Here is a 133,106-nt window from a genome sequence, read left to right as displayed (position 1 = left end):
TGCAGTATGTGGTTTGGCATTGTCATGTTGGAAAATGCAAGGTCTTCCCTGAAAGAGACGTCGACTGGATGGGAGCATATGTTGCTCTAGAACCTGGATATACCTTTCAGCATTGATGGTGTCTTTCCAGATGTGTAAGTTGCCCATGCCACACGCACTAATGCAACCCCATACCATCAGAGATGCAGGCTTCTGAACTGAGCACTGATAACAACTCGGGTCGTCCTTCTCCTCTTTAGTCCGAATGACACGGCGTCCCTGATTTCCATAAAGAACTTCAAATTTTGATTCGTCTGACCACAGAACAGTTTTCCACTTTGCCACAGTCCATTTTAAATGAGCCTTGGCCCAGAGAAGACGTCTGCGCTTCTGGATCATGTTTAGATACGGCTTCTTCTTTGAACTATAGAGTTTTAGCTGGCAACGGCGGATGGCACGGTGAATTGTGTTCACAGATAATGTTCTCTGGAAATATTCCTGAGCCCATTTTGTGATTTCCAATACAGAAGCATGCCTGTATGTGATGCAGTGCCGTCTAAGGGCCCGAAGATCACGGGCACCCAGTATGGTTTTCCGGCCTTGACCCTTACGCACAGAGATTCTTCCAGATTCTCTGAATCTTTTGATGATGATATGCACTGTAGATGATGATATGTTCAAACTCTTTGCAATTTTACACTGTTGAACTCCTTTCTGATATTGCTCCACTATTTGTCGGCGCAGAATTAGGGGGATTGGTGATCCTCTTCCCATCTTTACTTCTGAGAGCCGCTGCCACTCCAAGATGCTCTTTTTATACCCAGTCATGTTAATGACCTATTGCCAATTGACCTAATGAGTTGCAATTTGGTCCTCCAGCTGTTCCTTTTTTGTACCTTTAACTTTTCCAGCCTCTTATTGCCCCTGTCCCAACTTTTTTGAGATGTGTTGCTATCATGAAATTTCAAATGAGCCAATATTTGGCATGAAATTTCAAAATGTCTCACTTTCGATATTTGATATGTTGTCTACGTTCTATTGTGAATACAATATCGGTTTTTGAAATTTGTAAATTATTGCATTCTGTTTTTATTTACAATTTGTACTTTGTCCCAACTTTTTTGGAATCGGGGTTGTATTACTGACTCTTGCTGATGGAGACAGCGATGGAAAGATGGAATTCTTCATCAGTCTCGGGACATTCTGATAAAACCCTCAGAAAAGTCACAACATTGCCAACTCCGCCCGCTTCCAAAGGCGTAAACTCCAAACATTTATTCTTATTTGGAAAATGGAATAGTGTGTGTGAAGACGCACAGCCAGAAACACACTGACAAACCATGTTTACTGCTAACAACCTGCTACTGGAGAGCAGGACACACACCCTGGGGGTGGGGCATATTACATTACATTACATTACATTACATTACATTACATTACAGGCATTTAGCAGATGCTCTTATCCAGAGCAACATACAACGAGTGCAAAAGTCAGGTACAAGAAGAGCTGAACTTCTAGACAAGAAAGTTCTAGAGCCAAATGTACAAAGTGGCAGAATAACACTCAGTGTAATATTCTGTTGATGTAACAATCAGCAAACAGCTGACAAAGTACAACTAAACAGAGAAAAATAAAACCCTAGTGGCGAACCCGGCGTCATCATGACCAAGCTGGACAGTATGCATATGCAGTCTAGAGAGCGTTTAACTGGATTAGACGACTCGTACAGAATGAGTCATCAAGAATTGTTATTTCTACCAGAAGTGGTGAACTATAACATTACAATTTCTCAAACTTTTAATTTATTTTTGTAGTTACATTGTTGTATTGGGGCGGCACGGTGGTGTAGTGGTTAGCGCTGTCGCCTCACAGCAAGAAGGTCCTGGGTTCGAGCCCCGGGGCCGGCGAGGGCCTTTCTGTGTGGAGTTTGCATGTTCTCCCCATGTCCGCGTGGGTTTCCTCCGGGTGCTCCGGTTTCCCCCACAGTCCAAAGACATGCAGGTTAGGTTAACTGGTGACTCTAAATTGACCGTAGGTGTGAGTGTGAATGGTTGTCTGTGTCTATGTGTCAACCCTGTGATGACCTGGCGACTTGTCCAGGGTGTACCCCGCCTTTCACCCATAGTCAGCTGGGATAGGCTCCAGCTTGCCTGCGACCCTGTAGAAGGATAAAGCGGCTAGAGATAATGAGATGAGATGAGACATTGTTGTATTGGTGTCTGTAACGGGTACAGGCATAAAAAAGCTCTAAAATACTAACTTAGATTTCAGCAACACTTTCAGGTGCATTTGGAAAGAAGATTCTTAATTATAAATCTTACATTTATTAACTCACAGACTTTAGAGTGCTATTAATTCTTTTATAGGAAGTGTAAATTAAAATAGTCATTAAAAGACTGGCTAGTTTAAAGCGGTTTAAGTCAAGTCAAGTTTATTTGTATAGTGCTTTTAACAATAAACATTGTCGCAAAGCAACTTTACAGAATTTGAACGACTTAAAACATGAGCTAATTTTATCCCTAATCTATCCCCACTGAGCAAGCCTGTGGCGAAGGTGGCAAGAAAAAACTCCCTCAGACGACATGAGGAAGAAACCTCGAGAGGAACCAGACTCAAAAGGGGACCCATCCTCATTTGGGCAACAACAGACAACATGACTAATATATAGATTTAGGCACTGCCTAAAAGCGGAGCTCCCATCTGTTTCTGGGTTGTAGAATTTTCTTATATCATAGCCAGTCTCTTTCGTTTTATTTCTTTACTGGCTAGCACTGGCCACGAGGCGGTGTGTATGACTGGCAATTACTAACACTGGCCACGAGGCGGTGTGTATGACTGGTAATTACTAACACTGACCACTAGGCGGTGTGTATGACTGGTGGTACACATACACGGACAAACCACAAAAAATCGACTCGATGGGTTTACCATTTTTCTTAGGTATGGTGCTCCACTGGGAGCTCAGCTACAACATTAACATGAAGTCAGTTTTGTTGATGTTATAAACTCTTCATTGATGGAAACTTGAGTGCAAAACTGTTCATGATAACTGCAGTCCTAAAGTTAGCAAGTCAACTGTAGTCCTCAGCCATAAAAGCATTACTGTAAGGGTCCAGAGCGTCCTCCAGGTGCGACTTTCAACTGTCCACATGGGGCCGTCCTCCACAGGAGCGATGCGATGAGACTCCAACCAGACACAGGGCACCAGGATGGATCAGGCAGGTCCGAGGAGCAGAAGAGGTCAGCATCTCGATCCCAGGATTGATATCTAACTCAAAGGGACAGATTTTTTTTTTTTGGGGGGGGGGGGGGGGGGGGGGAGGGGGGGGAGAGAGAAAACACAGGTTGTTAGGTATGCCCAATGTCACCTGAATAAGTAGGAACAGTATACATATTGCACTGAGTACAAGCAGGGACTCCGGCAACTAACTATGACAGCATAACTAAAAGGGGAGCGCCAGAAGGTAACACAGACATGAGGGAGCCCCGGGACATAAAGCAGCAGCCACTACACCGTCAACAAACTCAAGTGAGCAAGTGAGTGGGGGACTGACAGCATCCATACATCCCAGTTTACTAAAACATTCTATGTCTGAGGACTCTTCAGATCTACTCCTTTACCTCATAAACACCATTAACAAAAGGCTTGACTAAACAGATATGTTTTCAGCCAAGACTTAAACGCTGAGACTGTGTCTGATTCCCGAACACTACTTGGAAGGCTGTTCCATAACTGTGGGGCTTTGTAAGAAAAGGCTCTGCCCCCTGATGCAGCCTTCACTATAGACCCTTTTCAGTCACGTGACCTTCGTAAACGCGACCGCCATTTTGGACATGTAGTGGACTTTGGCTCGAATCAGTTTGAATGCGAGGAAGGCGACAAACGAAAAACATAAAAGAAAAAGGAGCGAGATGCAGAAAACACCTTCACTATCCAGCGACGTAGGGCATTTACAGGGCGAGCAGAGGGAGAGGTATTTGCAAAAATTGAGGTTAGCAGGCTTAGAGAACGACGTTTACCTGCTTCCACCAGGATTGTTCACTGACGTACGGAAGTACACGAAGCCCTTGTCTTTACCTGACTTCGGCCCACATGATCTGTATACCTATGTCATTAAAAACCCATCGCCATACACATACACGCCAACGTCCGAGGTTCCGGAGCGCGCTCCGGCTTGCTCCAGGAGTGCTCCGGCCGAGGTTACGGAGCGCGCTCCAGCTTGCTCCGGAGCAAGCCGGAGCGCGCTGCTTAATTTGAGGGCAACCTTGGCCGGAGTGTGCTCCGGAACCTCGGCCGGAGCACTCCGGGAGCAAGCCGGCACGCGCTGCTTAATTTGAGGGGAACCTCGGCCGGAGCACTCCGGGAGCAAGCCGGCGCGCGCTGCTTAATTTGAGGGGGAGCAAGCCGGAGCGCGCTCCGGAACCTCGGACGTCGGCTCCGGCAGCTATTTATACTGGATCCTGTGTAAATAGCTGTCGGATCATAATTACAGTAAACTAGTAAATACAGTAAAGGAAAAACTTGAGACTGAAAGGTTTTAACAGTCATCCAAATGACTGAACGTAAACATTGCTACAGTAACATACTAGCTACTTGTTGACATTAGCTAGTCAACAATAGCTACTACAGAAGAACAAAGAGGTTACAATGGGTTATTTTAGCCTATTTGGTTACACACTCGCCGCCACAGAATGTTAACAGCAATGTAATGCCTTTTCTGGCTAATTTTATTCGTCTTACCTCCAACAAAGTGGTCACTACACAAGCGTTGGTATGCCGAGGGCTGCCAATCTGTTAATGGCCGCTATCCATCTTCTCCGTCGGGATCCGATAAAATGATAACCCTTGCCTTGTTTGTTGATGGTTACTACATCCAGGTGCACAACAATATAGTGGCATGATGGAAGTCTTGCTGAAAGTAAAAACTTTCTTTGCTGTCGTTCCTCAATGTTGGCTGTGGTAAACTACTGGTAGTACACATCCAAAATGGCGGCCGCGTTTGTCGTGACGTCACGTGAAAAGGGTCCATACGAGGTACCAGCAGATAGCCTGCACCTTTTGATCTAAGTAGGCGTGGCAGGTCATAGAGGACCAGAATTTCACCCAGGTACTGTGGTGCAAGACCATTCAGTGCTTTAAAGGTCAATAGTAGTATTTTATAATCAATATGAAATTTGATTGGGAGCCAATGCAGTGTGGATAAGACAGGGGTGATGTGGTCATATTTTCTAGTTCTAGTAAGGACTCTTGCTGCTGCATTTTGAACTAACTGGAACTTGTTTATGCATTTATTGGAACATCCAGACAGTAAGGCATTACAATAATCCAACCTGGAGGTAACGAAAGCATGAACTAGTTTTTCCGTGTCATGTAGTGACATTAAATTTCTTATCTTAGCAATATTTCTGAGATGAAAGAAAGCTATCCGGGTAATGTTATCAATGTGAGTTTCGAATGAAAGACTGGGGTCAATAATCACTCCGAGGTCTTTTACTGCTGCACGTGAAGAAACAGAAAGGCCATCCAGAGTTACTGTGTAATCAGAAAACTTACTTCTAGCTGCATGTGGTCCTAGTACAAGTACGTCAGTCTTGTCAGAGTTAAGCAGAAGGAAGTTAATAAGCACCCAGTGTCTAATGTCCTTTACACATTCCTCAATTCTATTAAGCTGGTGTCTTTCATCAGGTTTTGCAGAAATATACAACTGTGTGTCATCAGCATGACAGTGGAAACTAATACCATGTTTACGAATAATATCACCCAGATGTAACATATATAAAGAAAAAAGCAGTGGACCCAAGACAGAACCTTGTTGAACACCAAACTTTACTTCAGTATGTCTCGAAAAATCACCATTTACATCAACATACTGATAGCGATCAGTTAAATAAGAGCTGAGCCAGGAGAGGGCCGTTCCCTTAACTCCCACAACATTTTCTAGTCTATCCAGAAGAATGGAATGATCAATGGTATCAAATGCTGCACTAAGGTCAAGCAACACAAGCAGTGAGACACAGCCCTGATCAGACGCCAACAGTAGGTCATTTACTACTTTAACCAGAGCTGTCTCTGTGCTATGATGAGGTCTAAATCCTGACTGATACATTTAATGGATGTCATTCCTATGTAAATATAAACATAACTGCTGTGCCACAGCTTTTTCAAGGATCTTGGAGATAAAGGGGAGGATTGATATTGGCCGATAATTGGACAGCTGACAGGGATCAAGGTCAGGTTTTTTAATCAGGAGTTTGATAACTGCTAGTTTCAAGGATTTGGGTACATAGCCAATCCTAAGAGAAGAATTGATTATTTTTAGAAGCAGTTCAATTGCTTCAGGTATTATCTGTTTGAATAGACGTGTAGGTAAGGGATCTAGTACACAAGTTGAGGCTTTTGATGCCGAGATTAATGAAAGTAATTAAATTTTTCTAAGGGGAGTAAAATATTCTAATTGCTGATCTGATACAGTTATATTGTTAACTACAGGTTCACTTACGGGCAGCACGGTGGTGTAGTGGTTAGCGCTGTCGCCTCACAGCAAGAAGGTCCGGGTTTGAGCCCCGTGGCCGACGAGGGCCTTTCTGTGCGGAGTTTGCATGTTCTCCCCGTGTCCGTGTGGGTTTCCTCTGGGTATTCCAGTTTTCCCCACAGTCCAAAGACATGCAGGTTAGGTTAACTGGTGACTCTAAATTGACCGTAGGTGTGAATGTGAGTGTGAATGGTTGTCTGTGTCTACGTGTCAGCCTTGTGATGACCTGGTGACTTGTCCAGGGTGCACCCCGCCTTTCGCCTGTAGTCAACTGGGATGGGCTCCAGCTTGTCTGCAACCCTGTAGAACAGGATAAAGCGGCTAGAGATAATGAGATGAGATATTCTCAATTTTGTCATTAAAAAAATTCATGAAGTCGTTGCTACTACATACTGCAGGTGCACATGTGTCTATAGTGGACTTATACCTGGTTAATTTTGCTACAGTATTAAATAGGAATCTCAGATTATTTTTGTTATCTTCTATTAGGGAGGAGAGATATGTTGATCTAGCAGCACTAAGAGCTTTTCTGTACATGAGGAAGCTCTCCTTCCACGCTAATTTGAACACTACCAATTTTGTTTGACACCATTTACGTTCCAATTTTCGAATGGTCTGTTTTAAAGTGCGAGTGTCATCATTATACCAGGGTGCTAATTTTTTGTCTCTGACCATTTTCCTTTTAAGAGGAGCTACATTATCTAAAGTATGGCAGAACGTTGACTCTAAGCATTCAGTTGCCTGATCAAGTTCTGCAGGGGCTGACAGTGACCCAATCAAAGTTGATAACTCTTGGAGAACATTTATAAAGCTCTGTGCAGTAGCTGGCGTGAATGTACATTTAATACAGTAGCGTGGTGAGGTGCATATATTATTACTCAGACATATTTTGAATGAGATGAGATAATGATCTGAGATAACTTCAGACTGTGGAAGTGTGACTATATTTTATATGTTTAACCTGAATGTTAGTATTAGATCGAGGGTGTGAACACCATTATGGGTCGGTCCTATAACATTCTGATTAATCCCTACTGAATCTAAAATGGACACAAACGCTGTTTTCAAAGGGTCTTCTGGGTTATCACAGTGAATATTAAAATCTCCGGCAACTAAAGCTTTGTCTCAGGAAATAACCAGATCTGAGATAAAATCTGCAAATTCAGAAAGAAACTCAGAATATGGCCCTGGGGGCCTGTAATGGAATTACAGTAATGGAATTAACTGGGTAGACCTATTTTTCGAGGCTACATACATTATATGAGTATGAAGAACTTCAAATGTATTCGATTTATAACTAGGTTTGTTTGTTACACCTAGATAATCATTATAAATAACTGCGACGCCTCCTCCTCTGCCAGTTAGACGAGGCTGGTGTATATAACTGTATCCAGGAGGACTCGCTTCATTTATTGCTATATATTCATTTGGCTTAATCCATGTTTCAGTTAAACAAAGTGCATTAAACTCCTGATCAGTAATGAGTTCATTAACCATTAGTGCTTTAGATGTAAGAGATCTAATATTTAATAGCCCCACCTTTAGATCAAAGGTGCTGGCAGCGGCTGTACAGTCAGTATGATCTAATTTTATATTGATTAGGTTACTGGAACAAACTCTCTGAATATTTCTACCTTTTTGTTGAGCTCGGGGAACAGACACAGTCTCGATGTAGTGGGCCCTCCCTGAGTGACGACTCTGTGCAGCTAGCAGACAGTCGGTTTAGCCTGTTCGTCTGCTCCCTGGCCTTGGCTCTGGATTGTCAGAAATTAACTAGGCCTGTTCTGAGACTATGACCTATGCTGCAGGAAATGAAAGCAGTACCTTCCCGAGCGGGATGGATACCAGACTGTTAAACCCTCTGCTGTGTTTATAAATGCACGTGTTGTGGACTGGCCTGCTTTTGTAGTGATAATTTGATGAATGTGATGTGGTTTGAGTCTCTGATGTGGCTCACGCTGGCCTGAAGTTCTTAAGATTTTCAAACTGTTCAGAAGGTTTTGTGTAGATGATGATATAAGAAGAAACAGAGAGCAACAGAGCACCAGCTTCCTCCTTCATGTAAGAGAATTGTGTATCTGAGTGTGTTTTGTCTTCTCTCTCTCTCTCAGTGTGTATCATCATGCTGAACTCGATCCATTTGCATTCTCTCTTGTCTGCTTCTCCTCGTCCTATCTCGCTGTTAGCACAGTGCAAATGGCAGCCATTTGCATCAGGCTTTGCATTTCTATGCCGCACATCTAACACACGCTTCAGTTGTGACCTGTCTCTGTCTGTAAAGAGGTGTGGGAGGCAACACCACACCTGTACTGCAGGTAATTACACAGGTTTCAGTCATGAGGAGGAGAAACGTGAACATTAGGAACAACATGGGTATTCTGTTCCTAAATTTGCTGTTAAAAAAAATTTCATTGACAGTAAAAAAAAAATTAATATCACTTCTACACTTAAACACGGGGGGAAAAAAGCTCAAATCTAGAACCTTTATGGACTATTCAGTTGTCCAGTTAAACCCTTAAAAATCCAAAGAACAAATGGAGAAAGTTTTAAGCTTCTCAGAGTTGAGGTCTGTAGAGATAGAACCTGTAACTCTCCACAACTCCAACTGAAGAACCTTTTTAGAAGCGTGTAATGTTGTACTTTAAAAAAACCCTTCTTAAAAACGTTCTGTCTAGAACTGTTAATGGTTCTTTAGTTGTACCTCTGGGGCAGCTCTTAAAGTACATATCACGGGTAAATTCAGGAGCAAGATCAGTGTAATTCTTCTATTTTATATTAAAATTTGGTCAAATATCTGTCACATTTTGCATTTTGTGCAATTTTTTTTACCTTGCGCAATACCAGAAAAATTCAGTTGAAATCAAGCCATTTGAGGCGAATTGGTCCGCTGCTGAAAAAACTTGGCATTTGGATTTCCTGGGAAACACTGATTTTTGTGATGCCACGTGCGGGACACCTCCCTCTGAATTCTATGTCAGCGTTGGTTTGTTTATGAGAAAACGACCTGGTGGTTTTCTGCAAATTTCTTCAACGTTATCACGTAATTATTAAAATGGTTAACAGATGTATTGTAGGAGGGTGTAGCAACACCAATCTTGATGGGATTAGTACTCATCGTTTCCCACATTGCGCTCAGGTGACAATTCCATATTTCAATGCAAAATCGCTAGCTGCTAAACTTGGTCTACACAGGCTGTGCACTGAAACCGTGCAAGCTCTCTCAGCCTGCTGGCGCTTCCGCAGGTGATGTCATGAATCTGGCTCCAGACTCTCTTGGGATTTTTCCAGACGCGTTTTATTATTTTATTTTTTTCTGCTGTAGACAGACGGCCTTGTGCAAAATTACCCTTCTGGATGAGTGTGTAAAGGGACATTCTTTCATATAAAAAAAAATGAATTTGGTCCAGGATATGCACTTTAAAGGTTAACTTTCTCTTTCAGAAATTATTTAAAGTCAAACACTTTTAGTGTCAGAAGACCTGTTAACTATCCATAGAACTCTTCAAGCACCCTTGGGTTCTTTTTCTAAAACTGCAGAATGGTCTTGTGAATTTCATCCATGTGTGCAGACTGACTCTGGTTTATTAAAAAGTATTAGAATGTGTGTGTGTGTGTGTGTGTGTGTGTGTTTCACAATTCACTCTTAACAAGAGCACTCTGAGGCTACGTTTACATTAGACCGTATCTGTCTCGTTTTCTTCGCGGATGCACTGTCCGTTTACATTAAACCGCCTGGAAACGCCGGGAAACGGGAATCCGCCAGCGTCCACGTATTCAATCCAGATCGTGTCAGCTCCGGTGCTGTGTAAACATTGAGAATACGCGGATACGCTGTGCTGAGCTCTAGCTGGCGTCTCATTGGACAACGTCACTGTGACATCCACCTTCCTGATTCGCTGGCGTTGGTCATGTGACGCGACTGCTGAAAAACGGCGCGGACTTCCGCCTTGTATCACCTTTCATTAAAGAGTATAAAAGTATGAAAATACTGCAAATACTGATGCAAATACTGCCCATTGTGTAGTTATGATTGTCTTTAGGCTTGCCATCCTTCCACTTGCAAGTGGTAAGTGATATGCGCTGGGATCACACACACAGCGGCTCAGTCCCGAATCACAGCTTGTTCACTTCACTCGCGTGCTCTGTGAGCTGCGCAAGGCCGGAGTGCGCACCCTCCAGAGGGCACTCGCTGTTCAGGGCGGAGTGATTTGGAGCGCAGGATGCCTGCGGAGCCGAGCGTATCCGTGTATTGGTATTGCTGTGTGCACGCAAATCGTGTATTGGTGTTGCTGTGTGCACACTAATCGTTTTAAAAACATTAATCTGATGATCCGCTGATACGGTCTAATGTAAACATGGGCTGAAAGCACAATATCCCCCACTAGCAACTCTGCTATAACTCTGGTAAAATGCGACTGAATTGAATGAAATTGCAATATGCGTATTAGTGACATGTAACAAAGAATCCTATCAAATTTTGTGAAATTCCTCCACAAATTGTGAGAGGAGTTGATTTCAGAAGGTGAGCACCCTTCCCAGGACGGACGGACATTGCCATGACATAATCCCCCTTCGGGCCTTTCGGCCAGCGGGGGAATAAAAATTATGAGGGAAGTTGATTTCAGAAAGCAAGCACACCTTGAAATTGCCAAAGTACAAATTTACAAATCAAGTTCATAACTCTGGAAAAATCTGCCCAAATTAAACAAAATTTCAATCTGCGTATAACTGTCATATAGCAAAGCCTTTTGCCAAGTTTGGTGAAATTCCTCCACAAATTGTGAGAGGAGTTGATTTCAGAAGAACGTACACCCTCATGAAATTGTCAAAGTACAAGTTATTTAATCAAGGGTCAAAACTCTGGTAAAATGTTCACAAACGAAATTAAATTGCAATATGCGTATTACCGTCATATAACAAGGCCTTTTGCCAAGCTTTGAGAAATTCATCCAAAAATTGTGAGAGGAGTTGATGTCAGAAGGCGAGCACACCTTCATGAAATTGTCAAAGTACAAGGTTGTTAATCAAGGGTCACAACTCTGTTAAAATGTGACCGAATTTAACGAAATTACAATATGCGTACTACCAACATACAACAATGCCTCTTGCCAAGTTTTGTGAAATTCCTCCAAAAATTGTGAGAGTAGTTGATTTCAGAAGGTGGGCACCCTTCCTGGGAAGGAGGAACGGATGGAGGGAAGGAGGGAGGGACGGAAATTGCCACGACATAATCCCCCTCCGGGCCTTTTGGCCAGCAGGGGATAAAAAGCGTTTATCTAGAACCCTTCGGTTCCCCCTCTGTATCTCAGAGTTCTTTAGTTCTTTCATTTTTCCAGTTCTGACTTTTATGCTGCTAAAAAATGAGTGTTTTTTCACTAAAAGGCAACGTGCGATTTGTCTAAACATTTGTCTAAACTCATGAGTAGAACCTCCTTTTCTACAGACCGGCAGAACTCGAACAGTGGGGAATGGAAAGAGAGAAAACATCCAAACCACATGCAGGAAAAATGCAGCTGACCATCACACTGTGTTCCCTCTGTTTCTCACACACACGCACACACACTTTTTCTTTCTCTCTCTCTCTCTCTCTCTCTCTCTCTCTGTATTTTTGGAAAGTTGAGCACTCTCAGAATACGCACTGAGGACTAAACAAAGCGGGAGACGGAGATGTTGTTGCTAAGGAACGGATGAAACACACAACAGTGTGAGTGAACAGAGTGATATAATGGAATGAATGAAAGTCAGATTGTGCCGTTGTTATAACACAGTAATAACAGCTCTGTCCGTCTGGAGTGCAGCTTTATTCCTCCTCAAATTAATCACTAATCCTGTTTATTTACACATAAACATCATCACAGAAACACAACATGTTTACACACTATTCAGTTCGTCCCCCAGGAGGAACCTTTAAAGGTTCTATATTGGCCCTTTTCCACTACCCTTTTTCAGCTCACTTCAGCTCGCTTCAGCTCACTTCAGCCCGACACGGCTCGCGTTTCGACTACCTCAGAACAGCACGACTCAGCTCGCTTCAGCCCTGCTTAGCACCCAAAACTCGCACGGTTTTGGAGTGGGGCTGAAGCGAGCCAAACCGAGCTGAGTGAGGCTGGGGGCGTGAGCAGACACTCCCCTGTGCACTGATTGGTGAGGGGGAGTGTCCTCACATGCCCACACACGCCCCGCGAGCACGCTGGGATCTGTAAACACCGTAAACCCGGAAGAAGAAGAATTACGAATTACGAGAATTTCTGAAGCCTTATGCGCCTCGCCTCATCTATACGCTCTTGCCAGTATCTGTTGGCGTTGTCGGTGACAACAAGCCACAGCACCAAGACCAGCAACACTAACGACTCCATGTCCTCCATGTTTATTGTTTACTATCCGGGTCGTGAGACTACCGCTTAAAAGATCACTGATGTCACTGTTTGCGCCGCTTAACGACATCACGTGACGTCCACCCACTTTCGCTAACTCCACCCAATGTGTCCACCCACTTCCAGCCAGCACGGTTCAGCGCGGTTGTAGTCAAAATGCAACTCCAATAGCCCCACTCAGCTCGACTCAGCCCAACTCAGCACGGCACGGCTCAGCCGCGTTTGTAGTGGAAAAGCGGCATATATGACAATGTAAAACAAATGTAAGCCTGTGTGTGTGTGTGTGTGTGTGTGTGTGTGTGTGTGTGTGTGTGTGTGTGTGTGTGTGTGTGTGTGTGAAGACACTATTACACTCCGTAACAATGTCATTAACTTTAACACTGTTTACTCTCCTCTAGTTATAACTTCATTGTTACTCTGCTTCATAATGTTATTAGTTACATAAAGAATAAACTGAAACAAAGCGAAGTCTGACAATTTGACAACAATTACATTTTCAATTACATAACGATGATTTTTAAAAAATCTGTTTATAGTTACATTTAATGTCATGGAATATCTTTGAAATGAGTTACTTCCTGTTCTCACTTATATTATAGCAGCTATAAACACTCGTTCCCTCCCCAGCCTCTCTTTATTCTCTCTTCAACTTAATTCTTGGGTTTCACATGACGTCACATCCGCCTCATTAGTTATTCAAAACTTTAGCTGGTGGTCTACCAAAGCTCAGTTGACAAAGCGTTTGTACAGAGAAGGTGCATTGCTTGCATGAAAAATACCTTACGCTTGTATTGTTTTAGGTTGTTTGAGTCGATCAAACTGTGAAACTGATAAAAGTTTCTTCAGGGTTCCCCGTGAACTAATAAAAAAGGGTTAACAAACACAGGATTTCACAAAAAGACGTGGAGAAAGGTGGCTTTTGAACCTCTCAATGAAATCGAAGGGAGCCGAGTCGAAGCATGCTCGAGTTTGCAGTGATCACTTCATGAAAGGTTTGTATTTCCCTCTCAGTGTTTTCCAAGTACTTTTCTTGCTATGTGTCGTTATTTTACGGTACTTTTTTTAGTCACAAAGTGCTAAAGTCCCCAGCTGTTTCTTTGTTTACTCTTCACTCCTCACAAAGTCCATATGCACGAAGGTCGCGAAAAATTATTCCCCAGCCATACAGTTACAATACACCATGATCACTTCTCCATCTTGTTTAACTAAGATCCAGGTCTTTAAAGGGGTTTCTGATGATCTTTGTGAATGATTTACCTGAGAGATAAGAGCCAACACAAGTGAGAATCAAGCGAACTGTTGTTTGTTTACACTTCAACTTGCAGCGCTTCGTTGTAAAGACGTGAACAAAAAGCTTAAAAAAACATACTTACACAGGCAAAAACAATACAGGATTCATTAGGCAGCGACTTGATACCGAGGTCCTTTACAAAAAAGTTGTAAGCCTCCATACTCTTCCACGCTTTCATCTGTTTTGCGGTGTAGAAGGACGTCTGCAACACCAGATAGTTTGAAATGTCGGGGAATTCGACTGAAGGGTAGTTTTCCAGATCGTATGACAAATCCTTCTTTCCCAGACTGTAGGGGTTGATTCCATTGCACAGAGCAATCTTCTGAATATATCTAAAGCCAGCAGTGGCTTCTAGATTACGAGCATACTCTGATAAGTTATCGCTAGTTGTTTGCACTACGGCAGCCGTTTTGGTTTGCTCGACCACCAGCTGTTTTACCGGAAGTGAAATCGCTAAGAAAAGTCACGTGACTGAAACTCAGGAATAAGACAAAAAAAAAAAAAAACAGCTTGTTATGCATGTTAACAAGAAACCATAAAGTAGTATAAAGTCCTCTGTTCTGAAGATGTTTGAAAACTTAAAGTTCCAGCTTCACCTCTGACTGTTACACAGCGCTGACACTGGAGACTCCTTCCAGAAATGTTACACAAACATCTCCTTCTTTCATGTACAAGTTCAACTATGAGTCTCTGAGAATGAGATGAGCTGTTACTATAGAAACCATAACGTATTAGAGCAAGTGCGTTAATATAAACCTGCACTACTGTCAGAGCTGCTGTTATAGAGAATTAATCAACACCTTCTGACCAATCAGAGTCCAGAACTCATCGGTGCTGTCTGAGCTTCTGTTCTTGTTGTGTGCAGTAAACATAAAGAAACACACAAAAGACATGAAGAACCTGAATGGAAATTTAATGAGCTCAACTTGTGGTTTATTTCTAACATTCAGCAGGAGATTGAATTTTTTTCAGCTGAGAAAATAAATCAGGAAACATGCAGCTGAGCTCCGAGCAGCTGGAGCAGGAGGAATAATGGAGTCCATCTGGTTCCACTGGTTTTATTTGTTCGTTCATCTCAACTCCCTGCTAGATCAGATCATCATAAAAAATTATTAAATATGGAAAATAGGATATTTTACTTTGATTTTTAATTTTAAACTAATCCATTGTATGAATACAGTTTCTTTTTCAACACCTACTGCTTCGGTAATTACAAGTTTTAATCTAGAACCTGTACAGCTTCTTTGCCGGTCCCTCCTTAAGACATGTAGAACCCGACAACAGTGTTTCCCAGTCAGAGAGAACTATTAAAAAGTTTTATTTAAATTATTAAGAAGCTGGCACAAAATATTTAGGGTAAATGATTATTGGTGCCTTTATCCTGTAGAGGATATAATTAGAAAAGGTGATCTTTTGTTTTAATGCTTTACACAGAACACTTATGGTTCTCCAAGAGGAAAAAAGTGCTGCTTTTCTTTCTAAGAATTCTGCTACAGTAAACTCTACACAGGTACACTGTTAGAAGAAAAAGTTAAATCTAGAACCCTAAAGTGTTCCCTGAAGAAAAACCGGATTAGGAAATGGAAAATCTTTTGCGATCCATAAAACATTATTTTTTCCTAAGTAGGAATCGTCCTCATGTGTGACTATAAAATTTTAAAATAGAAATATCAGAAATATGTAGAAATATAAGAAGTGATCATTTTCATCTCTGAGTTTGACATAAATATTTTTTAAAAAATCTCCATTTTTAATTAATGGTTCAAGCTCGGCTACATCTGGAATATCTGTTGGAAAAAAAACCTAACTGAAGATTCTTAAAGCTGTTGGAGCAGTATACTGTGATTATTTATTAATTAATATTAATTTCAGTCTGACTGCTGAATAATCTCATCTTATCTCATTATCTCTAGCTGCTTTATCCTGTTCTAATGTGCTTTAAAAAAATAAAGGAAAACAAATAGCAAAATAATAAAACTAAAAGAAAGAAAAAGAAAACTGCATGTTTATAGTATGATGAGATAAAATAAAAGGTTCCATAGAAAGCATCTATTCAGTACTTTAAATTGTTCTCTGATGTATAAATAGAAGGTACATGACTCTGCTCAGGGTGAAAATGCCCAGATGTGGTTTTACACGCCCATTTACAGCTGTTTTGGCCCAAGAATGAAACAAGCTACAGTCCCTTTTTTGGTGGCATCATTAACATGTTGATGAGTTCTGCTCTGATTGGTTGGTTTGCAGCTGGTGTGCATCACTAGGGTGTGATCGTTCATGGCCGCCGTGTCCACGGGCTGCAGTGTGCTCTGGGAAATGCAGTCCGAACATGCAACCCAGAAGTGCTGCTTGGCTTGGAAGTAGATTTACATCCCAACACGGACTGTTTCTTTGGATGGGACACAGGGAGGAAAACAACACGATCCTCCATGTAGAAAAGTGAGGTCGTCCTAGTGTCCAGTTAACCATGATAACTACTTACTTGGAGCTTACTACTCTCTAACATTACCCACACCCATACCCATCCTCGGTGTTACTTGCTTTTGATCATGACCTCAACACAAAGTAAATTATTGCATGCTATATTAAAAAAAAGCTTCTTTTGCATCTGTTTCTGCTGTTTAATTCTAACTTGCTCCAATGTTAAACATCCATCTTAAACACACACACACACCACTGATTGCCAGTGAACTTTAATCTAAAGTGCATCACCGCCACCATGTGGACATTGAGACCTTCTTATTCTAATCTCTCTCCCCCAGTCTCTCTCTCTCTCTCTCTCTCTCTCTCCCCAGTATCTCTCTCTCTCTGTAGCTCTCTCTCCCCAGTCTCTATCTCCCTCCAGTATCTCTCTCCCTCTCTCCCCAGCATCTCTCTCCCTCTCTCTCTCACCCCAGTATCTGTCTCTCTCTCCCCAGTATCTCTCTCTCTCCCCAGTATCTCTCTCTCTCCCCCGTATCTTTCTCTCCCCCAGTATCTCTCTCTCTCTCTCTCACCCACAGTACTGGGTGTGATGGAGATGTAACCCACTGCCCGTCTCAGATGTTGGTCCTTCAGAGCTTGTAAGTTCTTCAGCTTCTGTAAAGCAACAATAATCATATGGTCTACTGATTACAGTTTATTATTCAACTGCCAATTAACTGTCAACAAATTACATATAAAAGTGGTGGGACTGAGGAGACCAAATCCCTCGCAGCCTGAGAGAACAGAGATTCTGCTCAAAATCAGACTTTACATTCAGACCTTTTCAGAGTTCCCTGCAGTGTGATTGAGCCTCTGAACTTTTAGCTCTCAGTGTTTACATTCACCTTCAGCTCCATGGAGAACCCTTTCGAAAAACTGAAGTCGAGTAGCTATCCAAGGTTTGGAGGAACTTTTTTCTTTCTAAAAGTGCATTTTTGCATCTTTAGAGCAAAAATAAAACAGTCTCTCTCTCTCTCTCTCTCTCTCTCTCTCTCTCTCTCTCACACACACACACACACACACACACACACACACACACACACACACACACACACAAAGTAACTCACTTTTCAGAATTTCTTTCCTTTTCTCAGAATTTGGAAAAAAGGCCTTTTTTACTGAAAAAAGTGTGTTACTTCAGCATCTCAGTGATTTACTACTACTACTACTACTACTACTACTACTACTAATAATAATAATAATAATAGTATAACATATAAAAGTGGTGGGACTGAGGAGACCAAATCCCTCACAGACAGACAGACAGACAGACAGACAGATTAATAATAATAATAATAATAATAATAATAATAATAATAATAATAATAAAGTGTGGTGGCATGGTGGTGTAGTGTCACCTCACAGCAAGAAGGTTCTGGGTTCGAGCCCATTGGCTGACGTCGACAGGAGTTTGCATGTTCTCCCCATGTCTGCGTCGGATTCCTCCAGGTGCTCCAGTTTCCCCCACAGTCCAAAGACATGCAGGTTAGGCTAATTGGTGGCTCTAAATTGACTGTAGGTGTGAATGTGAATGGTTGTCTGTGTCTATGTGTCAGCCCTGTGATAACCTGGTGACTTGTCCAGGGTGTACCCCGCCTTTCGCCCGTAGTTAGCTGGAAAAAAGCCACCAATTAGCCTAACCTGCATGTCTTTGGACTGTGGGGGAAACTGGAGCACCTGGAGGAATCCGACGCAGACACGGGGAGAACATGCAAACTCCACACAGAAAGGCCCCCGTCAGCCACTGGGCTTGAACCCAGAACCTTCTTGCTGTGAGGTGACACTACACCACCATGCCACCACACTTCTCATCTCATCTCATTATCTCTAGCCGCTTTATCCTGTTCTACAGGGTCGCATGCAAGCTGGAGCCTATCCCAGCTGACTACGGGCGAAAGGCAGGGTACACCCTGGACAAGTCGCCAGGTCATCACAGGGCTGACACATAGACACAGACAACCATTCACACTCACATTCACACCTACGGTCAATTTAGAGTCACCAGTTAACCTAACCTGCATGTCTTTGGACTGTGGGGGAAACCGGAGCACCCGGAGGAAACCCATGCGGACACGGGGAGAACATGCAAACTCCGCACAGAAAGGCCCTCGCCGGCCACGGGGCTCGAACCCGGACCTTCTTGCTGTGAGGCGACAGCGCTAACCACTACACCACCGTGCCGCCCTGCCACCACACTTTATTATTATTATTAATCTGTCTGTCTGTGAGAGATTTGGTCTCCTCAGTCCCACCACTTTTATATATTATTATTATTGTTATTATTATTATTATTATTATTATTATTATTATTATTAGTAGTAGTAGTAGTAGTAGTAGTAGTAGTTGTAGTCGTAAAAAGCTCCAGTTTCCAAGCTGGAGCTTGAGATTATTTCAAGCTCCAGTTTCCAAGCTGGAGCTTGAGATTATTTCAAGCTCCAGCTTGCCTGCGACCCTGCACAGGACAAGTGGCTACAGATAATGGATCGATGGATAATAAGTGTGGTATATTGACTTAAATAAAATGTCATGAAGGTAAATGTCACCTGTGAGAGGGAGCTCCATCTTGCCTGTTTATCTTTTGCTGATTTTTGGTTGAACTTTGTGATTTATTTAAAGTCGCAGATGGATGTTGTTCGGCTTTCCGTTGCAACCACTGAGCTCTATATAAAAATGTGGAGAGCTCAGAGCCCATTCCCCGATGTATAGATGAGTGAAGCCATCTGGCCGCCATCTTACCACTCGCATCATGTGTATTTAGCTTCTGTGTTAAACCGTTGTATCTGATCAAATTTACCCCAAGAAATGCATTTCCTGACTTTTTTCCCTTTCATTACCTCCTCTAACTTTCTCACCTTTACCCGCATTCCTTACATATCTTTATAGCGCTCCCCTTCATGGTTATTGTTTTTTTCCTTTTCTAGTTCAGTCTCTGATCTTTTTTTGAATGGCTCTTTTACTACTATGATTATTTTTACGGAGATTATTTCAGTTTTTCTCTGTACAGGAAATCATATATCGGCCGCTGTCTGGGAAGTCAGCCGTTGACTGGGAAATGTGACCAACCCTGATTTAAGAGTACTTATCAATATACTTGCACTCAATTTAAACTAAAATCATGGAGTTAAAACAGACAATCATGGCCATTTTGTCAATATGTGCAAGTGGGCGTGATATGTGTAGATGATCTACATTGCCAGTTGTGCTTAGCCTTAGGGAAATGAAAATAACTCCTGAACAAACTAGAATTGACCGTAGGTGTGAATGTGAGTGTGAATGGTTGTCTGTGTCTGTGTGTCAGCCCTGTGATGACCTGGCGGTTTGTCCAGGGTGTGCCCCGCCTTTCGCCCGTAGTCAGCTGGGATAGGCTCCAGCTTGCCTGCGACCCTGTAGAACAGGATAAAGCGGCTAGAGATAATGAGATGAGATGAGACAAACTAGAACAATAACATCTCTCTTTTTATTTTCATCCCTCACTGCCATTTTTGCCTAAGGCTACGGTCCTTCTTTCATTTAGGCTCCTGAGGCTAATTTACTCCGTTAATTTTTCTTTTTGAATTTGAGCCCTTGAGCTTGAGCTCTCACATTCAATATTTTCAACAAAAGCAGACAAGACCATGAAACACATTTTCTGTTTTTTTTCTTTCGCTCTTGCAAACCATCATAAAATGCTATAGGGGGTTCACGCAAACAGCACTGTGCACACACGTGTAAAAATGATTACACACTATCAATACTCACAAGTGAAATGTCTGTCCACAGCCTTTGAGCTGACAGTTTGTACCATTCACTGCTGCACATGCAGGTATTTTTCTTACAATTTTATCACCAAGGACATTAATAACTTGTCCAGTTTTGTGTAGCTTCCAGTAGCCTAAAGGACCGTTCCACTCCATGATGTGAGTGGTAAGATGGTGGTCAGCTGGCTTCACTCTGATGAGCCAATGAGCTCTCCAGATTTTTATATCCTTGACTTGCAACCAGGGCGGCACGGTGGTGTAGTGGTTAGCGCTGTCGCCTCACAGCAAGAAGGTCCTGGGTTCGAGCCCCGGGGCCGGCGAGGGCCTTTCTGTGTGGAGTTTGCATGTTCTCCCCGTGTCCGCGTGGGTTTCCTCCGGGTGCTCCGGTTTCCCCCACAGTCCAAAGACATGCAGGTTAGGCTAACTGGTGACTCTAAATTGACCGTAGGTGTGAATGTGAGTGTGAATGGTTGTCTGTGTCTATGTGTCAGCCCTGTGATGACCTGGCGACTTGTCCAGGGTGTACCCTGCCTTTCGCCCGTAGTCAGCTGGGATAGGCTCCAGCTTGCCTGCGACCCTGTAGAAGGATAAAGCGGCTAGAGATAATGAGATGAGATGAGATGAGATGAGATGAGATGAGATGAGATGAGACTTGCAACCATGTGATCAAAATCTGCTACATCATAAGTGGTCCAGCGAAGATTTGATACAAAGAGAAGATAGATGTGTGTGATTTTGACACATATTATTTTAAAAAGAATTTTCTGAAGATAAGACGCTTCTACCAACCATCGAGTACCCAGATATCACATTCTATCTGGTTTGGCAGACTTTGTGAGTCGACAAATCTCAAATGAAGGCTTATAAGTCCATGGAAGCCTATAAATTCTTTGTCTCTGGATGGGTAAATACCTTATTAATTAAACCAGTCAATGATGATAAAGCAGCTGTATTTGCCAGGGTAAGTTAGGGCTTCTTTTGCATTGAGTTTACTTCTATGTGTAAGCAACAGACAATTCACCAACATCAGACTAATCTGTTTCAAAGAAGATAGAGATCAGTTTGGAAATCTTAAATTTATGGAAATTTCGAAATAATAGTAGAGCAGTGGCTACAATTATTGACAGCCCATAATTATCGACACCTTTTCAGATTTACCAATAAAAAACAATTTTACAAAAGATGAATTTCAGTTACAGCAGTTATTATTGGTTAATTAATCAACCGGACTTTGTAGTTGTTTCATCTGATCTGTGACCGTAAGTCTTGGACACTCGGGTGAAGATAGGAGCGGAGCTGTCAACTGATCACTACCTGGTGGTGAGCTGGATCAGGTGGCAGCGGAGGAGACCGGACAGACCTGGTAGGCCCAAACATGTAGTGAGGGTATGCTAGGAATGTCTGGCGAAGGCTCCTGTCCGTTGGATCTTCAACTGCCACCTCTGGCAGAGCTTCAACTGCATACTGGGGGAGGATGGGAACATTGAGCCCAAGTGGACCATGTTCCATACCTCCATTGCTGAGGTGGCTGTGTGGAGCTGTGGCTGGAAGGTTGTTGGTGCCTGTCGTGGGGATAATCCCCAAACCCGGTGGTGGACACCTGTGGTGAGGGGAGCTGTCAAGCTGAAGGAGTCCTATTGGGCTTGGTTAGCCTGTGGGTCTCCAGAGGCAGCTGACAGGTACTGACGGGCCAAACGGAACGAACAAAAACTCGGGTGTGGGAGGAGTTTGGTGAGGCCATGGAAAGCGACTTTCAGTCAGCCTCGAGGAGATTCTGGAAAACCATCCGGTGGCTCAGGAGGAGGAAGCAGTGCTCTGTCCTGACAATTTACAGTGGGGATATGGACTGCTGTTGACCTCAACTGGGGACATTGTCCGGTGGTGGAAGGAATACTTAAAGGATCTTCTCAATCCCACCTTCATGTTGTTCGAGGAGGATGCAGAGTCTGAGGGCACTTGGACTCGCCTATCATGGGGGCTGAGGTTGCCAAGGTGGTTAAAAAGCTCCTCGGTGGCCGGGCTCCGGGGGTGGATGAGATTTGCCCTGAGTTCCTGAAGGTGTTGGATGTCGTTGGGCTGTCTTGGCTGACACGCCTCTTCAACATTACATGGAGGTTGGGGACAGTGCCTCTGTATTGGCAGACTGGGGTGGTGCTCCCCCTTTTCAAAAAAGGGGGACCGGAGAGTGTGTTCCAACTATAGGGGGAATCACACTTCTCAGCCTCCCCGGGAAAGCCTATGCTGGGGTGCTGGAGAGGAGAGTCTGGTCGATAGTCAAACCTCAGATTTAGGAGGAACAATACGGTTTTCGTCATGGTTGTGGAACACTGGACCAGCTCTTTACCCTTGCAAGGGTGCTGGAGGGTGCATGGGAGTTTGCCCAACTGGTCTACATGTGTTTTGTGGACCTGAAGAAGGCTTACAACCATATCCCTCATGATGCCCTGTGGGGGTGGGGGGTTTGGGTTCTTTGGGAGTATGGGGTTCAGGATCCACTGCTGCAGGCCATTCGGTCCCTGTATGACCGGAGCAGGAGTTTGGTTCGCATTGCTGGCAATAAGTCAGACTGCTTCCCAGTGCATGTGGGACTCTGCCAGGGCTGCCCTCTGTCACCAGTTCTGTTCATAACTTTTATGGACAGAATTTCTAGGTGCAGCCAAGAGCCGGAGGGTGTCCAGTTTGGTGGCCTCAGGATCACATCTCTGCTTTTTGTGGATGATGTGGTCCTGTTGGCTTTATCAATCGGTGACCTCCAGCAGGCACTGGGATGGTTTGCAGCTGAGTGTGAAGTGGCTGGGATGAGGATCAGCACCTCCAAGTCCATGGCCATGGTGCTCAGCTAGAAACAGATGGAGTGCCTACTTTGGGTCAGGGGGGAGTTGCTGCCTCAAGTAGAGGAGTTTAAGCATCTCGGGATCTTGTTCACGAGTGAGGGTAGAGGGGAGCGGGAGTTGGACAGACGGATCGGGGCAGCGTCAGCAGTGATGCGGACACTAAACTAGTCTGTTGTGGTGAAGAGAGAGCTGAGCCTCTCAATTTACTGGTCCATCTATGTTCCAACCCTCACCTATGGTCATAAGCTATGGGTAGTGACTAAAAGAATGAGATTTCAGATACAAGTGGTCGAAATGAGTTTTCTCCGCAGGGTGGCTGGGCTCTCCCTTAGAGATAGGGTGAGAAGCTCGGTCATTCGGGAGAGAGTCAGAGTAGAACCGCTGCTCCTCCACATCGAAAGGAGTCAGTTGAGGTGGTTCGGGCACCTTGTTAGGATGCCCCCTGGACGCCTCCCAGGGGAGGCTCTCTGGGTATGCCCCATTGGAAGGAGACCCAGGGGCAGATCCAGGATATGCTGGAGAGATTACATCTCTCAGCTGGCCTGGGAATGCCTTGGTATTCCCCCAGAAGAGCTGGTGGAGGTGGCCGGGGAGAGGGGAGTCTGGGCTGCTCTGCTTAGGCTGCTACCCTGCGACCCAGACCCGGATAAGCAGCAGAAGATGGATGGATGGATGGATAATCAACTGGAAGACCCCCCCCCCCTCGTCCTTTGAGCTTGTTGTCTGATGACACAGCTTGTTACCTGAGATGGAATTTTGATTAGGATGATCAGCAATTTGAGGAAAACCCGGACGTTATCATCGCAGGTAATCATGGTGGATAGATCATGGACATGTTTTTACTGATCAGATTCACCGATATTTCATGATATCCTTGTCGAAACCTACTTTGTTTCTTACTCTTTTATTTGACAGTCGCCATTTTGTATCTAAATGCGCATTTGAGAAGTCACGTGAGGTGTCAATAATAGTGATCACTTTCACCAGTGTCCACCATTATCAAAACCCTGTGGAGTTAAGTGCCATTTACAGCTGTTATGGATCGATCTTTGTGTAACATTGTTGGAGTAGATGAAGTACTTTAAAAAAATAAAAGTGCTGTGATTTATAATACATTTTTTTCTGGTCCATGACAGAATGGAATGTTTATAGAATATTTGGAATCCTATTGCAATAAATATAATTAGACTAGAATTAAATTCCTCGCATATAAAAAAATTACATGCTTGAACTATTCAGATTTTTCTATTCCATTCAGAAAATATTTTTTGCAGTTTGTTGTAAATATCTACCACATATTACAATATCAGGAGACATTTTATATTTTGGTTCAAGGAATGACATGCGACCTTTGACCTGGATTTTCATGTGGTTATCATGTCAATTGCCTGTTGACATTTATTGGAAAAATACAAAGCTAGAAATTAATACAAACAACAACGAATGATTACCAAAATGTGATCTACGAAAATACTTAGAAAGTGGGTAGAAAGTGGAACAAAAAGATTTTCTGACACAGGTTAAACATTATCAGTTCATTTGTTTACAAACATTAGAATTACTTTCTCATTTATGTAAACACCGACATCCATATATTTATATAAAAGATATTTTGTATGAAATATAAGTCTATGTAAAACAAATTTTAAATAAAAACTATGTTTTATTAACTTAATACCACATACTGATTATTTTTTAAATAAATAATCTGGATGTCGATAATTGTGGAACAGTGTCGATAACTGTGGACAAAGGTGTCAATAATCGTGGAACGGTGTCACGTGATCTGATACGCTAAGTAATTGGGAATCAACTGGGGTTTTTTTTCCAGTGGAAGTCTGAGTAATTATTCATGCACAATTTACAAACAACGGCCAAAAGATCATTTAGGTGTTGATAACTGTAGCTGTCACTCTACTTTGTTTCAGTCAAAATTAGCTGACCTGGTATTAATTTCTAAGCTTCAACCGTGGTGTCTTGAATGTCTTGGAACTCCACGTGCAAGCTACTACATGTAGCTTCCACTAATTCAGCTGTCTCCCTCCTCCTTTGAGCTCTTTCGTGTTGTTCGGTTGCCGAAGAATCAACAATTATGTATTGGATAAAACATAGCCCATGTTCTGAGTGGGTGCCCAGTCTGGATTGTTTCTATCATATAATTTTGCTGGTGCTCCTAGAAGTGAAATGGTAATACACGTGTTAAAATTATAACTATGACTGAGTGAACCACGACAAGAGAACGCTCATTTTATAGCAAAATTCTAGCAACATGAAATAAAATTCTTCCATATTATTTAGAAAGGTTTTAAATCTCATCTTATTATCTCTAGCCCAGTGGCGGCTGGTGGGCTTTGAAATAGGGGAAGCTCAGTTTTAGGTCTACGTAATACAATTTTTCAATTATTTGTTATTTGTCATGAGTCAATTTGTTGTTATGTGGGTCTGTCTCAGAAACTGGTCTCTTATTTGGGACATTATGGTCAAAAAATAAATTTTCTAATTTTAATTTTTTTTTTTGCATTTACCTAACGCTCAATGTTTCTTTTATCATGTTTAATAAGAATAAAGATAGCGTCTTGCTTTATCTGGCCTCCGCTGTGGATTTTTTTTTTAATTACAATTCAAATGTTTTTGGAAAATTTTTTGAAAATATTGAAAAAATTTCCTCTTTTTGATTGCTTGGGTTAAAAATGCCAAGTTATGATGACTGAATTGATTATTCACTTAAATATGAATAATATGATACATTTTGGGTATTTGATATGGCGAAATAGGACACAATGGAAAAATCAAGAACACACCGGAAAGATGAGAATAACGGTGGTGGTAAAAGAACAGCGACTGTACCGGCTGAAGGTCGTGCGGGTCTCTGCTGCAGCGCGCGAGCAACGGGACATCACTACCGCACTGGACGGAGCGCGAGGTGGGGGTGGGGCAAAATGACTGGCCGTACTTTGCCATTATAGCAGATAGATACCAGCTGTTAGCAGCTAGCACTGCAGATCCCAATAAGGCTCAAGCTAGCCTACAACCACGTTGATTGAACTACAAATGAAATAAATGAGTGAATTCAAGAATGATCAAACTGATAGAATGGATGAAAGTTAACGGAGCACAATGAGTAATATTTACATTTATTTACAGAGTAATGTACAGAGACATCAATAAGAAGAAACGTTTATATGAAAAGAAATTCAGACAGCACTTTGGCACACGACTACACTTTCTCAACATCCGCTAGGGACTGACTGATCATGCTTCCGTGTTCCTCGCCGACGCCGAAGTACAGCAACCGCCCTCCTCATGTCTTTCAAACACCACCTCCAATAATCCTTTATCAGCCCAGCTTCTTGGCCCGCCCATGTCCCATTCACCCCCAGAGATACCTGGCTTCCCCGGAAGTGACGATTTTGTCGATTTTAACCAATAACAACTAGCCGAAATTGGCTGTTCAGAGCCATCTCGTAGACTGCAATGGATACCCGGCTGCCAGTCTATAGAGCCCATTGAAATAAGAAAGGTGATTCTCGTAGCGAACTGCAAGTTCGTCAGACATCACTCAAATAAGTTACAGGATGACATAGGGATAATTATGAACGTAAATACAATCTTGGGCATATATTATGTTATGCAAATTATTGTTTTAATGAGAATTCAACGTCGTAGACGCCGCAGTTTGGTGAGAGAATTTTAGGGGAAGTTCGGCTTCCCTTGTTGTCTCTGAGAAATCGCCCCTGCTCTAGCCGCTTTATCCTAGCCTGGGCCCGCCCATCCTAAGCGTGACGCAACATGAGGGCCTGCTGCGAGCTTAGTCTGGCCAGGCAAGCTATCTACAGCTCTTCCAAGCTCCCGAAAAATCGGGAGCCAATCAACTTTGAGCATCTCCAACGGCCCTGGGTAGAGGCATGTTCAAGGCAGTGACGTAGTAGAACTGCGACCAGAAGCCATAGATTGTTTACAGAATCTATGCCGGAAGCGCTTCATTCACTAGAAACATTACGAACATGGAGCAGCGGCAAGCCTTTGACACAGCGGTAGATGCTGTATTGAAAGCATTCAACAGGAAGTTCTCATTGAAAATGGAGCAAAGAGCAGCCCTGGAGGTATTTATCTTCTTCCTGTTACTCAAGCAGTTTCTGTCGTGTCACATACGTCAGAGGAAAGAGTGATGTGATTGGTTTAAGCTTCATCACAACCTTTTCTGGCTTCGACCAGTAGCAAACTGAGGCATTTCAGGGAGGCGGGTCAACCACGCGCTTTGGGAAACGGTTGGGCTTAATATCTTTGCCAGACCAAATGCTCGCAGAGCTTTGAAGTCGCATTAGCCAGACTAGCTTTATCCTGTTCTACAGGGTCGCGGGCAAGCTGGAGCCTATGCCAGCTGACTACGGGCGAAAGGCAAGTCGCCAGGTCATCACAGGGCTGACACATAGACACAGACAACCATTCACACTCACATTCACACCTACGGTCAATTTAGAGTCACCAGTTAACCTAACCTGCATGTCTTTGGACTGTGGGGGAAACCGGAGCACCTGGAGGAAACCCATGCGGACAACATGCAAACTCCACACAGAAAGGCCCTCATTGGCCACGGGGATCGAACCCGGACCTCCTTGCTGTGAGGCGACAGCGCTAACCACTACACCACCGTGCTGCCCCTTTTAAATCTCACCTGAGATAAAATGATTACTACAAACACGAGCTGTTTTGGTTTTAGCCCTGTTAGATCATTATCAGCCCTGCTGATGTTGTCCAGCCATTCTCATCTCCTCTCCATAGAGAAACCTCAGAGTTTCCTCGCCCTCTTTCCGAATCACGGACAGAATTCTAAAAAATCTGAATTCACCACGGTCACGAGTACTGTTGTGACCACAATCATATACAGCACAAAGATATGGCATAGCTAAAAGAACGCTTAAAGCAGTGAAAAAACAAAGAGTTGTGCATGTGTGGCTATGTTTTGTATAGAATGTTACATGACCCTGCATTTCTGTATCAACCAATATGGCCGACATCCGGTTTTCTAATTGGTTTTGACTTCACTTGCAAGTCAAGGATAGAGTCAACTTGTATAAACTGCTCCTTTCACCCGTTCTGGTCTTTTTTTCATATTCACTCGGTTTGGCTGCGGATTTTTTTCCCCCTGCACTTGAGTTCCTCAAAGATCATTTTAATTCATTTATAAAACCTGAATAAACTCTCAGCTGTTACTCCACAAGTCTACTGCACTGGACATGAAGTGACAACACAATCAGATCTTCCTGCTCTGTAGGTATTTAATGCACGCTTTTAACCCAGCTGAAGGGCCGCACGCACTGCGCATGCGTGTGACACTTTACTTACCTGAACACGTACACAGGCCTCCACTCCAGTTCTAACAAGGCATTATAATATAACATGATCAATCATACACTCCTTCCTGCTTAGTGTGTGTTTAACTAGGAAGGTGCACTTTTAACACAGTACTCTGAAGAATTAAAGGTGTGTAACAGCAGATTTATTAGTGGTGGGTTTTTTTTCATTATTGGAGCCTCAAAGTATCTCTTATAAATGATAAACGACTAATTTTATTTACTACAGGGTTGTTTTACAATCAGGGTACGCAAGCTAAAAATCACATTTAACACTTATTATCTTCAATATCAAAAGGCTTGACTAAATAAACTTGGTTGTTTATTGTAGCCCTGTGATAGCTCTATTTACCATGCAAAAAAAAAAATTGGTGATAACGTTATTTTTGGTGAATGTATGGCAATATATGCCATATTTAGCAAAATTACTCGTGTCGTTTAGAAAAAGTGCTTTTTTGACCACAGGTAGCTCCAAAAGGGATGCACTTAAATCATTCTTTATACCATAAAACAAATATTTGGTTCCATATCATTGGAAACATAGTTAAGTTTTAATGTTGAATGCCAGTAAGTTTTCAGACTATTTTGATCAAATTAGTATGTAATTGTGTCAAAAAAAAAGTCCTATCCGAGACAGCTAATTTTTCAATATAAAATAACATATCTAAAATGATTATTTTCATCCTAAAATGTGGTCAAGATATTGGGACATTAATATTAGAGACAACTAACACAAAGCTTACAGCCTTATATTTAAAAGCACTATGGAAGTAGTGGATTCTGAATTGTCAAAAAAAAAAAAGTCCTCTCCGAGAATCACTTCATTTGTTTCTCCCACCTTATAGCAGATTACACAAAACTACCATACACATATGTCAAAAAATTACCTGAAATCTGTTCTTTAACTTGTCCTTCACTTAAAAACTGGTACAAGAACCAGTTTGAATCAATTTGAATTTTGGACCCGTGTGACACAAACTTTGTACCCTGATTGTAAAACAACCCTACAGTGAGCTGAAATGTTTTTTTTTTTACATAAGCATTTTGTTGAAAATGTAATTTGTAATAATGGATCATAAAGATTTTAATTCTAAAACATTACAGAAACTTTTTCTTTAACAAAAATGCATTTTAATTCTAATTCTGTTCGTTCTAAAACACACACACACACACACGCACGCATCCTGTAAGACATTCTATCTGAAAACAGTCCTTTTTTATTTTCACTTTTAAATGATGTGATAAAAGTGTGTGTGTGTGTGTGTGTGAGAGAGAGAGAAGCGTTGGTCCTCCTACACTGCATGTGGTGCTGTAACAGAGCGCGCTCTCACTTTTCTTCCCTTCTCCACTTTTACCTTTGACGCGCAGGGACATGACGGGATTGTCAGGCTGTCGGAGACGCGCTCAGTGTGTGTGTGTGTGAGAGGGAGAGTGTGTATGCGTGTGACTGTGTGTGTGATAGAGATGGAGGATCTCCGCTGTTGACTCCGGACAGGTAGGAGCGGATTAAAGAGGGAGGATCAGAGCCCGTGGTGTTTCCGAGCCGCTCCGGAGCCGGTACCGGAGGAGGAGCGAGTGTACGGGTGAATTAAAACGCTTATAACGCGTCATGCAGCTCTTCCGCTTTTCTGTTGTGTGCATTCCGTGTGCAAAGTTGCGGCGATTCCTGATTATTGTTATTATTATCATTATCATCATCATCATCATTATTATTATTATGCTGCGAGTTTTTAGGTTTCTGTAGTAAATGATTCACCTTGTTTCTCTGTGGCGCCGCGAATTGAGGAAGTGCAGCACTGACACACACACACACACACACACACACACGCCCATTTTCATTCCTTACACAAAATACACAAAAAGCAATAATGATCGCCGCCAGTCCGATGCGCGCACGTGACTTTACACTCATCAGACATCCTCGGATCAGATCTGATCATCACAGAGTCTCGAACTGTCTGTTATTCTGTCAGTAATTTATTCAGAAATGGCGCTCTCCGTGTCAGATAGACAGGGCCTGTGTGCAGGACTGACCGGTACAGTGCGCGCGTAAACATCTCTCTCTCTCTCTCTCTCTCTCTCTCACTCACTCACACACACACACACACACCTGCGCGCGCATAACGCACTGATGTGATGTGTTCCCGTGTGAAATTCAGCGCAGGACGGAATAGGAGCTGTCCATTTCCGTGCAGAGGTTTCACATCATCGCACCGTGCAGCCTGGAGTTAGCGTGCAGCTAAACACGCAGCTAAAGCATGCTAAACACCAGCAGTGAGGAAGCTGTGCGCCGTTATAACGCTTTAAACCGCAGCACAAATCAACCGACACACAAAGCGGAAATCAGATTCATTCCTCATGCGGGAGCTTGATGAAACATCCCAGATGTTTATTCCCCAGATGTTTATTCTCAAGAGGTTCTGCATGTTAAGGGAGAAAACAACGGTTTCTTGTGGTTTTTCTGTTCTCTGGTTCTTCATTAAAGCTTCAACGATTTTTCCAGAACAACAAGCCACACACAAGAGAACAGTTTAGAGTGTTAGACACAGCCTCTCATCATCATCATCATCATCATTATTATTATTATTATTATTATTATTATTATTATTAAGAGTTCTTCACGTCTGTGTTCTTGGAAATCTCTCAGATCAGGAAATACTTTGTTGGCTCGAAAACCTTTAAAGTTTCCCCCAAATGGACAAACTCAAGAGATTTAAAGTGTTCAGTAGTGTTTATTATTGTTAAAGAGAGAAATAACTTATTATTGTTATGTTTCCCCTTCAGATGGTATGAACAACACAAACTGCATGTCCTGTCTTTTTTTTTAACATCTGTTTCTGTCTGATTGTCCTCACACAGACTGACCCTTTACTGGAAGTTTATTTATTTAAAACATTTCCTTTATTTTGACGTTATCTGCATCTGGATCAACCTCACTTTTTGTCCTGCGTGAAAACAGCTGCAGGTGGATTGATTTATTTATTTATTTTTGTTCACTGCATTACTGTGGAAAACAAAACTAAAAGTTTATATTCATTAAAGCCCTAAATTCTGGCATGATGATACACAGACAACTGAGCGCCAAAGGATCGAAGTGAAACTAGGGGGGTCCGGGGTCATCCCCCCCCCACCCGCAGAATTTTCTGAAAATGGATGCTCTCAGGTGCATTTTCAGGGTTTCTGAGAGGTTTTAGATCCATGATTATAGGATAGATTTTACCAGTGTTTCAATGATTTCTGACCTAAATAGTATTAATGTATACACATTTGAAATTTCACCTTAAAGTTCAACATGAAAGTTAAACTGCTTTGTTATAGATTACTTAGGTATTGAAAATCTACGGGGATGCCTTAATTATCTATGGTCAAGTAGTGTTGTAACAAAAATGTGCATGAAAATGTGGTTTGCTCCATCTTATGCAATCCAATGAAGAGAATCGATAATCATGACCTCCTGTTGATCACAAAGGGATCTGAACCTAAGAACTGCCACCTTAAAATAAGTCGCTGTATTAGTATAACTGTAATGATTTAGAATGTTTCTGATTACCATAATATATGTATAACTAAGATACACTGAAAAGAAAAGTAAGGCAACTGCATATTATAAAGTTTAAATTTTGGCACTTTATTAAATGGACTAGATTAAGATTAAAACATATTTAAAGGAAAAGAAAACTTAATTCATACATTTAAGTTGGCAGAAAGATTATGTACTTATAAACACATTCATGAAGAGAATTTGTTTATAAGTGTCAAATGTAGCATAATTTCGAATAATAATGATAAGCGTATTTGGCAGTGTGATGTCACTGTGAGCCTTTAACAAAATAATAATCCGGAGCCTTCTTTTGTTAAATGGATCCCAGTGACCTCACACTGCCAAAAATGCTTATGATTATTATTTGAAATTATGCTACATTTGACACATTTGGACAACTTCACTTCGTGAGACTGTTTATAAGTACATAATCTTTCTGCAAACCCAAACTAATGAATTAAGTTTTCTGCTTCTTTAAAGCAGATTAATTCCCCTTGGCTTTTGCTTGGCCCAAAGTTGGGCAACCCTCTCATAGTCCATCTTGCTGTCATCCATGCTGATGTGGATCAAATTGTCCAGCGAGTGCTTTTTGAGCCAATCGCTGTGATCAAAATTGACGATGTTTTCATTGTCGTGACAGTTGTCTGGTTTTGTGCACCATCACTCATGTGGGTTTGTTGATGTTTAGTCAACCAATCTTTAATCGAAGCCATAATGATACTAGACTAGGTCAAACTTTTGTGATTAAAATCAGTCAGCTTTGTCCGTCTGGTGGGGGACGACATCGGCAGCCAATGAGATCGCTTATAATGAATCGGAAAATTGCGGGATGTCTGACGTTTTCTTTCGATATTTTTATTGGATGGTTTGAACACGTGATCTTGACATAGCCAACAGATTACAGTTTGTTTACATCATACCACGCGGACATATTACTTTGACAGAATCAACACAAACATTGGAAAAAAAGACCGCTTGTTTAACACAAACATCAATCAAAATGTAAATGGATCTGTTATTTGCTCTCCTATGTATTTAGTTACTTGTGGGTAGGAAATTTAACGTATCGGTATAAATCTAAGCGTATTGGAGTTGAACTAAAGCGACTAAGCGTATTGGCAGGCAGAGCAAGCGTATCGGGCCCAATACGCTAAAACGCTTTGGGGAAAACCGTGATATTATTTGATCTTTTTAGATGATTGTCTCGCATGGTTGCATTCGTACAGACTTAAACACGCAACCAAATTTAATAAAATGGAAAAAAATGTATACTACATACATTTTTTACTGTCTCAGATATATATATATATATATATATATATATATATATATATATATACAGAAGTATACACCCAAAGCCACACCCATATGTGAACAGCCGTGTAGTGTATGTATATTAATAGGCACATTCTAAATGATTTCAGTAAACTAATTAAATTCAACACACACTTTTTCAACCTCTGAAATTTCACTCCAGTGATGACATCACTCCTTTATTTGCAGCTTCTTGTGGTCTGACACTGCGGCGCGATGGACAAAGAACCCCAAGCAAAAGCAGAGCAGACGAAAAGTCCAACCACCTCCACTACGACGTCCACCTCCATCACGGCCTCCACAAGCACCACCTCCTCCTCCGCTGTGAGCCCTCCACAGCCTCCTAATGGCACAGCGAAGAGCAGCTCTGCTCTCACAGCAGTCACCACCTTCCACAGCCAGCCTCCACCTTCAGACAGAAAAGTTGCTCAGGTATAGGAACAGTCTGTGCCTCTTTATGAGCTTTGTTTAAACAAACATTCATATCTTCTCACCATCTACAGCCTGTGCATGTGCTACAACTCTCACTGCTTTCCACTCACGACTTGGAAATTATTATCACTTTCCTACAACAGCACAAGTGGTCACTTACAGGACAACAGGATGAGGGTGTGGAACCTGGAAGCAGAATTTTTTAACCCAAGTAACATAGTTGAAGTCAGTTCCTTGGGAATTTGTACAATCTGTCACTTGGATCAGGCATCGTGGTGGTGGGTCATGTCGTCTCCTCACAGCTCCAGGGTTTGATCCTAAGCTCAGGTTACTGTCTGTTTGGAGTTTCACATGTTCTCCATGTTTGGGTGTGGGGCTTTTTCCAGGTTCTCTGATTTCCTCCCAAAAACATGCCAGTAGGCAGATTGACTAAGTGAAATTTCCTCTGTGTGTGTGTGTGTGTGTGTGTGTGTGTTGTCCTGCTGGTCCCCTCCAGGGTGTATTCCTGCTTCACACCCAGTGTTCCAGTGATAAACTCTAAATCCACTGTAGTTCAGCTCTTAGTAATGAAAGTGCAGCAGCAGTAACATATAAAATAAAACCTGCTGCATTTGTAAAAACCCTTAAGACGACTTAAATAGTAATGTTTCATGTTTAAATCCCTCTGCTGCCTGAGAGGTGAATTATAATTCAAGCTGTGTGTGCCTCGTTGCTTGTGAGACTTTTTTACCATCACGCTACTTCCCTTTAATGCATGTTATTTTGACCACACATTATTTCACATTCTGTACTTTTTCAGTTCACGTTTTATTCAGATCTCTTTAATTAAAGATCATGTTTGCTTGTGTGGATTTGTGATTTTGTTTCTGTCTTCCTGTCAGGTCAATCTGTTTGGGGACAGACTGGCTCCCGCTTTCTCAACGGCTTCTTCGTCTCAACAGACTCAAAAACCAGTAAGTAGTCCACGTTTTATTGCGCTCTAATTTCCTTAATTTAAAGACGCCAAATTTTCAGAATTCTCCAATTACAGATGCAACCAAGAAGCCAAAGGTAACTCTCAACATGATACTACCACCACCATGCTTCAAAGTGAGGATGGTGTTCTGAGGGTGAGGAGCAGTGTTGGGTTTCTCTCAAAGATAGCGCTTTGTGCAAAAGGCCAACAAGTGAAGTACCAGACCTCAAAGACCAGAGAACCTTTTCCCACATATCTGCAGATCTCATACATTTCCATAAAGTCCAGTTGTGTGGAGTGTTCAGGTTGTGTGGAGGTTGTGGTTGTCCTGTGAACAACTTCTAAGCTGAGCTGTGGAACTCCAGCTCCTTCAGAGTTCTTCTTGTCCTCTTGGTTGTGTTTTTCACTGACTTTAGGTGGACGCTCCCCATGAGGTAGAGTCATGATTCCATTGCTTTTTTTATATTTTTAATAATTAATGTCACTCTACAGGATTTTCAAAGTTTGGTATGTTTTTTTACAACCAACCCTTGATTGGTACTTTCCCAGAACTTTGTCCTGGACTTGTTTGGTCTTCATGATGCTTTTTGTTTAGATGTGTTTTTAACAAACTCTCGGTTCTTCTAGGAATTAATGAATCTCAGATTTTTGTTTTTATTCCATTTTGGAAAATATCCCAACTTTTCTGGAAATGGGATTTGTATATTTAGATCATGTGACACCTTAATTACACACAGATCGACTCAAATCAACTAATTACGCTGCTTCTGATGGAAACTGGTTGCACAGGAAATAATGTAGTTAGTGAGCACGTACTGTATATGATCGAATCTTTTATGCTGTACCAGTACAAAATGTGGAAAAGTTCAAGGGGGTGAATACTTATGACTTTTGACCTATATAAAGTGACTATATATAGTGCCTTTCTCATGATATATTATTATATCTCATGATGATAATAATAATAATAATAAGTTACAGTTATAAATGTAACGTATTATTATTATTATCATCATGCAACACACTGTAAACTCAGTACAAATATAACACACCAGACACTGTTCCAGCAAGCTGCTCTGCTGCACCTTCACCCAGATACTCACATTATCTATGTTTCCACCAACATCACGCTTCTTGTGTGATTCCTCAGGTGTCAGTTCCCAGCATGCCTGGGTCAGCTGCCCTTGTCCGAGCCAGCCAGAGCTCCAGCTCCACCAGCACCAACCACAAGATCTCACCCCAGGCCTTGCTCGTAGGAAAGAGTCCCACCAGCCAGACCCAAATGCTCCTGAGGGCTCAGATGGTAAAAGAACCTGCCTGTGTTCCTCCTCTCCTCTGAGTAACATTCTGTCTTCTGTACGGCTGAAACAAAGGCTATATTCATGTAATCATGTTAATAACAATGGGAAAATAAAGAAATGCCCTCATTATATACTACAGGGAAAGTTTAGGGTTTGTGTATGGAGATGGACTTCCTTATGCTTATGCCTGCCACTTTAAAGCTGCAAATTGTTGTTTTATTGTGACACAAACAATAATTAAGATGAAAAAACAGAAATCTGGAGTGTGCATAGGTATTCACCCCCCAAGTCAGTACTTTGTAGAGCCACCTTTTGCGGCAATTACAGCTGCGAGTCTCTTGGGGTATGTCTCTATTAGCTTAGCACATCTAGCCACTGGGATTTTTGCCCGTTCCGCAAGACAAAACTGCTCCAACTCCTTCAAGTTGCGTTGGTGTACAGCAATCTTCAAGTCATGCCACAGATTCTCCATTGGATTGAGGTCTGGGCTTTGATTAGGCCATTCCAAGGCATTTAAATGTTTCGCTTTAAACCGCTTTAGCAGTATGTTTGGGGTCATTGTCCTGCTGGAACGTGAACCTTCGTCCCAGTCTCAAACCTCTGGCTGACTTAAACAGGTTTTCCTCCAGAATTGGCCTGTATTTAGTGTCATTCATCTTTCCTTCAGTCCTGACCAGCTTTCCTGTCCCTGCAGATGAAAGATAGCCCCATAGCATGATGCTGCCACCACCTTGCTACACTATAGGAATGGTGTTCTCAGGGTGTTGGGTTTACGCCACACATGGCATTTCCCATGATGGCCAAAAAGTTCAATTTTAGTCTCATCTGACCAGAGAATCTTCTTCCATGTGTTTGGGGAGTCTGCCACATACTGTTGGGCAAACTCCAAACGTGTTTTCTTAAGCAATGGCTTTTTTCTGGCCACTCTTCCATAAAGCCCCACCCACTCTGTGGAGTGTACGGCTTAAAGTGGTCCTCTGGACAGATACCCCCATCTCCGTTGTGGATCTTTCCAGCTCCTTCAGTGTTATCTTTGGTGTCTTTGTTGCATCTCTGATTAATGCCCTCCTGTGAGTTTTGGTGGGCGGGGCCTTCTCTTGTCAGGTTTGTAGTGGTGCCATATTCTTTCCATTTTGCTATAATGGATTTAATGGTGCTCTGTGGGATATTCAGAGTTTGGGATATTTTTTGTAACCCAACCCTGATCTATACTTCTCCACAACTTTTTCTCTGATCTGTTTGGAGGCTCCTTGGTTTTCATGTTGCTTGCTTAGTCATGTTGCAGAGTCAGGGTCCTTCCAGAACAGGTTGATTTATACAGACAGATCATCTGACACTTTGCACACAGGTGGATCTTAATCAACTAATTATGTGACTTATGAAGTGAATTGGTTGGGCCAGCTCTTATTTAGGGGTTTCATACGAAAGGGGGTGAATACCTATGCACACTCCGGATTTCTGGGTTATTTTTTTTCATCTTAATTATTGTTTATGTCACAATAAAACAACAGTTTGCACCTTTAAAGTTGTAGGCATGTTGTGTAAATCAAATGGCGCTAACCCCCCCCAAAATCCATTTTAATTCCAGCTTGTAATGTGACAAAACAGGACAAACACTAAAGGGGATGAATACTTTTGCAAAACACTAAAAGGATAATTTTTATTTTACCTCAGTACAACTGAAACTAATTATTTTACTTTTGCTGCAGCACATTAACATGAAAAACATGCAAATTTTACTTTGTACATTTTCATACAACCCTACAAAACCTGTTCCAAATTTAATAAACTAAAAACACAGCTTATCATGTTTGTGAGAAACTCTCTCGGGGTGGAAAGTGTTCAAATGACTGGACTTCATGATTGTCGTTAATTTCTATTTCGGCAGATTTGTACTCCACTGACATAGAAGAAAACCTTACTCCTTACTTTAATCTTTACATCGTCATTTTGACTTACAACCCCGATTCCAAAAAAGTTGGGACAAAGTACAAATTGTGAATAAAAATGGAATGCAATGATGTGGAAGTTTCAAAATTCCATATTTTATTCAGAATAGAACATAGATGACATATCAAATGTTTAAACTGAGAAAATGTATCATTTAAAGAGAAAAATTAGGTGATTTTTAAATTTCATGACAACAACACATCTCAAAAAAGTTGGGACAAGGCCATGTTTACCACTGTGAGACATCCCCTTTTCTCTTTACAACAGTCTGTAAACGTCTGGGGACTGAGGAGACAAGTTGCTCAAGTTTAGGGATAGGAATGTTAACCCATTCTTGTCTAATGTAGGATTCTAGTTGCTCAACTGTCTTAGGTCTTTTTTGTCGTATCTTCCGTTTTATGATGCGCCAAATGTTTTCTACGGGTGAAAGATCTGGACTGCAGGCTGGCCAGTTCAGTACCCGGACCCTTCTTCTACGCAGCCATGATGCTGTAATTGATGCAGTATGTGGTTTGGCATTGTCATGTTGGAAAATGCAAGGTCTTCCCCGAAAGAGATGTCGTCTGGATGGGAGCATATGTTGCTCTAGAACCTGGATATACCTTTCAGCATTGATGGTGTCTTTCCAGATGTGTAAGCTGCCCATGCCACACGCACTAATGCGACCCCATACCATCAGAGATGCAGGCTTCTGAACTGAGCGCTGATAACAACTTGGGTCGTCCTTCTCCTCTTTAGTCCGAATGACACGGCGTCCCTGATTTCCAAACAGAACTTCAAATTTTGATTTGTCTGACCACAGAACAGTTTTCCACTTTGCCACAGTCCATTTTAAATGAGCCTTGGCCCAGAGAAGACGTCTGCGCTTCTGGATCATGTTTAGATATGGCTTCTTCTTTGAACTATAGAGTTTTAGCTGGCAACAGCAGATGGCACGGTGAATTGTGTTCACAGATAATGTTCTCTGGAAATATTCCTGAGCCCATTTTGTGATTTCCAATACAGAAGCATGCCTGTATGTGATGCAGTGCCGTCTAAGGGCCCAAAGATCACGGGCACCCAGTATGGTTTTCCGCCCTTGACCCTTACGCACAGAGATTCTTCCAGATTCTCTGAATCTTTTGATGATATTATGCACTGTAGATGATGATATGTTCAAACTCTTTGCAATTTTACACTGTCGAACTCCTTTCTGATATTGTTCCACTATTTGTCGGCGCAGAATTAGGGGGATTGGTGATCCTCTTCCCATCTTTACTTCTGAGAGCCGCTGCCACTCCAAGATGCTCTTTTTATACCCAGTCATGTTAATGACCTATTGCCAATTGACCTAATGAGTTGCAATTTGGTCCTCCAGCTGTTCCTTTTTTGTACCTTTAACTTTTCCAGCCTCTTATTGCCCCTGTCCCAACTTTTTTGAGATGTGTTGCTGTCATGAAATTTCAAATGAGCCAATATTTGGCATGAAATTTCAAAATGTCTCACTTTCGACATTTGATATGTTGTCTCTGTTCTATTGTGAATACAATATCAGTTTTTGAGATTTGTAAATTATTGCATTCCGTTTTTATTTACAATTTGTACTTTGTCCCAACTTTTTTGGAATCGGGGTTGTATTTCAAATCACAAACGCTGTGAGATCATTTCCTGTTTTTGTTTTCTTCGTGCAGCATTGTCTTTTGTTTGCTACAGATAGGATTTCTAAAGGATTTAAAATTTGCCATCAAATCTAAAAAAAAGTATGTTAAATTAACTTTAGGTTTGGTAAATTAGCTAGTTTTGTTAGCTTGGTAAATTAGCTAGTTTGGTTAAGTTTGCGTTTCGTTGCTAAGATGCCTGAGCATTCACTTTGAAGTGATTATTAAACATTAACTAACCAGCAAGAGAAATTCTAGCTTTGAGTTTGCATGTTTTCCTCATAGCTGAGTGGATTAGTGAGGAATGCAGGACCAGACGTCATGAACTTGATGCTCAGCTCTTTTCGTCACTTTAAAACATTACCTCATTACCTTTTCACTCTTGAATACTTTATATTTAAATGTCACTACTTTTCAAACATTCAATCAAGTAGATTATTTATCTGAATACTTCTGCTGTAAAGTCATGATTTTGACACTAAGTACAGTATCTGGGTACGTTTTCCGCCCTGTTTCTCTGTCCTGAACACTTTCCTGTGTGGGAAACCTTCATGCTACACCTTCACCTCTGGTACAGTGTGTTACCAAGCGCTGTATTTATTCTCCCTCTGAATGATGGATGGAAACTTTTTTTGGTTTCATCGGGGGAACTTTCTGAAAACTCACTCGTCCCTCCCACTCTTGCGGCACTTATTCACGACACACGCTCTTCTTACGTTTGTTTTTGTACATTTCTGCATAATTGTTGTGTCAGCAAGTAGTGCATGTGATTTGCAGTTTAAATATTACTGTTTGTAGAAAGAACGGCTTTTTTGTGCAGAAGCTCTGTTTGTGCTGCATGATCACATGGACTGAAGCAGACATGTTTTTTTCCCACCACTTCAAAAGCTTGTCACTTTACTGTGAAACTCACCATCACGCCCACACTATCAGCTCTTTACCTTCCTCTTCCTTTCTCTCTCTCTCTCTCTCTCTCTCTCTCTCTCTCGTCTTCATCCCTGTAGCTGATTCTAACGTCCACAGTGCGACCTGATGCCCCTGTCCTCTCCTCCTCTTCCTCCTCCTCTCCCTCTTCCTCTTCACCTCGATTCCCTTCTTCACAGGTGAGATCCTCTTCACTGATCTTGTCTAAATCTGTTCACTGTCCCTGTAAAGCGCTGAGTCTAATGTTCTCTCTAGATTTTCAGCAGTGTGTTTAGGATTTAGAAGATGTTATCTAGGAGATATGTATTGCATGTGTTATTATAAAGCAATAAGTGATGAGAGAGGCAGTGTGTGTGTGTGTGTGTGTGTGTGTTTTACAGTGGTGTTTGGTGGAGACCTCATGATAAAATCACTGTAATTAATGCCCAGTTTTGAGTGACATGACAAAACCAACATGATAAAATCCAGTTTCATTTATTATTTATAACATTTGCAGTAAACAGTTCTACAGCCACACAGTGTAATCTGTTAATATACATATACATAACTTCCTCAGCAACATAACTTCCACTGAACCCAACTTTGAGAACTGATGATGTAGATCACTATGTAGCAAATGTGACTCTTCAGTGCATTACGCAGAGCTCCTGAGAAACAGAAAAGCATTCACCTTTTCATCCGGAGATCGTGAGTTCGAATCCCGACGATGCCACGGCCAGGAGCCCGAGAGAATAAAATTGGCCAAGCTCTCAGGTGTCATACCCTCTCTCTCTCACCTGTCAATCACAAGTGACACTAGTCAGGTGTGTGGCGTGTGAAGGTGGGCAGATAGCGCGTGTGTGTGTGTTACGCCACCCCTGATGTTGCCTGAGTCAGCTGGCATCATGTGCCTCGGAGGAAGTTCGTGATACTTTCCCTGGTTGGTTAATAGCTGTCATATGATCTGTCTGGTGATCTGGTGAAAATCCAGGGGGAAAAGTGCATTAAGCAACATTAATCCCTGTAATTACAGTAACTACCTAATTACCATAATTACAGTAACTAAATATAATGAATGTAATCAGTTGACTAAAAGTCGGAGTGGTCATTAGTGCAGCGTGTAGCTGTTTCAATTACTCACTGTTTCACATCGATACTGTTTCAATTTATACATACAAGGTACTGTAACTACCGGTAATGCAGTTTTTAACATTGTGCTGTTTGTAGGTCATTCACAGTGAATCAGGTTTTGTGTGTACATTTTTTAATTTTATTTTATATTCATTTATTTCATTTGTCTCTTAACCTGGTCTTTGTGTTTTATTGTGTTGTTTTAAGGTTTTTGCTGTTAAGCTTGTACACAACTTTTGTCAACTGCTGTTGTTTTTAAATGTGCTTTATTAATAAATTTGTGTGTGTGCGCGCGCGTGTGTGTGTGTGTGTGTTGACTTCAGCTCCAGAGCTTGACACTCCGCCCACCTCCACCTGGTACACTGACCATCCCACCGAACCTGCCCCTGAAGTCCACCTCCCCCTGCCCACCCCCTGCCCTGACCCGCGCCCGAGTGCCCACCCTGACCCCAAGACCCAGCACACCACCATGCAGCCCTGGAAAGGACACGCCCACAAAGACAGAGGGTGCCACCTCACCACCACCCTCAACCCCACCCAAAGCTCCGCCTGTCCGCCATCTCACAGTACCGCCTCCATGTAAGTCACTATTTATTATTATTAAGTTTATATTTTTTAATTATTTAAGTATATTTTATTACTATTAACTATATACATGTTTATTATAGAACTATTACATTAACAAATTTTCACCTACTGATATTTTGGTGATTTGTAGCAAATATGTGACTTTGTTTGTTTGTTTGTTTGTTTGTTTGTTTGTTTACACTTTTTATTCCTGAACTTTTCACTGTTAAACTGTAGAAAACATTCTGTATCAAATCAGCAGCGATTTAACTTGTTTCATTAAAATTACTTTTAGATATAAGTTGAAGTTATCCATATGTTTTTAACATTAGATTTTAATTAAATCAATTTCATTAAAATGATTTGTGATGTTGGAATGTAACCATGACAACAAGAATAAACGTGGCTAGGTGTGCATTCTTATCTCTGTTTTCATGTTGTTGAGCAAACAACAAAAAAAATTCAATTTTAATTAGTTTGCAGATCACAATACAGTGGATTTAGTGTTAAAATCCTGACATATGTTTCAGTGTTAAAGTTTCAGTCCTGAGGCATGAAAAACATAATTAGCATAAATTGTTATAATTAAATAAAGTTAAAGCTCGTCCTATTTTAACATCAGTGGAAATATTAAATGTAGTTTATTTGTTTATCCTGTACTTATTGTCTGAGCAACAATGAGGGAAAATACATTGAGTGATATTACTGCTGTAATTAAACTAATAGACTGATTGTTTTTTGGTTTTTTTTTGATGATGATGATGATGCAGAAATGTTGGGGAATATCCGTAGTTTAAACTACATTTTTACATTACTAATGACATTTTATTTTTAGTAAAAATCGATGTGGTGGAAGTGAGAATTCCGGTGTCCTGGTGTAAGAAAATACTGAACACAGACTCCTGGTTCTGTATCTTCACTGTGATAAGCGCGTCTTTGTTAGCGTCTGTACTCGTAGTTGTTTTCTTGTCGTGAGTATTTAATTCTGAAATGGTCATGTGTGTGTTTTCAGCTCTTTACGCTCCAGCTCAGTCTCATGCGTTGGCCAAGCAGAAGTTAAGCAGCAGTAGCCTGAAGAGACCTCACAGTCAGATCAGCATTCCACAGCATCCGTTCCCTTCGAGGCAGCCGCACCCCAATCCTTCTCCCGTCGTACCAAAGAAACCTCTTCCCGAGCTGAAGCGCTGTCCATCCACGCAGGCGTCACCAAGTGGCTCAAACCAGACTTCCGCTGTGCCCATCACCGTGCCCAATCTCAGCCGATCCCACATGACTCCACCCACCTTGACCCTACCACTGGCCCCTACCTCCCCCGGAGGCTCCTTACTGGCCACTAAACAGCTCCTGAGGATTGCGCTGTCCTCTGCCTCTGCCTCTGCCTCTGCCTTCACTCAGTGCACCAATGGCCAGTCGAAGTCCTCCACTATGTCCCCGTCTCACGATCTCGTCCAGCCAAAGCCTCAGCTCTCTCCTGCATCGGCTAAACCAGAGTGTCCGATCCCATCACCACAGAACTCCAACACATGCCCCCAGCTGGTGCAGCTGTCACCCTCCAGACAGACCTGGACGTCTCCTCAAAGGGCTTCTCCTCCATCTCCGGTCCTCCCACTTGTCTCCACCAGCTCCACAACCTCCCCGGCGCCTCCACAGTCCCCTCTCACCTCCATCACACACACCACTGACATGACCAAGGAGCTGAAAAGTGCAAAGCCGAAGCCGGGAAACGGCACTGAAGAAATTCCACAGGATCTCAAACTTCCATCCTCACAGACAAAAAGTGTGGAAGGAAACCAAACATCACAGAGCGCCGGCACAGAACCACAGCCTTCAGGAACCATGGACAAGCCTGCAGTGATTATTTATTTGTTTGTTTACAGATGAGTGCAGAAGTTTGCACCCTCAGGAAAAGTCAGAGAGGTTTCACAAAGAGAATAAAATAAAAAATAAACTGGAAAATCCCAAAACAAATTACTTTAATTAAATTATAAATTTAAAAAAATTGTTACAAATCTCAAGTATTATATTTGTACAATATCACATTGCCTCCTTTCTATTATATCCTCTGAGCTTTTGTGTCCTCATAGTGATATAAATTCATAAAAAAAGTAAATTATTTTTTACTTTGCCTTATTTGTTGTCCTTTTGTAGGTGTGATCCGTATTTACAGCATTTTTCTTTTTTTTTTGAAAAATTAATTGTAAAGTAGAATTCTTTTTTTCCTTTTCAGACCCGTAGGGGATGCAAACTTTCGCACTCAAATGTACCCCATATGATTGCAGTGTTTGTGTATATTTATATGTATGTGTGTGTATATGTGTGGATTTTTGTGACGTTATAAACTTACAGAAGCTTCTGGTGTGTGTCAGGTGTGTAAACGGCCGGTGGTGTGTACAGAAGAACCGAGGTCTCAGAAGACGCCGTCTGTCTCTGTAGCATCGATGGCTGGACAAGAAGACATCTGTGAGGAAACGTCCCCTCATGCAGACAATCACTCAGGTACTGCACTCAGAATGTCTCTGAATTTAGTCTCAGTCCACATCCAAAGGTCAACACTTTACCATGTTTTCCCGTGTAAAGATTTTCTTGTCGCCATTACTCCAGCCATCTCCAGCCTGTCCTCGGATCCGTCCCCAGTCCTATCCTCCACGATACGAGCCTCAGTCGTGTCCCCCACCGGCCGAAGCTCTCCCGCCAAATTTCCAGCCGTTTCAGAGAGGGCGCCTCCTCAGCAGCCATCCTCCAGCCGCACGCGACCAACAGAACCCACCAAACCACTCGTCCTCACTCACCTGGTGGATGGCTTCATCATTCAGGAAGGACTGGAGCCGTTCCCGGTACGTTATGGACAAACATTCCAGGATAAAATGCCATCCTGAAACATTCTCAAGTTCAGGAAATGACATCGGAACTGTAAAGAGACAGTAGCTGATCATTTTTCACTTATTAAAGTGGTTCTGTGTATTCAGATAGATGGAACCATATATGACGGGAATAAACTGTTGTAGGGTTCTACGTAGTTTGAAGTTTAGATTTGACAGGATATTATATCATGCTCTGTCGTAATTTTCAATAAAAAATGTTTTAAATAAGTGAAGATGTTCATTGGAGTTTAAAAGAAAAATATATATTTTTCCTAATTTAGCATTTTGGGTAGAAAGTCTATACATTTCTACCAGAGATACCTGAGAGTTAAAAACAGCTTTAAATGGACGCTCTGTACATACGGATGCTGTGCATTAAAGGGTTAATCTTGATAAAAGTTTATTATTACATCACTGATGTGTGTATATTATTACATCAACATAAAATCAGCAGCATTCAGCAGATAATTTGATTATTATTTGCCGTTGCTTGTATGATTGTTAATAATCGTCACACGTTAACTTTTTCCACATTTGTGTGTTTTATATCGTGCAGGTGAGCAGGTCGTCTCTGATGGTGGGTCCACACTGTGGCTCAGGACTGAACCAGGCAAATGGACCAGACATGTTTAACGCCACCTCGGAATCTGCCGACAACTCGACTGACTCAGACGATGAGATTTCCGTCACAAACAGTGAGTTCCAGTTTTCATTCTGTATGGAATATCCTGATACTGATACATCCTAATGTATGGCATAAAACATTTATATTCATCTCCAGTGTCTCCTGAATAAATGTTGTGAATTACTGTATCAGTGTGTGCGCTGTACAATGCTGTAATCTTTTCATCGTGTCTCTGTATAGACGGCGTCGGTGTTGGACACAGACTCGTGCTGCAGTGTCACTTCTGTAAGAGGAAAGGAACAGCACAAACCTTCAACCGTTCCAAACGCTTCTGCTCCAAATCCTGTGCAAAAAGGTACAAAGTCAGCGTTCATTCCTCTTCAGTAAGCACTTTGTTCTGGTCAGGGTGGCAGTGAATCTGGAGTCTGTCCCGGGAACACTGTCTGAGGCGGGAATACTCCATGGACAGCACTTTAGGTCATTATTCACACTACTGAAATGTGTTTGGGATGTGAGAGGAAACCGGAGAACCCAGACACATGTACCGAAATTCCACACAGACACAGTAGCCTGAACTGATCAAACTCTGGCAGGGATTTAAGGGGGGTGGCACACCTGGTGCTGCCACACGCACACACACACACACACACACACACCCCGGTCCAAAAAAAAAGTTTTAATACATGGCTACTTGAAATTGTGACTTGATTGTATTGCAGATACCGATATCTGCCCGCCGTTTTGTAATTAATAAGATTAAAAAAAAATTGTTATGTGGGATTGAGCTGAAGAGTTTGTGGTATCTAATATAATAAGCGGCAAAGTTTGTTTGTTTGTTTGCTTGTCTTGAGCTAATGTCGCCATTTTGCGGCAGATTTTCACCAAATTTGGCAAGTTGGTCCAGGGATGACCCGGAATTTTTCAGATATTAAACAAAATTCATGTATGGTCCCCGGTGGGCCCCTGGGTGGTGGATGTTTGGATCTTTGTTTGTCTTCACCATTTCTCAACGGATTTTCACCAAATTTGACATAGAAGTCTGGGGGCAACCTAGAATTTTGCAAAATCCAGGCAACGCTGGGTAACCTGTTAGTAAATAGTAGGTCCTAGCTTAGGTTTTTCCACTTGTGACACGAATACAGTGAAAAGCGAGCTGGGCGAGTCCTGTTGGATTTTAACAGGGCGCGGGAACTTCGTACATCGACATCATAACGTACTGTATTCCTGAACTACACTGTAGACTACATGTAAAGGGTATGCGCCATCCTTTTATGTTTATGGTATAATTAACGTGCTTGTTCATAAGCCAAAATGATAAGATGCTGCAGCAGGCTTACTGCATGCACATGTGTCGGCTGTCCGGCTTCTGCTTAATAGGGGATCTCTGTACTCACTATACCCTGTGTAAGTATATGGGACACGTGCCGTTTTGGGGGTGAGCCTCACTTTGATTTTTACGACAGCAGCTGGATTGTGCAAAGCAAGGATGTTCCCAAATATACACATGATTTTGTATCTGTTGCTGCTTTGTCCTGTAACTAGTGCAGGGGTCGAAAGAGCGAATTCCTCTCTCAGGTACATTAAGAATGTGTACAGGAGCACTATGTTTGAAGAGCGCCTAAAGGCTCTGATCCTCCTGTTCGTCCACAGAGACATTAAACTGTATTATAACAAAGTAATTAACATGTATGCTACAACGTACCCGAGAAGAATGCTTTTTATTAATCCCCTGAGTCTTGGGAACTAAGACATTATTATAGGACTTGTGCACATGCAACTTACACAGTCTATTAGACTCAGGAACTCAGATTGCAGTGACTGACTTTGTATTATAGACATGCAACTCCTGCAGTCTTTGTTTATAGTTATCTCGGCATTAAGCTCTGTCTTAAGGGGCCACTTACATTCCCTCAGTTTACCTGGGTATATTCACGGTCTTATATGTACATTGAATGTCCTGAACAGGAGCTCAGATTGCAGTGGCTAATAATTTATTGATATTCTCTACGTTCACATACCCATAATGCTTTGCGCCTTGGAGGGTAACCAGGCGTTATATTTGTTTGCTAAGTCAGATAACCTCAGTCATTTCTTCAAATTCACATGGGGGAAAACGACTTTTCCTGATTTTAATAGAATACCTAAAGAGGCTAAGCGTCAAAGCGTGTTTAGACAGAATTCGCCACCAAAATTTTACACCAACAGACAACATGCGACTGTGTTCTGCACACTTCAGTGGTGGAGTAAAGTCTGATGATCCAAGTCACGAAGTGTACATCCCCTCTGTCTTTGTGTTTAGTCAAAAAAGTGCAAAAACCGAAAAAACAAGGACAAGTCAAAGAACTGAAAAGGGCAACTTTATTGAAGGATCAACTCCCAAAACAAAGCACAGACGATGCAGTGTCAGTAAGCTTACATGTCCTCCCCCTTTTAGTATTTCTGTAGGTAGATCGAATGTAGTATTTGACCCTGTAGTCCGAACAGCTCCCTCTAACAGCCCAAAGATTGTCATAATCTGGTAGCATATGAGCTCGAGGAAAATCAGAGTGAAGGAAATCAAAATCAACTTAAAAAAGAAATCTGACAGTTCTGTTGTGTTTACAGTATTTACTTGACTGAGTGAATTCCTTGCTTGTGTTCCCGTGCACGAAGTGTTTTGTATTTTCTTACGGCTTTCTCATCATAACGAGCACCCAGCAAAAATGATTTCACTGTGGATTCTTCTATGATCAGTGTCAATCTTTCAAAACTCTTCTGCCAATCTTTTAACTTCTGCAGGTCAGTAATTGTTAGAACACCCGTGTTGGCAGACGGAGAAGGCTGCTGACTGTGATCCGAAGTGTTCAAAGTGTTCGTTACTGTCAGTAACAGCGCTGAAAACCTGAGTTTGGAGCAGCCTCCAAACATGGCCTCTCCAGACTACACTTCCCAAGTGCCACAGCGCCCCTCATCACCAGAATTCTAACCTCTACACCTGTCTCTAATTTACTGGCAATCTTCCCTATATAAGCTCAGCTGTCACACTTTGACTTTGTGAAGTATCGTTCTGTGTTCCTGTGCCTGGCTTTGGCGAGCCGTTTGACTTCCCATTATTGAACTCTGTTTACGTTTGTTTCTGACTTTGTTATCTCGCCTGATCTCTGATATCCTGTTCGCTGATCGACTGACCCTTGCCTGTCCCTGACTACATTTCCTGTTTACCGATTTGGCTTTGTTTCCAGTTTGCAACGCACCCGCTGTCCCCTGCATTTGCATCCTTAAGTGCCTGCATCCTGACAAATATGATATTTACAAGCGCTTTTTTACCAATTGATTTCTCAAAGTCTACAGAAAACGCTTTGCAGATTTCTTTAAGCTTTGGTTTGATTCGTTTTGACACTTCTTTGAAGGTTTTAGGGGGATTTAAATTCAAAAGATTATTGTCAGTGTGCGAGACTGTTTTAGCAGAGGTGGACAGTAATGAAGTGCATTTACTTGAGTACTGTACTTAAGTATACTTTGAGTATCTGTACTTTACTTGCATATTTTTTTTTAAACTTATGACTTCACTACATTTGAAAGACAAATATTGTACTTTTTACTGCACTACATTTCTATCAAGGTTTTCGTTACTCATTACTATGAAGCAGCTTTGAAAGTGGATGTTTTTTCTTTTCTTTTTTAAAACATGATTGGTTTTTTCGCAGGTGACACTGAGACAGCCTATCAGTAATCACTAGGGTCACGTCCATAGACTGTATAAAATCAAATTCAATGATTTACTGCATTATTTGAACTCAATCAGTTGATGGCAGAATGGAAGGAGGCGGTTCTTCTGGGGAATGCACACACCTGTGACTATAGCCAGAACCCATGTTTCAGTTTTCTGAAAGGATTAAAGATTCGTTTCGTTTTAAATGTTTGCTTTATTTGCCTAAAACAAACCACATCACGGCCCACAAAAACTCGCCGTCCGACCCGCGGAAGCATATTGAGATATGTAAACATTTTATTCCAAGAGAAAGCTTGTAATGAAGCTGTCTGTGCTTTTAGAGCTAGCGATAATGTTGCAAACGTAGCTATGCAGTCTGGTTAATCAAATGACCTATGGTGAAGTGAAGTCTATGGATTTGCCCGCCAAGTTGCCGTAGCCTTGTCCACGGCTAGCGTTTACACATAGCTAGTTAACTCGAACACTGTTAGTTAGCATGTAAAAATGGAGTTACGCTAACATGAATAACGTTAACTTACAACCCCGATTCCAAAAAAGTTGGGACAAAGTATAAATTGTAAATAAAAACGGAATGCAATAATTTACAAATCTCAAAAATTGATATTGTATTCACAGTAGAACAGAGACAACATATCAAATGTCGAAAGTGAGACATTTTGAAATTTCATGCCAAATATTGGCTCATTTGAAATTTCATGACAGCAACACATCTCAAAAAAGTTGGGACAGGGGCAATAAGAGGCTGGAAAAGTTAAAGGTACAAAAAAGGAACAGCTGGAGGACCAAATTGCAATTCATTAGGTCACTTGGCAATAGGTCATTAACATGACTGGGTATAAAAAGAGCATCTTGGAGTGGCAGCGGCTCTCAGAAGTAAAGATGGGAAGAGGATCACCAATCCCCCTAATTCTGCGCTGACAAATAGTGGAGCAATATCAGAAAGGAGTTAGACAGTGTAAAATTGCAAAGAGTTTGAACATATCATCATCTACAGTGCATATCATCATCAAAAGATTCAGAGAATCTGGAAGAATCTCTGTGCGCAAGGGTCAAGGCTGGAAAACCATACTGGGTGCCCGTGATCTTCGGGCCCTTAGATGGCACTGCATCACATACAGGCATGCTTCTGTATTGGAAATCACAAAATGGGCTCAGGAATATTTCCAGAGAACATTATCTGTGAACACAATTCACCGTGCCATCCGCCGTTGCCAGCTAAAACTCTATAGTTCAAAGAAGAAGCCGTATCTAAACATGATCCAGAAGCGCAGACGTCTTCTCTGGGCCAAGGCTCATTTAAAATGGACTGTGGCAAAGTGGAAAACTGTTCTGTGGTCAGACGAATCAAAATTTGAAGTTCTTTATGGAAATCAAGGGCGCCATGTCATTCGGACTAAAAAGGAGAAGGACGATCTAAGTTGTTATCAGCACTCAGTTCAGAAGCCTGCATCTCTGATGGTATGGGGTTGCATTAGTGCATGTGGCATGAGCAGCTTACACATCTGGAAAGACACCAGCAATGCTGAAAGGTATATCCAGGTTCTAGAGCAATATATGCTCCCATCCAGACGATGTCTCTTTCAGGGAAGACCTTGCATTTTCCAACATGACAATGCCAAACCACATACTGCATCAATTACAGCATCATGGCTGCGTAGAAGAAGGGTCCGGGTACTGAACTGGCCAGCCTGCAGTCCAGATCTTTCACCCATAGAAAACATTTGGCTCATCATAATACAGAAGATACGACAAAAAAGACCTAAGACAGTTGAGCAACTAGAATCCTACATTAGACAAGAATGGGTTAACATTCCTATCCCTAAACTTGAGCAACTTGTCTCCTCAGTCCCCAGACGTTTACAGACTGTTGTAAAGAGAAAAGGGGATGTCTCACAGTGGTAAACATGGCCTTGTCCCAACTTTTTTGAGATGTGTTGCTGGTATGAAATTTAAAATCACCTAATTTTTCTCTTTAAATGATACATTTTCTCAGTTTAAACATTTGATATGTCATCTATGCTCTATTCTGAATAAAATATGGAATTTTGAAACTTCCTCATCATTGCATTCCGTTTTTATTTACAATTTGTACTTTGTCCCAACTTTTTTGGAATCGGAGTTGTATCTGAAGTGCTTTCAGAAATATGTTTTAGCATAATTATTTTCTGAGCAAGCTGCATTTCCAGCTATTCCACTGTCTTCCTGATTAACATACACATACATGTGTGTACACACTGCCAGAGCTGGGTCAGAACACTACCATGCTGCTTTGTGGGGGTGGGGAGGAGTGTTAAAATAAAAAAAAAAATTAAAAAATGAAAGTGACAGTGGCTTTTTTGTCAATTCAGTTGTCTTTCATTTTGTAACATTCTACCAGGTGTTTATTCTACAGGTTCTACAAGCTAGTCACTAAATCCAGTCAGTTGCTTCAGAGGCATTAAGTTTTGGAAGCATTGTGGCAATAATACAACAGTGCGTTGACAGAAAATGTACTTTTAATACTAAAGTATTTTTAAAAGCAAATACTTCAGTACTTTAACTTAAGTAAAAATTTGACTGTACAACTTTCACTTATATCAGAGTAACATTTGACCAGTGGGATCTATCTGTACTTTGACTTAAAGGAGAACTGAAGTAATTTTTAAACTTGCTTTATTTCTTAATTAACGTGTTATTCAATTACGTTTTCGGTTTTAGTAACTTTTTATATCGTGACTCATATTGGCAACTAATTGCAATTAAATATTATACTTATCGACCTATTCAGTTTTTAGCCATGTTGAATGTAGTTCGTTTGGTCCACAGCAGGCATCACTTATCTGTGCGATCTTCACAAGACTTCGAAACGTAAAGTGTCAGCCATGTGTCAATGCCGCCATTTTGAAAACTGTTTCCCAAACAAAATATTGCACAAAAACAAGTTTAAATAACGATTACTGCCTACCTTTTTCAAACTTTCCTGATTGCTATCAAAACAAACAAAACTTCCGGCTTGATTACGTCAGCATTTGAAAGAGGGCGCTCGCATCTTTTGACAACGTTGGCAGATGTTGGTCACTTTGATTCCACTGTACGTTTTACTTCTGTCCTACGATGTCTCGCACAGGTCTCAGCAAATCTCATTTATGGCCATTGCTTTGACATATGGACTGATATTACATAGCATATTTCAAACACTCATAACTTGCTATAGCAGTGACAAAATAGCGATCAAACATGCATTCCTATATTTAATAAAATGTGATAAATAGAATTTTGATAATAAAAAAATTGTCTTCAGTTCTCCTTTAAATAATGAACTTGGGTTACTTTGTCCACCTCTGTGTTTTAGTTTGTTTATACAACCCCAATTCCAAAAAAGTTGGGACGCTGTGTAAACTGTACATAAAAACAGAATGTGAAGATTTGTAAATCATGGAAACCCTATATTTCATTGAAAATAGTACAAGAACAACATATCAAATGTTGAAACTGAGAAATTTTATTGGTTTTGAAAAATATATGCTCATTTTGAATTTGATGTCAGCAACATGTTTCAGAAAAGCTGGGACAGGGGCAACAGATGACTGAAAAAGTTGTGTAATGCTAAAAAAAACCCCTAATTTGGTTAATTGGCAACAGGTCAGTAACATGATTGGGTATAAATAGAGCATCCCAGAGAGGTGGAGTCTCTCAGAAGTAAAGACGGGGAGGGGTTCACCACTCTGTGAAGGACTGCATGGGCAAACAGTGCAAAAGTTTAAGAATAACGTTCCTCAATGTAAAATTGCAAAGAATTTGGGGATCACATCATCTATGGTCCATAATATCATTAAAGGATTCAGAGAATCTGGAGAAATCTCTGTATGCAAGAGACAAGGCTGAAAACTGACATTGGATGTCTGTGATCTTCAGGCCCTCAGGCGACACTGCATTAAAAGCAGACACATGTCTGTAGTGGAAATCACTGTATGGGCTCAGGAACACTACAGAAAACCATTGTCTGTGAAAACAGTTCATTATTGCGTCCAGTTAAAACCAGATATAAACAATATCCAGAAACACCGGCGCCTTCTCTGGGCCCGAGCTCTTTTACGATGGACTGAGGCGAAGTGGAAAATTGTCCTGAGGTCTGATGAATCAAAAGTAGAAATTCTTTTTAGAAATCATGGACACCACGTCTTCCAGGCTAAAGAGGAGAGGGACCATCCAGCTTGTTATCAGTGCACAGTTCAAAATCCAGCATCTGTGATGGTATGAGGGTGCATTAGTGCACGGGTAGCTTGTACATCTGGGAAGGCACCATTAATGCTGAACGATATATTCACGTTTCAGAGCAATATGCTGCCATCCAGACAAAACCTTTTTCAGGGAAGGCCTTTCTTCTTTCAGCGAGACAATGCCAAACCACTTTCTGCACATATTAAAACTGCATGTCTCCATAGTAAAAGAGTCCGGGTGCTAAACTGGCCTGCCTGCAGTCCAGACCTGTCTCCCATTTAAAACATTTGGTGTATTATGAAGTGCAAAATAAGGCAAAGGAAACCCTGAACTGTTGAGCAACTGAAATTGTACATCAGGCAAAAATGGGACATTTCTGAAACTGAGAAATTTCATTGTTTTTTGAAAAATATATGCTCATTTTGAATTTGATGTCAGCAACACATTTCAAAAAAGTTGGGACGGGGCACTGTGTTGCATCACATCTACTTTTAACAACACCCGGTAAACGTTTGGGAACTGAGGAGACCAATTGCTGTAGTTTTGCTTTCAAAACTACAGCAATTGGTCTCCTCAGTTCCCAAACGTTTACCGGGTGTTGTTAAAAGTAGATGTGATGCAACACAGTGCCCCGTCCCAACTTTTTTGAAATGTGTTGCTGACATCAAATTCAAAATGAGCATATATTTTTCAAAAAACAATGAAATTTCTCAGTTTCAACATGTGAAATGTTGTCTTTGTACTATGTTCAATGAAAAATAGGGTTTCCATGTTTTGCAAATTATCGCATTCTGACTTTTATCTACAGTTTACACAGCGTCCCAACTTTTTTGGAATTGGGGTTGTATTTTGGTTACACCCCCACCCCACCCCGGCGCAAAGCATTATGGGTAATGTGAAAGTAGTCAATAAGGTGTTTTGTGGTCATAAACTGTAGTGTGTCATGCGGTATGACAATGCAACTTTCATAAATATTACCATATCAGTTGTAATCATGTTCTACGCATATACCTGCAACTCTGACAGTATCATTTTCAGTGACGAATAAAATGGTTTTGAAAGTTCCTACTTTTAAAACATTTTTGATATGGTAATTTTCTTTAAGAGATTTCATTTACAACATGTCTCTGACAGCTCAAAATTAATCTCCGGGCATTTAAAAACTGCAGAGCTTCCACGGGCCTCTGGTGGCCCCGGACCCATGGTCTTACTGGGTTGATGCCCCCCCCCCCCCCCCCCCCCCTTTTCCTGGATCCGCCCCTGAAACTGGGAATTTTTTTAGCTGTGTTGTGAATCAGTAATGCGTTAGACTTTTATCACACGGTTATCTGGTTCATTTATGCCTTCACTGAACTGTGCTCTTGTTTGTAAAGGTGATGTTCCTTATGTAGAAATGAAGTGCTGTTTTTACACATCTGGCTGCAGTGATGAAAAGTGTCAGTGTGGTTTCCTGTGTGTAGAAGTGTTCAAGAGCAGATTTAATGAAAGATACTGGCAAAATAGACACCATAAAATCACTCAAAGCAAATGTTGAGTTTCAGGAAATTAATTATACAGATGTGTTTCAGTTGTTTATCCCATCAGCTATGAACACAATGAAAATAAAGACGTTAGCTTTGTAAATAGTTTGTGTAAACGAGGACAGGATGTGGTCAGACTGTGTAAGTGCAGTATAAAGGCTGAGTTTGGTCAGTGGGATTAAATGAAACTTCACCAACATGCTGGGTTTTTTTTCTGTCTGTAGGTTCAGCTACACAAAACGTTTCCGAGCTCTGAGACGCTGCGTAAGTGAAGGAGGACATCGATCAGAATTTAATGGGGCAGAGGACGAAATGGAGGAGGAAAATTTCCAGCAGGTCTGTTCACTTTAGCACAGCATTGTGTGAAGCCATAAAAAAAGTCTCATCTCATTATCTCTAGCCGCTTTATCCTGTTCTACAGGGTCGCAGGCAAGCTGGAGCCTATCCCAGCTGACTACGGGTGAAAGGCGGGGTACACCCTGGACAAGTCGCCAGGTCATCACAGGGCTGACACATAGACACAGACAACCATTCACACTCACACTCACGGTCAATTTAGAGTCACCAGTTAACCTAACCTGCATGTCTTTGGACTGTGGGGGAAACCGGAGCACGCGGAGGAAACCCATGCGGACACGGGGAGAACATGCAAACTCCGCACAGAAAGGCCCTCGCTGGCCATGGGGCTCGAACCCGGACCTTCTTGCTGTGAGGCGACAGCGCTAACCACTACACCACCGTGCCGCCCGTCATAAAAAAAGTAAAAATATATATTCACTTGGTGCCTCACTTGACCGAGACACAGCACCCCTACTGTCAGGGCTGTGTCACTGCAAGTGCAGCAGTATTAAATAATCATTTTAGACTATAATATTCACACACTGTGGCACGGTGGTGTAGTGGTTAGCGCTGTCGCCTCACAGCAAGAAGGTCTGGGTTTGAACCCCATGGCCGGCGAGGGCCTTTCTGTGCGGAGTTAGCATGTTGTCCGCGTGGGTTTCCTCCGGGTGCTCCGGTTTCCCCCACAGTCCAAAGACATGCAGGTTAGGTTAACTGGTGACTCTAAATTGACCGTAGGTGTGAATGTGAGTGTGAATGGTTGTCTGTGTCTATGTGTCAACCCCGTGATGACCTGGCGACTTGTCCAGGGTGTACCCCGCTTTTTGCCCGTAGTCAGCTGGGATAGGCTCCAGCTTGCCTGTGACCCTGTAGAACAGGATAAAGCGGCTAGAGATAATGAGATGAGATGAGATGTTCACACACACAAATACAGATTCATCAAAGTGACGTGAGGATAAACGCTCCAGGACACACCTCATGGTCATGTACGCTGCAGGTAAAACATGGCACCACAGAGCAATGGCGGATTCTGCAGCGCCCCCTGCAGGAGGGAGAAGACGAGGCGGCAGCTCCCATGAAGACGAGGCTGCGCAGACACACGGAGCAGAGCGGACTCATGCGGGAGAGAGAAACGAGGAGCAGCGAGACTAAAAGCGCTCCGACTTCACCTCTGGACATGGTTTCACCCACAGACCTTTCTTCACACTCCAAACCTGCTCAGTGGACCGTAGACCAGGTGTGGAGCTTCATTTCCAATCTACCAGGTGAGACCGTGGAGCATTTTAAGTGTGCACATCTTATGAGCTTTTTCATACTTCTCACAGGCTAAAATCTCACACCGTAAAATAAGTCGTGAGTTGAGATCAATGGTGTTTGAGCACATAATGTGACTGATTTAGTGCCACTGTGACCAACGACAAAGTATCTGTATCATTCTCTTACTTCCTGCTTCACGTGTCACCGTGGCTTGTTTTATAGAGAACATGATATTTTAAAAAGCTAGTCGCTCAAGTTTGTTTTTCAAACTTTCAATTAAATTTGATTTTCTGTAATATATTTTTCAGTTTTCTAGTTCTCACCTCTTTCTTTTCTGTGGTTTTGCTCACAAATTTGTCTCTGATTAGTGTCAAGCAGAAATAATTAAAACTAAACCAAAACAAATATATATATATATATATATATATATATATATATATATATATATATATATATATATAAAACAAAAATGATAATAACAGAATAATAAAGGGGTGTGTCAGGTATCAGTTTAGCTTAAGAAGTAACATAAAATAGCAGAATTGATTCAGAATCATCCTACGTCTGGACTTTTTATTCATTTCTCTCTCTCTCTCTTTCTCTCTCTCTCTCATTCTGTGTTTACTTTGATACTGTCTATTTTCCTGAATGTCGACCTCTGCGTGACCTTCCCAGGCTGTCAGGACATCGCTGAATCATTTCGAGCGCAGGAGATTGATGGACAGGCCCTGCTGCTGCTCACTGAGGACCATCTGATGAGTGCCATGAACGTCAAACTGGGACCTGCGCTCAAAATCTGTGCCCGAATCAACTCACTGAAAGAAGGAGGGAGGTAAAGAGACGAAACCAGAGATAGAGAAAGAGAGTGAGAGAGACACAGAGAGAGAGACGGAGAGAGAGACAGGTTTGAGCCTTGTGGACGATCAGAGCACTTGCCAATAGAATAGAGCCATTTTGTGCACTTTAATCTTTAAAGAGATTCACGCGGTGAAGTCAACGTGTCGAGGTAATGTGTGTATTTTTGCTTGAACTGATTTAGACTAACATTACAGTAGCCTTCCGTAACCTTTAGCCTCTGTCTGAAAGCATGATAGCAATATAATGGTTCCCTTCATTTCCGTGAACATAATACGAGATCTATATCCAGTCCTAGTTCGAGGGAAATGTTCGTGTCTGCTTCTTTTTTGTAGCCGATTGGATCGAAATCATAATCAGGGTTTGTCGAGTTTCTATTTTTCACTAAAAGGACACTTTCTGTGTCAGTGAAGGAATTAAAAAAGAATGGAAGTGCTATTATTGTGCGCATGTCCCTCCCCTTCCTGTTGTAGATATTTTCTTATTGTACTGTATATGTGTACATGTATAACGATGCAGTGCTCTGTGTGTATAAATCTATACAAAATGTTTTGTGAAGGATTTGTAATATTTAATATATTTGTCTTCTAAGGCTCTAGGAAATACAAATGCAAGCGATTTGAGATTTTTAAGCGTTTTTAAAAAAAAATGTTTGACATGCTGATAAGATTATGTAGGCTAAATGAAATGAAATGAAATTTTATCAGAGCATCTTCACTCCGGTGGAAGCCGAACATGTGGCAGTGCACAGGTACTTAAACACAGTCTCACCTAATGAAGGTACAGCACAGGTGGTGCCTTTTTCTGACATGGAGACCTTATAAAACTGCTGTAGACATTGTACTATAATCTTGTGTCATCCAAGTGTTGTTTGTCACAGTTACATCACCTTTCTTGTGCCATTTTTGATTATTTAATTAAAACAAACTACATTTTGTTACTGAACCCTGGCAGTTATTTTACTGTGTTTGTCTGTCTGCAAGTGCACACAACTTTGCTCTAAATAAATCAACTTTCAGGGTTTTTATTGTTAAATTTTCATTTTAGTCTGAATTAGCTCCTCTGCAGGGTTTCCCTGATGTTGTTGCTGCATCACACCACATGACCGCTAGATGGCGCCCAGTTCAGAGTTATAATTTTTTTAAACGTCTAAATCTATCTAAAATAAACCAGAATAACTTTGACTTATGATTAGAATGATTTTAAGAAATTTAAAATGTCAAAAATACACATAATGAAAACTATACTCAAAGGTTTTTTTTGTTTGTTTTTTATTAAAAAAAGGTTTATTTGCATATAACGGGCTACACACATGAAATAAACCTAGCAATCAGTTTATTAGTTTTATTAAATGTTTACACTTAACACAATTTATCACAGGTCCATTTCTCAAACAAAAATCACTCAGCATGAGTTTGATTTCTTTGTTTAATTTCTTACAGACAAAAACCGTATATAAGAAAAACATCTGAAAAATTAAATTTGGGAAAGTTTTATTCAATATTTAATGGTTCTAATAAATATTTTGTAAAATGCAAAATATCTTATCTATTTAAATGTGACTTAAATCAATTTGCAAACAGAAGACAAGGGACAAGGATGATAAGGACGACAGAGTTACAATCTACAAAAGAGCTAAAAAAAAGAGAGAAACTATTATGTGCTATTATAAACATGTTAAAAACCCTTTTGAACATTTTTTATGTTTTATGAAGGTGTTTATGCATGAGATGTATCTATTATTTCTATTATTTCTATTATTTCTTGGGATCATTGTGTAAAAGTGTGTGTGTGTGTTTATTGTTTCATATTCACATGTTAAAGTTATAAAATTGAGTGGATTTTGAAGAACGAAGTTTTGGACGCAGCAACTTGTTCTGTTACTGGCCATCTTGTGATTGGCAGAAAGTTTGAGAAGGGGCGGAACTATCTGGGGGTGAGAGCTGACTATAAAAGGTGCTGTACATGGTTCTGATAGTTTTATCATTTCCCTCGATTGCTTGCTGAAAGTGTGTGTATTCTGGATTGAAGAAACATGACACCTGAATAAATACAGCAGGAGAAGATCAGCTGCTTCACCACAAAAGCTACAGCTTCTGCTCTGAAGATCTGAAGAACATCCTAGATTTTCAGGAGTTTTATTTGTGTGAGAGAGAGATTTGGGGGATCATGTCTCAGAGCTGTCGGTTGCTGTGTGGCTTCTTTCTGAGCTGCTCAGGATGGATCTGTCTCATCGTCGCCACCTCCACTAATGACTGGGTGATCATCTGCAGCTTCAACATGAACGCCTGCAACAAGATGGAGCAGGAAACCAAAGGTTTATGGGCAGAGTGTGTGATTTCGACAGCACTTTATCACTGTTTAGCTCTCAACCACATCCTCTCTTTACCTGGTGAGACTCACACACACACACCTTACACCCACACTTTCATCTTGACCATCCCTTTCCTTCTCGAGAGGGTACACCTGTAGTACCTAGAAATCAAGGATGCATTTTACGTTTCATTCTATCCACATTGAAGGTGAAAGATACAGAGAATAAAGAAAAGTAGGAGAAAATTTATTCACTTTTTTTCTGAAAAAGTGAACACTTTAGTGAAATATGCTGCTTGTTCACGGAGTTTACTGAGAAATGATAGCACTTGAGGATAAGGTGATGAGGGTTCTATACAGTTCTACAGGGTTCTACTGACAGTTCCTTGATGTTAATACAGAAACATGAGAGTCATTCCAACAAATCGGTGCCATTTCCGTCCCTAGAAAATTATATGTATAAATGCACATAAAAATGTACTTTAAAATACATTTCCTTATTACGCAGAATGTCCTGCACATTGATCTGATTTCAAATTTAAGATATATAATTGTAAGGATTAATAAAAACTACCTAAAACACTGAAAAATAGCATGTGTTACCTATCCCTGCACTCTAACTTTATACTTAACTATGAAATATTATGATTAAAATCCTTCAGAAACAGTATTTCTTTTGCACTGTTGTGTGACTCCATATCCTATCCATGGTTTAAATATATTTTTTCATAAGAAATCCACAATATCTTAGTTAAAATACACATTTTAGTCGTGTCCCTGGGTTTTCACTCAGTTCTGTTACCCAAACATATGACAAATCTGACAAATGTGGAACATTCCATAAATCACTTGCTCAACAGGAAGTTACATCAGTTGTGTCTTCTGAAGGCCATGGGAAGACCAAAAGTTAGTTCTCTCATTTACTTTTCTGTATATTTGATGATTTTTTAACTTTGACTGATAAGGTCAATGTCAACATACTGTCCTGTTACTTAAATTATTTCTTAGATGATATTTGTTTATTTTAAAAATACAGATTTTTGGTAAATCACTAGAATGTGCTAAGTGTGGTCATGCTATTAGCAATGACGCCATGTGGCTTAATTCCATGTATTAGCTAATCCTAGACTAAAAACTCAGTCCTGTTACTTTCAGAGTTTTGGTAACAGGACTGAAAAAAATGCAGCCATCTTTGACTTCCAAACCTTGTAATGTAGCCTGAGGTTGACCAATACACATTTTGAATAGTTAAATATGTGTGTTATTATAATCAGTGTAGAAAAGATATAACAAATTAAGTTTAATTTGGGAGTGGTACAACAAGCAAACGGCACCCATTCGATGGAATGTCCCATGAACTGATTTGCTGAGGATGAACAATGATGAATTAATTATTTTGCATTCCTCAGAATATAATATAATTTTATAAATATTGTTGGAAGTAGTAACACATCTTCTACATTTTAAATTATATATATTTTAATTTCTTCTTCTTCCTATTATTATTATTATTATTATTATTATTACACATTAGTATTCTGTAAAATCTGACTTAAATCCAGCCTCTTGTATCAAAGTTTTGTATTCAGCTTTAATTTTAACAGAATTTTTAAATATAATTTGATAATAATATTCACTTTATTTCAGAAACAATAATGATATCAACTGATGTATGTACTTATTTATTTAAAAATATTAAAATGCTTCCCATATGAAATGAGAATTATTTTCTTTTATTTTGTGAACTGAAGAATCAGACTGAATAACCCACATGGACAGTGTGTAAAGAAGAAGAAGAAGCTGTGTATGTTGTCACTGTGCATGTCAAAGTAAATCAGTGTTTGAACTCCATCAGGTTTCCATCATCACTGCTTTGATTTTATGATGTCATGTGTTTGATCTTCTCTCTGTAGCTTACATCCAGACATCTCGGGCACTCATGGTGTGTGCGTCACTCCTCGGCCTCCCATCGATGTTGCTGGCTCTCTTGGCCACGCCCTGCGTCAGACTGGGTGATGAGAGCGACGGAACCAAACGGAAACGTGCTCTGTTCGGGGGAATCCTCACTCTGATCATGTGTGAGTGATGGTTTAGTTTTATATCAGCTTATCCTCACAGCTCGGGCCTGAGCTCAGGTTATTGTCTGTATGGAGTTTCATGTGTTCTTCCCGTATCTATGTGGGGTTCGTCCGGGTTTTCTGGCTTCCTCTCACCTCCAGAACCCATGCCAGTAGGTGAATTTGCTATACTAAATTGCCTCTAGATGTGAATTCCTGGTTTCCCAGGACAGATTCTTGATCCACTGACCAGAATAAAGTGCTTACTGAAGGTGCTTGAATATATTACATCCTGTGTAGTGAATTTGGGATCCAGTTTCACTTTTTAAGTGGACAGTTTTACACACATCATGGGTTAGAAATGATGTGACATTTCTTGATACCCTGTAAAAAGAAGAAGCGAATTCAGCACCGGTACTGAGTTACAGTACCACTCTCTCAGTAATGGGAATAACAAAGAACTAAAGGGAGGATTTATGGATCATTTACTGAGCCGAACTGCTCTGATTCAGTGGAAAGGTGTTCTTGAACTGGACCTTACATTACAGCTTTTCATTGCAGATATTACAGCTTTTCTCCAATTCAAGTGCAATTCCGGATATGAGTCAGTTCCCTTCTGTGTGCCGATCCCATTTCCTATCCTGAGTCTTCTCTCAGTGTAGAATATAAACTAACTATGACAGAGAACTGCAGATGGATCAGTGGTTCTGCATTACACACAGGGATTTCCTCCATCCTGGAGGAAGGCTCTGTCTCACTCCACTGGCACACGTGACTCGGCTTTAGACGGCGTGACACTTCTGTCACTTGCCCTCCGGTTCTGGAGTCTGCAGCCTTTAAACTTTATCATTTGAAATATTTATGAGTCATAGTTTCAGGGTTTCAGTGTTAGATTTTTCATGTATAGTGATGTCATTGTTTTACAACAGATACTGTGTCTGTTTATCTTCATTTTGTCTGTCAGGACTGTGCAGGTACATCTCAGTTCCTGAAGATACAAACAGTGTAAGAGTCACAATGAGTACTTTCCATGATGTTTCTCTGCAGTTATCACAAACTTATATTCATTAAAGCCCCAGTTAAGGGGCCAGGAACAAGTGAAACTTTTTTGTTATAGAATTTTTTTTATCTCATTATTAGGGGTCCAAGCACTGAAGGCATCCATGTAGTAACAATCACTACATTCACACGCACAAAATATCCAGGTCTTTGCCCTGATTCCCAAAAAGACAATATTCGTACTAAGCTGTTTTCATGGCTCATGAAAATGTACAGGGTGTTTTCAAAAAAATTTATAATTTCATAGTCTAATAACTTTGCCAATTCTTGTTTGACCTCAAACTTTAATAGCATGTGTGGAAACAGGTCAAAATTTTATGTTTAATGTTTTTTGTTTTAATCTTTTTAGGTATAGAAATGCCATTCACTGGAAAAGAAAAGGCATTGTGTATGTTAGAGTACGCTCGAACACAGTCAAACAAGACTGTGCAACGTGCATTTATGAGAGAATTCTCTAAAAATGCACCAACTGCAATGCAGATTTGGACGTGGCACAAAAAGTTCAAAGAGGAAGGCTGCCTGTGTGCCATGTCTCAGGCGGCACGCATATTGAAAATTTGTGAAATCGTTCATGGAATCCTTTGAATTCCTCATTCAAATTTTGAGGAATGAATCTTATATTGGGTGGTGTAGTGGTTAGCGCTGTCGCCTCACAGTAAGAAGGTCCGGGTTCGAGCCCCGTGGCCAGCGAGGGCCTTTCTGTACGGAGTTTGCATGCTCTCCCCGTGTCTGCATGGGTTTCCTCTGGGTGCTCCGGTTTCCCCCACAGTCCAAAGACATGCAGGTTAGGTTAACTGGTGACTCTAAATTGACCGTAGGTGTGAATGTGAGTGTGAATGGTTGTCTATGTCTATGTGTCAGCCCTGTGATGACCTGGCGACTTGTCCAGGGTGTACCCCGCCTTTCGCCCGTAGTCAGCTGGGATAGGCTCCAGCTTGCCTGCGACCCTGTAGAAGGATAAAGTGGCTAGAGATAATGAGATGAGATGAGACAAAAAGTTCAAAGAGGAAGGCTGTCTGTGTGCCGTGTCTCAGGCGGCACGCATATTGAAAATTTGTGAAATCGTCCATGGAATCCTTTGAATTCCTCATTCAAATTTTGAGGAATGAATCTTATATTGGGTGGTGTAGTGGTTAGCGCTGTTGCCTCACAGCAAGAAGGTCCGGGTTTGAGCCCCGTGGCCAGCGAGGGCCTTTCTGTGCGGAGTTTGCATGTTCTCCCCGTGTCCGCGTGGGTTTCCTCCGGGTGCTCCGATTTCCCCCACAGTCCAAAGACATGCAGGTTAGGTTAATTGGTGACTCTAAATTGACCGTAGGTGTGAATGTGAGTGTGAATGGTTGTCTATGTGTCAGCCCTGTGATGACCTGGCGACTTGTCCAGGGTGTACCCCACCTTTCGCCCGTAGTCAGCTGGGATAGGCTCCAGCTTGCCTGCGACCCTGTAGAACAGGATAAAGCGGCTAGAGATAATGAGATGAGATGTAGTTTCTTGGATATTTACATCTCAATATCAAATTTTTTGAAGCACTAATATTCATGTTTATACTCAGTCGTGCAAACTGTTGTTTGGTTGGTTTGTCTGAAACACAGAGCTGAGTGTAAACAGGTAAGAGGCTGTGTGTCACAAACTGCCGTTAAAAACCCCAATTGAGATGCAAATTCTGAATGCACTGTATACATGTCCAAAGAATGCTCCTAAAACCCTAATAATATTTGGATATCCCACACGTCTTAAACAGAAAACACTAAATTCAGAATAAGGACAAATTCAGGACATCCAAATGGAATATGCTGTTTACATTGCAACCTGTATCAAATTCTGTATATTGTCATATTTGGAATAATAGTGGAATATTAGTGTGCATGTAAACATGCTGCATATTGCTTTTGTGTGCTTCTTCTTCTTCCAAGGTGCGAGATGCTAGAGGCAAACACACACTATGGCCATCTCGTGCTAATCAGTTCTGGAGGGGCGGAGGCTTCTACACTTAAAGATTTATAACTCGTGATTGGTTGAATGGATCCTGGATGTGCACGAAACATGAATTCTGTGTTCAGGATAAAATTCTGATGTTGGGGCGTGGTCATCCTTAGTGGGTGGAGTTAAGCTTACTCCAAGCTGTTTCTCAAAAAGTCCTAAAATTTTGATCAAAAAATGTTGTTGTCATTCATTGTCCTGTGAATCCACTATAGCACATCATGAAACCTGAGCAGTCTGAACATCTGTACGTCTCTTTGTTTCAGTGTGGAGCTGCTTGTGAAGGGCCCTGCAGATTGCAGCTTGTGATATATTTCTGGTTTTTTAAAAATAATGTTCATTTGCACTGTCAGAAAAAAAAAATTCCACAAATGAAGTTTAATTGAAGCTTGTTGTCTCTCTTCAGCGGCGTGTGCTTTGGTGTCGACGGTGTGGTTTCCGGTTGGAGCTCACCGTGAGGTCAGCCTGCTGTCATTTGGGTTCTCCCTATACTCTGGATGGATGGGTTGTGCCCTCTGTTTGCTTGGAGGTTTGGTTCTGACCTGCTGCTCGGGAGGTGGCGGTGTTCCAGCTCAAAGCCCTGAAAAGCGATTCTACTACTCCAAACAGCATGGACTCAGCGACTCGGTCCAGACCACAAACAACCATGCCAAGAGTGCACACGTCTGAGAGTGGAGACGTGAACTGGAACAGACTTCAAACAGAGAGGATTGGTTTATTGCTCTCATTCTCTCGTTCTCTGTCTCTCTCTCACACACACACACACACACACTGAAGCATGGAGGATTTTCCACAGTGAGATATGAGCAAAGCACAACTTCTACTCAAAGCAATTTTTTTATTTCAGTCTGGATGAGAAGTTTGGTCTCAGCATGGACCTCGAAAATGAGGCCAGGATTAAAAACAACCTCCCTGTAATCCATTCTCTTTGTTCTTTTAAGTCATTTTCAGTAGTGCTGAAAATCATCTTTTATTCCTAACTCCTCTCAGTCTGTGCTCAATCATCTGCTCTGGTTAGAAAGCATGCAATTTTTTTTTAAAATAAAAATAAACCAGTCTATATGACATGCAAATGGCAGGCAGGCAGGAAGCCAGAGGTGCAGTGAGGCCAGGTGTCTCCTCCATGTTTTTTCCTGTAACGCTCTTCACTCTTTCCTGCTCAGGATCGCTCAGGAAATCTGCAGACGCAAAGCGAGAACACCTTCAATAGCGACAGATTGGCCATTTTTCTTACATCCTTCTCTCATGTGCTTCATTAATCATATTTCTGTCATGTTGAATTAATCCTTTCTTTTTCTTTGTTGCTCTCACTGGGTTTCGAGCATGTAAAACTATCACAAAGCAGTTTAAAAAAAGGAATAGATGTGTCTGGATTGTGAATGCTGTGAACTGATCACTGATCTGACCTCGTGTAGTGAAACTTCAATGTATTATTCATTTATTATACTTTTTAACACATTCTGTAAAACACAGTATATCCACAGAGAGGCATTTATAAACAGACTCTTCTACAAATCTTTTCATTATATTTTTATTTTAAATATCTCACTCTGGATCGGAGTAAGCTGCACTTCCTCTCAGTGTTTTACGTCAGTGAGTTTTATGCTGAAATATGTTCATGAAATACAGAAACATTGAGAATAAAAACACACAAGCCAAGAAGTCAAAGAAATAACTGGATCTCAACATTGCAGGATGTTTTGAAAAGGAATTTTAATGTGTTCAGGAAATCCAGTAATAATATTTCTATATGCTGAGTCTTTAAAATAAAACACAATCTCTGTAGAAGACATAGTCATGTTCACATGATCTAAATTCCTTATACACACTTAGAACTAAAGGTTCTTCAAGAGTTCTTTAAGAAGTAACTTCAGAGTAACTTTTTCTTGGAAGCTTTTCTGATAAGGAGCACTTTTGTTATCAAGTTTGACTTAGTACCTTAAATGGTTTCTCCAGAAAGACAACCAAAGGATCCCTAAAGGTTCTACATTTTGTAAAATAAAATAATGGATAAAGTGTGTGTGTGTTTTTGTTCCATGTGGATCCTAATTTTATCGCTGTGGACCAGGTTTGATAAAAGGTTCTTTAGATCATTAAGGGTTCTTAACTTTTAAAGATGGGCGGCATGGTGGTGTAGTGGTTAGCGCTGTCGCCTCACAACAAGAAGGTCTGGGTTCGAGCCCTGTGGCCGGCGAGGGCCTTTCTGTGCGGCGTTTCCCCCACAGTTCAAAGACATGCAGGTTAGGTTAACTGGTGACTAAATTGACCGTAGGTGTGAATGTGAGTGTGAATGGTTGTCTGTGTCTATGTGTCAGCCCTGTGATGACCTGGCGACTTGTCCAGGGTGTACCCCGCCTTTCGCCCGTAGTCAGCTGGGATAGGCTTCAGCTTGCCTGCGACCCTGTAGAACAGGATAAAGTGGCTAGAGATAATGAGATGAGATGAGAACTTTTAAAGAGGAAAAATCCTTCTTGGACCCGTTTCTGAGAAGAAACCACTTTGTTGTAGGGTTCTACAGTGAACCTTTAAAGGTTTCGCTAGAGGGACAAATGGAGTACCCACAAAGGTTCTATATTTTTTAATGGTGGGTATACGCTGTGTGATTTTTGGACTGTCCCAGAGGAAAGATGACCAACGTGAAAGAAACATGGTGATATCTTTGGGTGTGGCTCCAAAAAGGTGGCCCTGTGTCATGCTGTGATAGAGGGTCTAAGACGGCTGAAGTCATGGTCTTGTGATAATCTGGGAGAAAATTCTGACAGGGTCATAAATATAGGATGATCATCAGGACATGACTGCTGCTATGGCTTGTGTCTTCTAACCAACCAATAGGATGAAATGATGCACAGTGGCACCAAACCCAAATGTAATTGTTTACTGCTATAGTGGCACAGGTGGACTCCAGATTTACCTTTTTTAAGAGTGTGTATGTTCCCAACTGAACATCTGTATCAAGATTTTAATATTATGACATTTCCTGTATAAATAGTATTTTCCCATAATTCCATCTCCATGATTTTTCTTCTCAGAGACAGATGTGTGCAGTACAATGACAATGAGGAAACTTATTAGATGTCAGTGTTTCTGTACCTGTGTAGGTGTCCTACTCCTCCTGGATAGTAGAGTTGTAGCATGTTCAATATTGCTATATATAGTGTTGTGCACTTCCTTCTCACATCTGGTGATGTAATGGTCACATAATGTGACCATTAACTTGTTTGGAAAATTCATGCAGTTAGCTGTAGAATTATTGGCACCCTTTAAGAGAATAGGCAAGAATTATTGTATAAAATAGCATTACACATAATTCAAACACTTCACTTTAACAACCGTACTTGTACTTTTCTGTGGGAAAATTAATAACCATCACCCCGAGGAATATGTAAAAAAAACCCGCAGCAGCAAAATAACCAAAAATAAAACCCTGCAAGTCAATTGTAGCTTTTGGGAAAAAAAAAATTAAGCATCAAAAATTAACATGTGGGTGCCAATATTTTTAAACCAACTTTTTTTGCAGAAATAAAAACAAGCTACACAAGAACAATTTTATGTTTAGAAATGTACTGTGTTAAAATTATTCATCATATCCACAAATTAATCATTTCATATAGTAATTTCTGTTCATTTTTATAAAGGGTGCCAATAATTCTGAAGTTTATAAGCATAAACATACACCAAGTTCAAGCAAATAAAAACAAAACAGCACTGAAAATAAGTTTATCAGTAAAGCAGAAAAAACTAAACACTTTCACACACATCAGTGGCTCGAATCCTTGTGAACCTCAAGCCTTTACTGCTCCTGCTTTTGGATTTTTGACCTCTGGAGGACATCCTGTGTTCATCGACCTGCTACTGGTAGTTCTGGTACTGGTTCTGGTCCTGGTACTGGTCCTGGTTCTGGTACTGGTAGCCCTTCTCCTCAGCCGCCCAGCCCTGATACCGTCCTCCTTCTCCATCCTCCTGAGTGTGAAGGTCTTCATCCACCGTGAAGCTGTCGTCCACTCCAGCATCATATCTCTGATAGGAGCTGGCGTGGGCTTCCTCCTCCCGCGCGCTCAGCTCCAGAGAACTGTTCCACATCCCATAGCCAAAATAAATCATCAGACCTACAAAAACAGTGAAATATTAAACACCAAAGATCTCCAATATCAGATAATCTCAATTAAAAATATCATGATTTACATTTTGACTAAAACCTGCTTTATAAAGTAATGAAGGAGAAAGAAAAAGATCTGACTCAGTTTTCACAGTGAACACGATATTATTATTTATATTCCAGAGATTATGCTCCTGTTCTGGTCGCTTATCTAACAGACAGTTCGTCATGTTTGATTTACTGAAGTGTGTTAAATGACGTAATTCTCGTATCTTTTTTCCCTGCACTGAGAAACGTAATGCAAACCTATTTACTCCAAACTCAACTGTACAAGATCCTGATAAACTCTGTTGTGGATTCTATAACACACAGTGTGTGTGTGTGTGTGTGAGAGAGATTATATGATGAAGATCCTCTAATGAGGGCGGCATGGTGGTGTAGTGGTTAGCGCTGTCGCCTCACAGCAAGAAGGTCCTGGGTTCGAGCCCCGGGGCCGGCGAGGGCCTTTCTGTGTGGAGTTTGCATGTTCTCCCCATGTCTGCGTGGGTTTCCTCCGGGTGCTCCGGTTTCCCCCACAGTCCAAAGACATGCAGGTTAGGTTAACTGGTGACTCTAAATTGACTGTAGGTGTGAATGTGAGTGTGAATGGTTGTCTGTGTCTATGTGTCAGCCCTGTGATGACCTGGCGACTTGTCCAGGGTGTACCCCGCCTTTCGCCCGTAGTCAGCTGGGATAGGCTCCAGCTTGCCTGCGACCCTGTAGAAGGATAAAGCGGCTAGAGATAACGAGACGAGACGAGATCCTCTAATGATACACCTGCAGCTAATTAAAGACCATTACTATGTATGACGATGTTAACGTCATCAATCAGTGTGATCCTGAAATCGGCTGGTGCAGAAAACTGCCTCGTGTACGCACACACAGACTGAAACATCAGGCTGAAAACTGTACAGCTTAAATCCAGGATCTTTTCTTTGCAAAAGGAAACTCAGTAGAATTTTTTCATGGCCTAAAAATGGTTAAATATTTCTTTGACTTGTTGACTGGATTAAGGTGTTGTACCTATAGAACACCATACAACAAAGCGGACCCAGGTGATACTGGACAGCTTGAGCATCAGGTAGATGTTCACCAGAATGGCGGCTATGGGCATGAAGGGGACACAAGGAGCCATGTACGGTAATCTTTTGGGACTTTCAGGCTGCCGTAGAATAACAATGATTAAAACGGCCATGAGGACAATGATGGCGATGACGAAAGGGACCAAAACCCAGTGAGCGCCTGCTGAGGCTTGGGCAAAGCCGTATATGACCACGGCCCACAGCAGAAAAGTAAGGATGAAGAAGATGAGGACACAGTAGGTGACGGTGCGTCCTGTAGCAGCTGTGGGCTGAGAGCCCGGTTCAGGAAGTCCAAGTCTCATCCGAAGGGTGTAGTAATGACTGCCAAGTGCTCGCTTCAGCATGGACGTCACAGCACTATCTGAATCCTCAAACTCTGTCGCTTTCTCACCCACGCTATACCCTGAGGACTCTGACTGGTAGCCACCAGAGTCTGATTTGCTAATCAGCATCTCATCATCACCTTGTGAGGGAAGGTTTTTGGCCCCACACGTGTTGCCATACTCATCTCCATCACTGGTGGGGGAGTATGGGTCATGCTCTTTAGTCTTCTGAAACTCATCTGGGAGCACGTCAGTAAACCCATCTCCTTCAGGCTGATAGCGGAGCAGCAGCACACACACAGACACAAGTGTGTACGCCAGCAAAGTGCCGATGGACATCATCTCGATCAGATCCCTCAGACTGACCAGCAGAGCCAGAAATGCAGCCAGGAACCCAGACACGGCGCACGCCACCACCGGGGTCTCAGTGTACGGACTCACATGGGACAGGAACCTGGTGCACACACACACACACACACACACGCGATTGTAAGTGAATCTAATTTAATGATGGATGTTTAAGCTCCATTTTATTGCCAATCAAATTATTAAAAATGTGGCTCAAACACAACAAATACTAATCCACAAATAATCACACTTTATAAATCACTTAACCAGCATCACTGCTGAGTTCTGGACTCTGATTGTTCACAAGGTGTTGATTAATTCTCTATAACAGCAGCTCTGACAGTAGTGCAGGTTTATATTAATGCATTCGTTCTGATATGTTAATTAACAGGCTCATTAACAGGGACTCATATGGCAGATGCTCCACATAAATGGATTAAAAAATCATTGCTACGTTGAAGTTACTTTAAGTAACTGTAAGTTTGCTGACATCTTCAGGACAGAGGAGTTTATGCTTCTTTATAGTTTATGTGGGTTTTTTTCATATGAACTTGGAGAGAATAAAAAGAGGCTGGTGAGGGAACGAGTGTTTATAGCTGCTATAACGTCAGTGACAACAGGGACTAACTCATTTCACCAAAGTTCAACAATAAATGTAACTATAAACAGATAAAAAGTATGTGTCTGTCTTTAATTAATAAAATATTGTAATTTTTTGGCAAAGTGCTGTGGCATAAGAAGAAAAAAAACACACCTGGGGACTGTCAGAATGCAGGCACTTACGGATGCAGGCATAGGGGAGACTGGGGTAGCGCAAACTGTCAGAGATGTCCAAATTGGCGTTCAGGAAGTGAGGTCAGTAAACTAGTGAGGGTCAGGCGATCAACAAACAGAAAGGCTATCAGAAACCAAATGGTTTGGTAAGAATGGGAGAGAACACCAAACGATACTCCACAACAGGCTGGTTGGAGAGTGGGGCTGATATAGATGAGTGGTAATTGTTGTTATGACCTGCAGGTGGGGTGATCAGGTGACGGAGGGCACTGTGGTTCTTGGGTGTTGTAGTTCAGGGTGGCCATGTTTGAATGCTGTTCTAACCTAGTGTTCTCTGAGCCGTTACTGACAGAACCCCCCCACACACACACTGGGTGAATTGATTTTTTTTTCAACCCCTTCCTCTGGGTGCTGGCTTGTCTGGGTGTAGGCTGTGGAATTCCTGTGTAAGTAGTGGGTCTAGTATGTCCTTATGGTTTACCCAACTATGTTCTTCTGGGCCATAGCCCTCCCAGTCCACCAGGTATTCCAGCTGACCTTGCCTGCGACGAGAGTTTAGAATCTTCTTTATCTGGTAGATGGGTTCTTCCTCAGAGTCTGGGGGGGTCTGTGGCTCGGGAACCCTGTATGGCAGGTTTCAGGCAGGATACATGGAACATAGGTGCCCTTCTGCTGTGTGGTGGGAGTTGAAGTTTATAGGAAACTTTTTTGATTTTGCATATCACCTTGTAAGGACCAATGTATCGTGCTTATAACTTTTTACAAGAGCTCAGTTCTCTGAGGTCCCTTGTGGAGACCCACACCCAATCTCCTGGGGAGTACTCTGGGTTCTTGCTTCTATTTTTGTCCACATAATGCTTGTACTTGGTGTTTACTTGGTCTTTGATGAACTTCCTCCCACACTTGTTGACTTTTCTTAAACCACGTATCCACTGCTGGTAGCTGAGAAGGTGTTTTGTCCCATGGAAACTGGGGGGGGCTTGGTAGCCAAGCATGCATTGGAACAGTGTTAACTGTGTGGCAGAGTGCTTGAGGGAGTTCTGTGCATACTCAGCTCATGGGAGAAACTGTGCCCAGTCCCTTTGATTTTTCATGCAGAAGATACGCAGCAAACATCCTATTTCTTGATTTGCACGCTCCACCTGCCCATTGGATTGCGGGTGATATCTGGACGTAAGACTTACAGATACACCAAGTCTGTCCATAAAACTGGTCCAAAGTCGAGAGATGAACTGTGGACCCTGGTCACTTACAATATCTTCTGGAATACCAAAACAGCAGAATACATGGTTGAACAACAGTTTGGCTGTTCAGAAGGCTGTGGATAGACCTGGCAAAGGGGTAAGTCAAAGTGCTTTTGAGAATCGAACTATGACTACCATGATGACAATTTGCCTTGAGAGGGTGGTAAATCGGTTATGAAGTCTATTGCCATGTGCGACCAGGGTCTCTGAGGCACTGGGAGAGGGCATTACTTTCCTGTAGGTGGGGCATATGGTATCTTGGCTTGGGCGCACTCTGAACACAAGCACACAAAATGATTTATGTCTGCCAACATGTTCTCCCACCAGTATTTGTTCCTTATTAACTGATATGTGCATTGACTGCCAGGGTGCCCTGTGGCGGGTGAGGAGAGGGCCCAGGTGATGAGTCTTCCCCTGATCTCTGGTGGGACATATAGAAGTCCTAGGGGGCAGTTTTCGGGTGGGTTCTGAGTCTGAGATTGCCAAATGGCCTTGTCAATGTCCCAAGAGATAGCCTGTACAATGCACTCAATGGGTAGAATGGGTGTGGGTTCAGAGCTGTGGGATGAGGCATTGTGGATATGAGACAAGGGCATCAGCCTTGGTGTTCTTGGAGCTGGGGAGGTAAGACATGGTAAACTGAAACTGTGTGAAGAATAGGGCTCACCTGGCTTGGCAAGGGTTCAGTCGTTTGGCGATCTTCAGATATTCTAAGTTTTTGTGGTCTGTAAGAATTGTAAAAGGGTGTGTGGTGTCCTCTAGCCAGTGTCTCAACTGCTCCAGTGCCAGTTTGATGGCTAAGAGCTCACGGTTCCCGATGTCATAGTTTCTTTCCACTGGTGAGAGTTTCTTTGATAAGAAGACTACTGGGTGTAACTTGTTCTTTTCTCCATGATGTTGTGACAAAACCCCTCTTACTCTGGTTTCAGAAGTATCAACCTCCACAATGAATGGTTTGGTGGGGTCTGGAATGGGGGCAGAATGGGGCAGAGGTAAAAGCAGATTTGAGCTTGTTGAACGCTTCGTCTGCTGCTGGACTCCACTTAAGCTGATGTGGTCCATTTTTCAGCAGGGTGGTTGGTGGGCTGGTAATCATGCTGAAGCCTTTGATGACACATCTCTAAAAATCAGTGAAGCTGAGGAAGCATTGTAGCTCCTTGATGGACGTGGGGGTTGGCCATGACGTGACTGCGGTGACCTCCATGCTTATTCCTTCTGAGTTGATTGCATAGCCCAAGAATGAGATTTGATTAACATGGAATTCACATTTTTCAGCTTTGCTAAAGAGATGCTTTTCAAGCAGACAGGTAACCACAGACCTGACATGACTCTGATGACTGTCCATATCTGGGAAGTAGATCAGGATATCATCTATGTATGCTATGACGAATCTCCCCAGCATGTCCCTCAATAAATCATTAATCAGACATTGAAAAACACTTAGTGCTGAAGAAAGTCCATAAATCATCACCAGGTACTCAAAGTGGTACTGAAAGCTATTTTCCACTCATCCCCCTCCCTGATGCGGACCAAGTTGTATGCAAGCCATTGACTACTGCATAATGTCCTTCTTTTGCCAGGAGATAAGTGGGTTGTGGTGCTGAAGCCAGGGGTATCCGAGAACTATGTTGTACTGGGTGGCTTGAGTAATGAGTTCTGGAGAGAGTTTGGAGAGATGTGTTCTGTATGCAAGGCTCCCACCTGTATTTGGAGAAGAGTTGTATGTGCTGTGATGAGTCCATCTCCCATTGGGCCCCCATCAATTGATTTTCCTTGGAACGGTCCTGGCAAGGTTTCGGTGCCCAGGTTGAATTTCTCGACGACTGTGCAGTTGATGAGGTTCCCTTCTGCCCCTGAGTCTATGAGTGCAGAAAGAACATGTGTAGCGTCTGGTAGTTTCAGGAGCACAGCTAATTTAAGAGAACGATTCGTGGAGTTAACAGCAGGACTCACCAGGCTGAGTGGTTTGTTCTCAAGACATATCAGGGCTCCCCTGGGTGGACGGACTGGGCATTGGGCGAGAACATGGCTGGCCTCGCTGCAGTAAAAGCACAATCCCTCCCTTCTCCTTCTTTCTTGCTCTGATTGCTGTAACCTGGTACAAGATACCTCCATGGATGCTGATTCACTTGTGGCCTGAAGAGGAGGGATGGAAGATGCCAAAGACAGATGACTGGTAATGAGATTATCTAGGCAAATGGAGAGGTTGATGAGAGCATTGAGGGACAAATGCTCATCACGACAGGCCAATTCACTCGATACCTCAGCTCGTAGTCCTTGGCGAAATGTGGCTTTCAATGCTGGTTCATTCCATCTGCTACTGGCAGCGAGTGTGCTGAAGTCTAGAGTGTATTCGGCCACTCTGCAGTCTCCCTGTTTTATGGATAGGAGATTTTCACCAATCTCAATTCCCTCAGGCTCATGATCAAACCCTCTTTTGAACAGTTCTAGGAAGCGGCTATAAGAGGTGGTGGGCTCACCGCCGCATTCCCATACCACGCATGCCCACATGAGTGCCTTGCCCGTGAGGAAAGAGAGAAACTTAGCAATCTTCTGATCTTCAGAGATGCCAGAAAGTAAGGCGAAATACAGGGAGCACTGGAGGAGAAATCCTCTGCATTGAGAAACTTCACCTAAAAACTTTTCCAGTACTGGAATGAGTTGTGTGGCTGCGGGAGGAGTGGGGATGCGTGATGGGAGGGCCTGTGTCACAACAGCAGCAAGCTGATGTTCTCCCAACAGGTGTCCTTGAGTGTTGAAAGCAGTTTGTTTTGCCTCCTCTGCTGCATTCATGCTGTAGCGAAGTATCCTGTCAGAATGCAGGCACTTACAGATGCAGGTGCAGGGGAGACTGGGGTAGCGCAAACTGCCAGAGGTGCCCAAATCAAAGTTCAGGAAGTGAAGTCAGTAAACGAGTGAGGGTCGGGCAATCAACAAACAGGACAACATAGAAAGAGCGATAAGGCAAGGTCAGGACGAACGGAAACAAGGTCAATACACTGGAAAGGCAATTGGAAAGCAAACGGCTCGGTAAGAATGGGAGAGAACACCAAATGATACTTCACAACAGGCTGGTTGGAGAGTGGGGCTGATATAGGTGAGTGGTAATTGCTGCTATGACCTGCAGGTGGGGTAATCAGTAGTCAAGTGACGGAGGGCGCTGTGGTTCTTGGGTGTTGTAGTTCAGGGTGGCCATGTTTGAATGCTGTTCTGACCTAGTGTTTTCTGAGCCATTACTGACAGGGATGTGCTGTTCTAGAGAAATACTTCCAGGCATCACACACCCTGCCATGTTTAATTCCTTACATATAGCTTTAGTTTTAAACATTTTACAGCGCAATTGTGAGAAATCTGATCAGAAAAAATCAGGTGACATGCTCACCTGAAAAGCAGCCCGTCCCCTGCCATGGCGTAGATGACTCGGGGCATGGGGAAAAGTGAACCCAGTAAACTGACCGTGAGTCCTGCAATGGCTCCGATGGCCACAACGTATTTCCCTGCCGTGAAGCCGTGAACAGCGAACATCTCCATCAGAGGAGCATCTCCATCAATCAGATTATACGGCACCATCAGGGTGAGGATCACACTCACCTACAAAACACACACAATCAGTTACTACTTCATTTTCAAAATTATGGCGCGATAAACTTCATAAATACTTTTATTTTCCCTCATGGCTTGTGACAGGCCTTATATTGCTTTATTAACCTTTATGCAAGGTTTATGAATGTGTTATGAAGGCTCAGTGTAGCTCATCCTCAAATAAAGTGCAGTGTCTGGTTTATTTACTGGGGATCAGGAAACAGCACATGGAGTGGAAATATTTTTACTATAAAATTCAGTAATTTAGTTTTCACTAATGCACTTCAACTAAAGTGTTTCTGAAAGAAACTGAAAAGTAAATATAGAATTAACACACACACACACACACACACACACACACACACACACACACACACACACACACACACAGAGCGAGAGAAAAAGGAGAGAGAGAGAGAGAATAACTCACAGCTTATTTAAATGCATGAACTCACACAGTAAGTCTTTGGTAACTGAGGAGGCAGAAATAATTTATGAGCTTCACGGCGTTTTTCCCTCAGCCATACTGCAGGGAAGCCGAGTACAGATGAATATTTTAAAAAGCAGAAGGTTTTTCTCTCTTAGAGCTGTTCCAAGCTATTTACTATTTCATATTTATTTCAAAATATTTCATATGTCTGTATATTTCCAGCATTAGACATATTTGTTAAACGTCACTGAATAAATATTAAAATGCACTTAATGTGTTTCTCTTCATAGTCTGTTATTTTCATCTGTAAACTTTGACATGTGAAGAAGAAGAAGAAGAAGAGGAGCAACTTTATTTATCATACGTCCACTTAAGCACAGTGAAATTCCTCCTCTGCATTTAATCCATCTGAAGCAGTGAACATACACATGCACGTGAGCAATGAGCACACACACATACCCAGAGCAGCTGGTAGCTATGATGCAGTCCCGGGGAACAGTTGTGGGCTAGGTGCCTTGCTCAAGGGCACTTCAGCCCAACCTCTGGCCATGGCTACCCCATGTTAACCTAACTGCATGTCTTTGAACTGTGGAGGAAACTGGAGCACCAGGAGGAAACCCACGCAGACATGGGGAGAACATGCAAACTCCACACAGAACGGCCCCTGTCGGCTGCTGGGCTCGAACCCTTCTTGCAGTGAGGTGACAGTGCTAACCACTACACCACCGTGCTGCCCTATGTGAAGTAAAGCTGAGTTTAAAAGGCGACACGACAGATACAGACGTCTTTCAACTGCTCAGAAATGTTCATAAATTTTTATAAAGACTGATTCCAACACTGTCCCCGAGACTCAGCTGCATTCTGTTATAACATCTGTGTAATATTTAATTCCCAATGCTGGAAGAGGATCAAAAAAACGTTTGTGTTTGTGAGGGTGAGTGTGTTTGAGTATAAGTGTGTTTGTGAGTGTGAGTCAGTGTGAGTGTGTTCATGAGAGTGAATGTGTGTGTGAGTGAGTATGTGTTTATGAGTGTTTGAGTGTGTGTTTATGAGTGTGAGTATGAGTGTGTTTACGAGTGTTTGTGAGTGAGTGTGTTTGAGTGTGAGTGTCAGAGTGTAAGCGTGTTTGAGTGTGTGACTGTTTGTGAGTGTTTGTAAGTGTGCTTGAGTGTGTGAGTGTTTGTGATTGTGAGTGTGTTTGAGTTTGTGAGTTTGAGTGTATGTTCATGAGTGTGAGAGTGAGTGTTTGTGAGTGTGAGTGAGTGAGGGTGAGTGTGTCTATGAGTGTTTGTGAGTGTGAGTGAGTGAGGGTGAGTGTGTCTATGAGTGTTTGTGAGTGTGAGTGAGTGAATGTATGTTTGTGTGTGAGTGTCAGAGTGTGTGTGTTTGAGTGTGTGTGTTTGAGTATGTTTGCGAGAGTGTGTAAGTGTGTTTGTATGTGTTTGTGAGTGTGAGTGTGTGTGTGTTCGTGAGTGTGTGTGTGTTTGATTGTGTGTGTTTGTGAGTGTGTTTGAATGTGTGAATGTCAGTGTGAGTGTGAGTGAGTATGAGAGTGAGTGTGCGTTTATGAGTGTGAGTATGAGTGTGTTTGTGAGTGTTTGAGTGTGAGTGTTTGTGAATGTGAGTGTTTGAATGTGTGTTTGTGATTGTGTGTTTGAGTGTGTGAGTGTTTGTGAGTTTGAGTGTGATTGAGTGTGAGTGTGTGAGTTTGTTTGAGTGTGATCATGAGTGTGTTTATGAGTGTGAGTGAGTGAGTGAGTGAGTGAGTGAGTGAGTGAGTGAGTGAGTGAGTGAGTGAGCGTTTGTGAGTGTGAGTGTCAGTGTGAGTGTGTGTGTGAGTGCGAGGGTGTGTTTGAGTGTGTGTGTTTGTGAGTTTGAGTGTGAGTGTGTGTTCATGAGTGAGTGTGTTTATGAGTGTGAGTATGAGTGCGTTTATGAGTGTGTGTGTGTGTGTGTGTGTGTGTGTGTGTGTGTGTGTGTGTGTGTGTGTGTGTGTGTGTGATTGTGCATTTGAGTGAGAGTGTGTTTGTGAGTGTGTTCATGAGTCTGAGTGTGTCTGTGAGTGTGAGCATGGCCGTAACTACCATTGAGGACACCGAGGTCATGTCCTCGGTATTTTTTTCAGAAATTTCAAATTGGACTATGCTGAATTCGAGCAGTGATCAATGTAAAACGCAGCGTCCGCATCCACGTCATCTGTATTTCCCCCCAATAAAATTCACATTTGTCTAATGTCATCTGAAATCTCTCAGCCTCTATCTCTATCATTGCCGTGTGTAACGCAGCGTCACACGACATAGCCTGTACTAGTGTCGGCCGGGGAAGTTGGGTTTTGGATAAAACAGGCAGGGTGTAGTCTACGCTCTATCACATATGCCTACCTAACCTAACGTAGGCTAATAGTCACATCGCATTATAGAGCTTTACCTGAGTGCAAAATGAAAAAGTTGCAACAAACTAAATTAAGGTTTGGACAGCCAACAGAAGAGCAGGGAAAGAGAAGGAGGGAAGGTGAGAAAATATTGTCAGTGCAGTGGCAGACCATTCAGCGGTGTCATGCCAACTTTCCAAGGGGAAATGTTTCATTGTCATTGCCTCTTACATTTTAGTTAGCATTTCGAGAAACATTCAAAACTACGTTGTCACAGGCAGCCCTGTGCAGGGCTGACTAAACGAGCTTGTTCGAGTAACTCTCTCTCTCTCTCTCTCTCTCTCTCATAACTCTCTCTCACTCACACACACACACACACACACACACACACACACACACACACACACACACACACACACACACAAATAATACACTCTCACACACTCTCTCTAATACAGTCTTCACACAGAACTAATAGCTCTACATTCTAATGTAATTTAAGATAATGAAATGTAAATAATGCCAATACTTCAGGTAGCTGAGCAATACACTCAGTTCAGTTCAGTTTTGACTTTTATGTCAGACAAAACTCCACAGTTTTGATGGCAGTTTTAGAATTGTTAAAGTAAATGTGTTGTGAGCCAAACTTACATTACAGGCAATGGTGAGAACACTCTGTTTCAGAGAATGCATGCAAATGGATCTCAATTCAAGACAGCCAGATAGACTGATGCCTTTACATTACTGCTCAGAATGTCTCTCCACATACAGACACCCACAAATAACACACAAACTCTCTCTCTCTCTCTCTCTCTCTCTCTCTCTCTCTCACACACACACACACACACACTATTATTATAAGGTGTAATACTAAAGCTTACAATTCAGCAGTTCACACCCTTTCTGTCATGTGTATGCTGTAATGTAAATAATGCCAATACTTTAGGTAACTGGTACTTTAGGTATGTATACTCAGTTCAAGAGTTCACTACTTTTCTACTTTTATGTCAGATAAAACACCACAGTTATGGTGCCACAGTTTTAGAATTGTTAAATAAATGTGTCCTCCACCAAATCTATCCTTATTTATTTATTTATTTATTTATTTATTTAAGTTGTGCCGGGGGGCTTCGGTGCTGTCAGCCATGTTTGACCTCGGTATTTGAAAAATCCTGGCTACGGCCCTGAGTGTGAGTGAGGGTGAGTGAGTGTGTATGAGTGTTTGTAAGCATGAGTGAGTGAGTGTATGTTTGAGTGTGAGTGTGATCATGAGAGTGAATGTGTTTGTGAGGGTGAGTGTGTTTGAGTGTGTGAGTGTTTGTGAGTGTGAGTGTGTTTGAGTGCAAGTGTGATCATGAGAGTGAGTGTGATCATGAGAGTGAGGGTGAGTGTGTTTGAGTGTGTTTGTGAGTGTGTGAGTCAGTGTGAGTGTGTTCATGAGATTGAATGTTTATGAGTGTGTGAGTATGAGTGTTTGTGAGTGTGTTTATGAGTGTGAGTATGAGTGTGTTTATGAGTGTGTTTATGAGTGTTTGTGAGTATGTGTGTTTGAGTGTGAGTGTCAGAGTGTGAGTTTGTGTTTGAGTGTGACTGTGAGTGTGTGTTTGAGTGTGTGACTGAGTGTGTTTGAGTGTGTGAGTGTTTGTGGTTGTGAGTGTGAGTTTGAGTGTAAGAGTGAATGTGAGTAAGTGAGGGTGAGTGTGTCTATGAGTGTTTGTGAGTGTGAGTGAATGAGTGTGAGTGTTTGAGTGTGTGTGTGAATGAGTTTGAGTATGTTTGTGAGTGTGTGTAAATGTGTTTGAGTGTGATTGCATGTGTTTGTGAGTGTGTTTTTGAGTGGGTGAGTGTGAGAGTGTGTGAGTGTGTTTGTGAGGGTGAGTGGGTGAGTGTCAGAGTGTGTGTGTGTTTGTGAGTGTGCATGTGTTTGAATATGTGAGTGTGTGTGTGGCAGAGGGGGTGTGGTCAAGCGCCGGTCTGTGACAGGAGGGCGGAGTCAGGGAAGGTAAGTGGCAGAATCAGTACACCTGACGGCAATTAACCTGTGTTTGTGTGTCTTCCCAGTGACCGCGCCCTATTTAAGGAGGGAGAGCGAGAGCAGAGGGGAGCTTCCCTGGACGAGACGCTAGTGTGTGTGTCTCTGTATGTTCCGAAATATTGTTAGACTGAAAAGTGTGGCAATAAAGCCTTTTGTTACACCTGATCTCTGTCCTGCCGTCCTCTGTGCTCCACCCACATGTTCGAACCGGTTACATTGGTGCCGAAACCCGGGACCAGAGTGGAGCACCAACGGATCAGCCCCATGGAGTCCTCCCCGTTCGCCGACCTGGTCCACGCCCTCGCCACGGCCCAGCAAAGCCAGCACCAGGCGCTCGTCACACTCCGGAAGGAACAAGAGCGCTGCTTCGAAGCCCTGGTGCTGGCCCAGCAGGAAGACCGCGAGGCGTTCCGGCACCTCCTCGCGTCAGTGGGATCCACCAGCGCTCCGGCCGCGGGCCCGTCTCCTCTCACCGTCACCAAGATGGGCCCGCAGGACGACCCCGAGGCGTTCATCACGCTATTTGAACAGGTCGCAGAAGCCTCGGGGTGGCCGATGGAGCAGCGCGCAGCGCGCCTCCTCCCCCTGCTAACGGGAGAGGCACAGCTGGCCGCGCTACAGCTCCCCCGCCGACCGCCGGCTGGCCTACGCGGACCTCCGCCGGGCCATCCTCCAGCGCGTGGGGCGCACGCCAGAGCAGCAGCGCCAGCGCTTCCACGCTCTGCGCTTGGAGGAGGTCGGCCGGCCGTTCGCGTTCGGCCAGCAGCTCCAGGACGCCTGCTGGTGGTGGCTGAGGGCCGACGATCGCGACGCCGAGGGGATCATCGACCAGGTGGTGCTGGAACAGTTCATCGCCCGCTTACCAGCAGGAATCGCAGAGTGGGTCCAGTGCCACCACCCGGCGTCGCTGGATCAGGCAGTCGAGCTGGCGGAGGATCATCTGGCGGCTGTTCCGGCGACAGGACAGCAGACGACATCTACTCTTCTCTCCTCTTCTCTCTCTCTCCTCCTCCTCCTGTGTCCCGTCCTTGCCCCATTCCCCCACCGCGGAGACGGGGGCCGGCACCACCCCAGCCGGCCCGCCGCACCCGCGGTGCCCTCCCGTTTCTCCCTTCTGTGTCTGTCTCTCCCCCCCCCAGGTGAGTGAGCCCCAGAACATCGGTGCAGAGGGAAAGCCTGGGCCGGTTTGCTGGCGCTGCGGGGAGCCGGGCCACCTTCAACAACAGTGCACAGCAATGGAAGTGGGCGCGGTGGTTCGGATCCCCGACGCGCCAGAGGCCGCCCTCGATCGGGCCGGAGCGTATCGCATACCGGTGAGTATCCAAGGGGCTACATATCAGGCGTTGGTGGATTCTGGTTGTAATCAGACCTCAATTCGCCAAAGCCTGGTGCAAAATGAGGTATTGGGGGGAGCACAGGGGGTGAAGGTGTTGTGTGTGCACGGGGATGTTCACAGCTACCCTTTGGTGTCAGTCCACATTTTTTTCAGAGGGGAAAAATCTATAGTGAAGGCGGCGGTTAATCCTCGCCTTACCCACTCTTTAATTTTGGGGACTGATTGGCCGGGATTTCAGGGGTTAATGACACACCTAGTAAAGAGTGGGTCCTGCCATTTGACAAGGGGAGGTCCCGGTGTCGCTTTGGCGGGAGCAGCTGTCACAGAGCCATCTACGTCATCTCCGTGTCAGAGTGAGGAGCCGCTGGCTCCTCCTCTCTCTGTTGGGGAATCCCTTGCGGATTTCCCATTAGAACAATCGCGAGACGAGACTCTGCGACATGCGTTTGACCAAGTGAGAGTAATCGATGGTCAAACGCTCCAGCCAAACGCCACCCCGTCCTTCCCCTACTTCGCAATTATGAAGGATAGGTTATACCGAGTGATGCAGGACCATCAAACTAAAGAGCGAGTCACGCAACTTTTAATTCCAAAGAGCCACCGGGAATTGGTATTCCAGGCGGCTCACTTTAATCCCATGGCTGGACACTTAGGGCAGGATAAAACACTAGCCCGAATAATGGCCCGATTCTATTGGCCGGGGATTCGCAGCGATATTCGTAGGTGGTGTACGGCATGCCGCGAATGCCAATTAGTAAATCCAGCGGCCATTCCAAAAGCGCCTTTGCGCCCTCTTCCATTGATCGAGACCCTGTTTGAGAGAATTGGGATGGATCTTGTCGGGCCATTAGATCGGTCAGCACGAGGGTACCACTTTATATTAGTTCTGGTGGACTATGCAATGCGATACCTGGAAGCAGTGCCTCTGTGCAATATCTCAGCACGCAGTATTGCAGAGGCACTCTTCCGCGTCATCTCCCGAGTCGGAATCCCGAAAGAGATTCTGACTGATCAAGGCACTACATTTATGTCACGGACACTGCGCAAACTGTATGGGTTATTGGGGATTAAGCCGATCCGCACCAGTGTGTATCACCCACAAACGGACGGTTTAGTAGAACGGTTCAATCGCACCCTCAAAAATATCATTAAAAAATTCGTAAGTGAGGACGCACGTAATTGGGATAAGTGGCTCGAGCCCTTGTTGTTCTCAGTGCGAGAGGTTCCCCAAGCCTCCACGGGGTTCTCCCCATTTGAATTATTATATGGGCGTAAGCCGCGCGGCATCCTAGACATGCTGCGGGAAAATTGGGAGGAGGGACCTTCACAAAGCAAGAATGAAATTCAATACATTATGGACCTGCGCGCAAAACTCCACACGCTCACCCACCTAACCCAGGAGAAATTGCGTCAGGCCCAGGAATGGCAAGCCCGCCTGTACAACAAGGGTACATGCCTTAGAGAGTTCACCCAGGGAGATAAAGTACTCATACTGTTGCCCACTTCGAGCTCCAAATTGATCGCCAAGTGGCAAGGGCCCTTTGAGGTCACACGGTGAGTCGGGGACGTTGACTATGAGGTGAGGCGAATGGACAGGGGTGGGCACTACAAATTTACCACCTCAACCTGCTCAAACTCTGGAACGAGGAGGTCCCTGTGGCATTGGTGTCGGTGGTTCCGGAGAAGGCGAAGCTGGGACCGGAGGTTCAAAAGAGGGCATTGGCATCACGCACCTCTCCGGTCCCCTGTGGAGACCACCTCTCCCCGACCCAACTCACGGAGGTCGCCCAGTTGCAGACCAAATTTTCGGATGTGTTCTCGCCCCTGCCCGGTCACACCAACCTCATAGAGCACCACATAGAGACGCCCCCGGGGGTAGTAGTGCATAGCCGCCCTTACAGATTACCCGAACACAAAAAAAAAAGGTGGTTCGGGAAGAACTCGAGACCATGCTCGAAATGGGCATCGTCGAGGAGTCCCACAGTGACTGGAGCAGCCCGGTGGTCTTGGTACCCAAGGCCGACGAGTCGGTCCGGTTCTGTGTGGACTACAGAAAAGTCAACGCGGTGTCTAAATTCGATGCGTACCTGATGCCTCGTATTGATGAGTTGCTCGATCGACTCGGCACTGCTCGCTTTTATTCGATGCTGGATTTGACAAAAGGATATTGGCAGATCCCCTTGACTCCACTATCCCGAGAGAAAATGGCCTTTTCCACACCGTTTGGTTTACACCAATTCGTCACCCTTCCGTTTGGGCTGTTTGGGGCACCCGCTACATTTCAGCGGCTGATGGACAGAGTCCTCCGCCCTCACGCCACGTATGCAGCCGCCTATCTGGATGATATTATCATCTATAGTAATGACTGGCAGAGACACCTCGAACATCTGAGGGCCATCCTTAGGTCACTGAGACGAGCGGGGCTCACAGCCAACCCAAAGAAGTGTACGATTGGGCGGGTGGAAGTACGGTATCTGGGCTTCCACTTGGGCAACGGGCAGGTGCGTCCCCAAATTAATAAGACGGCAGCGATTGCGGCCTGCCCGAGGCCCAAGACCAAAAAGGGGGTGAGGCAGTTCCTGGGGCTGGCTGGCTATTACCGTAGGTTTATACCTAATTATTCGGACGTCACCAGCCCGCTGACTGATCTCACTAAAAAGGGGGCACCAGATCCGGTCCAGTGGACGGAGCAATGCCAGCGGGCTTTTTCTGAAGTGAAGGCTGCACTGTGTGGGGGGCCACTTTTACACTCCCCTGACTTTTCTCTCCCCTTTGTGTTGCAGACCGATGCGTCGGACAGAGGGCTGGGGCGGTTTTGTCCCAGGAGGTGGAGGGGGAGGACCGCCCCGTCCTGTACATTAGCAGGAAGCTGTCAGTGCGTGAGGGGCGCTACAGCACAATCGAGAAAGAGTGTCTGGCGATCAAGTGGGCGGTCCTCGCCCTCCGTTACTACCTGCTGGGGCGCCCTTTCACCCTCTGTTCGGACCACGCGCCCCTCCAGTGGCTCCACCGCATGAAAGATGCCAACGCGCGGATCACCCGTTGGTATCTGGCACTCCAACCCTTCAATTTCAAGGTGGTCCACAGGCCGGGGGTGCAGATGGTCGTGGCGGACTTCCTCTCCCGTCAAGGGGGGGGGGGGGGGGGAGTCGGCTGCAGGCCGGACGGCTGCCCGGCCTGAGTCGGGCGGTGGGGGTATGTGGCAGCGGGGACGTGGTCAAGCGCTGGTCTGTGACAGGAGGGCGAAGTCAGGGAAGGTAAGTGGCAGAATCAGTACACCTGACGGCAATTAACCTGTGTTTGTGTGTCTTCCCAGTGACCGCGCCCTATTTAAGGAAGGAGAACGAGAGCAGAGGGGAGCTTCCCTGGACGAGACGCTAGTGTTTGTGTCTCTGTATGTTCCGAAATATTGTTAGACTGAAAAGTGTGGCAATAAAGCCTTTTGTTACACCTGATCTCTGTCCTGCCGTCCTCTGTGCTCCACCCACACGTTCGAACCGGTTACAGTGTGTAAATCAGTGTGAGTGTGATCATGAGAGTGAGTTTGAGTGAGTGTGTTCATGAGTGTGAACGTGTTTATGAGTGTGAGTGTGTGTTTGAGTGTGTTTGTGTGAGTGTTTGTGAGTTTGAGTGTGATTGAGTGTGTGTTTGAGTGTGTTTGTGAGTGTGTTTGAATGTGAGTGTGAGCGAGTGAGTGTGAATGTCTTTGAGTGTGAGTGTGTGTTTGAGTGTGAGTGTGTGTTTGTGAGTGTGTGAGTGTTTGTGAGTTTGAGTGTGTGTGTTCATGAGTGTGAATGTGTTTGTGTTCATGAGTGTGAGTGTGTTTGAGTGTGTGAGTATGAGTGTGTGAGTGTGAGTGTCAGAGTGTGAATCTGTTTGAGTATGCATTTGTGAGTGTGTTTGAGTGTGTGAATGTGAGTGAGTGAGTGAGTGAGTGAGTGAGTGAGTGAGTGAGTGAGTGTGTTTACAGTATGAATGTGTGTGATAGTGTTTGAGTGTGTATTTGTGAGTGGGAGTGAGAGATACTCACAGAGACATATGCAGACAGACATGTGATGAGTGAAGCGGTGATGGCATAGGGAATCGAGGTGTTCGGACTTTGTGCTTCTTCTCCTGTTGTGGCAATTATATCAAACCCGATGAAGGCGTAGAAACACGTCGCAGCTCCCTGCATCACCTGCAACATTGAACACATCAATCTGATCAGCAGATATTTACATATCATGTTCATGAAAAGTTTTATTCATAGAATTACATGATTACATTTTGTATATTTCAGAAAAATTAACTATACTGGTATATTGGTAATCAAGCATCAGTTAATCCTGTTGAAAAAATATTGGGCAAAATTAAGAAATAAATGGCTATGTAAAACTAAATATTTAAATAAAATATTTTAGATAAAATTATTACTGTATTTTTACATATTAAGAAGGTTTTCGTGGTAATTTAAGGCCAATATTACTAATTAAATCATTATAATTAAATAAATGAAAATATTTAAAACAAATTGCACAGACATTCAATACTTTGGTCATGTCAGTAACGGCACTGAAAACACGAGTTCGGAGCAGCCTCCAAACATGGCTGCTCTGAACTACAAACCCAAGAGTCACAGCGCCCTCTGTCACCAGACATCACCTGTCTCTCATCCAGCAATTATCACCTTGCCCATATAAGCTCAGCTCTCACTCCCTGACTTTGCAAAGTATCATTTAGTGTTCTGTGCCTAACCTTACCAAGTCATTTGATTGCTGCCTGACTTTCCGTGTATGACCAGTGATGAAAACGTTTCATCGTTTTCTCCACATTGCTCCATTTGCTGATCAATCGACCTCTGCCCATTTCCTGACTATAATTCCTGCTCCTTGATTTGGCTCAGTCTGCAGTTTGTGAAGCCCCCGGTCTCCCCTGCGCTTGCATCCGTAAGTGCCTGCACTCTGACAGGATACTTTGCCACCAATGGATGCAGCAGAGGAGTCAAAGCACACTGCACTCAATGCTCAGGGGCATTTCTCGGGTGAACATCAGTGGATGCTCAGTGACCGCCACACCAGGATGGCACAGCTTGCTGCTGTCATGTCGCAGGCCCTCATAACATGCCCTGCATCCCCCGCTGGTGCAGCTCAGCTCATTCCTTTACCAGAAAAGTTCTTGGGTGAAGTATCACAATGTAAGGGATTTCTTCTCCAATGCTCCCTGTATTTCTCTTCACTCTCCGGGGTTTCTGACAAACAGACGATTGCTAAATTCCTCACTAAGGTAAGCTCACTGTGGTGAGTCCAGCCACTGTCTGCCTGCCTCAGGGAGGTCCGGCCAGTCAGTGGACCAGTGTTGTGTGGGAGCGTGGTGGTGAACATACCATGTCCTATGATCATTTCTTGGAACTTTTCAAGCAAGCATTCGATCACGAACCTGAGGGAATAGAGGTTGGAGAGAGTCTCCTGTCAATCAAACAAGGGAATAGAAGAGTCACAGAGTACGCCCTGGACCTTCGCACACTTGCTGCTGCTAGCGATTGGAATGAACCTGCACTAAAAGTCACTTTCCGCCAAGGGTTGTGTACAGAAGTGCTGTGCGAATTGGCTTGCCATGATGAACACCGGTCCTTAGACTCCCTCAATGACTTTGTGATTCATCTGGACCACCTAATCACAAACAGACCCTCACTGTTACCATTCAACTCCTCCCTCTCCTGCCACGAACACCCAGACTCCCATGGAGGTTTCCCGTACTCTGTTACAACAATGGGAGAGAGAAAGAAAACAGCGAGAAGGTCTATGCTTCTACTGTGGTGAGTCCAGCCATCTAATTGCGAAATGCACTGTCTGCCTGCCTCAGGGAGGTCCGGCCCGTCAAGTTAGCGATCCTCCCAGCCCGATGAGTTCTGTAATCAGCCCGGAAACACAATCCTTTAAATTACCAGTGCTACTGAAGCTGCCAGACTCTACCCATGTCCTCTCTGCATTTATAGACACAGGGCAGAAGAAAATCTCATCAACTGCTCAGTCGTCCAGAGATTCAACCTGCCCACAGACACCTTACAGAGACCACTCAAAATAAAGACCATCAATGGGGGTCCCATTGGAGATGGACTGATCACCACTCACACAGCTCCTCTCCAGATTCAGGTGGGGGCCCTCCATTCTGAGCACATTTCTCTGTTCATCACCCAAACTTCTCATTACTACATCATCCTAAGGTACCCTGGCTTCAACTCCATGACCCTTTAAAGGAACAGTCCACCGTACTTCCATAATGAAATATGCTCTTATCTGAATTGAGACGAGCTGCTCCGTACCTCTCCGAGCTTTGCGCGACCTCCCAGTCAGTCAGACGCAGTCAGACGCGCTGTCACTCCTGTTAGCAATGTAGCTAGGCTCAGCATGGCCAATGGTATTTTTTGGGGCTGTAGTTAGATGCGACCAAACTCTTCCGCGTTTTTCCTGTTTACATAGGTTTATATGACCAGTGATATGAAACAAGTTCAGTTACACAAATTGAAACGTAGCGATTTTCTATGCTATGGAAAGTCTGCACTATAATGACAGGCGTACTAACACCTTCTGCACGCTTCGGCAGCGCATTGATATGGAGCATGTTTTAAGCATTGTCTGCAATTCCCTCAATTAGCCATTTCTTCTACTCTGTGGAGAGCCCTCTGCCCGATTCTCTCGACAATGTTCCTGCCTGTTATCTTGATTTGAAACAGGTATTCAGCAAAGGTAAAGTATGTGGCTTACCCCCTCATCATCCCTGACTGTGCCATTGACCTCCTCCCAGGCATGATTCCACCTCGCAACCGTATTTATCCATTGTCCCTAACGGAACAATCTGCTATGGAAGAATATGTACAAGAGGCGCTGAAGCAAGGTTACTTCAGACCGTCTACCTCACCAGCTTCAGCAGGCTTCTTCTTTGTTGAAAAGAAAGAAGGAGGTCTCTGGCCTTGTATTGATTTCCGGGGCTTAAATAAAATCAGTGTCAAGTACCCATATCCGCTCCCACTGGTGCCTTCTGCCTTGGAACAGCTATGCTCAGCTAAGATCTTCTCCAAACTAGACCTTTGCAGTACCTATTGCTGGGTTTCAGTCACATGACTTTTCTTAGCGGTTTTATCGGAAGTGAAATAGCTGGTGGTCTAAACAGCTGCCCAGTGCAAACAACTTGCGATAACTTATCAGAGTATGTTCGTAATCTAGAAGCCATTGCTCACTTTAGATATATTCAGGAGATTGCTATGTGTAATGGAATAGACCCCTACAGAAAGAAGGATTTGTCATATGATCTCGAAAACTACCCTTCAGTCGAGTTCCCCAACATCTCAAACTATCTGGTGTTGCAGACATCCTTCTACACCGCAAAACGTGTGTGGAAGAGTATGGAGGCTTACAACTTTTTTGTATGTAGCTGGGTAAAGGACCTCGGTATCAAGTCACTGCCAAATGAATCCTGTATTGTTTTTGCCCATGTAAATGTGTTTTTTTTAAGCTTTTCATTCACGTCTTTACAACAAAGTGCTGCAAGTTGAAGTGTAAACAAACAACAGTTCGCTTGATTCTCACTTGTGTTGGCTCTTATCTCTCAGGTAAATCATTTACAAAGATTAACAGAAACCCCTTTAAAGACCTGGATCTTAGTTAAACAAGACGGAGAAGTGATCACGGTGCATTGTAACTGTATGGCTGGGTAAGAATTTTGTTGCAACCTTCATGCATATAGACTTTGTGAGGAGTAAACAAAGAAACAGCTGGGGACTTTAGTGCTTCGTGACTAAAAAAAGTACCGTTGAATAATGACACATAGCAAGAAAAGTACTTGGAAAACACTAACAACATAGCTGAGAGGGAGATACAAACCTTTCATGAAGTGGTCACTGCAAACTTGAGCATGCTTCGACTTGGCTCTCTCTGATTTCAGTGAGCGGTTCAAAAGTCACCTTTCTCGACATCTTTTTGTGAAATCCTGTGTTCGTTCACCTTTTATTAGTTCACAGGGAACCCTGAAGAAACTTTTATCAGTTTCATGGTTTGATCGATTCAAACAACCTAAAACAACGCAAGCGTAAGGCATTTTTCATGGGAGCAATGTACCTTCACCATACAAATGCTTTGTCAACTGACCGCCAGGTAGACCACCAGCTAAGGTTTTGAATAACTAATGAGGCGGATGTGACATCATGTGAAACCCAGCAATAACCTGGTCCGAATTTGAGAGGAGGATGAATGGAAGATGGCTTTTAGCACCACCGCTGGCCATTTTGAATACCTGGTCATGCCTTATGGCCTTTCTTCAGTACCAAGTGTCTTCCAGTGCCTGATAAATGATGTCTTAAGGGACATACTGGGGAAATTCGTGATTGCCTACATTGACAACATCCTGATCTACTCTTCAGATGAAGACAGTCATCTTGAACGTCAGGTCTGTGCTATCTTGCCTGCTTGAGAACCATCTCTTTGTCAAGGCAGAGAAGTGCGAATTTCGCGTCAATCAGATCTCATTTCTTGGGTACATAATCAGTTCTGAGGGAGTAAGCATGGATCAGGCAAAGGTATCAGCAGTCACATCATGGCCCACTCCTGCATCAGTGAAGGAGCTGCAACACTTTTTTGGCTTTGCAAATTTTTACCGGCGCTTCATTTGGGGCTTCAGTATTATTGCTGCTCCTCTAACCTTACTGTTAAAGAACAGACCACGTTGCCTCCAGTGGAACCCAGCAGCTGAGGAGACCTTCAACCGGCTCAAGGCAGCATTCACCTCCGCTCCCATTTTACAACATCCAGACCCTATCAAGCCATTCATCATAGAGGTAGGTGCATCCAAAACAAGAGTAGGAGGGGTGGTCTTGCAGCATTTTCAGGAGAAACCCAAGCTGCACCCGGTTGCTTTCTTTTCTAAGAAGCTCACACCTATGGAGAGGAACTACAACGTTGGTATTTGAGAGCTCCTAGCTATCAAATTGGCCTTGGAGGAGTGGAGACACTGGCTGGAGGGTGCCACACACCCATTCACGATCCTGACCAACCACAAGAACTTAGAATACTTAAAGAGTGCAAAACGTCTGAACCCATGGCAAGCCAGGTGGGCCCTGTTCTTGACTCACTTTCAATTCACAATATCCTACTGCCTCAGCTCCAGAAATACCAAAGCTGGTGCTCTCTCCAGAATCCATAATTCCTCACCCCATACCTCTGAATGTTTCATATAAGCCATCACTTGGGACATTGATAAAGAAATCAAGCAGTCACAAACCCCGAACCCTCCTGAGAACTGCCCCCCCCCCAGACTTCTGCATGTCCTACCTGACATCAGAGGGAGACTCATCACCTGGGCCCATTCTTCCCCCACCACCAGTCATCCCAGCAGTCACTGCACATACCAACTCATCAAGAACAAGTATTGGTGGGAAAACATGATCTCCAACATCAATCATTTTGTCTCCTCTTGTTCAGTATGTGCCCAGGCCAAGGTACCATGAGTTGCACCTGCTGGGAAACTATGCCCTCTCCCAGTGCCTCAGAGACCCTGCTCCTACATTGCCACGGACTTCATCACGGACTTACCACCATCCCAAGGTAACACAGTCATCATGGTAATCATTGACAGATTCTCCAAACTGATCTGACTCATCCCACTACCTGGTCTACCCACTGCTTTCCAAACAGACAAACTAATGTTTAATCATATCTTCTGCTATTTTGGCATCCCTGAAGACATAGTAAGTGACCGTGGCCCTCAATTCATCTCCTGGCTTTGGTCCAGTTTTATGGAAAGATTAGAAGTGTCAGTAAGCCTCACATCCAGATATCAGCCACAGCCCAATGGCCAGGTGAAACGTGCCAATCAGGAGGTGGGTTGTTTCTTGCAAATATTCTGTATGAGAAACCAAAAGGACTGGGCACAATTTCTCCCATGGGCCAAGTATGCACAGAACTCATTCAAGCATTCTGCTACTCAGTTGACACCATTCCAGCATATACTTGGCTATAAAACACCCCCCCTGTCCCCATGGGACAAAACACCCACTCATTTACTGGCAGTCGACACCTGGTTCAGAAGAAGCCAGCAGGTATGGGAGGAGGTTCACCAGAGGTTGGAACTAGTAAATACAAAATATAAGCAATATGCAGACAAGCACAGAAGCAAGAGCCCAGAATACTCTCCAGGAGATCGGGTATGGGTCTCCATGAAGGATTTAAGGGAACTTAATGTGTAAAAACTATTGAACATCATGGACAATGCCAGTCACCCTCTGCACACTGTCATCAGCAACCAGAGGAGCCTGTTCAGTGACAGAATGCTCCTTCCCAAGTGCAGGACGAACAGACTTAAAAACTCCTTTGTCCCTCACGTCATCAGACTGTACAACTCCTCTCTGGGGGGGAGGAGGGGTAACAGGAGGACAGAGGATGGGAAGGAGCAGTAGCCTAGCCTAACAATAAGCAATATCGGACAATGTGCAATATAATGTGCAATATCTCTCCTGCCGCCACCCCCCTTCTTTTTCCCCCCTCCTTCCCCCCTTCCCCATATCTTATTCTTTTTATATTTGTATATGTAAATAATTTATTTTAATTTATCTAGAAGTTTTCTCTATTTATTTTCTCTGTTTATCTGTAATGATGCTGCTGGAATCTTAATTTCCCTGAGGGAACCCGCCCAAAGGGATCAATAAAGTTTTATCTAATCTAATCTAATCTAAAATCTGCAAGCATGTTACCTCAGCCCATATAAAGTACTGTGCAAGATTAATAAAGTATTCTACAGACTAGCACTTCCACCTCACAGCAGAATGGCACCAACCTTCTATGTCTCTTGCTTAAAACCAGCTACACAAGGTCCCCTAGCAATGGATACACCCACCCAAGAGCTCCCCTCCCCTAACATTGAGGGCGAACCCATGTACCAGGTACATAAGATCTTAAACTCCTGTTGCAGACAGGGTCAGCTGGAGTACCTGGTAGACTGGGAAGGCTATGGCCCAGAGGAACAAAGTTGGGTCAACTCCTGGGACATATTGGACCCCCTCCTTACACAAGGGTTCCACAGCCAACACCCTAACAAGCCTGCACCTAGAAGGAGAGGGTGACCAAGAAAGAGCTCCTTGGGGGGTTCTGTCAGTAATGGTGCTGAAAATGTGAGTTCAGAGCAGCCTCCAAACATGGCTGCTTTGGACTACAAACCCCAAGAGTCATAGCGCCCTCTGTCACCTGACTATTACTTACATCACCTGTCTCTCATTCAGCAATCATCACCTCGCCTATAGAAGCTCAGCTCTCACTCCCTGACTTTGTGAAATATAGTTACTGTTCCGTGCCTAACCTTACTGAGCCGTTTGATTTCTGCCCGACTTTCCGTGTATGACCAGTGTTTATGTTTAGTCTTGACTTCGTGTCATTGTTTTCCCCACGTTGCTCTGTTTGCTGATCAATCAACCTCCACGCATTTCTTGACTACGATTCCTGCTTCTTGATTTAGCTCAGTCTGCAGTTTGCGAAGCCCTCGGTCTCCCCTGCACTTGCATCCATAATTGCCTGCACTCTGGCAGGTAAAAATGACTTAATAAACTGGAGAACAGTAAAGTACAGTGTAAATGGAGAATTGTATGACCCCCCCCAAAAAAAAAACAGCAAAATCATCTTTGCAAAAAAATTTTTCATTTTTCTCCATACAGTGGATCCAGTGAAAGGTTTAATTATAAAAAGCTATAAATTGAGAATGTGTCAAGTTTTAATGATTAATTATTCACCCCCTAGCAGTTAGATGCTTCATCTTTAACAGTAAACTGAATGTGTTCAAACACAATCACACATGTGCCGGAGATAATTACTACATTTCATTGGATTAAAAATAAAGTGTTCTCATCCTCACCCCTGACCAGCCGTAGGGCAGAAACCTGCCATCCTCCCAGTTCTCTCCGGACAAGAAGAAGAGTCCGGCGATCACCACAAACACCCACACCAGCAGATTCACCACGTTCAGCATGTTATTGAAGCTCACAGAGTTTTTCACTCCAACAGCTACGATCACGGTCACAATAATGGCAATGATCAGAGCCAGCAGGTCAGGATACGATTCCTCTCCTTTCCCTGAGCAAAGAGGAGAATTGTTTAACGTGGATATGTTCTTCAACAGCATCATTCATATTTTATTCAACTGACAGAGAGATGAATTCTGAACCATTATCTAGTCTTTTTGTATTTAATGTACTTATGTTTAGTCAGTGGGGGCATGGCCAAGCATCAGTTTGTGATTGGAAGGCGAGGTCAGGGAAGGTGAGTAGCAAAATCATTACACCTACCATCAATTAATGTTGTGTGTGTCTGTTACAGTGACGGAGGAAAGAAAAGGAGGGAAAGAGCAAAGAGGAAAGAGCTCTCCCGACCAGAGCACCTGTGTGTGTGTGTGTGTGTGTGTGTGTGTGTGTGTGTGTGTGTGTGTAAATGCTGAAAAGCAGTAAAGACAATTACAAAAATAAAGCCTGTGTTGACACCATTGCCCGCCTGTCTGTGCTTCAGTATTCCTGCCCTGCAAGTCTGCTACATACTAATAATTAGAAGAAGAATATTTAGAAAAACCTCTGAGTAACAATTTAACACACCTTAGAGTTACAGCTTTTACCTCTGACTGTTCCAAAGTGCTGACACTGGAGAATCCTTACAAAAAAACTTTATCATATCAGTGATTGTTTTTAATAACAATTATCCTTATCATTATTCTCATAGCACAGGAAAAGATTGACATGCTAACATTCACCACAGGCTGTGAGATCGTGTCGTACCGAGGCCGTTAAGAGTGCCGAGGTGTGTGATCATGTATCGGCTGATGCTGTGGTTGGCCAGAGAGTCGAACATGCTGCTGAGAGCGCTCGCTCCGGCCGCCGTGCCAATCAGGTACTCCAGGATGAGGTTCCAACCGATGAAGAAGGCCACAAACTCCCCCACCGTCACGTAGCTGTAGGTGTACGCCGAGCCGGTGGTCTTTGGCACTCGCACGCCAAACTCAGCATAGCACACACCTCAATGATAAACAAAACAGCACCTTCTGTATGAGTTTAGACCACACACTGAGATAAAGCACAATAAGACCTAGCTTTATGAACTATGAAGTGACACTCTGAAAAAATATTACAGAATATTTCTCATTATGAGTTGTGCTTCTGACAGAACGCTTAAGACTTCCATGCAGAACCTTACACCAGAATGTTTCCTGATCAAAAAGGTTTCTTTAAACTCCTCGATCCAGAAGATGTCTGCAAACTAAAAATTCCAGTTTCACCTCGGACTGTTGCAAAGTGCTGACACTGGAGACTCCTTCCAGAAATGTTACATAAACACATTTCTCCTTACAGGTCACTTGAAATGAATAAATGTTTCGATAAAGAGTGAATAACCTGACATTTGCTTTATTGTGAACTTCTCATCTCATCTCATTATCTCTAGCCGCTTTATCCTTCTACAGGGTCGCAGGCAAGCTGGAGCCTATCCCAGCTGACTACGGGCGAAAGGCGGGGTACACCCTGGACAAGTCACCAGGTCATCACAGGGCTGACACATAGACACAGACAACCATTCACACTCACATTCACACCTACAGTCAATTTAGAGTCACCAGTTAACCTAACCTGCATGTCTTTGGACTGTGGGGGAAACCGGAGCACCCGGAGGAAACCCACGCAGACACGGGGAGAACATGCAAACTCCACACAGAAAGGCCCTCGCCGGCCCCGGGGCTCGAACCCAGGACCTTCTTGCTGTGAGGCGACAGCGCTAACCACTACACCACCGTGCCGCCTATTGTGAACTTATAATGAGAAATATTAAGTGAAGGTGGAGTAGATGATGAATGTGTAGTAGATGATGAAGATGTTGGAGATGTGTTTCAGACTCTTTCAGACACACCACCTGTCTCATATAAGCTGAAGCCAGGGCAGGAATTTCACGAGGGCCATGGCCCTCGTGCCCTCTCAATTTGGCCTTGTGCCCTTGGAAAAAAATATCTGCCGTAAGGCCACAGTGGCCTTGATGCCCTGCGGTCTTGCGGTTTTGTAGTCTGCCTCGTGACTGCCAATAGGCTTTAACATCACCTGCGTCTATTAAGAAAAAATACGTCTTTTGATGACATTCTGGATTCTTATTGGGCAACTCATCAGTGGTGGATCGGACTTGAGCCTGGCATGAACCGCTCCGATGTGCTATAATGACACCAATCTATCACCAGCCAATCAGGAGACTTAATCAAACGCATCCCCCACCCACTTGTGTCTGCGTCTGAGACGTTGAATTTTCACAGAAGGAGGGAAGAAGTTGACTGAGGTAAGACTGTGTGATAAATTAACGAACGAATAAGATAGGAATTTCAACATATAGGGCTCAAGTTTGTTACCGTTAAATAAGCATTGCTTGTACAGTAACGTTACAACGTTGACCCACTTTTAACGTGCCGAGTACCGACTGTAGCCGATAACAAATGCTAATTAGCTTGCTGTCAAGTTTTTCCTTTGTCGAGCTTTAAGCGTAAGGTCATGGATGTTACTACTGCTTGTTCCTGCCGTAATATGATACGTGATATGTGCTGTTGTCTGTTCATAGCCACTTTTTTAATCTATGCAGTTAGCATTGTTTTGTTACTAGTATTGTATGTTTCTTTTTGCTGTTTAACCGAAGTGTAACTGCTGCCATCTTGACGAGATCACCATTGCAAGAGATTTTATCTCATTGTTTTTGGCGTCATTACAACATTAACATTTACTTTTATTCATTTACCCCCCAGTAATAATTATGCCAAGCAAGGAGCAGAGGGAGAGGTGCTGTAAAAAAAAACTTTGAAGATGCTAAAAACTGCAAAACAATGGACGCTTTTTTTCAAGAGGTGAGTGGTAGCTTAATTATGATTCAAGAGGTAACAAGATATTGTAGTTTGTTTGTTAGCTATTTAACAACACACCAAAAGTGAAATTCAGGGAATCAGTTTATCATGCACACTCCATAAATATTTAGGCCATATATTTAACCCTCTGGATCCCAGAGCCCGCCGGCGGACTCAAAATACTACTTATTTTTAAATGATTCAAATTTACAAACACTTTCATTCAAAAGCTGAAAAGACTGGCGAAATCGTCAGATTCTGAAGTTTCCGAGGGTACCTGAATGTTTCACAGGCGACGCCAGCAACATATTTAAATATCCCGGAGAAAACGGTACAGTGAAATTTCATCAAAGTCGCTTTGAGTCGAACGTCATTTTTCTTTGTCGTCTATTTAGTTCATTTTATTTCCTCAGTAATTTTCCTTGATTGAGAAATCGGTCTGGGCTCTTATGGGTTAATCAGTAGCCTGCATGCTAGTATATGTTCCATTTACAGTCAAACATTTTGATGTACTCCAGGCTCAATTTTGATTAATCAAAAATCTGCGTAATAGTACAGTCTGAAGATGCTCTTGCACATTCGCTGTCAATTGAACAAAAATTATGGGAGGATATAGGTTTAATAAGTTTTACAATTTTTGAAGTGAGTGATGGATTGATAAGTTTAGATGTGTTCAATATTTTCTTATCTTCAGACATAATAGTGTAGGAGATGTTTCTTTACCTGCTTGATAGTTTCGACTGAGACTCCAATCTTCCTCAGAAGAGTCATTAGTCCTTAAATTAAATTCATTATAGACATGAACTTAAAATCATTGTTTTATTTTATGGCCTCGGTGCCCTGGCTTTTGGCCTTCGTGTCCTCAAAAAATTGACAGCACAAAAGGCCAAGTGGCCTTGCCCCTAAAATGACAAAATTCCAGGCCTGGCTGAAGCACAATCTTAATCCAACTTTCAACCCCTGAACTTCTTCCTAAATGTTGTGTCTGATTAACGAGCCTCTCACCTGACAGAATTGAAGCCACAGCAGCGATGATAAACGACAAGATCACTCCTGGTCCTGCCATTTCCTTAGCAACTAGCCCAGCGACCACATACATGCCGGTGCCTACGCAGCTGCCCACGCCAAGAGACACCAGGTCCACGGTGGTAAGAACCTGCGCCAATCTGGTGGTTCCGTGTAGGTCCCCAGAACCCTCCTGCATGGAGTGCAGTGGTTTGGTTCTCAGTACGCGAGAGTGCAGGCTGTACCATGACGCCTCCCACTCGATCCTCCGGGGGTTCAGCTTAGTGAAAATGGAGCTCATCATCTTCACACAGAGACACGGGTCAAGCCTTTCCTTGTCACTTTAATCTTCAGCTCCTCGTCTCTGTTACGTTCACGTCTCTCAGAGAGGGACCAGCATCCGGTTCTGCATCATGATAAACATAAAGCGCATGTTCAGAGATCCTGCACCAAGAGCAGAAAGAAGAATTAACAAGACACGGTCTACAAACACAGAAACTCTGGGCAGAGTGGAAGCATGTCAAAGAAAAAAAGGGTGTTTCTTCTGTCTGAAGGCTGTGTGTGTGAACATGAAATATTATTTCACTCATTTATTTTTAAGGAATGTAGAATTGATCCGTAGTGCAACTTTTAAAAACTAGTTTAGTGAAAAGATGGGAAATAATTCTTGAACATAATAAATGGAAAAGACAACAAAAAGAGTAAGTTAAAATAAAATATATAAAATGGAACAATAATAATAATAATTTTTACAGTCTTACAGGTTATTACTTTACATATTATATATTTAGGGAAAAACTAGAATTCATAAAAAGTCACTAAAACTACCAAATATTCTGTTCTGTTCTTTTGCTCTTTTGAGTGTTTTGATGTAAATAATTCCAGACTAAAAATCAGCACAAAAACAAACCAGAACCTGACAGAATGAAATCAATGTGATTTAAATGGTAAATAAAACACCATTGTCAGCTCAGTGGTTCAGGTGGCAGGTTGCTATGGTGCCACGTCTAATCTGACTTTTAGATTAGCCAGCAATTAGACAGTGTTCATGTGCAGCGTGCTTCTGAAACACAAATAACAAGAACAGAGAACTTCATGATGTCTGAGGAACAGAGTTCACCTCGAAATGAGACATACAGCTCTGATCATAATAATAATAATAGCACTTTTAAAAAAGAAGACAGAGTTGTTCTGTGTTACACAGAGAAAATTATCTGGGATACAAAAAAAAGAAACAAGATTAAATAGTGTAAAAGTTTAGGGAAAAAAACATTAAAATTCCAGTGAGAGAAAATTTTATTAAAACAACTCATTGCAAAGGGGAATAAATTTATTCTCAAATTTTTGGAGCTGTTTAGGAGAATCCCAGAACCGGTTGCCATAGTGACCAAAACCCAGTTTCTCCCTGTTCACATTTGTTTCTGTGATTCTAGAATTCTGTTTGATTTCTGTTTAATGATCCAACAGTTTCACTCAGGAACATCACATCACTGATGAAGGATGGAGCACGATTGTCCACATAAACTAATATTAAAATGATTCCTCAGTGATTGACACGCAGGGTTTAACTCCAGCCCTGATGAAGCGCCTCAGTTTGAATTCAGTGTAAATGAATGATAAAGTTTTTGTGTACGAGGTCAGAGAACATTCCAGAACTCCATTTATCACAAACACATGCAGTCCGCATTCAGCAGTGCCAGACTTCCAGAACGTCCCAGACTTTAGAGATATTAAAGTGGTGATAATGAGACATTTTACACACTTCACTGATTAGTGGGGTTTAAACTCAAGACTTTTATCAGTAATGATTCTTGATGCAGTTTTTAGCCTTCAGAAGCTGAGAGTTTAGATTTTAGTTCAGAAAAAAAAATGTTTTTTTCTGCTTCATTTAATTTTTGTTAGAAGTCGTGTTTTTTTTAAAGCCTTTCTTGACCTTTAACAATCATATAAATATAAAAACACTGAAAAAAAAGATTCTGTGAGTTGTAATATTGCCATGCTATTAAGTTTAGAAACAATTTAAGACTGATGTTAAGAAAGTTAATTGTAAATGTATAAGAGACAATTAATTAAAATAAAAAGACAGATGATTTTCTATGTTCATATACAGGCTTTTCAACTATTCTTAAAAATAACTAAAGATTGAGATAAATCACGTAAAGGTAAAAGATTTGGTGTTTTCTTTTTGAATCTGCATAAACAGCATTATATTTACTGTTACTCTGTTGATGCAGAGAAAAAGGACATATTAGAAATAAAATGTTCGAAAGTGTAAAAAATTGCATAACGATCCAAACTATTCTATTGTCATTACTACTACTACTACTACTAATAATAATAATAATAATAATCATGTGTAAAAATATTTAAAAGTCACAGTAAAACAAAAAACTAATTTCTGTGACAGCAGATATAATTTGCAAATATTACAATTTAAAAAAGCATATTAAAAATCAATAATCTGTAAAGATTAAACATTTCTGGAAAGTAGCCACATCCCAGGTAGGAGCAGAGCTGCTTGGCCATGCCCTCTTCCCACAAGGCATATGTGGCAGCGGGGGTGTGGTCAAGCGCCGGTCTGTGACAGGAGGGCGGAGTCAGGGAAGGTAAGTGGCAGAATCACTACACCTGAGAGCAATTAACCTGTGTTTGTGTGTCTTCCCAGTGACCGCGCCCTATATCAGGAGGGAGAGCGAGAGCGGAAGGAGCTCATCCCTGGACGAGACGCTGATGTGTGTGTCTCTGTGCGTCCGACACATATTGTTAAACTGAAAAGTGTGGCAATAAAAGCCTTGTTTTCACCTGATCTCTGTCCTGCCGTCCTCTGTGCTCCACCCACCCACAGGGAAATTACCACAGTGGTGCCGAAACCCAGGACAGTGGAGCACCAAACCAGCAGCCCCATGGAATCCTCCCCGTTCGCCGATCTGGTCCACGTCCTCGCCACGGCTCAGCAAAGCCAGCACCAGGTGCTCGTCACGCTCCAAAAGGAGCAGGAGCGGTGCTTCGAAGCCCTGGTGCTGGCCCAGCATGAAGATCGCGAGGAGTTCCGGCATCTCCTCGCGTCGGCGGGGTCCACCAGCGCTCCGGCCGCGGGCCCGTCTCCCCTCATTGTCACCAAGATAGGCCCGCAGGACGACCCCGAGGCATTCATCACGTTGTTTGAACAGGTCGCCGAAGCCTCGGGGTGGCCGATGGAGCAGCGCGTGGCGCGCCTCCTCCCCCTGCTCACGGGAGAGGCACAGCTGGCCATGCTACAGCTCCCCGCCGACCGCCGGCTGGCCTACGCGGACCTCCGCCGGGCTGTCCTCCAGCGCGTGGGGCGCACACCGGAGCAACAGCGCCAGCGCTTCCACATGCTGCGACTGGAGGAAGTCGGCCGGCCGTTCGCGTTCGGCCAGCAGCTCCAGGACGCCTGCTGGAGGTGGTTGAGGGCCAACGATCGCGACGCCGAGGGAATCGTCGACCAGGTGGTACTGGAACAGTTCATCACCCGCTTACCAGCCGGAACCGCGGAGTGGGTCCAGTGCCACTGCCCGGCGTCGCTGGATCAGGCAGTCGAGCTGGCGGAGGATCATCTGGCGGCTGTCCCAGCGGCAGGACAGCAGATGGCATCGTCTCTTCTCTCTTCTTCTCTCTCTCTCTCTCCCCCTCCTCCTGTGTCCCGTCCTCGCCCCATTCCCCCACCGCGGAGGCGGGGGCCGGCACCACCCCAGCCGGCCCGCCACACCCGCGGTGCCCTCCCGTTTCTCCCTTCTGTGTCTGTCTCTCCCCCACCTTAGGTGAGTGAGCCCCAGATCACCGGTGCAGAGGGAAAGCCCGGGCCGGTTTGCTGGCGCTGCGGGGAGCCGGACCACCTTCAACAGCAGTGCACAGCAATGGAAGTGGGCGCGGTGGTTCGGATCCCCGACGCGCCAGAGGCCGCCCTCAATCGGGCCAGAGCGTATCGCATACCGGTGAGTATCCAAGGGGCTACATATCAGGCGTTGGTGGATTCTGGTTGTAATCAGACCTCAATTCGCCAAATCCTGGTTCAAAACGAGGCATTGGGGGGAGCACAGGGGGTGAAGGTGTTGTGTGTGCACGGGGATGTTCACCGCTACTCTTTGGTGTCGGTCCACATTATTTTCAGAGGGGAAAAATTTATAGTGAAGGCGGCGGTTAATCCTCGCTTTACCCACTCGTTAATTTTGGGGACTGATTGGCCAGGATTTTGGGGTTTAATGACACACCTAGTAGAGAGTGGGTCCTGCCATTTGACAGGGGGAGGTCCCGGTGTCGCTTTGGCGGGAGCAGCTGTCACAGAGCCGTCTACGTCATCTCCGCGTCAGAGTGAGGAGCCGCTGGCTCCTCCTCTCTCTATTGGGGAATCCCTCGCGGATTTCCCATTAGAGCAGTCGCGAGACGAGACTTTGCGGCATGCGTTTGACCAAGTGAGAGTAATCGATGGTCAAACGCTCCAGCCGAACGCCACCCTGTCCTTCCCCTACTTCGCGATTATGAAGGATAGATTATACCGAGTGACGCAGGACACTCAAACTAAAGAGTGAGTCACGCAGCTTTTAATTCCGAAAAGCCACCGGGAATTGGTATTCCAGGCAGCTCACTTTAATCCCATGGCTGGACACTTGGGGCAGGATAAAACACTAGCCCGAATAATGGCCCGATTCTATTGGCCGGGGATTCGCGGCGATGTCCGTAGGTGGTGTACGGCATGCCGCGAATGCCAGTTAGTAAACCCAGCGGCCATTCCAAAAGCGCCTTTGCGCCCTCTACCGTTAATCGAGACCCCGTTTGAGAGAATTGGGATGGATCTCGTCGGGCCATTAGATCGGTCAGCATGAGGGTACCGCTTTATATTAGTTCTGGTGGACTATGCAATGCGACACCCGGAAGCAGTGCCTCTGCGCGATATCTCAGCACGCAGTATTGCAGAGGCACTCTTCCGCGTCATCTCCCGAGTTGGAATCCCGAAAGAGATTCTGACTGATCAAGGCACTACGTTTATGTCACGAACACTGCGGGAACTGTATGGGTTATTGGGGATTAAGCCGATCCGCACCAGCGTGTATCACCCACAAATGGACGGTTTAGTAGAACGGTTCAACCGCACCCTCAAAAATATTATTAAGAAATTCATAAGTGAGGACGCACGTAATTGGGATAAGTGGTTCGAACCCTTGCTGTTCTCAGTGCGAGAGGTCCCCCAAGCCTCCATGGGGTTCTCCCTGTTCGAATTATTATATGGGCGTAAGCCACGCAGCATCCTGGAAGTGCTGCGGGAAAATTGGGAGGAGGGACCGTCACAAAGTAAGAACGAAATTCAGTACGTTATGGACCTGCGCACAAAACTCCACACGCTCACCCACCTAACTCAGGAGAATTTGCGGCAGGCCCAGGAACGGCAAGCCCGCCTGTACAACAAGGGTACGCTCCTTAGAGAGTTCACTCCAGGAGATAAGGTACTCGTACTGTTGCCCACGTCGAGCTCCAAATTGATCACCAAGTGGCAAGGACCCTTTGAGGTCACACGGCGAGTCGGGGATGTCGACTATGAGGTGAGGCGAACGGACAGGGGTGGGGCGCTACAGATTTACCACCTCAATCTACTTAAACTCTGGAATGAGGAGGTCCCCGTGGCGTTGGTGTCGGTAGTTCCGGAGAAGGCGGAGCTGGTGCCGGAGGTTCAAAAAGGAACATTGGCATCACGTACCTCTCCGGTCCCCTGTGGAGACCACCTCTCCCCAACCCAACTCACGGAGGTTGCCCAGTTGCAGACCAAGTTTTCGGATGTGTTCTCGCCCCTGCCCGGTTGCACTAACCTCATAGAGCACCACATAGAGACGCCCCCAGGGGTGGTAGTGCGTAGCCGCCCTTACAGGCTACCCGAACACAAAAAAAAGGTGGTTCGGGAAGAACTTCAGACCATGCTCGAAATGGGCATCGATGAGGAGTCCCACAGTGACTGGAGCAGCCCGGTGGTCTTGGTACCCAAGGCCGACGGGTCGGTCCGGTTCTGTGTGGACTATAGAAAAGTCAACGCAGTGTCTAAATTCGACGCATACCCAATGCCTCGTATTGATGAGTTGCTCGATCGACTCGGCACTGCTCGCTTTTATTCGACACTGGATTTGACGAAGGGATATTGGCAGATCCCCTTGACTCCACTATCCCGAGAAAAAAACGGCCTTTTCCACACCGTTTGGTTTACACCAATTCGTCACCCTTCCGTTTGGGCTGTTTGGGGCGCCCGCGACGTTTCAGCGGCTGATGGACAGAGTCCTCCGCCCTCATGCCACGTATGCGGCAGCGTATTTAGATGACATAATCATCTATAGCAATGACTGGCAGCGGCACCTCGAACATCTGAGGGCCATCCTTAGGTCGCTGAGGCGAGCGGGGCTCACAGCCAACCCAAAGAAGTGTGCGATTGGGCGGGTGGAAGTACGGTATCTGGGCTTCCACTTGGGCAACGGGCAGGTAAGTCCCCAAATTAATAAGACGGCAGCAATTGCGGCCTGCCCGAGGCCCAAGACCAAAAAGGGGGTGAGACAGTTCCTGGGGCTGGCTGGCTATTATCATAGGTTTATACCTAATTATTCGGATGTCACCAGCCCGCTGACTGATCTCACTAAAAAGGGGGCACCAGATCCGGTCCAGTGGACGGAGCAGTGCCAGCGGGCTTTCTCAGAGGTAAAGGCTGCACTCTGTGGGGGGCCACTTCTACACTCCCCTGACTTTTCTCTCCCCTTTATGTTGCAGACTGATGCGTCGGACAGAGGGCTGGGGGCGGTTTTGTCCCAGGAGGTGGAGGGGGAGGACCGCCCTGTCCTGTATATCAGCAGGAAGCTGTCGGTGCGTGAGGGGCGCTACAGCACCATAGAGAAAGAGTGTCTGGCCATTAAGTGGGCGGTTCTCGCCCTCCGGTACTACCTGCTGGGGCGCCCTTTCACCCTCTGTTCGGACCACGCGCCCCTCCAGTGGCTCCACCGCATGAAAGATGCCAACGCGCGGATCACCCGTTGGTATCTGGCGCTCCAACCCTTTAATTTCAAGGTGGTCCACAGGCCGGGGGCGCAGATGGTCGTGGCGGACTTCCTCTCCCATCAAGGGGGGGGGGGAGTCAGCTGCAGGCCGGACGGCCGCCCAGCCTGAGTCGGGCGGTGGGGGTATGTGGCAGCGGGGACGTGGTCAAGCGCCGGTCTGTGACAGGAGGGCGGAGTCAGGGAAGGTAAGTGGCAGAATCACTACACCTGAGAGCAATTAACCTGTGTTTGTGTGTCTTCCCAGTGACCTCACCCTATATCAGGAGGGAGAGCGAGAGCGGAAGGAGCTCATCCCTGGACGAGACGCTGATGTGTGTGTCTCTGTGCGTCCGACACATATTGTTAAACTGAAAAGTGTGGCAATAAAAGCCTTGTTTTCACCTGATCTCTGTCCTGCCATCCTCTGTGCTCCACCCACCCACAGGGAAATTACCACAGCATATAAGGGGTGTGTTTGAAACAGGATGCTGCTGCTTCAGAAGGAGGTTTAACAAGACAGTGAGGCATCAGGAACCGTTCGAAACGGATCAAACTCTCATTTCCTGTTTCCTAAAGATGCCTTCAAACGCCCCCCAGCTGAAGGACATACTGCTGTATCCTTGATAATGGCTGTTACCCATAAATGTGTGCAGCAGCTCCATCAAGCATCAGAAAAACTAAAATAAGATGGTAGACTGAACTTCACAGAAAAGTGATTTTGGATACAAATATAATTTTTTGGCTTGTTTTTTATTTTTATTTATTTATTGCTGAGATTTTTTTGAAAGTTACAGAGAAATAAACATTATATCATGTTTTAGAACGCTGTGACTGTAAAAAAAAATTATTCGAAATGATTTGTGAGACATCTGTTAGCTAACTAGCTAACTATCTGGTTTAGTGACATGGCATGCTGATGTCACATGTTACCGTAAACGCGATCCTAAAAGGTTGTCCCAAACCAACGTCCTTAGAAGATGCTTTCAGTCGAAAGTCTAGCCTCACAAAACACCTACCTGTTACAACAGCGAGGCAACAAGCAGCAACTTTCTGTTTCAAACACAGCCATGGTATTTGGACATGGTGGGCAGAGCCTGTTGGGGAAAAGGAGGCCGGTTGTGAGCCTTCTGTGTGCTGCAGCAGTGGGCCCTGAACATTACATACTGTTCCTTTAACTTTTAATTTAAACATGATTCACTTTCTCCTTCAGCTTTCACTGTGCCGTCAGACCCAATCCAATTACAGCCAGAGACAGAATCCAGACTGTCAGTTCTGAAACAGCGACATGCCCCAGAAACAGCGACACAACCCCTGAAACAGAGACACACCCATGAAACAGTGACACACCCAAGAAATAGTGACATGGCCCTGAGACAGTGACACACCCCTGAGACAATGACACACCCCTGAAACAGTGACATGCCAAAGAAACAGTGACATTGCCCTGAAACAGTGACATTCCAATAAAACAGTGACACGCCCATGAAACAGTGACACGCCCATGAAACAGCGACAGGGTCATGAAACCGTGACTGGGCCCTGAAACAGTGACACACCCATGAAACAGTGACATTCCCCTGAAACAGCGACACGCCCATGAAACAGCGACACGCCCTTGAAACAGCGACACGCCCATGAAACAGTGACACACCAATGAAACAGTGACACGCCCTGAAACAGTTACACGCCCCTGAAACAGCGACAGGCCCGTGAAACAGTGACATTCCCCTGAAACAGCGACACGCCCATGAAACAGCGACACGCCCATGAAACAGCGACACACCAATGAAACAGTGACACGCCCTGAAACAGTTACATGCCCCTGAAACAGCGACAGGCCCGTGAAACAGTGACAGGCTCATGAAACAAGGACATGCCCTGAAACAGTGACATGTCCCTGAAACAGCGACATGTCCGTGAAACAGTGACATGACCCTTAAACAGTGACACACCAATGAAACTGTACATGCCCCTGAAACAGTGACATGCCCATGAAACAGTGACATGGCCCTGAAACAGTGACACACCAATGAAACAGTGACACACCAATGAAACAGTGACATTCCCCTGAAACAGCGACACGCCCATGAAACAGCGACACGCCCATGAAACAGCGACACGCCCATGAAACAGCGACACGCCCATGAAACAGCGACACACCAATGAAACAGTGACACGCCCTGAAACAGTTACACGCCCCTGAAACAGCGACAGGCCCGTGAAACAGTGACAGGCCCATGAAACAAGGACACGCCCTGAAACAGTGACACGTCCCTGAAACAGCGACATGTCCATGAAACAGCGACATGGCCCTTAAACAGTGACACACCAATGAAACTGTGACCTGCCCCTGAAACAGTGTCATGGTCCTTAAACAGTGTCATTCCCCTGAAACAGTGACACGCCCATGAAACAGTGACACACCCATGACAGTGACATGCCCCTTGAAACAGTGTCATGGCCCTTAAACAGTGACACACCAATGAAACAGTGACACGCCCATGAAACAGTGACACACCAATGACACAGTGACACACGAATGACACAGTGACATGCCCATGAAACAGTGACACAGCAATGACACAGTGACACACGAATGACACAGTGGCATGCCCACGAAACAGTGACATGCCCATGAAACAGCGACAAGCCCTTGAAACAGCGACACGCCCCTGAAACAGAGACAGGGCCCTGAAACCCTGACATGCCTCTGAAACAGTGACATGCGCATGAAACAGTGACAAACCCATGAAACAGTGACATGCCTCTGAAACAGCGACATGCCCCTGAAACAGCAACATGCCCATGAAACAGTGATACGCCCTGGAAACAGTGACATGCCAATGAAACAGTGGCACACCCCTGAAACAGTGTCATGCCCATGAAACAGTGACATGCCCCTGAAACAGTGACATGGTCCTGAAACAGTGACACACCAGTGAAACAGTGACATTCCCCTGAAACAGTGACACGCCCCTGAAACAGCGACATGCCCCTGAAACAGCAATACACCCATGAAACAGTGACATGCCCATGAAACAGTGACACACCAATGACACAGTGACATACCCCTGAAACAGTGACAGGGCCCTGAAACCCTGACACGCCTCTGAAACAGTGACATGCGCATGAAACAGTGACTGGGCCCTGAAAGAGTGACATGCCTCTGAAACAGCGAAATGCCCCTGAACCAGTGACATGCCCATGAAACAGTGACATGGCCCTTAAACAGTGACACACCAATAAAACAGTGACAGGCCCCTGAAACAGTGACATGCCAATGAAACAGTGATACACCAATAAAACAGTGACATGCCCCTGAAATGGTGACACACCAAAGAAACAGTGACTTGCCTCTGAAATAGTGACATGCCCATGAAACAGTGACTGGACCCTGAAACAGTGACACACCCATGAAAAAGTGACACGCACATGACACAGCAACACACCCCTGAAACAGTGACATGCCCATGAAACAGTGACATGCCCCTGAAACAGTGACACACCCCTAAAATAACAACACGCCTTGAAACAGTGACTGGGCCCTTAAACAGTGACACACCAATAAAACAGTGACAGGCCCCTGAAACAGTGACATGCCAATGAAACAGTGATACACCAATAAAACAGTGACATGCCCCTGAAATGGTGACACACCAAAGAAACAGTGACTTGCCTCTGAAATAGTGACATGCCCATGAAACAGTGACTGGGCCCTGAAACAGTGACACACCCATGAAAAAGTGACACACACATGACACAGCAACACACCCCTGAAACAGCGACAGGCCCCTGAAACAGTGACATGGCCCTTAAACAGTGACACACCAATGAAACAGTGACATGCCCCTGAAACAGTGTCATGCCCATGAAACAGTGACATGGCCCTGAAACAGTGACACACCAATGAAACAGTGACATGCCCCTGAAACAGTGACACGCCCCTGAAACAGTGACATGCCAAAGAAACAGTGACATGGCCCCAGAAACAGTGACATGCCCCTGAAACAGTGACACGCCCCTGAAACAGGGACAGGGCCCTGAAACCATGACACGCCTCTGAAACAGTGACATGCCCATGAAACAGTGACTGGGCCCTGAAACAATGACACACCCATGAAAGAGTGACACGCTCCTGAAACAGTGAAATGCCCCTGAAACAGCAACATGCCCCGAAACATCGACATGGCCCTTAAACAGTGACACACCAATAAAACAGTGACACGCCCCTGAAACAGTGACATGGCCCTGAAACAGTGACACACGAATAAAACCGTGACATGCCCCTGAAATAGTGGCACAACCCTGAAACAATGACACACCAATGAAACAGTGACATGCCTCTGAAAAACAGTGACAAGCCCATGAAACAGTGACTGGGCCCTGAAACAGTGGCACACCCATGAAATAGTTACACGCACATGACACAGCGACACACCCCTGAAACAGTGACATGCCCATGAAACAGTGACGCCCTGAAACAACGACATGCACCTGAAACAGCGACACGCCCCTGAAACAGTGACATACCCATGAAACAGTGACACACCCTTAAAACTGCGACATGCCCCTGAAACAGCGGCACACCCTGAGAAAGCAACATGCCCATGAAACAGCGACACGCCCATGAAACAGCGACACGCCCATGAAACAGCGACACGCCCATGAAACAGCTACATGCCCCTGAAACAGCAACATGGGCATGAAGCAACAACATACCCCTGAAACAGTGACACACCCCTGAAAGAGTGACACGCCCATGAAACAGCAACACAACCATGAAACAGCAATATACCCCTGAAACAATGACACACCCCTGAAACAGTGACACATCCAAGAAACAGTGACACACCATGAAATAGTGTCATGCCCCTGAAATAATGACACGCCCATGAAACAGCAACTCGCCCATAAAACAGTGACATGCCCATGAAACAGCAACATGCCCCTGAAACAGTGACACACCCATGAAACAGCAACACGGCCATGAAACAGCAACATACTCCTGAAACAGTGACACACCCATGAAACAGTGACACGCCATGAAATAGTGACATGCCCCTGAAACAGCAACACACCCATGAAACAGCGACACACCCATGAAACAGCAACACGGCCATGAAACAGCAACACGGCCATGAAACAGCAACATACCCCTGAAACAGCGACATTCCCATGAAACAGTGACACACCAATGACACAGTTACACGCCCCTGAAACCGTGACATGCCCCTGAAACCATGACACGCCCCTGAAACAGTGGCATGCCCATGAAACAGTGACTGGGCCCTGAAACAGTGACAAACCCATGAAACAGCGACACACCCCTGAAACAGCGACATGCCCATGACACAGTGACATGCCCCTGAAACACCACATTTACAGAATTTTAACGATTTAAAACATGAGCTAATTTTATCCCTAATCTATCCCCAATGAGCAAGCCTGTGGCAACGGTGGCAAGGAAAAACTAACATTTGGGTTAAATATAGAAAATATAGTCACACTTCCACAATCTGAAGTTACCGCAGATTATTATCTCATCTTATTCAAAACATGTCTGAGCAAAAACATATGCACCTCACCATGCTACTGTATAAAACATATATTCACGTCAACTACCGCACAGAATTTTATAAATAGTCTCCCACAGTTATCAACTTTGATTGGATCATTGTCAGCCCCACAGAACTTGATCAGACAACTGAATGTTTAGAGTCAACATTCCACCAGAGGTGGAAAGAGTACTAAAATATTATACTCAAGTACAAGTACTGTTACTCTGATGAAATTTTACTTAAGTACAAGTAAAGTTACCAGACAAAAAATCTACTCAAGTAAAAGTAAAAAGTAGATCATTTAAAATGTACTTTGAGTAAAAGTAAAACGTTACTTTTAACAATGGGTGTTTTCTGCCTCCATTGTGTTGTGCAAAAATGAAAAAGAAGAGGAAACAAGGATATATGTACATCTCAACCCAGATGTTTTATTTAAAGGAAGTGTATCAAATTGAATGCTTAAGATAATGCTGCATTAAAACTGAGACAAACAAAAAAGGTCAATACACACAGTCATGTCGTTTACATCGCCCTGACCACACACAAAGCATTGTACACGAAATATGAAAGTGAAATGTTGCACCGAAATCTCGTAGCTTGCCTGTGTGCACTGTGTGTTATTGAACAATTCAATTCAAACATTATTTGTTTTGCTTAGTATTCCTTTCTGGCCTGTTGGATGTAGAATGGTAGGAGGACTGATCACGTCAGGTTGGCGAGCTAACTTGCTTGCATGATTAGCCAACCAAATAACAGACTAGTTACCGTTATGTTACAGTACCAACAGGTTGCTACTTCAACATTAGCAATGCCATCCACTATTTTTGGAATATAACCAGCCTATTGTCGGTTTTACTATGGAAAGGAAACATTATGATCAGGGGCGCAGATACGTTTTTTGAACTGGGGGGGACAAAAAACTGGGGGGGGACAAAAAACTGGGGGGGGGGACAAAGCTGCCAGCAAACCAACCCCAACCCCGATATGCCCGTCAAACTTCTTGTGGGTAACCATAGCAACCAAGCTCAAGCTCGCAACCTGTGCAGTCTGCGCAGCTCAACCAACCGAATATCAGTCTTTGTTTTGTTTTATGTGAGTTGTTGCAACTATGTATACACTGCTGTGCACCTCAATAAACCAAATGGTAATTAGTCTTTTGATTTTTCCGTGAGGTTTGCCTTATGCAAAGAAAGACAGCATAGATGTTTTTTCCTCCCTATAAGTGGGGGGGGCCCCGAACGAGGTGAATTTAAATCTGGGTGGGATGAATCCCACCTGTTCCACCTTCTATCTGCGCCCGTGATTATGATGCCAATGACAATACTTACCTCAACATGCTTGCGCAGATTAGACGTCGAATTTTTGTATGCCGCAATGGTTGTCTTCTTGGGCACACATAATCTGCATTGCATAATGAAACTGTCACCCCTTTTCTCTATGAAGCTGAAGTGATCACGTATGTAGGGCCAGGGGTGCACTTCATTACTGGAAGAAATTGCGTTTTCTGCAGGGTCGTCCACCACAGGTTCCTCGGTCTCCTCCATGTCCGCAGGGGCGCTTTATCAACACCCGTGGCCCAGGGGCTAGGCCCCTCATAGGCTACCTGTCAACCCTACCCTTACTGTTGGCCAGGAAAACACTCTTATTTTATTTGCAATACGTGTCAAGCATTTACAGTGTAAGCACGTAATTAGCCTAGAAGCCTACAATGGGTTACGTTTGGCTCAGCGTAGCTGCGCAAGGCCCACGCTCACATCGCTCAACACATCCGACCACAGAGGGAGAGAAGAACGCGTGCATTATCATTACAGAGCCAGTTCTGATTATTACCACGGACAGGACAGTGATACTGCGTAACTTTCACGCAGGGGCATGGCCAGAGATAACCACACAAGCCTGCGTGCGCTATAATGTAGACCTATGTGTTGTAAACATAAAACACACACACCTACAGACAAGTCCTTTTAAAAAATAAAATACATAAAAATAGCTCGGCGGCATGAAAACAAACATTCACTGCAAGTCAAGGTACTTGACTCGGCGGCCACATGAAATGTAAACACCATGGACAGCGGCCAAACTCATAACTCTACAGACCAAAATACACGAAACCAAGTCCTACTAGGGTCTATTTTACCGATCTATGTTCAAGCATCATGCAAGTCTTCCTTCTCCTTGAATGAGACCGTGCATTCAACTGCCTTTTTGACATGACTGCATCAAAATGCCACTTGCAACAATATTTCACGCACTCCATCAAGAAAAAAGTTAAACATGATGAACACGGGCATACTGTTTTGAGCATACGATTTTTTAAAAAGAAACTAGCTACATCAAAGTCCTTCAATAAACCCATCCTTTAGCGCAAATGAGCTTAACCTAGTTCAAAGCATGACGCTAGCAGTAGCTGCATAAGGCAAAATCATGTGGGCCTTTCGTCAACAACAAGCCGCGGCGGGCAAACATTAATAATCAAGCGTCCTTACCTTAAAACGTTGTCTTGACCACAGAACTTCTCAAGTATTTCACTTAAATCCACACGGGTTAACAACACACCCAACACAGCTAGCGAGAAATGTGGATCTGCGCTAGCTTTGTATTGCTATTCCCCTCAGTAGGCTTACTCTGTCTGCTGCCCGAACTGTGAACATTATAGGCTACAATCTTTTCATCAATTTCTTCAGTAGATGCCGTTTTAGACATTTTATTATCCCCATCAAAATATGCTATTATACTAACAGGATTATAACTCAAATCACACGACACGTATTCAAATCACAACTGATTTATTTTACTGTTGGACAGATCATAGCATATCTAGCCTAGCTGCACATAGCCTAGCTGCTGGTAGGCTGATAACTGATAAGTAGCTGATATTCTGAACAGATTGGTGATCCTTACCTTAAAAAAGTCTGTGACTTTAGGCAACGATTCTATCATTACCTGCATCTCTCTCTTTTTTTTCCTTTTATGCACCCCGCTAACATGTGAACGCTTCATCTTTCAAAGCCTCTACATTTGTGTCTCAGTAGTCTGCAGTCTTTGGCGCGCTTTCGTGCATGACGTTACATTTTGTTACATTTTATTCTGGTACAGTTGTGGGTGTTCGTTTCGCGAACCACATCCACCATGTATCTTACAGCAGGCTACTGTGCGCTCATTTATTTCTAACCTTATTTCTATCCGTACATTAATGTAGGCCCACAATTCCGACAGTTTATTATTTTATTAATATTACAAGGCCCCTGATTGGCTGTGGCCCAGGGGCGTGAGCCCCCCGAAGCCCCCCCCCTTAAAGCGCCGGTGCATGTCCGCCATCATCTGTGTGAGACTCGCGCGCGACAACTGTCCTTCCCGTGATTCATTTCCAGAACGCATTTCCCCTTCTCCGTTTTAGCCTTTTTTTATTTATTTTTTATTTTTTTATTTTTTACTCAGTAACGGTTGTGATGTAAAATGTACCGAAGTACACTACTTAAAAGAAAACATACTTAAGTAAAAGTAAAAGTACACTCTTTAAAAATTACTTGAAAAAGTATAAGTACACAAAAAAGCTACTCAAGTACAGTAATGCGAGTAATGTAATTCGTTACTTTCCACCTCTGCATTCCACTATACTTTAGATAATGTAGCTCTGCCAGTAAAAGTGTTGAGAGCACAAGCTCGAAACAGCCTTTAAATATGGCTGCCACGAACTACAACTCCCAAGAACCACAGCGCCCTCTGTCTCCAGCTTATTAAATGCACCTGTCTCTCATTATTGTCATTATCAACAACCCTATATAAACACCACTCTCACTCACTGTGAAGTATTATTCAGTGTTTCCTTTCTGGCATTACCAAGCCATTTACTTTCTGCTTGTTTTGTAGTATTCAACCTTTGTTTATGTTTACCTCAACCACGTCTCTTAGTCTCATCTATGTTATCCAGTTTGCCGATTGACCTCCCTCCACCTGTTTCTTTGACTACGCTTCTTGTCTACTGTTTTGGCTTTGTCTACAGTTTGCTTCTCCCACTCTCCCCTGCACCTGCATCCATAAGTGCCTGCATCCTGACAGGATACTTTGCTGTCAAATGGATGCAGCAGACTGCCTTTAACGCTCAATGGCGCCTCTTAGGAGAACACCAGCAGATGCTCAGCGACCTCAACACCAAGATGGTGCTGCTCACTGCTGTGATGTCACAGGCACTCCTAACATGCCCCAAAGTCTCTGTAAGCTCCACAAAGCTCCTCCCGTTACCTGAGAAATATGCTGGCAATGCTGCCAGCTATCAGGAATTTCTTCTCCAATGCTACCTTTATTTCTCATCCCTCACTGGCATTTCCGATGATCAAAAGATCACAAAGTTTCTCCTGCTGCTGACTGATAAGGCTCTTCAGTGGGCAAGTGCTGTCTGGGAGCGCAGAGGTGAGCAAACTACATTTTACGATTGTTTCTGGGAATTATTTAAGCGAGTGTTCGATCATGAACCTGAGGGCACTGAAGTTGGAGAGAATCTGTTGACCATTAAGCAGGAAAATGGAAGAGTCACTGAATATGCTCTGGACTTTCGAACCCTAGCTGCCGGCAATGGCTGGAATGAGCCAACTTTAAAGGCTGCTTTTCGCCAAGGTCTACATGCAGAAGTGTTGAGTGAGCTGGCATGTCAAGATGAACACCTAACTCTAGACTCTCATCGATCTAGCTATCCGACTGGCTCATCTAATCAGCAGTAGACCAGCTTTACAAAATGATGCCACGCTGGCTCCAGACACTAATGCACCTACACCCATGGAGGTATCTCAGGCTCATCTGAAATGTTCAGAGAAAGAGAGAGAGAAGAAAACATGAGGGTTTGTGTTTCTACTGTGGTGATCCTAACCATCTTATTTCTAAATGCCCTGTTCATCCATCTCATGGCAATTCTATATGTCCTGCTGAAGACTGACCAGCCTGGTGAGTCCCCTGTTACCTCATAAAACTCAATCTTTTAAAATACTAATCATATTGAAGCTGCCAGTGTCGACACATGTGCTCTCTGCATTTATTGACTCAGGGGCAGAGGGGAATTTCATCAACATTTCAATCATCCAGAAACTCAACTTGTCCACGAACACCTTGCAGAGACCACTCAGCCTCAAGATCATCAACGGAGGTCCCATAGGGGATGGACTTGTCACCACTTGCACTACCCCTCTTCAAATTCAGGTGGTAGCTCTTCACTCAGAACTTCTTTCGCTGTATGTCACACCAATGGCACACTACGACATCAACTTAGGCTATCCCTCGCTTCAATTGCATGATCCACTCATATCCTGGCAGCATAAAGACATTCTTCAATGGTCATCAACCTGTTTTCAAAACTGTCTGCTTCGTCCCCAACTAACTCTCTCATCTACGTCAGTGGAGAGTCCACAGCCCGACTCACTCGACACCGTTCTTGAATGTTATATGGACCTAAAGGAAGTATTCAGCAAGGGTAAGGCATGTGGCCTACCTCCTCACCGCCCATATGACCTCCTCCACGCAACTGTATTTATCCACTTTCCCAGACTGAGGAAGCAGCCATGGAAGAATATGTACAGGAAGCCTTGAACCAGGGGTACATTCGACCTTCCACCTCACCTGCATCCGCTAGCTTCTTCATGGAGAAGAAGGAAGGAGGTCTTTGTCCATGCATCAATTATAGAGGTCTCAACCAAATCACAGTGAAATACCTCTACCCTTTTCCACTTGTACCTTTGGCCCTTGAGCAACTACATTCTGCTAGAACCTTCTCCAGACTGGACTTACGTAGTGCATATAACCTGATCAGAATCACAGAGGGGGATGAATGGAAGATGGCCTTCAGTACCATCACCGGCCATCTTGAATACCAGGTAATGCCTTATGGCTTTTCTTCGGCACCAAGTGTATTTCAGTGCCTGATCAACAACATTCTCAGAGACATGTTGGGGAAGTACATCATTGACGACATCTTAATTTACTCCCCTGATGATGAACGCCATCAAAAACATGTCAGATCTGTACTCTCCTGCCTCCTCAAAAATCACCTGTATGTAAAAGCCAAGAAGTGTGAATTTCATGTACACCAGATCTCATTTCTGGGATACATTATCAGTGCTGAGGGAGTCAGCATGGACAAATCTAAAGTCTCGGCTGTCACGTCTTGGCCTGCTCCCACTTCGGTTAAGGAACTACAGTGATTTCTGGGCTTTGCCAATTTTTACTGGCACTTCATTAGGGGCTTTAGCACCACTGCCACACCCCTGACCTCTCTCCTAAAGAACGGGCCTCGACGCCGCCAGTGGAATCCAGCAGCTGAGGAAGCCTTCAGAAAACTCAAGGTCACTTTCACCATGGCTCCCATACTTCAGCATCCTGACCCCACTAAGTCTATTGTAGCGGAAGTAGATGTATCAGAGACTGGAGTAGGGGGAGTGCTCTCGCAACAATTCAGGGAGGAGCCCAAACTGCATCCAGTGGCTTTCTTCTCTAAGAAGCTCACACCCTCAGAGAGGAACTATGACACTGGCAATAGAGAACTACTAGCCATTAAATTAGCCCTCAAAGAATAGAGACATTGGCTGGAAGGAGCCACACACTCCTTTGTAATCCTAACCAATCACAAGAACCTTGAATATCTCAAGAAGGCAAAGCACCTCAACCCACATCAAGCCAGATGGGCTCTATTTTTTTACTCGTCTTAAATTAACGATATATCATCCAGGCACCAAGAACACCAAGGCTGACGCACTTTCCAGAATCCACAGCTCTGAACCACACAACTCCGAACCACACCCCATCCTATCACCTGAGTGTTTTGCTCAGGCCATTATCTGGGATTTAGACAAAGAAATCAAAAGATCTCAACCACAGACACCTCCAGAGAATTGCTCCCCCGGCCTCCTGTACGTCCTGCACAACCTCAGAGGCAAACTCAACCAAGAGCCCCCCCCCAAAAAAAAAAAACTGAGGGGGAACCCATCTACCAGGTAAACAAGATCCTGAACTTCTGACGTAGACAAGGACAACTAGAGTACCTGGTAGACTGGGAGGGCTACAGACCCGAGGAGTGAAGTTGGGGAGGCTCAAGGGACCTCCTGGACCCTCTCCTGATATAAGAATTTCATAGCCAACACCCCAGCAAACCAGTACCAAGAGGGAGAGGATGTCCAAGGAAAAATGTTGCTCCTCAGGGGGGATCTGCCAGTACCAGTGTTGAGAGCACAAGCTCAAAACAGCCTTCAAACATGACCACCATGAACTACAACTCCCAAGAACCACAGTGCCCTCTGTCACCAGCTTATTAAATGCACCTGTCTCTCATTATCATCATTACCAACAACCCTACAACCCTATATAAACACCACTCTCACTCACTGCAAAGTATCGTTCAGTGTTTCCTTCCTGTCATTACCAAACCTTTTACTTTCTGCCTGCCTTCTAGTATTCGACCTTTTTATGTTTACCTTGACCACATCTCTTAATCTCGTCTATGTTATCCAGTTTGCTGATCGATTGACCGACCTACACCCATTTCTTTGACTATGCTTCTTGTCTACTGTTTTGGCTCTGTCTACAGTTTGCTTCTCCTGCTCTCCCCTGTGCCTGCACCCTGACAAGCTCCACTTAAAAGAAAAATGATTAAAGAGAAAAAATTAGCACCCTGGTATAATGATTATACTCGCACCTTAAAATCGACCACTCAAAAATTAGAACGTAAATGCCGTCAAACAAAATTGGTAGCATTCAAATGAGCATGGAAGGAGAGCTTCCTGATGTATAGAAAAGCTCTTAGTGCTGCTAGATCAACATATCGCTCCACCCTAATAGAAGATAACAAAAATAATCCTAGTTTCCTATTTAATATTGTAGCAAAATTAACTAGGAAAAAGACCACTATAGACACATGCACACCTGCAATATGTAGTAGCAAAGACTTCATTTTTTTTTCAGTGACAAAATTGAAAATATCCAACCAAAAATTCTAACTACTAATTTAAGGCCAGACAATTTAAGTAACCCTGTAGTTAACAATATAACTGTATCAAATCAGCAATTAGAATGTTTTACTCCCCTTAGAGAAATTTAACTAATTTCATTAATCTCCACATCAAAATCTTCAACTTGTGTACTAGATCCCTTACCTACATGATTCTTCAAACAGATAATACCAGAAACAATTGAAACTCTTCTAAAACAATAAATTCTTCTCTTAGAATTGGCTATGTACCCAAATCCTTTAAACTAGCAGTTATCAAACCCCTGATTAAAAAACCTGACCTTGATCCTTGTCAGTTGTCCAATTATTGACCAATATCAAACCTCTCCTTTATCTCCAAGATCCTAGAAAAAGCTGTGGCACAGCATTTATGCTCATATCTATATAGGAATAACATACATTTTATGGATCAGTCAGGATTTAGACCTGGTTAAAGTAGTAAATGACCTACTGTTGGCATTTGATTGGGGCTGTGTCTCCCTGTTTGTATTGCTTGACCTTAGTGCAGCCTTTGACATCACTGATCATTCCATTCTCCTGGATAGACTAGAAAATGTTGTGGGAGCCCTCTCCTGGCTCAGGTCTTATTTAACTGATCGCCATCAGTTTGTTGATGTAAATGCTGATTTTTCTAGACATATTGAATTAACGTTTGGTGTTCCACAAGGTTCTGTCTTAGGCCCACTGCTTTTTTTTTCTTTATATATGTTACTTCTGGGTGATATTATTTGTAAGCATGGTATTAGCTTCCACTGTTATGCTGATGATGCATAGTTGTATGTTTCTGCAAAGCCAGATGAGAGACACCGGCTTAATAGAATTGAGGAATGCGTAAAGGACATTAGACACTGGATGCTTATTAACTTCCTTCTGTTTAACTCTGACAAGACAGAAGTACTTGCACTAGGACCACATGCAGCTAGAAGTAGGTTTTCTGATTACACAGTAACTCTGAATGGCCTTTCTGTTTCTTCACGTGCAACAGTAAAAGACCTCATTGTGATCATTGACTCCAGTCTTTCATTTGAAACTCATGTCGATAACATTACCCAGATAGCTTTCTTTCATCTCAGAAATATTGCTAAGATAAGAAATTTAATGTCACTACATGATGTAGAAAAACTAGTTTGTGCTTCTGTTACCTCTAGATTGGATTATTGTAATGCTTTAGACTTAGACAAAACTTTTTATTTATCCCCGAAGGGCAATTAGAAGGGTGAAGAGCGGTACATTAAAAGAGCAAGAAAATAAAATCACAAAAAGAATATAATCACAAAAATGGGTGGGCAAAAAAACAAAACAAAAAAAACAGCGTATTATGTACAATATACAATGGCAGGCCTGTTGCCAGTAACAAAGTTAAAAAAAAAAGGCAGCAGATAAAATATGGCAAATAAATAAAATGATGCATGGATAAAATGTGTGTGTGTGTGTGTGTGTGTGTGTGTGTGTGTGTGTGTGTGTGTGTGTGTGTGTGTTTCTGAGAGGGGGGCTATAAAGTTTGGAATTTTATCTATGTGTTGGGGGGAAGGGAGAACCTCGTGGTTGAGACAAAGGACCTTGTAGTTACCAACTCAATACTTTATAACATTACCAAATCTATTGAAATCTTGATGAGGTCAAATTATGTGTAAAAATGAAATTAAAGGTGTTAGAAAGGATAGCAAAAGCATGCAACAGCCTATCTATAAAAAAACTGAGAGACAAATAGAACAATGATCAATTCAACACTGAGTATCTACAGTGTGCACGATTAAACCGTTCCTGAGTTTAAATTCACACTACTTCATAAAGCTAATTCCTAAGACTAGTTTGCCCAAAATGCTAGTCTTACTTCCAGTATTTTGCCTCTGTGTAGGATGCAGGGATGTCCTGAAAAGGCTGGAGTTCACAGAAACTCGTGGGTCGTTTTCCGTGAAAAGTGCAGAGAATTCTTGGTCCGACGCTTCATCGTTCGTGAGGAAGAGTCTCTGATCAATGTGCACAGCGATTAAGTCAGAAGGAATCCGGTCGCTTCCAACTTTTAATTAACTGCTTTGGGCTGCAGTCATAACGTTACTTATAATGAACAAATAAAAACCGGTTGTAACTCAAAATGAGTGAAACGGTGCACTTAAGTAGTATTTTTACCGTGGCCAGCGGAAAACACAAAAGCGAGCTAAATCTCTTTTTCTTGCAAGAAAGACGTCTTTATCTTGGGTGTTCTGATGAGCAGGTCTCTTTGTGTCTGTACTACGTGGTGGTCCAGACGAGAGAGGCAGAATGGAAGTTGACTCAGTCACTTATGGCTTCAGGGAGGATGTGACGTAGGTAATCCCACCCAGGCGTGACGTAGGCCATCACGGAAGTTGGTTGATGGGATTTGTAGTCCTAAATGATGAGACAGGCTGTACCTACAGTGGAACCTGCGACCAGATGGCAGCTGCTCAAATGCCGGGAACAAAGCATGAGTCGAGTCCTTAAGAATTCGACGAGCCAGGCCGCTAGCCTGCTGCTCGTACACAGTATTCAGGTAGCGAGCAGGAAGTCCAATAATCTTAGAACACACCTTGACAATATTATGCAGGCGGTTCCTATCCTGTACAGTAATGGAGTAATACCAACAGCATATAGAAAAAGCTAAAACACTTTCAATGAATGTATAATAGAATGTCAACAAGATGTTCTGACTGACAGAAAAAGAGTTCAGTTTCCTTAGTAGGTACATCCTCTGGTGACACTTCCTCAGGATCCCTTCTGTGTTGGAAGAGAACCTCAGTTGGCAGTCCAGAATGGTTCCCAGGTATTTATATTCCTCAACTGTCTCGATCGGAAAACCGTGGACCATAGTGATGACAGCCAGTTCCCTTTGGCTGCTGGAGAAGGTCACCACCATCTCCTTAGTTTTACTAACATTCAACTCCAGGCAGGAAGAGTCACACCACTCTACGAACTGCTGAAGAGCGGGTCCATGAAGGAGGGAAGGGCCGGACAGGAGGGACAGGAGAACTGTGTCATCAGCAAACTTAACCAGGTGACAGTTGGGGTACGTTGATCTGCACTCATCAGTGTACAGAATGAAGAGCAGCGGAGAAAGCACACAGCCTTGTGGGGAGCCAGTGGAGGTGGTGAGGAGATCAGACAGGTTATTGTTAATCTGGAGACGCTGGGTTCGGTTGGTTAGAAAGTCCAGGATCCAGAGGATGAGCTGGCTGCTCATGTTGAAGTTCCGGTGGAGTCTCTCTGCCAGAATATGCGGTTGCAGGGTATTAAATGCCGAGGAGAAATCTGCAAACAGGAGTCTGGCGGAGGTATTGGGGAGCTCCAGGTGTCTGTGGATAGTGTCGATGATGAAGGCTTTAGCATCGTCGACACCTTTATGGCTTTGATATGCAAATTGGAGCGGATCAAGTTGTGAATTGGTCAGAGTGAGAATGTATTGCCTGACAAGCCTCTCCATAGCCTTCATCACCTGGGAGGAGAGGGCCACTGAGCGCAGATCGTTCAGGGCCATGGGGGGCTTCTCTTGGGAATGGGGACAATTGTTGAGTGTTTCCAACATTTGGGGACAGTTCCTGTGTTGATGGAGGTCTGAAACAGTTTCTGGAAAACACTCCCTAACTGGTCCACACAGTATCTAAGGACCTGGCCACTGACGTTATCGGCTCCAGGTGCACTGTTAACCTTAGACCTCTTAAGGGCCCTCACTACGTCAGTGGTGGGGAAAGAGATGCATAGGTCATCAGGTATTATGAGGTTAGATCTGATGTCCTCTAACTGGGTGGAGTTGTTGATCTCAAATCTGGAGACGAAGGAATTAAGGTCATTGGGGAGATCTGCTGGTGTACTGCCAGGGATGTTAACAGAGTCGTTTATAGAGCTTATTTATGCACTTATTGGAACATGCAGAAAGTAAAGAGGTTAATAAAGAGGTCAAGAGGGCTATTAAGACTGCCAAGCTGAACTAGGTCATCAGGTATGAGGTTAGATCTGATGTCCTCTAACTGGGTGGAGTTGTTGACCTCAAATCTGGAGACGAAGGAATTAAGGTCATTGGGGAGATCTGCTGGTGTACTGCCAGGGATGTTAACAGAGTCGTTACTGATAGGAAGGTTAACAGCGGCCATTCTCTTCAGGCCCTGCCAAGCTGAGCGGAGGTTTCCATGAGAGAACTTTTCTTCCACTTTGTTCTTGTAGTTCAGCTTGGCAGTCTTAATAGCCCTCTTGACCTCTTTATTAACCTCTTTACTTTCTGCATGTTCCAATAAGTGCATAAATAAGCTCTAGTTAGTTCAAAATACAGCCGCAGCAAGACTTCTAGTTCCTTACTAGAACTAGAAGATATGACCACATCACCCCTGTCTTATCCACACTGCATTGGCTCCCAATCAAATTTTGTATTGATTATAAAATACTACTATTGACCCTTAAAGCACTGAATGGTCTCGCACCACAGTACCTGAGCAAACTTCTGGTCCTTTATGACCCACCATGCCTACTTGGATCAAAAGGTGCAGGCTATCTGCTGGTACCTCATACAGTGAAGGCTACATCAGGGTGCTGAGCCTTTTCTTACAAAGCCCCACAGTTATGGAACAGCCTTCCAAGTAATGTTCAGGACTCAGACACAATGTCAGTGTTTAAGTCTCAGCTGAAAATATATCTGTTTAGTCAAGCCTTTTGTTAATAAAATTATTAGGTAAAGGAGTAGCTCTGGAGGGTCCTCAGGCATAGAGTATTTTGGTAAACTGGGATGTATGGATGCTGTCAGCTCCCCACTCACTCGCGTTTGTTGACGGTGTAGTGACTGGCTGCTTTATGTCCCAGGGCACCCTCATGTCTGTCTTTCCTTCTGGCTCTCCCCTTTTAGTTATGCTGTCATAGTTAGTCTTGCTGGAGTCCCTGCTTGTACTCGGTGCAAAATATGTCCTGTTCTTACTCATTAGGTGACATTGGGCATACTTAACAACCTGTGTTTTCTCTCCCCCCCCCCGTCTGTCCCTCTGAGTTACTTGTTGATCCTGAGACCAAGACGCTGACCTCTTCTGCTCCTTGGACCTGCCTGATCCATCCTGATGCCCTATGTCTGGCTGGAGTCTTATCACATCACTCCTGTGAAGGACGGCCCCATATGGATAGTCGAAAGTGGCACTCGGAAGATGGCTCTGGACACTTACAGTAATTAATTTATGTCTGAGGACTACAGTCGACTTGCTAACTTTAGGACTGCAGTTGTCATGAACAGTTTTGCACTCAAGTTTCCATCAATGAAGAGTTTATAACATCAACAAAACTGACTTCATGTTAAAACTATAATGAATTTCCTGGTTTCACAGTTATGCTTTGTGACTATATAGGCAAGGCAATTTTATTTGTATAGCACATTTCTTACATCAAGGCATTTCAATGAGCTTCACAGAGAAAAAAAATCACACATTTACAATAAACATTTAAAGCATAGACAATGGAAACCTATGCATCATGGGCGATTGCTCTAAGACAACGAGGGAGGCTCAGCCTCCTCTAAAAATGACGAACATCGTGTAGGATGAATTGCGCTAGGCTTATGTTATAGCCGACCTTATAACATTGCTATTTCAGATCCAGAATCATAGAAATATATGTGTTCAACCCAACTACAGTGTGAAATCATTCCGTTATAACTTTCCCCAGTTCGCCTAATGTGTGCATGAGTTTTTCCCCCTCGTGACAACGCGATGCAGCCCAGCCTCAGTGGACTTCAATGGCATTTGGGAGCCATGCGCTTTTCAATCTCAAAATGCAAGACGATTATTGGACAAATACTGCGAAAACGCCCGGCCACAGACTCCCAGCCTCAGTGGACTTCAATGGCATTTGGGAGCTATGCGCTTTTCAATATCAAAATGCAAGACGGTTATTGGACAAATACTGCGAAAACGCCCGCCCCACGGACTCCCAGCCTCACAGTGGGAGGGACATGGCAAAGCTTTCCGCGAGGAGACTGGTGATTGGTGAAAGCGGCCAGATATTTTCTTTGATTGACAGCTCGTTTCAAATATAGACAGGCAGCGGTGAATTTCAGTTCAGTCCCATGCGGATTCGCAAGTGCTGTGGTGTATTGTAAGAGATCAGCTTACATTTCGATTTCATTCATTACATACGATTTCTACCAGCTTTTTTAGTTTGTATATATTTTCATTGTAAATAAAGTGTAAATATAGTGTTGTCAAGTTTGCTATCTTAGTTCCAGAAATTTCGTTTATTTGAGTGACTGAACTTGAACTTGAGGGGGCTAGTCAGCTAGCAAGAAAGCTGCGCACGGATGCCAAGCATTGCTGATTTAATTTTGGCAAAGCCATTTGCCAGTCTTCCTTTCGAGGAAAAAATTAAAATTAAAGAGCAGGGTAGACCAACGCCTCAAATTGACTTGGTGAAAAAGGTAGGGAATAATACTCGTTCCTTTCAGCTCTCCTGGTACGAGAAAGTGAATTGGCTAACAGCAAGTGACCCACATCAACAACAGTAAATAGGCTACTTTAGTAATATGTCATGAATGGACCAAAAATATAGAATCTATTTAAAATGTTTATGCTGAGTATATTATATTGGAATATATATTTTTCTGGATATGAATTAAACACAGCTACAATTTGGAAAACATTTTTAAACAAAAACACAGCCGAGAACATTTCACACTACAGACCTGGATTAAAAGTGAAGGGTTATCAAAATTGCCAATAAAACATTTCTCAGTCAAAATAAGTAAAATATAGCGAAAGTATCATTGAATGAAATGTGTTGCACCCAGCTCTATGTTTGGCTCCCCAAGGTCAGTGCTTGTGCCTATTCCAGAACACGCTGCTGTTACTGCTGAGGTTCCTGAAAAAGAGCTGCTTTCAATAATGATCAATTTTTAAACAACATGCCACAATTTTAAAATATAAAATGTTAAAATATACCCCCCCCCAACACCACCATCATGTATATTGGACAGTAGGCTAATGGGCCAAAAGAACCTGTTATTTCACAGTTTGTGACCCTGCCAACAATCAGCCAGATCAGAGGCAAGAGTATGGGCAAAATTGATGTGTTTTTTCTTTTTTCTTTTAAAATCTGGAAATATCGTAACCGACCAGCCTCCCCTGTTTTAAAGACTACCAGCCGCCACTGCTATGCATAGACGATGAAAAGCATGGCAACAAAATAATAAAAAAACCTTTAGTAAGTAAGGGATAAGAATAAAAGATCAAGTTCAAGTCAACTTTCAATAATGCCCTATGTACAGGACATACAGAGAATTGAAATTGCGTTTCCCTCTTATCCGCGGTGCAAACAGTAATAAACATGAAATATAAAATATAGGTAAAAGATATAAACTTTTAATATATCTCATCTCATTATCTCTAGCCGCTTTATCCTGTTCAATAGGGTCGCAGGCAAGCTGGAGCCTATCCCAGTTGACTACAGGAGAAAGGCGGGGTACACCCTGGACAAGTCGCCAGGTCATCACAGGGCTGACACATAGACACAGACAACCATTCACATTCACACCTACGGTCAATTTAGAGTCATCAGTTAACCTAACCTTTGGACTAACTTAACCCACAGTCTTTGGACTGTGGGGGAAACCGGAGCACCCGGAGGAAACCCATGCAGACACAGGGAGAACATGCAAACTCTGCACAGAAAGGCCCTCGTCGGCCACAGGGCTCGAACCCGGACCTTCTTGCTGTGAGGCGACAGCGCTAACCACTACACCACCGTGCCGCTATCGAAGAAAAGACAGTGGCAATTAGGGGTCGACCGATAATCGGCCTGGCCGATATTCTGCATTTTTAGGGTTATCGGTATCGGCCATAATTTCCACCGATATACCGATAACATTCCTTTTTGTTCCTAACACGACTGTCACTGGACGTCCTTTCCTGCACTCGCCTCTCTGAGTTCAAGAACACAGTCCCGCCCACCATAACATCTGATTTGTTTGGCACAAGCGATATAGCCAATCAACATGTGTAGCTAACCGCTGTGAACCGTTTCAAGCCGCCCCCTCACTCCGACTTCCGTTCTCTGAACAGACTCTTAAAGGAGCAGCCGCTCCTTTTAACATGCAGAGCAACTGTGCTTCCTTCACTACACTGGCGCCATCTGCGGGGGGGCAAGGACCTTTTTGACCCCCCAAAGATAAAGTTGGGGGGGCAAAAACACCCCAATAATGAAACGTGAAAAAGTAGTAAACAGTACAGATGAATTCATGTTAACTGACTATTGAAACCAACTAAACAAATAATAGCCTAGCTTTGAATGCAAAATAAGTAATCTATAGAAACGTCACCTAAAATGTTATGATCGGACATGACCCGCCCCCTTTTCCGCTTGCAATATTCCAATGGTTGGCAGTGAGTGATTGACAGGTTCCACTCCGCAAAATTTACACTGCGTAGCACTAGGCCTACGTGGCCCAGGCAAAAAAAAAAAAAAAAAAAACATCAATAAAATGGTTCGTTGCGTAGCAACCAAGGCAGCACTACTGAGGCGAAAAGTTCTGTGTGGCCTCCCGCAACCGTTTTCACTGAACAGTGAACATAGAAATGAAGCAAAATGGACAAGTGGATTATCCGAACCAATAGGCCGGCAGCCACCAGCAATGAAGGTGCTCATGTTGTGCAGAATTTGGACACTGAAGTCTGTGTTAAAGCCGATGCGGATATATGAGTTTAACGCGCTTAAGCCTTTTTATGGAGTATGGTGCACGTTTTTTTTTTTTTGCACTATTCTTGTCAGTTGCCTGCCGAATTCATCTCAAAGAAAATTGCATTAAACTAAATTTGTTTATTGAATAAATTGTGTTTCATACAATGTTTAAAGTCGTGAGATTTTTTTCATGCATCATAATAAGTTATCGTTAAAATGGGCGCGTCCCACTTGCAACGGTGAATAGTAATGAATGAAAATGACTTACAACTGAGTCTTTGATATTCAACTACATACACTGCCGACGTCATGACATCACAGTGCAAGAACATAATTCTGACCCCCCAATGTTGACATGAGGTTGGCGCCTATGCTTCACTACAATATAATCCTCCTAAATTGGGAATATTAGGCTTGGGCATTAAAAGCATTAGAATGCAGATGGTTACTTGTTAAGTTGTTACATAATAGGGAGTGATAGCCGACTTTATGTTTGATTTTACTTTTTAAAAAATGCTGCAGGCAGCTCCCTGCACTTGATTTGTTATTTAAAAACTACTTGAAGTTGGTAAGTCTTACATAGTTCTTAGTGTAAAAGAATCCAGAGTGTATTTTCATTTATTTTCCACTGAAAATGGTGAGCTGTAATATAGTAGAGAGTGATTTTTTTTATTGGTGAATATTTATTTTATTATTTTATTTCTCATTTTATTCTAACTAATGTTTAACTTTATTGTACAAATGCTGCTGGCATCTCCCTGCACAAAATTTCATGTTCAATTTTACAATTAAACATACATTTCATGGATATGAAGGTCTGTGTCAGTGTGTGCTATGTTTAATTTCATGTGAATTATAATGTTTACATTTATTGGTTGCACATATCGGCATCCCAATTCCATAATAATCGGTATCGGCCCTGAAAAAAACATATCGGTCGATCGCTAGTGGCAATCCAGAAAGTATAAATGTGGCACTGTGAACAGAATTAACGGTATAAATTTAAATGTGATGAATGACAATATAAACAGAATGAACAATGTAAACGGGAACAGCAGTCTGACAGTGTAGTAGGGCAATATTGCACAATATAAACAGAATTATCAGTATAAATATGGCAGTATAAGCAGAATTTACAGTATAAGTATAATGACAGTATAAGCAGTATAGCAGTGAAGTCTATCAAAGATAAAAGATGTATAAAGTGTAAACAGTGTTGTCAACAGTTTTTATATAATGCAATTGAGTAAAAAATATAACGTGTAAACAGTATTGTAAACAGTTTTTACATCGTGCAATTGAATTTCGTTAAAGTTTGTTAAAGTGGCTGGTGACATTTGGTTTGTGTATTAAGGGAAGGGGGTACTGGCCTGGGAGGGAGTTCAGCATCCTGACGGCTTGGTGGATGAAGCTATCTCTCAGTCTGCTGGTTCTCACCTGGAGGCTTCTCATTCTCCTCCCAGAAGGCAGGAGGCTGAAGAAGTGGCGGTTGGGATGGGTGGAGTCGCTCGCAATGCTGAGTGCTCTGCGGGCCAGGCGTGTGTTGTAAATATCCTGAAGGGAGGATGGGGGACACCGATGATCTCAGCTGCTCTCACTATGCACTGCAGGGTCTTCTGGCAGGATGTAGTATAGCCACCGTACCACACAGTGATGCAGCTGGTCAGGATGCTCTCGGTGGTTCCGCTGTAGAAGGTGTGCATGATAGGGACTGGTGCTCTAGCTCTTTTCAGTCTGTGGAGGAAGTAGAGGTGCTGCTGAGCTTTCCTGGCCAGCGATGCGGTGTTGCTGCTCCAGGAGAGATCCTCGGTGAGGTACACACCCAGGAACTTGGTGCTGCTCACTCTCTCCACAGCGGCATCGTTGATGGTCAGTGGAGGATGCTGGGTGGAGGCTCTCTGGAAGTCAACAACCATCTCCTTCATCTTCTCCACATTAAGAGAGAGGTTGTTGTCTCTGCACCACACGGCCAATTGGCTCACCTCGTCCCTGTAGTATGACTTGTTGTTAATGAGTCCCACGACAGTCGTGGCATCTGCAAACTTGATGAAGAGGTTGCTGTTGTGTGTTGGTGTGCAGTCGTGGGTCAGCAGGGTGAAGAGAAGGGGGCTGAGCACACATCCTTGGGGGGGCCCTGTGTTCAGTATGATGGTGTTGGATGTGTTGCTGCCAACCTGGACTGCCTGTGGTCTTCCGGTCAGGAAGTCCAGCAACCAGTTGCAGAGGGAGGTGTTAAGTCCTAGACAGTCCAGTTTCTGTATCAGCTGCTGGGGGATGATTGTGTTAAATGCTGAACTAAAGTCTAAGAACAGCATCCGCATGTAAGAGTCCTTGGTGTCCAGGTGAGTGAGAGCTGAGTGGAGAGCGGTGGAGATTGCATCATCAGTGGACCGGTTGGCCTGATATGCAAATTGGTACGGGTCCATGGAGGGAGGGAGGATGGATTTGATGTGCTGCATGACTAACCGCTCGAAGCACTTCATAATGATGGGGGTCAGTGCCACAGGGCGGTAGTCATTGAAGCAGGATGGAGAGGCCTTCTTTGGAACAGGGATGATGGTGGTGCTCTTGAAGCAGGTGGGGACAACAGCTTAGCTCAGGAAGGTGTTGAAGATGTCTGTGAGGACATCTGTGAGCTCCTCTGCACAGTCCTTTAGCACATGACCTGGAATGTTGTCAGGTCCTACAGCTTTGCGGGTGTTGATCCTGGAGAGGGATCTCCTCACACTGGCTGGAGACAGGGACAGCACCTGGTCATCCGGAAGGGGTGGTGTCTTCTGTGCAGGCGTGCTGTTGTTGGCTTCAAACCGTCCAAAGAAGTTGTTCAGACTGTTCAGCAGAGTGATGTCCTTGTCACAGGTCTGTGGTTGAGGTTTATAGTCCGTGATGGTCTGTATCCCCTGCCACAGGCTCCTTGTGTCTCTGCTGTCAGTGAAATGATAGGTTATCCTGCTGCTGTACTGCCTCTTTGCTAGCCTGATGCCACGGGACAAGTTGGCTCTTGCTGATCTCAGACCAGCCTCATCACCTGCTCTGAAAGCAGCATTCCAGGCTTTCAGTAACCGATATACTTCCCCCGTCAGCCATGGTTTCTGGTTGGCCTGTACTGTGATGGTCTTAATGTCCGTGACATCATCAATGCATTTACTAATGCAGGTTGTAACAGTGTCTGAATACTCCTGGATGTTGATCTGGTGGTTGTAAGTGGCTGCCTGCTTAAATATGTCCCAGTCTGTGATGTTAAAGCAGTCCTGAAGTGCTGAGGAAGCACCCTCTGGCCACACCCGTACCTGCTTCTGGAACTGTCTGGTGACTTTGACCTTTGGCCTGTATGTTGGCATTAGCATAACAGTGATGTGGTCTGAAGCACCAAGATGGGGGAGGGGTGAGGCCTTGTATGCTCTTCTCAGTGTTGTGTAAACCAGGTCCAGTGTGTTGTGTTGATGTAACTGAGGAAACACTGTTTTGAGATTTGCGTGGTTTGAAATCTCCAGCTACGATGAGAAGTCCCTCTGGATGGGCTGTCTGTTGGTCACTGATGGCACAGTACAGTTCACTCAGTGCCTTGTCCCTATCGTTGTTGTTGCAGCTGGGAGGAATGTAAACTGCAACAAGCAGCATGGCAGAAAACTCCCTTGGTAGATAGAAGGGCCAGCACTTGATGATAAACTCCACTAGGGGTGAACGGTGTCTGCAAACTACCACAGCGTCCTGACACCAAGCATCCCTGATGTAAACACAGACCCTGCCACTGCGGGTCTTACCTCCTTCAATGAGGGCTCTGTCTGCTCGGTAGCATGTTAGCCGGTCGAGCTGGATGGCGGAGTCCGGTATGCTGTCGTTGAGCCATGTTTCTGTGAAAACAAAAACACAGCACTCCCTCACAGCCTGCTGGGTCGCTCTCAAAAGGTGTATATAGTCCAGTTTGTTATCCAAGGAGCATACATTGGGGAGTACGATGTATAGCCGGCTTGTGTGGATTAGCCACTAGCCTGGCCTGGAATGTTGGCCTGGCCTGGCCTGGAAGCTTTCCCCGCTTCTGCCTCCTCTCGCACCGCCTACGGCACTTCCTCTGCGGGTGTGCAGCAGTAGTGGGGGTCGATGTCAAAGCGGGCCGCCGGAGTAGGCCGAGGTCATGTAGCTCCTTAGTGTATGCTGGGTTTAACTTACATAAAAAAAAGTGTTGCCAATGTCAAAAAGAGTCCCACGGCTGTATGTGCGCCTAGGGATGGACAAATGCGACAAAAACATACAATCACTCGAGCACACTGACGAAGACAAATATGTAAACACCACATTATCAGGACAGAGAGGGGCCGCTGCATCCGCACGCGCTGCCATCTTCAAAGCTGTAAAAATAGAGTTTAAAAAAGTAGAATAAATAAGTAAATAGAATAAATAAGTAAATTGATAAAAAAAAAGGAACCATTTAATTGAAAGCTTCACTAAAAAGCTTAGTCTTCAGTTTGGACTTAAAAATAGCAATTGTGGGAGCATTTTTTTTTTTATTTCATCTGGGAGTTTATTCCAAAGTCTAGCCCCATAAACACTAAAGGCTGACTCACCACATTTAGTATTGGCAGCAGGTTGAACCCCACCATAAGGTCCATTCCTTGTCGTGGTGTGGTGGCTTGCGTGTCTCCGTGACCCCTAGAGCTATGCCAGCTGGAGCGTAAGCTCCTGGTAGGGCCTCCCATGCTGGATTGGTCGAAGGGTAGAGGCCAGACTAAATGTGGACCAACTCCTCCAGAGTTCAACGGGTTTGCGTAGGGCCAACACCCCTGCCTAGAAAAAACTCACATTACAGAAGCATCAATGACAGTTCAAAATCAACAAGACCTGGGAGAGGAAGGGCCTCTACATAGGAGGAGTACAGTGAAAGCCGGAAGGAAGCTGTAAGGCTGACCCCCTTTCTGACTCCTAGGAAAGCATCAAGGATTGCGACGTGGAACATTAGGACAATGTATGAAATGGGAAGAACAGTCCAGGTTGCACAGGAGATGAGGAACTACAACATCTGTCTGTTGCGGTTGAGTGAGACGAGGTGGCTACAGTCAGGACAGCTGAGACTGTCATCAGGAGAAACACTGCTGTACGCGGGACACGCGGAAGCTGACACCCCCCACTCTGAGGGAGTGGCGTTGATGATGAGTCCGGAAGCTCAGAGGGCACTCATCAGTTGGGAACCAGTCAGCTCACGCATCATCACAGGAACTTTTGCCACCAAGAAGAAGCAGATCTGAATGTATGTCATCCAGTGCTACACTCCTACAAATGAA

The 133,106-nt window shown here is 43.6% G+C and overlaps 3 protein-coding genes across 9 annotated transcripts; 2 read left to right on the top strand and 1 right to left on the bottom strand.

The window, feature by feature from the left end:
- Positions 1–29,921: 29,921 nt before the first annotated feature.
- Positions 29,922–58,608, top strand: si:ch211-230g15.5 (polyhomeotic-like protein 3). 7 transcript variants are annotated; one of them, XM_060899686.1, is made up of 15 exons: positions 29,922–30,140; positions 31,423–31,528; positions 33,608–33,850; positions 34,732–34,803; positions 35,956–36,108; positions 40,698–40,796; positions 42,051–42,306; positions 43,307–44,145; positions 44,661–44,790; positions 44,872–45,128; positions 45,712–45,850; positions 46,021–46,135; positions 55,437–55,548; positions 56,549–56,816; positions 57,484–58,608. In XM_060899686.1, the coding sequence occupies exons 3-15, from the start codon at positions 33,635–33,637 to the stop codon at positions 57,642–57,644; spliced, it is 2,817 nt and encodes a 938-aa protein (XP_060755669.1). In that variant the 5' UTR covers positions 29,922–30,140; positions 31,423–31,528; positions 33,608–33,634; the 3' UTR covers positions 57,645–58,608. The 7 variants fall into 7 exon arrangements, with proteins under 7 accessions (XP_060755669.1, XP_060755668.1, XP_060755667.1 ...); XM_060899685.1 differs by having other exon boundaries at positions 29,922–30,146; XM_060899684.1 differs by lacking the exon at positions 31,423–31,528.
- Positions 58,609–59,671: 1,063 nt separating this feature from the next.
- Positions 59,672–68,036, top strand: cldn11b (claudin 11b). Its single transcript, XM_060900806.1, has 3 exons — positions 59,672–60,055; positions 61,890–62,054; positions 65,476–68,036. The coding sequence occupies exons 1-3, from the start codon at positions 59,833–59,835 to the stop codon at positions 65,736–65,738; spliced, it is 651 nt and encodes a 216-aa protein (XP_060756789.1). The 5' UTR covers positions 59,672–59,832; the 3' UTR covers positions 65,739–68,036.
- An 835-nt stretch (positions 68,037–68,871) lies between these two features.
- On the bottom strand, positions 68,872–98,906 carry slc7a14b (solute carrier family 7 member 14b). Its single transcript, XM_060900805.1, has 7 exons — positions 98,603–98,906; positions 95,511–95,747; positions 94,601–94,818; positions 86,760–86,906; positions 76,358–76,566; positions 70,228–71,063; positions 68,872–69,175 (listed from the first exon to the last, which is right to left on the bottom strand). The coding sequence occupies exons 1-7, from the start codon at positions 98,904–98,906 to the stop codon at positions 68,919–68,921; spliced, it is 2,208 nt and encodes a 735-aa protein (XP_060756788.1). The 3' UTR covers positions 68,872–68,918.
- Between the last annotated feature and the right edge of the window lie 34,200 nt (positions 98,907–133,106).

The sequence above is a fragment of the Neoarius graeffei genome, chromosome 19, assembly GCF_027579695.1.
Source record: "Neoarius graeffei isolate fNeoGra1 chromosome 19, fNeoGra1.pri, whole genome shotgun sequence".
In the NCBI taxonomy this organism is placed as follows: Eukaryota; Metazoa; Chordata; class Actinopteri; order Siluriformes; family Ariidae; genus Neoarius; species Neoarius graeffei.
The sequence above is the reverse complement of the archived record's forward strand: the minus strand, read 5'-3'. Positions and strand labels throughout refer to the sequence as shown.

Excerpts from the sequence above, each read along its gene's own strand:
- si:ch211-230g15.5 (XM_060899684.1), top strand. The coding sequence starts at position 33,635 with ATGGACAAAGAACCCCAAGCAAAAGCAGAGCAGACGAAAAGTCCAACC. Across the intron at positions 33,851-34,731 it reads CAGACAGAAAAGTTGCTCAG|GTCAATCTGTTTGGGGACAG; the intron begins GTATAGGAACAG and ends TCTTCCTGTCAG. Across the intron at positions 46,136-55,436 it reads TCCAAATCCTGTGCAAAAAG|GTTCAGCTACACAAAACGTT; the intron begins GTACAAAGTCAG and ends TTCTGTCTGTAG.
- cldn11b (XM_060900806.1), top strand. The coding sequence starts at position 59,833 with ATGTCTCAGAGCTGTCGGTTGCTGTGTGGCTTCTTTCTGAGCTGCTCA. Across the intron at positions 60,056-61,889 it reads CCACATCCTCTCTTTACCTG|CTTACATCCAGACATCTCGG; the intron begins GTGAGACTCACA and ends TTCTCTCTGTAG. Across the intron at positions 62,055-65,475 it reads AATCCTCACTCTGATCATGT|CGGCGTGTGCTTTGGTGTCG; the intron begins GTGAGTGATGGT and ends GTCTCTCTTCAG.
- slc7a14b (XM_060900805.1), bottom strand. The coding sequence starts at position 98,906 with ATGATGAGCTCCATTTTCACTAAGCTGAACCCCCGGAGGATCGAGTGG. Across the intron at positions 76,567-86,759 it reads GTCTGTCTGCATATGTCTCT|GTGAGTGTGATCCTCACCCT; the intron begins GTGAGTATCTCT and ends TGTGTTTTGTAG. Across the intron at positions 71,064-76,357 it reads GGGGACGGGCTGCTTTTCAG|GTTCCTGTCCCATGTGAGTC; the intron begins GTGAGCATGTCA and ends TGTGTGCACCAG.